The sequence below is a fragment of the Bufo bufo genome, chromosome 1 (genome assembly GCF_905171765.1).
Source record: "Bufo bufo chromosome 1, aBufBuf1.1, whole genome shotgun sequence".
NCBI lineage: Eukaryota > Metazoa > Chordata > Amphibia > Anura > Bufonidae > Bufo > Bufo bufo.
In genome coordinates this window covers 613,301,785-613,445,963 of record NC_053389.1, presented here as the reverse complement: position 1 = coordinate 613,445,963, position 144,179 = coordinate 613,301,785, and the positions used below count along the sequence as shown (strand labels likewise).

The following is a 144,179-nucleotide window of genomic DNA, read 5'->3' as shown; positions in this document are numbered from 1 at the left end:
AAATTCTGAAATTTCATCTCCATTTTCCATTAATTCTTGTGTAACACCTAAAGGGTTAAAAAAGTTTGTAAAATAAGTGTTGTATACCTTGAGGGGTGTAGTTTCTAAAATGGGGTCATTTTTGGGTGGTTTCTATTATGTAAGCCTCACAAAGTGACTTCAGACCTGAACTGGTCCTTTTAAAAAGTGGGTTTTGGAAATTTTCTGAAAAATTTCAAGATTTGCTTCCAAATTTCTAAGCCTTCTAACGTTCCCAAAAAATAAAATGTAATTTTCAAAATGATCCAAACATGAAGTAGACATATGAGGAATGTAAAGTATTTACTATTTTTGGAGGTATTACTATCTATTATGAAAGTAGAGAAATTGAAATTTGCTAATTTTTTTTAATTTTTTGGTAAATTTGGATTTTTTTTTTTTATAAATAAAAATTATTTTTTTTTACTCAATTTTACCACTGTCATGAAGTACAATATGTGACGAGAAAACAATCTCAGAATGGCCTGTATAAGTAAAAGCGTTTTAAAGTTATCACCACATAAAGTGACATGTCAGATTTGCAAAAAATGGCCTGGGCAGGAAGGTGAAAACAGGCCCGGAGTTGAAGGGGTTAACTGGGGTTGCCTGTATTGCCGGAGTGTTATAAATAAAGCAACGTTTGGACTTTAACCCTGTGGTCTGCAAGGACCTTGCAGCTCACAGTAGAGCAGTCGCATTTCGAAGGACAAGTGGCCTATAGGAGTGGTAAAGTACCTCTACAATTAACGCTAAAGTACTTTTTGCGAATTATAAAACTAATACGAACTCTTTAGTTCCACCTTGGTGACCACTATATGTACTTTTGAATACAAACTATCAAGGACATTGAAATATTATGGACTCCAGAGACTTAATATAGTGGTCTAATATAGTGATTCCTAGGAGGCTATAGGTGTGTTTTTAGAGTATTTTATGCATTCATGCCATTTTATTTGTAAATTTTATACATGTTGTAAGTGTGATATAAATATAAGATTTTCAGACACCGTTTTCTGATTTTGTCTATTTGATGCCCGATACTGAGTGACGCCCAACTTTACCCCATGATATGATATTGGGTCGGGACTTCCCCGTGTTTTGGAAGTTGTGAGAGAAGAGAAACATTCCTGCAGAATCTGTGCCTTCTCCTTTTAAATAATCATTTGCCATGAATGGAAACCTGCTGCATAGAGTTAATAAATGCAACAATGAAATTGTGGAGCAGCTTCTGGTGCCAAAACCCTATAGACGTATGGTACTAGATCTCGCACATACCCCGTAAATCTAATCAAGCCGTGGAAAGATCGGGAGTCATTGGTGGCCGCACAAACCATGATTAAGGAGGTGTCACCACCAATTCCTCTGGTAAAAATTTGTGAGGCACTGTCCATACCCCAGAAACAAGAAGTAAAGGAGTTTCTACAGAAAAATAGAGGAAGGTTTTCTGACCTACCAGGCCGTACCCACCTGATAAGACATTCTATGAGAACTGAGCCCCACAGTAAGGTGAATCTAAAACCCTTCAGGATACCAGAAACATGCAGAAAAGCAGTATCCTCTAAGGTCAGGCGCATGCTTGAGTTAGAGGTCATTGAGGAATCTACCAGTGAGTGGTCAAGCCCTATTGTCTTAATCCCGAAGCCTAATGGGACTTCAAGATGTTGTAATGATTTCCGGGAAGCTAAATGAGGTGTCAAAATTCGATGCGTACCCTATGCCCAGAGTAGATTAACTAATTGAGAGGCTTTAGAAAGCAAGGTATATCACGACCCTGGACCTTACAAAAGGGTATTGGCAGATACCATTATCAGATGATGCAAAAGAAAAGACGGCATTCTCCACTCCAGAGGGACTGTTCCAGTACAGAGTGATGCCGTTCGGGTTACATGGAGCCCCTGCTACATTTCAGAGGTTGATGAACCTAATCTTGAAGCCACATCGTGACTATGCTGCCGCTTACCTTGATGATGTGGTCATTTTTTCATCTGATTGGAGAAGTCACCTCTGGAAGGTACAGGCCATTATAGTAGCCATTAGTGATGCTGGGATCGTCAAGGGGAAATAAAGCACAGTCCAGGCTGTCAGTCTGGGGAGAGTAATGCTTGGAGAAAGTCTGGGAAGATGGCTGCGCTGCTGGCTAGAGAAGCCAAATTCTCTGTGTGACCTGTGTTTAATAGGTGAGCTAGAATCCTTCACTGTATTAGCCAGAGCCCAGACGGGCAGGTGTTTATTTTGGTTTATGTTTTGCGGTGCTGGACCTTCACCTTACTCAGTGAATTATAACTGGGGTTGCCTGTATTGCCAGAGTGTTATAAATACAGCAACATTTAGACTTTAACCCTGTGGTCTGCAAGAGAATCTGTCATCTCCGCCTCCGCTTGAGTGTAACCCCTTACCGCACGTACATTGCATTGTTCCTAATATTGCACTTTAAGGCCTCTTGCACACGACCGTATGTACGGTCCGTGAGAGGGCCATATGTCCCGGAGCGGCATTGATTGTGCGCACGGGAGCATACAGCATCATAGATTAAAATGATGATGTGGACATCGGGCCGCCCGCGGGGCAATTGTCCCACACTCATATGATCTTATGAGTGCGGGACAATAGTCCCGCGGGCGGCCCGACGTCCACAGCATCATTGTAATCTGATGTGCACGATCAATGCCGCTCAGGGACATTTGGCCCTCTCATGGACTGTATACCTCGGAGGGCATACAGTCCTGTGCAAGAGGCCTTAGGGAGAGAAAATGGACTGTTTACCCAGGTGACCACTTTCTTCCCTTTGCCACTTATACTTGGATTATATGAACTGTATGTATATGCTGTATGCATTTTTTATTTTCAAGCTTTGCAAGAAAGAAGAGATCAAGAATGTAATTAGTCTCTTTTGCATGCATGTTCTCCCTGTTTTTTTTTAAGATTACAGGAGATTGTTGTGGCAAGAGACGCAGGAGACTGCTTCAGGGGTGTTTGCAGTTTACCAGAGAGAGAGTCTTTTCCTGTCCGATCGGGGTGCGCAGGTAGCCTGTGCATGCGCAGTGGACAAGTTAAAGCCGGTGCCAGTAGTCCGCATGGGCGCAGACTAGTGTCCACTGCGCCTGTGCGAGACTACGGAGCAGAGATTACATGACGTCAGGATAGTGCAGTGAATAAATTAAGTAGTAGGCGGTGCTGGGCTCTGGATCGATGGGCGGTGTGGGCTCCAGGAGATCATGGGACAACCCCTTGGGCTCCTGACAGAGGTGATTTACATATGAATAAGATCGCTTTTTATAAGAATATAAGGTACACAGAGAATAAACAGAGGGATCATTGTAAACACTGCATGAAGACTAATAGGGAAATATAAATATCTACATATTGTTAATCCTGGTTACAGAATCCCTTTAAAGTGCCTCTGATTAACCCCAAATAAAGTTCAGCTGCTCTAGTTGGTCTTTCCTGAAATTTTCTTATTCGCATCCCACAGCAAAAGCCATGGTCCACAGAGGCCTACAGCAACATTTAAAGGAGCTGCAGGAATATCTGGCAAGTACTGGCTGTGTGGTACATGTGACAACAATCTCCCGTATTCTTCATATGCCTGGGCTACGGGGTAGAGTGGCAAGAAGAAAGCCTTTTCTTATGAAGAAAAACATCTAAGCCAGGCTACATTTTGCAAAAACACATCTGAAGTCTCCTAAAAGCATGTGGGAAAAGGTGTTATGGTCTGATGAAACCAAGGTTGAACTTTTTGGCCATAATTCCAAAAGATATGTTTGGCGCAAAAACACTGCACATCACCAAAAGAACACCATACCCACAGTGAAGCAGGTTGGTGGCAGCATCATGCTTTGGGGCTGTTTTTCTTCAGCTGGAACTGGGGCCTTAGTTAAGCTAAAGGGAATTATGAACAGTTCCAAATACTAGTCAATATTGGCACGAAACCTTCAGGCTTCTGCTAGAAAGCTGAACATGAAGTGGAACTTCATCTTTCAGCATGACAACGACCTAAAGCATACATCCAAATCAACAAAGGAATGGATTCACCAGAAGACTAAAGTTTTGGAATGGCCCAGCCAGAGCCCAGACCTGAATCCGATTGAAAATCTGTGGGGTGATCTGAAGAGGGCTGTGCACAGGAGATGCCCTCGCAATCTGACAGATTTGGAGTGTTTTTGCAAAGAAGAGTGGGCCAATCTTGCCAAGTCAAAATGTGCCATGCTGATAGACTCATACCCAAAAAGACTGACTGCAGTAATAAAATCAAAAGGTGCTTCAACAAAGTATTAGTTTAAGGCTGAGTTCACACGGGCGAGTATTCCGCACGGGTGCAATGCGGGAGGTGAACGCATTGCACCCGCACTGAATCTGGACCCATTCATTTCTATGGGGCTGTGCACATGAGCTATGATTTTCACGCATCACTTATGCGTTGCGTGAAAATCGCAGCATGCTCTATATTGTGCGTTTTCCACGCAACGCAGGCTCCATAGAAGTGAATGGGGCTGCGTGAAAATCGCAAGCAAGTGCGGATGCGGTGCGATTTTCACGCACGGTTGCTAGGAGACTATCGGGATGGAGACCCGATCATTATTATTTTCCCTTATAACATGGTTATAAGGGAAAATAATAGCATTCTGAATACAGAATGCATACTAAAATAGCGCTGGAGGGGTTAAAAAAATAAATTAAAAAAAATTAACTCCCCTTAATCGCAGAGCCGGCATCTCCTTCTGTCTTCATCTTAGCTGTGTGGAGCAACAGGACCTGTGGTGACGTCACTCCGGTCATCACATGATCCATCACCATGGTAAAAGATCATGTGATGACCACAGAACACCGATCCCAAGCCCGAACTTCTGTGAAGAAGTTCGGGTTTGGGTACCAAACATGCGCGATTTTTCTCACGCGAGTGCAAAACGCATTACAATGTTTTGCAGTCGCGTGGAAAAATCGCGCGTGTTCCCGCAACGCACCCGCACATTTTCCCGCAACGCCCGTGTGTACCACACTTATGCAACCATATTATTTTATTTTTATATTTATTTTGTTCCCTCTACCTAAAAGATTTCAGTTTGTTTTTCAATTGAGTGGTACAGTTTATAGGTCACATTAAAGGTGGAAAAAGTTCTAAAATGATTCATAAAAATTTTTATGAATGCATTTTACTCATTTTTGTCTAAAAATATTTTTTTCAATTGGTCTTTATTAAAAATATTAAGCTGTTCTGACATAGTTTTCTAGCTGTGTGAATCTTACTTATTACTTTCACTTTGTGCCATCATCTAATAAACCTTATCTCAAAATTACTAAAAGGTCAGAAACACTTATTTAATCTTATCAGTAAGATATGAATTGAGCTATAATGAGTGTTTAGGAGTTTAGAGATAAGGAGCCATCAGCTGAGCTGCCTGAGAGAACCGACTAAAAACTCCCTCTGCTTCTCTCTGATCCTGGTACTAGAGAAACTCAAGGCTGCACAAAGACTGGGGTTCAAAATGTTTAATATTAAAGATCAATTGACAAAATGATTTTTAGCTCAAAATTGGTATAATGCAATAATAAAAATGCCCCCAAAGGTGTACATAGCCTTTAAAGGGAACCTGTCACCGGGATTTTGGGTATAGAGCTAAGGACATGGGTTGCTAGTTTGCCACTAGCACATCCACAATACCCAGTCCCCATAGCTCTGTGTGCTTTTGTGTAAAAAAAACAATTTGATACATATGCAAATTAACATAAAAGAGTCATATCTTACTTGTGTGACCAGAGAAGAGTCATATTTTCAAGCTCTGACACATCTCAGGTTAATTTGCATATGTATCAAATCTGTTTTTTTACACAATAAAGGCACACAGAGCTATGGGGACTGGGTATTGCGGATGTGCTAGCGGCCATCTAGCAACCCATGTCCTCAGCTCTATACCCAAAATCCCGATGACAGGTTCCCTTTAAGGGATTTGTTTAATACCTAAATGGAGATCATGAAACTATTAGGTTTGATTTGGAATATTATAAGTATGCGATTCATTTTTATAGTGTACAGTTGGAGAAAAAAAGAAGGTAAATGAGAGTTTGCAGTTTTAAATACCTACCGAATAAAATAACATGCTGTCTTATGACGGCTTTCATGTTTTACATCAGGGGTGGGGAACCTCCACTATTTCATGTGGCCCCCGGCCTCCTGCCAGAAAATGCTAATGACCGCTTCCATTATGGAAGCGGTCATTAGCATGTGGGAGGCACAGGAAGGTGAGAACAGCGCATTGCTAGCTGTACTCACCTTCACTGGTCTTCTTCCGGCCCCACGCTGTGTCCTGACACGTACAGTTTCAGGATGTGGTGCACGTAGATGCACACTATGACCTGACAATGTGCGCTGTCAGGTCACAGTACAGCGCGGCAGGAAGAAGACCAAGAAGGGTAAGTGAAGAGGCAGCGCTATCCGGAGATGGAGAGGTAAGTTTATTTTTTTTAAATGTCTGAGTGGGGGGGGGGGGGTCTGCTCTGAGGCTAGGTGTCTGATCTGAAGCTGGGGGGTCTATTGGGGGTCTGATCTGAGGATGGGGGGTTTGATGAGGGTTTGATCTGAGGCTAGGGAGGGTCTGATGGGCGTCTGATCTGAGGTTTGGAGGTCTGATGGGGGTATGATCTGAGGTTGGGAGGTCTGATGAGGGTGTTATCTGATGCTGGGGGTCTGATCTAAGGCTGGGAAGGGTCTGATCTGAGGCTGATGTAGGCTGGGGGGTCTGATAGGAGGTTGATTTGAGGCTGATAGTGGTGGGGGGCAGATCTGAGGCTGAGAAAAAGACAAAGGTAGGGACAGTTGCGAAGAAAGAGGCAAGGACAGTGGCATGGAGAGTGAAAGCTAGGTGAACTCCTCTCTGGACCCCTCTGGGATGAAGTTTGCTGCCATTAAAGACTAATAAAGAACTAAATATATAACATTCTGAACTTAAATAGTAGACAGCTATGTGTCACGACTGTGATTGATCCAGACAGGTCTGGGAGGAGAAGGTCGCAGCGACTTGCTACTCGCGATAGCTTGTGAGTTTGCTCCATGGTTCAGGGTATGTCATCCGGGTTTTGCCTTGTAAACCTTTTTGTCCTGACTGGGAGTTTGTAGGCATCCTTCTCAGGTGAGTCCTGTCTGCCACTCCCAGCTACTATATTAGTTTCAGTTTCACTTGCAGTCATTGCCAGATATAGTCCTTACTTCCAGTTCTATTCTGACCTTTGAAGGAGATCGTTTGATGGTGTTGCTGTGGAGCTCTTGTCCGGCGTGGACTGTCGTGATTGGGATCGCCTTCTCTGCTCGTGACTGGATAAGTCTATCTCTGCTATAGTTTGTTTGTTGCTGTCTTCCCCTGCTGTTCTCCTAGACATGAGTGATGGTGACTAGTGCTCCCATCGGCCTTTCCCCACTCTAGGCTTGTTAGGGTGACTGAGGGTTTAGGCATCCTGCTCGCCGCACGGGTTCACACCCCGTCTAGGGTATCAGGGCAGACAGGTGCCAGCTTAGGGTTAGTCAGGGGTGGCCATACTATTCCCATCCGTAGATAAGGGTCCCCCTTCCCCTCCGTCTGGTGCGACACGACTGCTGCTGGGATAGCGGTCGTGACACTATGTATGGTCAAAATGGCGCCTGTACTCTTTTTAATATATAGTGCAGGCGCCATTTTGTGCTGCAAAAATACAGCGTTCTTGATTTATTTTTATTTTTTTATTGAAGCACAATTTCATAACTTACCTCTAAGTCATTTATGACTTTGACCAAATATAGCCATCAAATTTTTAAGTTGAGAATTTTTTATGGCCCCCAAACGATGTTACAAATATCTAAATGGTCCTCTGCAACAAAAAGGTCCCCCACCCCTGTTGTAAATCTATATAGGAGCCTCCCAAGGAGTCTTCTAATGAGAGCGTGTAGGTTTGCCAGTACAGACAAGAAAAGAAAGAAAAAGAAAATATGCGGTACATATCAAGTACATTTGCTGATCGGTGGTATTCTACAAAAATGATAGAGAAATGTAGAAGGTAAGGGGCATGGGAGATGATGGCAAGGTGATACAGATGGAGAAATATAAAGGAAAGGATTGACTGTTTTTTCTACAGTTTATGATAAACATTCCTCATTAGCTTGCTGCATTCTCAAAGTGCTGCATTTTATAAGTGCATCTGAGATATTCAGTAGATACTCCGGAGGTAACCTGGAGATGGATACAATCTAAAAAGTAAGAATTTTTTGTTTAAAATCTTTACCCTCTTTAAAAAGGCAGACCTGGTTCTGTGAAGGAATTGTTGCGCTTTTATTTCAGATTCCACTCTTCGGAGGTTTGGATGCTGTCTTATCTGTAGACAGCTCTCCATAATGCAGCAGGAAATGGCATTTTTGAAATCTTAGATTTGTAAATTAACAGTTAAACAAACTCAGGCTGGGAATGTTGCAATGACACTGCCACAGAGGCCCCCTAGAAATGGAAGATGGGTTACTGCAGGTTCTGGTAGACTGAGAGCTGTTGATAGAAGACATGTCCCACACTCTGTGGCTCTCCATAATTCATTTGCAGCACTTTCAGAGTGCAAGAGCAACATGGAGGATGGCTCAGGCAAGCAAAGCAGGAAAGGGAGGTGGATGTTATTGTCCATCTTGCGACAAATGATCTGGCTTTCAATGAGGTTTCAAAGGTAAAGGAAGCTTTTCACACACTTGGAAATGATTTACGGGAGATTGCATCGACTATTTGATTCTCTGCAGTTTTGCCTGGGCATAAGCGTCAGCATGACAGGAAGATGCGCATTAAGGAATTCAATGTATGGCTTGGTGAATAGTGAATCTGAACCAAGGGTTTGGCTTTGTGTCTCATGTTAGCGCTCGTTGGAATGGAAAAGAACTGTACAAGAAAGATGGTTTGCATCTTTTGTTCAAGGGAACAAATGTCCTCAGTGAACAGTTCAAAGTATTTACTAAGGAGCATTTAAACTAGCAAAGGGGGGCAAAGGGGTGATAATCCACCCGTTCCGACTGCCCCCTGGAACAATGCCAGAAGATGCCAGTAGCACATAGAATATAGATTTAGTGGCTGTTACTGAGACATGGTTCAATGGGAGTAATAACTGGGATATAACAATACCAGGGTTCTCTCTATATAGGAAAGACAGAGAAGGCAAGAAAGCGGAGGGGTGTTCCTGTATGTGAAAGATAGCATAAAATCTAATTTAATACAAATTAGCGAGACCAATTTAGAGTCAGTTTGGGTTACCTTGCAGCTTGATAATCATAAGGTAACTCATGTAGGTGTGATATATAGACCACCTAGCCAAGTCAAAGAATTAGATGATCTACTAGTTGAGGAAATAGCTAAAATGACATTGAAAGGGGAAGTTATCATTATGGGAGACTTTAATCTTACTGATGTAAACTGGAAAACCAAAATAGCTAGTTCTGCCAGGAGTACAGATATTCTAAATTACCTACTGGGATTATCTCTACAGCAAGTAGTTGAGGAGCCAACCCGGAAGGAGGCCATTTTAGATTTAGTATTCACAAATGGGAATTTGGTATCTGATATTACTGTAGGGGAAAGCTTGGGATCTAGTGATCACCAGTCAGTGTGTTTTACTATAAGTACAGTGACTGAGTCACACCACACAAAAACAAAAGTTTTAGATTTTAGAAAAACTGACTTTTCTAAAATTAGATTAGTGGCATACGAGTCCCTATCAGATTGGAACAGTTTCAATGGAGTCCAGGAAAAATGGGACTACTTAAAAGTGGCACTATTGAAGGCAACAGATAATTGCATTAGGCTTGTCAATGAAAGCAAAAAAAGGAAGAGACCACTGTGGTACTCAGCAGAAGTGGCCCAAATCATTAAAAACAAAAAGATAGCATTTAGTAATTATAAAAACAAAACAAAACAAAACGAGGATGACAGGTAAATTTATAAGATTAGGCAGAGAGGCGAAACAAGTTATAAGAGCTTCTAAAGCACAGGCAGAAGAGAAATTAGCTCAGTCAGTGAAAAAAGGCGATAAGACATTCTTCAGATACATAAATGAAAAAAGGAAACTAAAACAAGGAATTACCAAATTAAAAACAAAAGAAGGAAGGAATATGGAAGAAGATAAAGAACTAGCTGACTGCCTCAATGAATACTTCTGTTCAGTTTTTACAAAGGAAAATGAAGGAAAACGACCTCAGTTAGGAAGGAAGACTAATGAATCTTTTGATGCATGTGTATTTACAGAGGAAAAGGTTTTAAGTCAGCTGCCTAAAATTAATACAAATAAGTCACAGGGGCCTGATGGGATACACCCAAAGCTATTAAAAAAGCTTAGCGGTGAACTAGCAAAACCATTAACATATTTATTTAACCAATCACTGGTAACAGGAGTCGTCCCAGAAGATTGGAAATTCGCAAATGTTGTGCCCATTCACAAAAAAGGTAGTAGGGAGGAATCGGGCAACTATAGGCCAGTAAACCTGACCTCAATAGTGGGGAAATTAATGGAAACCATACTTAAGGAGAGGATTGTGGAACATCTAAAATCCCATGGATTGAAAGATGAAAAACAGCATGGGTTTACTTCAGGGAGATCATGCCAAACTAATCTTATTGATTTTTTTTTTGATTGGGTGACTAAAATAATAGATGGCAGAGGTGCAGTAGACATCGCTTATCTAGACTTTAGTAAGGCTTTTGATACTGTCCCACATAGAAGGCTTATCAATAAATTGCAGTCTTTGTGCTTGGACTCCCATATTGTTGAATGGATTAGGCAGTGGCTGAGGGACAGACAACAGAGGGTTGTAGTCAATGGAGTATATTCAGACCATGGTCTTGTTACCAGTGGGGTACCTCAGGGATCTGTTCTGGGACCCATATTGTTTAATATCTTTATCAGCGAAATTGCAGAAGGCCTCGATGGTAAGGTGTGTCTTTTTGCTGATGAGACAAAGATTTGTAACAGGGTTTATGTTCCTGGAGGGATACACCAAATGGAAAAGGATTTAGAAAAACTAGAGGAATGGTCAAAAATCTGTCAACTAAAATTTAATGTTGATAAGTGCAAGATAATGCACCTGGGGCGTAAAAACCCAAGAGCAGAATATAAAATCTGTGATACAGTCCTAACCTCAGTATCTGAGGAAAGGGATTTAGGGGTCATTATTTCAGAAGACTTAAAGGTAGGCAGACAATGTCCTAGAGCAGCAGGAAATGCTAGCAGAATGCTTGGGTGTATAGGGAGAGGCATTACCAGTAGAAAGAGGGAGGTGCTCATGCCGCTCTACAGAGCACTAGTGAGACCTCATTTGGAGTATTGTGCTCAGTACTAGAGACCATATCTCCAGAAGGATATTGATACTTTGGAGAGAGTTCAGAGAAGAGCTACTAAACTAGTACATGGTTTGCAGCATAAAACTTACCAGGAAAGATTGAAGGACTTTAACATGTATAGCTTGGAAGAAAGACGAGACAGAGGGGATATGATAGAAACTTTTACATACATAAAGGTAATCAACAAGGTAAAAGAGGAGAAAATATTTAAAAGAAGAAAAACTGCTACAAGCGGACATAGTTTTAAATTAGAGGGGCAAAGGTTTAAAAGTAATATCAGGAAGTATTATTTTACTGTGAGAGTAGTGGATGCATGGAATAGCCTTCCTGCAGAAGTGGTAGCTGCAAATACAGTGAAGGAGTTTAAGCATGCATGGGATAGTCATAAGGCCATCCTTCATATAAGATAGGGCCAAGGGCTATTCATAGTATTCAGTATATTGGGCAGACTAGATGGGCCAAATGGTTCTTTTCTGCCGACACATTCTATGTTTCTATTAATTAACCCTTAGAACGGTCGATTTTCAGTTTTTCACTCCCTTCCTTCCCAGAGTCATGACTTTTTATTTTTTTCATTCATATAGCCTTATGAGGACTTATTTTTTGTGGGACAAGTTGTACTTTCTAATAGCACCATTTACAGTTGCATACAATGTAATGGGAAGCGGTAAAAAAAAATCCAAATAGGTTGGAATTTACAGCGTTCACTATGCAGTAAAATTGATCTGTTACCTTCCTTCTCCTGGTCAGTACGATTTATGATATTCTGACCCCTATAGCTTTACTGAGCTGTGAGGGTTCATGTTTTGCGGGTAGATCTGTACTTTTCAATGATACCCTTTTAGAAGTTTTTTTTTTTCCTAACACCCCCACAGCGGCACGACAGGAGGATACCCCGCCTCCCCAGGGACAGGAAACAACGTGGAGATCTTTAAATACTCCCCTCCCCTTACCTGCTCCAGTTGTTTCCTGTCCCTCTGGGAGCAAGACGTGGAGTTTTCTTTCGCTGGTGGGATTTCTTACCCATCAGCAGGATCGCCGGCAGATCGTTAGGGGAGCAGGATGGCGGAACTGCGGTGCGGTTCTCCCTGTCTCCCAGGCACAAGTCCTCCGGTGGAGGCAGCCCCGGGCAGCGCTTCCTCGCTGGTATCGCGAGAAGGAAGCACAGGATCGCGGGTCACGTGAGCGGAGCTCACAGGCGCCGGAGTCTGACGTCACTTCCCTGCTCAATTTCAAAAAAGCGGCGGGAATCGGCGGCGTCTGGAACAGCATGTCGGCATCAGGAGAGGACGCGATGCGCAGACCCTCGGATCCTTCCAAGACCGGCAGCCCGGTAAGCTACCCTCCTCTGGAGGTGAATGATAAATGTCTTTATTGCTGTGAGTCACTGTGGGTTTAGGTTTCTACCTCTGCACTGGATAAGGGACTGTACCTCTCCCTTTCTACAGTCTAGACAGCCCCCCGTATTTTATTAAACAAGTTCTTTGACTTATATCTAATATAGGTCAGGGAAGTTCAGAAGTCAGAGGCCCAGCGTGTCAAAAAATGTTCCATCTGTAAAAAGGCCTTACCGTCAGGATATAAAAAAGCCCTTTGTGCCAAGTGTTTGGAAAAGATTGTGGCAGAAGAGTCCCCTTCCTTTTTGGATAATATTAACCAGCGCTGTGGATCAAAGGCTAGCTGCTACGTCCCAGAAGCCCTGTACTTCTATGACGGAGATACCCGCGACTTTAGAGTCGGAATATCAGGAAGAGGACTTTGATGAAGGGGAGCTCTCTGAGTCTGAACCCCTTTCCTCTGAAGATGAGTCCGGGAAATCTCTCTGTTCCATTGAGGAGATCGAAGTATTATTGAAGACCATTAGGGCAACTCTAAACCTAGAGGAGTCTAAACAGTCCAAAACTATTCAGGATTTAATGTTTAAGGGCTTAGGAGAAAGAAGGAAGAGGGTGTTCCCCCTCCACTCTAATATTATAAAGTTAATTAACAAGGAGTGGACCGATGTGGAAAAAAGACCTAGCGTATCTAGGGTCCTAAAAAGAAAATATCCCTTTGCTGAGGAAGATACGTCCTCTTGGGACAAATGTCCTAAAGTGGATGCCCCCGTAGCAAAGATTACAAAAAAGTCAGCCTTACCCTTTGAGGATTTAGGTTTCCTAAAGGACCCAATGGATAAGAGAAGTGAGGCTCTACTAAAAAAATCTTGGGAGGCTTCCATGTCTATCCTTAGACCTAGCGTAGCCGCAACATATACAGCCAGATCCATGTCTATCTGGTTAAGTCAGCTGGAGGAGCACCTGGTATCAGGAACCCCTAGAGAGGATATTTTAGCTTCTCTTCCAGTTCTTAAACAGGCAGCAAATTTTTTGGCCGATGCTTCGGTTGACTCTATTAAGTTAGCAGCCAGGTCTGCTGCCCTCTCAAACTCTACCAGAAGGGCAGTGTGGCTTAGGTCCTGGTCAGGTGATGCGGCATCCAAAAACAAACTCTGCGGCATCCCCTGCGAAGGTGATAGGGTGTTTCGGATCAGTTCTGGACGACATCCTTGAAAAAGCCACAGACAGAAAGAAAGGGTTTCCCTCAGAACAAAAGAATTTTCGTCAGAGACGGTTTTTTCCCACATCTAGGGGCAGGCAAGATCAAAAGAGAAAGGATTTTTCCCCCCAGTGGCGCTCGGGAAGAGGAAGAGGTCGAGGTTTTTTATTCAACCTCTCTGACTCCTCCCAAAGGTCATCAAAGCAATGACGCCAGATGCAGGGTAGGAGGAAGGCTGAAGTACTTCCTTCCAGCCTGGGAGAATATCTCCAATTCCCCCTGGGTTTTGGACGTAGTCTCATCAGGCCTAAAGCTGGAGTTTTCCACCCTTCCCCAGGAGGTGTTCCACATCACCAAAAAAGCCGATCCAGTCCAAGCTCTAATACTAGATCAGGTAAAAATCCTGTTACAAAAAGAAGCTATAGTGTCAGTTCCCCTAGCAGAACAGGGAACAGGTTATTATTCCCCCTTATTTTTAGTCAAAAAACCGAACGGCTCATACAGAGCCATTATAAATTTAAAGGGACTGAACCAACATCTACTCTACAAACGGTTCAAGATGGAGAGCATAAAATCCACCATAAGTCTGTTACAGAGAAACACCTTTATGGCAACCCTGGACCTTACCGACGCGTATTACCACGTTCCAATCTGCAGAGAACATCAGAAGTTCCTAAGATTTTCAGTACAACAGGGTTCGGTGGTACTCCACTATCAATTCCAGGTCCTTCCTTTCGGCATTACGTCAGCACCAAGAGTCTTCTCCAAAGTGATGGCAGAGGTGATAGCGGATCTTCATCTAAGGGGCATATTAGTTGTGCCGTACTTAGACGACTTCCTTATAGCAGCTGCATCGGAAAGTCTCCTATTAGAACAAATAGAGATAGTGAAGCAAAGCCTAACAGATCTGGGGTGGCTAATAAACATAGAAAAGTCAGACCTCCAGCCCGAAAAAAGGAAGATCTTTTTAGGAATGCTACTGGATTTAAGCCTCATGAGGACCTTCCTCCCACAGGAAAAAGTCCAGACCATCAAACAGGAATTTACGCTGTTCCGCAGCAAATCAAGAGTGACAATCAGATCAATAATGAAAATCTTGGGTCTAATGTCCTCAGCTATCCCTGCATTAAAGTGGGCTCAGGCTCACTCAAGAACCCTCCAGGCTTTCATGCTCAGAGAATGGGACAAAAGCAAAGCTTCTCTAGAACGGAGAGTAAGAGTCCCTCAATACGTAAAGGACTCTGTAAATTGGTGGTTGATCAACCAAAACCTAAACACAGGCGTCCCGTGGCAGCAAACAGACGTAGTCACCATCACTACAGACGCCAGCAAGAACGGTTGGGGGGCCTTTTCAGACAGGTCCGTAATACAAGGGGGCTGGCAGGAAAATCAGATCCTAGCCTCTTCCAACCTAAAGGAGTTAAGGGCAGTATGGGAGGCCTTGAAGGCCCTCCACTCAGAAGTCCACGGGAAAGAAGTGAGAATACTCTCAGACAACACCACAGCGGTGGCCTATCTGAACAGACAGGGGGGCACGAGAAGCCCATCCTTGGCAAGGGTCTCAAAAGAGATTTTCCAGTGGGCAGAAAGGAACATATTATCAATATCGGCAGTTCACATAAGGGGAGAAGACAATACAGTGGCGGATCTTCTCAGCAGAGATGTCTTGAAAGAAGGGGAATGGTCCTTAAACCCAAGGATATTCCATCATATAGCACAAACATGGTTCCTCCCAGAAATAGATCTGTTCGCCACGCGTCAAAACAGACAAGTAGAGAAGTTCGGCTCTCTGGCTTATTCAGATCACCCTCTTATAGTGGACTCTCTCTCCCACCCGTGGCCAAGAGTAAACTTGTACGCCTTCCCTCCCTTTGCGTTAATCCCCAAGGTGCTGCAAAAGGTACTACAGGAGAACCACAATCTGATCCTGATTGCTCCTTATGGCCCAAGAGGTCATGGTTCCCTCTCCTAGTGAGAATGTCAGCAGGAGACGTGTGGCATCTACCAAACATCCCGGATCTCCTTCACCAGGGCCCAGTATGGCATCCCAAGACAACACAACTTCAGTTGACAGCTTGGAGACTGAGCGGGAAATATTAAAGGGAAAGGGCCTCTCGGACGCGGTAATTTCCACAATTCTTTTTAGCCGCAAGAAGGTGACTTCTAAGATCTATGACAGGATCTGGCAGTCTTTCAGAAGATTTACAGGGGGGGATACCAGAGGTCCCCTTATTGTCACTAAGGTCCTAGAGTTCCTCCAGTCAGGTCTTCAGAAGGGGCTAAGAGTAAGCACTATAAAAGTCCATATATCAGCCTTGAGTGCCTTACTTGATATAAAATTAGCAGACTTAGACCTTGTTAGGAGATTCGTGAAAGGAGCTCGGAGAAAGCAGCCAATAGTGAGGTCCACTGTCCCTCCTTGGGACTTAAATCTAGTCTTAGCAGCCTTATCAGACAGCCCTTTTGAACCCCTATCTGAGATATCTCTAAAGATGCTTACCTTTAAAACGGTTTTCTTAATAGCTATCACCTCGGCTAGGAGGGTGGGGGAGATACAGGCTTTCTCGTGCAGGCCCCCGTACTTGTCCATCAAGGATGATAGGATAGTACTGAGACATTCTCCCTCTTTTTTACCCAAGGTGGTCTCTAAGTTCCATTGTCTTCAGGAAGTGTCCCTCCCTTCCTTTGGATCCCCATGAGGCAGTCAGGAGCAGAGACGCTTCCATAACCTGGATGTAAGAAGAGCTGTTCTAACTTACCTAAAGGCTACAGAAGACCTCAGGAAGACGGACAGACTGTTTGTTCAGTTTGCAGGCCCAAATAGGGGTAACGCGGCAAGCAAAGCATCCGTTAGTCGATGGATTAGATTGACAATCCTGACTTGTTATGACTTAAGGGAGGTTCCTCCCCCGGCAGGCTTAAAGGCCCATTCAACCCGATCTGTAGCAACTTCTTGGGCTGAATCAGCGGAGGTTCCGTTGGAACAGATTTGCCAGGCAGCCACCTGGTCGTCACCTTCTACTTTCTTTAGACATTATCAGTTAGATGTGTTGAAGAACAGGGAATTATCATTTGCTCGCAGAGTGTTATCTGCGGTTGTCCCCCCCTGATATGGGATTCCTATGTTATTCCTCCTGTCGTGCCGCTGTGGGGGTGTTAGGAAAGATTGCAATTACTTACCGGTAATTGGTTTTTCCTCTAGCCCCCACAGCGGCACAGGGAATTTCCCTCCCTATGATTATTCTAACTTTTACTAAGGAAAAAAAAAAAAAAAAGAAAAGAAGGATGAAAGAAGGAAAAAGTTTTTTTGTCTTTCTTGTAGAGTATCCTTGTTTATTTTGCAATAACACATAAAGATTAATTTTGTTGCATCCATTCCAGATTTTCTCGGTTATTTACTGGAGCAGGTAAGGGGAGGGGAGTATTTAAAGATCTCCACGTTGTTTCCTGTCCCTGGGGAGGCGGGGTATCCTCCTGTCGTGCCGCTGTGGGGGCTAGAGGAAAAAACAATTACCGGTAAGTAATTGCAATCTTCTCCTGTTACACCATATGCCGTATAGGATTAATATTGTTCTATTTTAATAGTATGGGTGTTTTTGCACATGACAATGCCCATGATATTTATTTTTTTATTGAAGTAATTTTATTTTGGGGAATGGGGGTGATTTGAAATTTCACCCTTTTTTTTACTTCACCCTGACTTTAACTGCCAATCATTAGATTGCTCATTGTGTTAATTGATGGCTATATAGCCATTATTGAACACTTCATTTTCAATATAACAATACAGGGCTGCCACCTAGTGGTCTGTATTGGTATATGCCACTAATAGCTGCCAAAGCCTGCTTGAGGCTTCGAGCTATTGGTATAGTGTAACAGGTTCCCCGATCTCAGCTGAGGAACGCTGTTACAGGATGGGAAGCGCATGGCTCCCGCTGCTGGACTGCCCAGATGCCGTGGTCCCATTTGACCAAAGCATCCAAAGGGTGAAATGTATGCAATCAGCCTTATGGCTGATTGGCGGCTATGGTGCCCGCAGGTGCCATGTAGAGAGGGGACTTCCTCTGTACATGTATGCCGGCGGGATTGATATGCCGGCGTGAAGGGATTAAAAAGACATGTATTAAAGTAGCAGAGCCCAGGGACAGGAGTCTAAATTTGGGTCACTGTTCAGGGAGGCCCCATTATCTGCATACACAAAAGATTTTTGAATAATTTATTGGTCAGAGGCGACATTAGCAAAAAGAAAAATATGCAAACTTTTCTGGCATGTTTTCCTGTATGGGGTACCAGAATTCCAACAGTACTAATTAAAGCCAATAATATTTGTTATCCAATTAGGAAATTAAGTCCCATAGGTGATAAAACACCTAAGTGGGTTCACGCCATCATACATGATGAATGGGGTGTGTCCTTCTGAAACATAATTCCAAAGAATCACTGTGGTATTGTGAAGCAGTGATGGCCAGTTCGCATTGTTCGCAGGCGAACAATGCGAACTGGCCATCACTTTTGTGAAGAGCTTGAACTAGCTTAAGACCCATTACTTAACCTGCCATTTATGATGCTATTTCACAGAAATTTAATGTCAAATGGTAAAATTTAAACATGTCATTTTTTTTTGCCATTTTTCAATTTTAATCCTTAAAGCTGTAGTTTTTATTTGTATTATTTTGAGGGCACATATGATTTTTTTGGTCCTTTTCATACCATTTCTTGGGGAGGTGAGGTGATGGCAGTTTTGGTATTGTTTTCTATTTATTTATTTATTTTTTTCAAGGTTATTCACTGTGGAGGATAACAAATTGATCATTTTATAGATTTGTTTTGTTTATTTTTTTCCCCAATAACAGGAACTTTATTAACCCGTTCACTACTAGCACCGTACATGTACAGCGCTGGAGCGGTGGGCAAACATGGCACCCGCTTGCATGTGCAGTGGGAGTCATGGCCAGCTGGTCTTCGCTGTTTCAAACAGCAGAGACCCGCGGCTAATGACCACGACTGGCAATAATGCCAATCAAAGTCATTTAAAGCATTTAGATCACGGCATCTAAAGAGTGAAAAACCCGGAAGCGTAAGCTTTTTACCGGCATCCTCTGTGGCCAATAAGGATGCCGGTAATTGAATCTCTCTGAAGAGACCCAGGGTATTGAAGATGAAATTCTTATTTTGGCCAGCAAGTGGCATGCCAACATAAGAAATTAGCAATTCTGTTCAAATAATGGGTCTAAAAGACCCATTGATTTTGTAGGCTCAAATACGAGCTTCAAAATCATAAAGTAAGAAAAACTTTAAAAATAGCTAAAAAAAATAAAAGTTTAAATCGCCCTCCTTTCCATAGAATAAAAAAATAAATACATAAATAACAAAATATATAAACATCACGGGCTTCGTCGCGTCCAAAAATGCCTGTAACTATATGGTGATACCCCCAATTTTTTTTTTTTAAAGTTTACATTTATATTTACACTATTTAGACATAAAAAAAAAAATGTACATATGTGGTATAGTTTTAATCGTACTGACCCAGAGAATGAAGGGCACAGGTCGGTTTTGCAGCAAAGGGAACGTCGTGTAAACAAAATCCTTAAAACGATGGAGGAATTGCACCCCATTTGGAATTTTTTTCCTGCTTCCCACTACATTGTATGCCATATTAAATGGTGGAACTAGAAAGTACAACTTGTCTCACAAAAAATAAGCCCTCATACAGCTATGTAAACAGAAAAATAAAAGAGTTATGGCTCAAGGAAGATAGGGAAGAAAAATGAAACCGCAAAAACAAAAAACCCTCCAACATCCTAAGGGTTCATGGAGAGTGGCTTTTCTGGAGGACATTATTAAGACTCCAGTTGCCATGGCAACCAATGCATCCTGCACCAGAGTTGCAAGAAGGTTAACTACTTAGATGCTGTGGTCGGTATTGCCCATGGCATCTTAGGGGTTAACACCCGCAATTGGCATTACCTCCAATCATAGGTGTTACAGCAGGGTGTCAGCTGTACATTATAGCTCACATCTACTGTTAATGGCGGATTCTCTTGAGCTGGCGCTATCACTGTGCCATAGATGGACTAAATGTTACATGAACATGCTACCTGCCATACTCTACATTTATAGCACTGTGTGGGAAGGTGTTAAAGGGATTGTCCGGGTTCAAAGCTGAACCCGGACATATCTCCTGTTTCACCCAGACAGCCCCTCGCTCTTCCTTGCCCTTTATAGCGCAGGGCATGGGTTCTTTGTTTATATTTTTCAGACTACTAGGCTGAGGCTTTCGCCTAGCATTGTTCTTGGTGACGTCACCTGCACTAATGGGAGGACTTCAGCGGTGCCCTAGCTGTTTTACAGGCTAAGGAAGCGCTAAAGCCCGCCCATTAGTGCCGATGACATCACCGGGCTCACTGTTAGGCGAAAGCCTCCGCCTAGCATTCCCATTCAGAGACCCAGTACATCACCAGATCTGTTGAAAAAGACCTTACCCTGCGCTGCAAGGGAGAGCATCGGAGCATGGAATTCTCTGATGCTCATATTAGCTATGGCCGTTCTAAAGAGCTGCAGGCACACTACATCATGATTCTGCCTTCCTGCAGAATCATCTTGCAGACCGTAAAATGCTAAGAACAGCTTAGAAGAAAGGGATGCAAATAGGCTCTTAACAAGCTCTTCCTCTAATGCCACCAGATGTAAGGTAGCTATCATATAAGTCAGTGTTCAACCCTTTAAACAGGTCTTGAGACATAACTTGGATAATAAATAAGCCAACACCTTATCTGCAGACAGCTGTTTCGGGGTAATTACCCATCATCAGTGCAGAGCAGAGAGTACTGGCTTAGGCCTCTTTCACACTTGCGTTGTCCGGATCCGGCGTGTACTCCACTTGCCGGAATTACACGCCGGATCCGGAAAAACGCAAGTGTACTGAAAGCATTTGAAGACGGAACCGTCTTCCAAATGCGTTCAGTGTTACTATGGCACCCAGGACGCTATTAAAGTCCTGGTTGCCATAGTAGTAGTGGGGAGCGGGGGAGCGGTATACTTACAGTCCGTGCGGCTCCCGGGGCGCTCCAGAGTGACATCAGAGCGCCCCATGCGCATGGATGACGTGATCCATGTGATCACATGATCCATGCGCTTGGGGCGCCCTGACGTCACTCTGAAGCGCCCCGGGAGCCGCACAGACGGTAAGTATACTGCTCCCCCGCTCCCCGCTACACTTTACCATGGCTGCCAGGACTTTAGCGTCCCGGCAGCCATGGTAACCACTCTGAAAAAGCTAAATGTCGGCTCCGGCAATGCGCCGAAACGACGTTTAGCTTAAGGCCGGATCCGGATCAATGCCTTTCAATGGGCATTAATTCCGGATCCGGCCTTGCGGCAAGTGTTCCGGATTTTTGGCCGGAGCAAAAAGCGCAGCATGCTGCGGTATTTTCTCCGGCCAAAAAACGTTCCGTTCCGGAACTGAAGACATCCTGATGCATCCTGAACGGATTTCTCTCCATTCAGAATGCATTAGGATAATCCTGATCAGGATTCTTCCGGCATAGAGCCCCGACGACGGAACTCTATGCCGGAAGACAAGAACGCAAGTGTGAAAGAGCCCTTAACTGGGTGAGAGGCCTAAAAGTCAGGATTTGGGGAGTACTATCTCTCCTTGCAGAGAGAACATTAATCGGAGTGAGGAGTCTTATAGGCCATACACGCTTCTCTGGAATTCTGGGAAGAAAGGGATGCAAATGAGCTCTTAACAAGCTCTGCCTCCAATGCCACCAGATGTAAGGCAGCTAGCTATAAGTCATGGTTTACCCCTTTAAATAGGCCTTGAGACATGATTTGGATAATAAGCCGGCACCTCATCTGCAAACAGCTGTTTTGGGGTGATTGCGTCAGGTGGAATCTCATTGGTTGCTATGGGCAACTAAGCCAGTTTTCCTCTACACCCGTTTTGATCTACCCGTATGTTTTTATTTTATGCAAATGATCCTCTAGGAGCATCTGGAGCATTGCAATTACACCTAGAGGCTCAGCTCGCTCTGCAACTGCCATGCCCCCTGCACTTTGACAGGACTAGGCGTTGAAGTTTTTCACTGCCTGGCCCTGTAAATCAAAGTGGAGAGGTCACGGCTGAGCTTCTAGGAGTAACTGCAAAGCTCCTGTTGCAACTAGAGGCTCATTTGCATATATTAAAATATTTTTCTCAGCAATGAGGACACATATGAACATGGGACCAACACAGATGCCTTTAGCTGCCAAGTGCACATGTAACAGGTCAGCCAGTTTCATAGGTACAAATCTGCTGACAGATGCCCTTTTAGAATGGGCAAACTGATTTGTAACGAACCAGTGCATTGGCTCACCACAGCTTAAAGAGGACTTGTCACCACAAAATGCAATGCAATCGGAAAGCTTCATGTGTTGAGAAGGAGGAGCTGAGCAGATTGATATACAGTTTTGTGGAAAAGGCTCAGTAAAACCTGTAATTTGTACTTTATATCTTTTGCTGTCCTTCCTGTGAACAACTATCAGTACAGGAGGGAGGTATTATCAGTAATAGCATTTCCTGTGTAAGTCTGTATACAGATATAGCTGTCAGTCACTGACAGCTGTACATGGGGAGGTGTTATCGGTGATTGATGGCATTCTCTATGAAAGTCTGTATACAGAGTTAGCTATCGGTCACTGATAGCTGTGCACGGGGGAGGTGTTATCAATTAGGGATCGACCGATATTGATTTTTTTTTTTAGGCTGAAAAAAGACATGTGTCCATCCAGTTCAGCCAGTTATCCTGCAAGTTGATCTAGACAGAGGAAGGCAAAAAAAAAACTGTGAGGTAGAAGACAATTTTACCCAAGGGGAAAGAAATTCCTTCCCAACTCTAGTAGCTATAGACTATAATATTATTACACTCCAGAAATACATCCAGGCCCCTCTTGAACTCTTTTAGTGTACTCACCATCACCACCTCCTCAGGCAGAGAGTTCCATAGTCTCACTGCTCTTACCATAAAGAATCCTCTTCTATGTTTGTGTACAAACCTTCTTTCCTCCAGACGCAGAGGATGTCCCCTTGTTACAGTAAAGGGTATAAATAGATGATGGGAGAGATCTTTGTACTTACCCCTGATATATTTATACATAGTTATGACATCTCCCCTCAGTTGTCTTTTTTTCTAAATTGAATAACCTTAAAGGGAATCTGTCACTAGCATATTAACAAAATTTTTTTTTTTATGAATCTAAGTGTAATAAAGTACCTTATATCCATATGTCTTGTTCTTTTTATTGTGAGTCTTGTCATTTCTTCAAAAAAACGCTTCTTATGATATGCAAATGAAGCTTTAAGGAGCCCAGAGGGGCGTTATTCTTTCTCCACGGTGCCCAGGAACGCCCCTCTGAAGTGCCGTACCCGCCTAAATTTGAAAACGAATAACTCCTCCAAGTTCAGCTAAATCGCCTCCCAGAGGCGAGGCTAAGTGCTCCCCCCCCCCAGCGCCGCGCTCTGTGGCAAACACCCCCGATCCTCCTCTCTCCTGCAACCGAAATCCCGCGCAGGCGCAGTGTCGGCGATTTAGCTGGCTGAGGAAACAGCGAACACGTCACTGGGATCGGCGCATGCCCAGTGACGCTGTTGAAGCTGTTGCCCTCAGTAGTCTTATCATAGCGCAGGCCCAGGAAATCGTCTGCACTGAATTTCGGTTGCAGGCGAGAGGAGGATCGGGGGTGTTTGCCGCTGAGCGCGGCGCTGGGGGGGGAGCACTTAGCCTCGCCTCTGGGAGGCGATTTAGCTGAACTTGGAGGAGTTATTCGTTTTCAAATTTAGGCGGGCACGGCACTTCAGAGGGGCGTTCCTGGGCACCGTGGAGAAAGAATAACGCCCCTCTGGGCTCCTTAAAGCTTCATTTGCATATCATAAGAAGCGTTTTTTTGAAGAAATGACAAGACTCACAATAAAAAGAACAAGACATATGGATATAAGGTACTTTATTACACATGGATTCATAAAAAAAATTTTTTGCTAATATGCTAGTGACAGATTCCCTTTAATTTTTTACTGTAGTCCACCCATTCCAGTTATTACTTTAGTTGCCCTCCTCTGAACCCTCTCCAGCTCTGCTATGTCTGCCTTGTTCACAGGAGCCCAGAACTGTTCACAGTACTCCATGTGTGGTCTGACTAGTCATTTGTAAAGTGGCAGGACTATGTTCTCATCACTGGCATCTATGCCCCTTTTGATGCAGCCCATTATATTATTGGCCGTGGTAGCATCTTCCTGACACTGGTTTCTACAGCTTAGTTTGCTGTTCACTAAAATTCCTAGGTCCTTTTCCATGTCCGTGTTACCCAGTGTTTTACCATTTAGTATGTACTGGTGACTTGCATTATTCCTTCCCTTGTGCATAACCTTACATTTGTCAGTGTTAAACCTCATCTGCCACTTATCTGCCCAAGCCTCCAATCTATCCAGATCCCTCTGTAGTCGTATACTGTCCTCTTCCATGTTAATTACCTTACACAGTTTAGTGTCATCTGAAAAAATTGATATTTTGCTGTGCAAGCCTTCTACAAGATAATTAATAAATATATTGAAGAGAATAGGGCCCAGTACTGACCCCTGAGGTACCCCACTAGTGACAGTGACCCGATCTGAGTGTGTACCATTAATAACCACCCTCTGTTTTCTATCACTCAGCCAGTTACTTACCCACATACAGACATTTCCCCCAGTCCAAGAATTCTCATTTTATATACTAACCTTTTATGTGGTACAGTGTCAAATGCTGTGGAGAAGTCCAGATACACAACATCCATTGATTCGCCGTGGTCAAGTCTAGAACTTACCTGATATGGCTTTATTTGCTTATTTTCACTGAGGTACTCCAAGATAGCATCTCTTAGAAAACCTCCAAACAGTTTACCCACAACAGATGTTAAACTTGCCATGCTATAGTTTCCAGGCTGTTTTTGGACCCTTTTTGAATATTGGCACCACATTTGCTATGCGCCAATCCTGTGGAACACTCCCTGTCAGTATAAAGTCCTTAAAGGGGTTCTGCAGTTTTTTAAACTGATCATGAGCATTTGATCGGCGGGGGTCCGACACCCGACACCCCCGCCGATCAGCTGTTTAAGAAGGCAGCGGCGCTGGCAGTAGTGCCGCGGCCTTCTCACTGTTTACCGCAGGCCCAGTGACGTCACGACTAGTATCTATGGCGTGGGCGGGGCTAAGCTCCATTCAAGTGAACAGAGCTTGTCCCCGTCCAGGCCATTGATACTAGTCGTGACGTCACTGGGACTGCAGTAAACAGCGAGAAGGCCGCAGAGCTACTGCCAGCACCGCTGCCTTCTCAAACAGCTGATTGGAAGGGGTACCGGGTGTCGGACCCCCGCCGATCAGATGCTGATGATCTATCCACCTACATTTGTGCGTATTATTAAAAAAGGTTTTTATCTACTGAATAGCGGCTCTTCACTATTGGAGCTTTTATGTTATATAGAACTACTAAGGAATAAGAACATCAGAGAATTTGTGGTGTTTACGGTGTCTGAGGTGCCTGATTTCCACCTGCTCCTGAGCTGTAGTGGAAAGAAGAATATTTGGAATATACGGCATCCCACTAGTGCTTGCATAACTGGAGGATCTTTGAGAGAGGAGGAAGTAGTGAATAATCGCGCGGACCCGAAAAAATGCATGCTGATATTGTGAATTGTGTCCACTTCACTCCTGGAACCCTCAGCAGTAAAACCATTCTGAAACCACAGTTTGGAACTTTTGTGACTTTTTACAATAGATGCAAACATTATATATGGACTAAGCCAGCACTCTGATATGATAAAATCCGAGACTCTCAGCCAATATATTTTGATCAAAACACATCTGTGCCCACCTACCCGCACGAGGTATAACTCAGAATGCAGACTGCAAAAATCCTATTCACCATAATAGAGATCTATTAGGGTGAATAGGAGAGGTGTTCAAAAGATCCCATGCACTTTCAAAAAAAATGAGAAAACACCAATATATTAAAAGTTTAAGGGTCCATTCACACGTCCGTTGTTTCTTTCCTGATCTGTTCCGTTTTTTGCGGAACAGATCTGGACCAGATCTGGACCCATTCATTTCCAATGGGTCCTGAAAAAAAATCAGACATTGAGCTGTCCGATTTTTTTCAGGACCCATTGAAAATGAATGGGTCCAGATCTGTTCCGCAAAAAACGGAACAGATCAGGAAAGAAACAACGGACGTGTGAATGGACCCTAAATCACCCCCTTTCCCGATTTTACATAGAAAAATATATAAACAATAAAAAATAAACATATTAGGTTTCACCGCGTCCAAAAATGTCTGAACTATTAAAATATATTTAAAAAAATTCCTGTACGCTGAACGCCGTAACAGAAAAAAAATAAAAACACGCTTAATAATTAAATAACAGTGATCAACAGTACATACAACAAAAATTGTGCCAATAAAAAATTGTTTTGTTACGTAAAAAACAAGCCCTCTGCAGTCCCGGGCGCCACGCTCAGCGGTGACCTGTGGCCGGTGCTTCACATTTTTACTGCTGTGGTCCTGGGCTCTGTTTCTATTGTTGCTTCTGAGGATTCTGCTCCACAGCCTTCACTCAGCCCTGGACACAGCGTGAGTTCGGCTGGTTTCAAGTTACACTGCTCTAAGGGCGGAGCGTATCACTCCCTGGGCTGTGTGGGTTAGGTCAGGTGACCTCGCTGACCAACCCTCGCTCTCCTGCAGATACTAAAGTGGCTCATCCCCCTTCCCAGATGCCTCAGTCAAGGTCCTTGAGTTTGCTGGTTCCTGATACTCTCGTGTGCTCCGAAACCTTGGGATCTAGTGATCACCAGTCAGTGTGGTTTAATATAAGAACTGTGAAAGAGTCCCACCACACAAAAACAAAAGTTTTAGATTTTAGAAAAACAGACTTTTCAAAAATGAAATTAGTCATAAATGAGTCCTTATCAGACTGGAACGGATTACATGGAGTCCAGGAGAAATGGGACTACTTAAAAGGTGCATTATTGAAGGCAACAGAAAATTGCATTAGACTTGTCAGTAAAAGCAAAAAAAGGAAGAGACCACTGTGGTACTCAGCAGAAGTGGCCCAAATCATTAAAAATAAAAAGCTAGCATTTTGTAATTATAAAAAAACCCAGAGCAATGAAGATAAGGAAATCTACAAGATTAGGCAGAAAGAGGCCAAGCAAGTTATAAGAACTTCTAAAGCGCAGGCAGAAGAAAAACTAGCTCAGTCTATGAAAAAAGGGGATAAGACATTCTTCAGATATATAAATGAAAAAAGGAAATTAAAACAAGGAATAACTAAATTAAAAACAAAGGACGGAAGGTATGTAGAAGAGAATAAAGGGCTAGCCGACTGCCTTAATGAATACTTCTGTTCAGTTTTTACAAAAGAAAAAGAAGGAGAAGGACCTCCACTAGAAAGGATGACTAATAAATCGTTTGATGCATGTGTCTTTACATAGGAAGATGTTCTAAGTTTGCTGTCTAAAGTGAAGACAAATAAGTCACAGGGGCCTGATGAGATACACCCAAAATTATTAAAAGAGCTTAGTGGTGAGCTGGCAAAACCGTTAACAGATTTATTTAACCAATCATTAGTAACAGGAGTCGTCCCGGAAGATTGTAAATTGGCAAATGTCGTGCCCATTCACAAGAAAGGTAGTAGGGAGGAATCAAGCAACTATAGACCAGTGAGTCTGACCTCAATAGCAGGCAAATTAATGGAAACCCTATTAAAGGATAGGATTGTGGAACATCTAAAATCCCATGGATTGCAAGATGAAAAACAACATGGGTTTACTTCAGGGAGATCATGTCAAACAAATCTTATAGATTTTTTTGACTGGGTGACTAAAATAATAGACGGTGGAGGTGCAGTAGACATCGCATATCTAGATTTTAGTAAGGCTTTTGACACTGTCCCACATAGAAGACTTATCAATAAACTGCAGTCATTGAGCATGGACTCCCATATTGTTGAGTGGATTAGGCAGTGGCTGAGTGACAGACAGCAGAGGGTTGTAGTCAATGGAGAACATTCAAAACAAGGTCATGTTACCAGTGGGGTTCCACAGGGATCTGTACTGGGACCAATTTTGTTTAATATCTTCATAAGTGATATTGCAAAAGGCCTCGATGGTAAGGTTTGTCTTTTTGCTGATGACACAAAGATATGTAACAGGGTTGATGTTCCTGGAGGGAAACGCCAAATTGAAAAGGATTTAGGAAAACTAGAAGAATGGTCAGAACTCTGTCAACTGAAATTTAATGTGGATAAGTGCAAGATAATGCACCTGGGGCGTAAAAACCCAAGGGCAGAATATAGAATATTTGACACAGTCCTGATGTCACGGCTGTATGTGAGCAACAAGAGCATGCACAGAAAATAGAGCTACTGACCGGACCCAAACTAGGGAGGATAAAGGGTGACCCCTGTCAGACCCTCAAAAGCTCTCCCTATGCTGCTAAGCCCATGCCCGGATCCAAATGGTGGAAGGAGGCATGCCCGTGTACCTAAGACTGATGACCACTGTAACCCTTACAATAGTGGAAGGGGCACGGCCACCGGTGCCCTGCTCAGTATATGGAGGGAACCGTGGTCGCCTCGGATCCAGTCAGAAAACACACAGATACACAGCAATGTCTGCACACTTAGCTGAAGGGGCTGCAGCCGCAGTGAAGACGGATCCAAAGACAGGCTGGCAATATCCGGAGTACTTGCTGCAGCAGAACACAGGTCCAGTGAAAGGATAGCATACAAGGGAAGATACTCAAGCAAGAGCTACAACCCAAATGAGAAATATAATCCACACCTACAATAGGAGGAGGGGGAATATAAAGGCAGGGAAATCAAACGCAGGAGAAACAGCTGGGAGGAAGGAAACAGAAAACTCCTCCCAGCTCTAGTAGTGACATCATCACAGGGGTGGAGAAACAGAGCTGTGAGAACGTCCCAAAGCTCTGGTAGTGACAGTACCCCCCCTCTACGGGTGGACTCCGGACACCCAGGACCCACCTTCTCAGGATGAGGCCTATGAAATGCCCTGATGAGGCGAGCGGCTTTAATGTCTGACACCGGAACCCACATCCTCTCCTCAGGACCATAACCCTTCCAATGAACGAGGTACTGGAGAGAACTGTGGACAATGCGAGAGTCCACAATTCTGGAAACCCCAAACTCCAGATTGCCATCAACCAAAATCGGAGGAGGAGGCAAAGAGGAGGGTACCGTGGGCTGGACATATGGTTTTAAGAGAGATCTGTGAAATACATTATGTATCTTCCAAACCCGTGGAAGATCAAGACGGAAGGCAACAGGATTGATGACTGATAAGATTTTATAAGGCCCAATAAACTTGGGACCGAATTTCCAGGAGGGAACCTTCAGTTTAATATTTCTTGTAGACAACCACACCAGATCACCCACACTCAGGTCCGGACCAGGCACACGTCTCTTATCAGCCACACGCTTATACTTCTCACTCATCTTTCTAAGATTACTCTGAATCTTTTGCCAAATGGTAGACAAAGACGAGGAAAATCTCTCCTCCTCAGGTAAACCAGAAAGAGCCCCTCCCGAGAATGTCCCAAACTGCACCAAAGAATGGCGACTTATCAGAAGATTCCTGACAACGGTTGTTCAGAGCAAACTCAGCAAGAGGGAGAAATGAACACCAATCCTCCTGGTTCTCTGCCACGAAACAGCGCAAATATGTCTCCAGATTCTGATTGAGGCGCTCAGTCTGACCATTCGACTGCGGGTGAAAAGCAGAAGAGAAGGACAGCCGAACCCCCAGGCGAGAACAGAAAGCCTTCCAGAACCTGGACACAAACTGCGTGCCTCTATCGGAAACAATATCAGAGGGAATGCCATGCAATTTAACAATATGGTCGACAAAAGCTTGCGCCAACGTTTTAGCATTGGGTAAACCAGGGAAAGGTACGAAATGAGCCATCTTGCTAAAACGGTCCACCACCACCAGGATCACCGACTTCCCTGAGGAACGAGGAAGATCCGTCATAAAGTCCATGGACAGGTGTGTCCAAGGACGGGAAGGTATGGGTAACGGGAGAAGGGAACCTGAAGGCCGTGAACGAGGGACCTTAGCGCGAGCGCACGTCTCACAAGCAGCCACAAAACCCTCCACCGACTTACGAAGAGCCGGCCACCAAAATCTCCGAGCAATGAGATCTACCGTGGCTCTACTCCCGGGGTGACCAGCAAGAACAGTATCATGATGCTCCTTGAAGAGTTTGTGACGTAGCTCAGGAGGCACAAACAACTTCCCAGAAGGACAACGGGCAGGTGCCTCAGTCTGGGCAGCCTGGACCTCGGCCTCCAAATCCGAATATAGAGCAGAAACAACTACCCCCTCCGCCAAAATGGGACCCGGGTCCTCGGAGTTTCCTCCTCCCGGAAAACAGCGAGAGAGAGCATCAGCCTTCACATTTTTGATCCCAGGGCGGAATGTGACGACAAAATTGAATCTGGAGAAGAACAGAGACCATCTGGCCTGTCTCGGATTCATACGCCTGGCCAACTCCAAGTATGCCAGATTCTTATGGTCGGTAAAAACGGTGATAGGGTGCCTGGCCCCTTCCAACCAATGGCGCCATTCCTCGAAAGCCAACTTGATGGCCAACAACTCCCTATCTCCCACATCATAGTTTTTCTCTCCCGGGGAGAGTTTTTTAGAGAAAAAGGCACAGGGTCGCCATTTGGCAGGAGAAGGGCCCTGGGACAAAATCGCACCCACACCCACCTCGGAAGCATCCACCTCAACAATAAAAGGTAAGGAAACATCGGGATGCACCAAGACGGGAGCAGATGCAAAACTCTCTTTAATCTTAGAAAAAGCTGCAAGCGCCTCCTCCGACCAAGAGGAAAAATCCTCCCCCTTTTTTGTCATGTCAGTGAGGGGTTTGACAACAGAGGAATAATTCAAAATGAACTTTCTGTAATAGTTCGCAAAACCCAAAAAGCGCATCAATGCCTTCTGATTCTCAGGAAGCTCCCACTCAAGTACAGCACGGACCTTCTCCGGATCCATGCGAAAACCAGAAGCAGAGAGGAGAAAACGCAGAAATTGAATCTCCGATACCATAAAAACACATTTCTCCAGCTTGGCGTACAATTTATTTTCCCGCAGAATCTGCAGAACCTGAAAAAGATGATCCTGATGGGTCTGAACATCAGGGGAAAAAATCAAAATATCATCAAGATACACCAATACAAATTTCCCCATTAAATGGTAGAAAATACTGTTAACAAAATGCTGAAAGACGGCCGGAGCATTCATCAGGCCGAAAGGCATAACGAGATTCTCAAAATGCCCGTTAGGGGTATTAAAGGCCGTTTTCCATTCATCCCCCTCTCTGACCCTGACCAGGTTGTACGCGCCTCTCAAATCCAATTTGGAAAAAACCTTGGCCCCAACAATTTGGTTGAAGAGGTCCGGGATCAGAGGAAGGGGATAGGGATCGCGAATCGTGATACGGTTCAGCTCCCTAAAATCTAGGCAAGGTCTCAGAGAGCCATCTTTTTTTTTAACAAAAAAACAACCCAGCGGCAACAGGTGATTTTGAGGGACGAATATGCCCCTTATCAAGACTCTCGGAGATATAGGTTTGCATTGCGATTCTTTCCGGTTGTGAGAGGTTGTAGAGGCGAGCTTTTGGCAGCTTGGCGCCGGGAATGAGGTTAATGGGACAGTCAAACTCCCGGTGAGGAGGTAGCTCCTGAACACCGCTCTCGGAAAACACGTCCGAGAAATCAGAGAGAAATGATGGCACAGTTTTAGTAGACACCTCTGCAAAAGTCGCTGTAAGACAATTCTCTCTACAAAAGTCACTCCACTCATTTATTTGCCTTCCTTGCCAATCAATAGTGGGGTTATGTCTAGTGAGCCAGGGTAACCCCAAAACTAGAGGAGAAGGCAATCCGTTAAGGACAAAACAAGATATATCCTCCACATGAGTGTCACCTACAGATAACCGGATATTGTGAACAATGCCCTTCAGAGATCTCTGTGAGAGTGGAGCAGAGTCAATAGCAAAAACAGGTATATCCTTTTCTAATGTGCAAACCTGAAAACCATGCATGGCTACAAATTGAGTGTCAATAAGATTGACGGCCGCTCCACTATCAACAAAAATCTCACAAGAAATGACCTTGCTCTCTAGCGCCACCCTGGCAAACAGGAGAAAACAGGAACTGCAGGTCAGAGGAAAAGCATCAATTCCTACATCAACTTTGCCCAAAGTAGCAGATGAAGCAGAGTTTGATGATTTACCTTTTGAGGTTTTTCTCTTATTATCGCTCTTAGTACAGTTCAAGAATCTCCTAGACGGACAAACATTTGCCAAATGACCTATGCCCCCACAACAAAAACACACCATACTCTGAGGACTAAATCCTCTTTTATCAGGGGCAAGTCGACCTAGCTGCATGGGCTCCTCCTCAGAGGGGAGCGAGACAGGATGAGGCCCCTGCACACTGAATGAGTCCGCACCACTGCCCCTAGACTGACAATGGCTGGACAGAGAGGTCTCGTTTCTTTCTCTTAGACGCCTGTCAAGGCGTACCGCCAATGACATGGCAGACTCTAAGGACGTTGGTCTCTCATGGAAAGCAAACGCATCTTTCAATCTCTCTGAGAGACCATGACAGAACTGACTCCGGAGTGCAGCATCATTCCAACCTGAATCAGCTGCCCATCTCCGAAATTCAGAACAATAAAGCTCCGCAGACAGTTTGCTCTGGCATAAAAAACGTAAGTTAGATTCGGCCAGAGCAACACGATCCGGGTCATCATATATCTGCCCCAGGGCCACAAAAAATCCTTCCACGGATCGAAGGGAGGGATCCCCTGATGGCAGCGAAAAAGCCCAAGTCTGAGCATTACCCCTGAGCAGGGAGATGACAATCCTCACCCTCTGCTCCTGATTACCAGAGGAATGTGGACACAAGCAAAAATGGAGTTTGCATGCCTCTCTGAAGCGAACAAAACTCTCACTGCCCCCGGAGAACGTTTCCGGAAGTGAGACCTTTGGCTCGCAACAGACTCCATGGGCCGGAGCAGAGCCCAATGCTTGAAGCTGAGTCATAGATTGACGGAGATCCGCTACCTCCAAAGAAAGACCCTGCATGCGGTCAACCAGGCCAGAAAGCGGATCCATGTCAAAAAAGACGGTTTTGGTGGATTATAATGTCACGGCTGTATGTGAGCAACAAGAGCATGCACAGAAAATAGAGCTACTGACCGGACCCAAACTAGGGAGGATAAAGGGTGACCCCTGTCAGACCCTCAAAAGCTCTCCCTATGCTGCTAAGCCCATGCCCGGATCCAAATGGTGGAAGGAGGCATGCCCGTGTACCTAAGACTGATGACCACTGTAACCCCTACAATAGTGGAAGGGGCACGGCCACCGGTGCCCTGCTCAGTATATGGAGGGAACCGTGGTCGCCTCGGATCCAGTCAGAAAACACACAGATACACAGCAATGTCTGCACACTTAGCTGAAGGGGCTGCAGCCGCAGTGAAGACGGATCCAAAGACAGGCTGGCAATATCCGGAGTACTTGCTGCAGCAGAACACAGGTCCAGTGAAAGGATAGCATACAAGGGAAGATACTCAAGCAAGAGCTACAACCCAAATGAGAAATATAATCCACACCTACAATAGGAGGAGGGGGAATATAAAGGCAGGGAAATCAAACGCAGGAGAAACAGCTGGGAGGAAGGAAACAGAAAACTCCTCCCAGCTCTAGTAGTGACATCATCACAGGGGTGGAGAAACAGAGCTGTGAGAACGTCCCAAAGCTCTGGTAGTGACACCTGACCTCAGTATCTGAGGAAAGGGATTTAGGAGTAATTATTTCAGAAGACTTAAAGGTGGGAAGACAATGTAATAGGGCAGCACGAAATGCCAGCAGAATGCTTGGATGTATAGGGAGAGGTATAAGCAGTAGAAAGAGTGAAGTGCTTATGCCGCTGTACAGAACACTGGTGAGACCTCACTTGGAGTATTGTGCGCAGTACTGGAGGCCATATCTCCAGAAGGATATAGATACTCTAGAGAGAGTTCAGAGAAGAGCTACTAAACTAGTACATGGATTGCAGGATAAAACTTACCAGGAAAGGTTAAAGGACCTTAATATGTATAGCTTGGAAGAAAGAAGAGACAGAGGGGATATGATAGAAACTTTTAAATACATAAAGGGAATCAACTCGGTAAAGGAGGAGAGCATATTTAAAAGAAGAAAAACTACCACAAGAGGACACAGTTTTAAATTAGAGGGGCATAGGTTTAAAAGTAATATAAGGAAGTATTACTTTACTGAGAGAGTAGTGGATGCATGGAATAGCCTTCCTGCAGAAGTGGTAGCTGCAAATACAGTGAAGGAGTTTAAGCATGCATGGGATAGGCATAAGGCTATCCTTCATATAAGATAGGGCCAGGGACTATTAATAGGATTCAGATATATTGGGCAGACTAGATGGGCCAAATGGTTCTTATCTGCCGACACATTCTATGTTTCTATGTTTCTATTCATACTTCGTTCCTGGACTCTGCTTATCGTCTGATCCCTACCTCTCCTGTTGCTGACCCGGATTGCCTGACCTGTACCGCCTTCCCTTACTTATTGCCTGTCTGACCACGTCTCTGCCTTATCCTTTGGTCCTGCACCGTTCCTCCTGGTAACGTCTCTGTCCGCCTGACTACGCTTTTACTTCTGGTACCTACTCAGGTATCTCCTGGTCTGCCCGGACCAGCTGCCACTGACTAGAGGATTGCTTAGACACGCCACTCTAGAGTATAGCCAGTCAGTGGCACAGTGGGTTCACACCCGCTGATCTGTGACAGTACACTGAGGCCATGGACCTCGCTGGTCATCCCAAGCCTGTCGTCCAGGAACTGTTGCATGAAGTTACGTTGGGATATATTTAATGCAGTTCTTGCAAAATGTGGCTGCCCGTCTGGATGCCGTCTCGTCTCCAGCTACTGCAGAGTCATCAGGCGCTGCTACTCCTGCAGTTCCCACACTGGTAAGTCCGGACTTGTGTACTGCTGGTGTGCAACTCTGCCTACACTCTACGGTGGAGGTCATCCACTACAGAAGGCCACCTCGGTTGGCTCCATCCTTCCAAAGGCCTCTCCTTCCTCTAGTGTCCACCTGAAGAGCCCATGCAAATAGAGCACCTTCGATTGTCTGACCAGGAACGTTTATGCCGCAAAGCAGAGAACCTGTGTTTGTATTGTGGTGGCAAGGCCCACTTTGTGCGAAACTGTCCCCAGAAGCCGGGAAACGCCAATGTCTAGGATCGGTTGGAGAGGTGGTCCTAGACAAAGAAGTCCTCTCCGAAACTTTCGCACAAGGGAGTCACGCTGTCTGTGCCTGCATTCCTAGACTCTGGGTCGGCCGGTAATATCATTCAGCAAGCTCTGGTTAATCAGTTCCAGCTTTCTACCATCCATCTCGAAAGGCCTCTGGCGGTGGCCTGCGTTAATGGACTGCCACTCCCTGGGCCAATGCTTTCCGTGACTGTGCCCCTCAAGCTTCAAATTGGGGTTCTGCACTCTAACAGGATCTCCTTCTATGTGCTGCCAGCGTCCGTGAATCCGGTTATCCTTGGACTTCCCTGGCTGCATCAGCACTCCCCAGTTCTGGACTGGAACTCCGGTCAGATTCTACATTGGGGGTCATCCTGTCATTCCACCTGCCTATCAGAGGTCCGACCTGCTTCCTCACCTACTGTACCAGTAGACCTGCCTGGACTCCTGCAGCAGTACGCCAGTTTTGCAGATGTTTTCATCAAGAGAGAGGCGGAGACCCTGCCTCCTCATCGTCCGTATGATTGTCAGATTGACCTGCCTTGTGCCACTCCTCCTCGGGGTCGAGTCTATTTCCTCTCACTTCCCGAGACCCAAGCGATGTCTAAGTACATTAAAGAAAATCTTGAGAGGGGGTTTATCTAATCTATTTCACCAGCCAGTGCCGGGTTCTTCTTTGTGCAAAAAAAATATGGATCCTTACGGCCCTGTATCGACTATCGAGGTCTGAATAAGGTCACAATCAAGAATCGATATCCTTTACCGAAACTCTTCGACAGGATCTGGGGAGGTAAGGTCTTTACTAAATTCGACCTGCGCGGTGCATATAATCTTATCCACATTTGAAAGGGCGTTGAGTGGAAGACTGCTTTTAACACTTGTGACGGACACTACAAGTATCTCGTCATGTCTTTCGGTCTGTGCAATGCTCCAGTGGTATTCCAGGAGTTGGTGAACGACATCTTCCGGGATCTGCTTTATGTCTGCGTAATAGTGTATCTGGATGATATACTGATCTATTCCCTGGATTTAACCAGTCACCAGAAGCATGTACGTTTAGTATTACAGCGGTTAAGAGAAAATGTACTTTACGCCAAACTTGAGAAATGCCTTTTTGAAAAATCTACTGTACAGTTTCTCGGATACATCATCTCGGATGCCGGGTTGCAGATGGATCCTGAAAAGTTGAAGGCAGTAATGGACTGGCCCCGCCCACAGGGTCTTTGGGCTATACAGCGCTTCCTGGGATTCGCTCATTTCTATCAGCAATTCATCCCAAATTTTTCATCCCTTACATCTCTGATCTCCGCTCTTACTAGGAAAGGGGTGAATGCCAAGAACTGGACTTCTTTGTCCAATTAAAGAAGTCATTTGCTTCCGCGCCTGTTCTGCGTCATCCGGTCTCCCGCCAATTCTTTCTAGAAGTGGATGCCTCCTCCATAGGAGCTGGTGCTGTTCCACTACAGAAAGGTTCCAAGGGAAAGATGTTTACCTGTGGGTTCTCCTCCAAACTCTTCTCACAGGCTAAGAGGAATTACTGTATAGGAGACACAAAACTTCTAGCCATAAAACTTGCCTTGGAGGAGTGGCGTTATCTGTTGGAGGGGGCCCAGCATCTGATAATATTCATGGATCACAAGAACCTCACATATCTGCAGACAGCCCAGCGTCTGAACCCTCACCAAGCCAGGTGGGCTTTCTTCTCTCGTTTTAATTTCGAGTTGCACTTTCACCCGGCTAAGAAAAACATCAAGACAGATGCTGTGTCTAGGTCATTTGACTTCGCAGACCAGCAGGAGGAGCCCCAATATATTTTAGATCATGCTCGCTTGATCACAGTGGCTCCTGTCCTGGTAAGACATTCCTCCCGGGAGGACATTCGTGCCATCTGCCAAAAGAAAACGTATCCTAACGTGTGGGCACAACTCCAAACTGGCTTGTCACCCAGGTATTCGCAAGACCACAGAACTGGTGTCTCGCCACTACTGGTGGCCCACATTGTCCAAGGATGTGCATAATTATGTCTCTGCGTGCACCGTCTGTGCTCAAAATAAAATCTCCAGGAGCAAACCGCCTGGTCTGTTGTTACCGCTACCTGTTCCTGATGCTCCATGGCAACACATTGCCATGGACTTTATTACAGATTTGCCCTCTTCGGCCGAATGTACCGTGATTTGGGTGGTCGTGGTCCGTGGACCGCTTCTCCAAGATGGTGCACTTAGTTCCTTTGATTGGATTGCCCTCAGCTGCGGAACTTAATAAAAAGTTTGTAAAACATAAGAAATGCAAGATATAGATGTAGGAGGCACTCGGTATCCAGGTTGAATATGTGTGGTTTGTGGAAATATTGAGGGGTTGGTGGTAAAGGTGTGGGTGGTGTTCTTGAAGTGGTATATAGCGGTATATTATGACCAGACCATAATTGTTGCTATTTAAAAAATTTCAATTTATTGATAAAATTATAAAGATATATATAAAAAAATGAAGAAATGAAAAATTAGAACAATATAGAAATTCGAAGAATATATAAAAATCGAAAAATATAGAAAAAAATATAGAAAAAAATAATGGAGAAAAATATCTTCGGTCCACTTAATGAGTTTGCATATAATGTTCCTTAACCCCTTAGTGACCACCCATACGTGTTTTTACGGCGGTCACTAAGGGGCCTTAGGCTGGGCTGCCGCGTTTTTACGGCGGCCCAGTTTAAGCGCTGCACGGCTCCCCCGTGCAGCGGGGAGCGCGGACCTGGCTCTCACATGAGAGCCGGGTCCCTGTTCTAACAGCCCGGAACAGCAGGAGTGCCGATCCGGGCTGTTTAACCCTTTACATGCCGGGCGCAATGGCGCCCGCTGCATGTAAAGTGGTGACAGAGGGAGCGGACTCCCTCTGTCTCCCATCAGCACCCCGAAAATGCGATTGCGGGGTGCTGATGTGCTGGGAAGCTTACCTTGCTTCCGATCAGGGCCCCGAGCCTTTCTTCCGTTACTTCCAGCAGGCTGTGCCTCTCTGGCGCAGCCTGCTGGTCAATGTTCGAATAGCATTGCTATTGAAATGCAATGCATTATAGAGATAATGCAATACATTTTAAAAGCAATCAAAATACTGTATATTATAGTCCCCTTGTGGGACTATTAAGTAGTAAAAAAAATTGAAAAAAAATACACATTTATTAAATAAAAAAAATTCCATAAAATAAAAAAATATGTTTTTTTTTCCATTGAAAATACGCTTTTCAATGAAAAAAATTGCAAAAAGAAAATATCCCCCATATGTTTGGTATTGCCGCGTCCGTAACGACCGGGACTACATAAATATTACATAAATTATCCCCTATGGTAAACGCCGTAAAAAATAAAAAATAAAAAAAGACTGAATTTCAAATTTATTCTTAGTTTCCACCGAAAAAAAACGTAATAACAAGCGATCAAAAAGCGCCATTTACTCCAAAATCATACCAATGAAAAATACAAGTCATCTTTCAAAAATCAAGCCCTCACACAATTCCATATAAAAAAAATAAAATAAAGTTATGGGTCTTGTGAAGTGGCAATGCAAAATTATTTTTTTGGTTAATAAAAGGTGTTTTATTGCAAAAAAAGTAGTAAAACGTAAACAAAATTATAAGTATTTAGTATCACTGTAATCGTACTGACCCAGAGAATAAAGATATTATGTTATTTGTACCGAAAAATTAACGCCAAAAAATGTATAATGTAAAAACGCAGTGGCAGTATTGCTATTTTTCCCTATCTCCCTCCCAGAAAGAGTTAATAAAAGTTAATCAGAAAGTTATGTGTACCCCAAAATGGCGCCATTAAAAACTACAACTTGTCCCGTAAAAAACAAGCCCTCATAAAGCTATATAGATGAAAAAATAAAAAAGTTATAGCTCTTGGAACGAGACCATAAAAAAAGGAAGAAAAACGCTTGGTCATAAAGGCCCAAACAGGCTTGGTCACTAAGGGGTTAAAGTCCTTGATTTGTCATTTGTGTCCTGTAGGGGGAGCTAAAGATGGTTACAGCTGAGGGTGATTGCAGCCAGGAACGATGCAAGTGCCTGGTTTGCTGTGAGAAAAATGTAAGTGCACATGTAGCAGGATCGACTATATGAATAGCCTCTAAAATCGTAGCTTTATATCAATACGGGTTAGGTCTGTCGATATAATAAAATACGTTGCAAATATGCGGCTAAAAAAAGGGGAGGAACATAGACAGGTGCTCGATGTAGAGGCACCCTATTAGTGTTACGTTACCCGTTCTGCTGCTGTGTTATTTGCCGGCCTTGCTCTACCTGCCCGTGACATGGTGTCCCACTTGGGCGGGAGCGGCCGCTTAGAGTTTGAAAAAAAGCGTGGGTATCGATGCAAGTCTTCCAATTGATGCGAATCTTCGAAATGATGCGTTCTTTGAAAAGATTGATGAGTGTCCTATTTCCAAGTACTGTGTTTGCGATCTGAAGGGTGGCGATGCTGCAGGGTACCAGACGCGTTTCGAAGCACAATGCTTCTTCCTCAGTGGCCTGCAGCAAAGTGATATTTCCTGGCTTTTAAAGGGAGAGGTGCTTCACCCCGGGGGGGGAGGGGCGTTTTCCAATTAGTAAAAAATAAAGGGGAGTGACCGTGAAAACATGGAGTGGATGCTGCAGTTGTTTGCAGGGTGTGGTTGCCCATGTTTTTGTACATTCATTTGTAGGTGTGTTACTGGTTTTGTCATTTTCTCAGTGTGTGGTATGTGCCAATATGGCAGGGGGTGAGCAATTGTGTATTCAACGGATATTCGATGGAATTGTCATATCCATCATAAATGATTTGAGACATGTGCGGTATTGGTGCGTTATCTGGTGAATGTGCGAATTTTTTATTTATTTTTTGTGTGATTTTTGGTAATGTGCGATTTCTTCTTTTCTTCTTGATAAGTGGGGGTACGGGATGGATGGTGGTATTTTCCAGGTGCTAAATGAGAAATATGGTGATAAGAGTTTTTGGAAGAATTTCTTGGGATAAAAAACTTCTTGAAAAATATTCTCAAAATATTTTTTTATATTAAATTCTTGGGTAGAGATGGTGGTGTTGGGGGACTGTTACTTTCCTTATATCTGTCAAGTTAGTATGATCTTTATATATGTTATATGATATGTGTGGAGCCGTGTTCATGATCCTATTCATATATTTTCTCTATTTATTTTGTTACAATATTTTCTGAAGGGATGTCTACATGAGAAATGTAAGGAGATAGGATAGCTATGTGGGTATATCCCGCTCCACAGCTTCCACTCAGTCCTGGACACAGCGTGAGTTCGGCTGGTTTCATGTTACACACTCCCTGGGCTGTGTGGGTTAGGTCAGGTGACCTCGCTGACCAACCTTGGCTCTTCTGCAGGTACTAAAGTGGCTCAGCCCCCTTCCCAGATGCCTCAGTGTCAATGTCCTTGAGTTTGCTGGTTCCTGATACTCTTGTGTGCTCCTGATTCATACTTCGTTCCTGGACTCTGCTTATCGACTGCTCGCTTTGACTCTCCTGTTGCCGACCCGGATTGCCTGACCTGTACCTATGCCCCCTTCCCTGACCTATTGCCTGTCTGACCACGTCTCTGTCTTATCCTTTGATCTTGCACCGTTGCTCCTGGTGCGTCTCTGCCCACCTGACTACACTTGTACTTCTGGCACCTTCTCAGGTATCTCCTGGTCCGCCCGGACCAGCTGCCACTGACTTGGGGATTGCTCTGGAGTAGCTCCTGGCAACTACCCTAACGGCTCAAGTCTATCCTCACCACCAGAGGCTCTACTAGTGAAAACCAAATTGTTGCTTAGACACGCCCCTCCAGAGTATAGCCAGTCAGTGGTACAGTGGGTTCACACCCGCTGATTCATGACATCCTCATACCGCTCTGTAGACCGAAATATAAAAAAGTTATTGTTGTCAGAATATGGCAATGCAGAAAAATGCTGATTTTTTTTTTCAAAGGTTATTATTTTTTTAAGTAATAAAACAAAAGAAACTACAAGTATGGCATTGACACATTCATATTGAGCTACAGAATAAGGATGTCAGGCCATTTATGGCGCACGGTGAACGCTGTGATGTCAAAAGCCCCAAAACCTTGGCGGAATTCTTTTTTTATTTTTATTTTGCCACACAGAATTTTTTCCCGCTTTCCAATACAAGAAATGGCGGCATTAAAAAATGCATTGTGTCCCGCAGAAAATAATCCCTCATATAGCAATGTGAACGCAATAATAAAAAAGTTATTGGAACGTGGGGAGTAGCGTTGAGTGAAGCGAGCTTTGGATGCTTCATCTGAAGTAGCTTTGTTCAAAACTTCAAAATAATACTGTTAGAATGTATGGGCTACAATGAGACGAAGTAAGTTATCTGCTAAATCGCGCATGTCTTCTTTGAATAACTTTGGAAGTTCATTTTTAAAGTGGAAAACTACTTTAAAACTTGAAACCAAGTCAGAACCGAAGCCAAGTTCGGCCGACTTTGCGAATAACTGACTTTGGCTCATCGGAGCCTGTAATTCTAATAACTGGTGTGAGTACCGTAGATGTAGCGGGAGGATCAGGAGTTGGGCCACGGTACTGATAGTGGTTCTGTCAAGCCAGGTACAACCCTAGTAGTGAGCGGAAGTTCTCCCAGCCGGGAGAGCGGTCAGGCTGTGTTCCATAGACGGGAAAAACCAGGGGCATCCGGATTAGTAAGTACCGTAGAAAACACTCAGCTAGCTGGGTATGAAAAGGGATCGCGCTGCACTGGGAACTCAGTATAAAAGGATTTTATTAAAGGGGTATTCCCATCAAATACAATGGTGGCATATTGCTAAGATATGCCCCCATTGTCTGATAGCTGTGGGGCCCACCGCTGGGACCTGCACCTACAAAGAGAACGGAGCGGGGTGAGCCGTGGCTGGAGGACCCCGGGTTTCCCGGGGTCCGTCCACCTCCAAGCGCTGCTCCCATACAAGTGAATGGGAGCGCACTGTGCAGCCCCCTGCTCCCATTAATTTCTATGGGGCAGACAGAAAAATCCGAGCCAGCGCTCGGCTATTTTCAGCAGCCCCATTGAAATGACTGTGCTCCATTCATTTCCCTGCTCCGTTCTCGTTGTAGGATGTCATTTTTACTGCATGGTGAATGCCATAAAAATTAAACCCAAAAAACAATAGCAGGGTAGCTGCTTTCTGATATTATTTATTTATTTTTACAGAGCTAAGGCTACTTTCACATTAGCGTTAGGATTGATCTGTACTAACGCTTGCATACGTGTGTTGCGGGAAGTCTGCCCTAGCCCCATTCACTATAATGGGGACCGGCGGAGATGCGGCCGCAGCACGTCAAACATGCCGAGAGGTAGTCGGACAAATACCGCAGCATGCCGGAACAGCCTGCTGGACAAACCTAATGCTAGTGTGAAAGTAGACCTGATATTTTAATAGTGCAGGTTGTTACAGATGCAGCAATAACACATGTGCAATTTTTTTACATTTAATTTTCAATAATAAAAGGGCTTTTCTTTTCGAAAACAATTTTTTTTTACACTTTTTATTTTAGCCCCACTAGGAGACTTGAACTTGTGATACCCTCATCGCCGGTACAATGCACTACAATAGATACTGTATCCATTGTACTAGTCAGATTTACACTGACACTTTGCCTGTTAGATCAGAGCCTAGTAGGCTTCCGTACATGGCCTCCTGCTGCCTTACCAACCATTGGCTCTACACAATTGCATCGTGGGGGGAAGCAATAGGGTGCCAAGGGAGCCCCCTCCCTCTGTAGAGCACTTACATTTCTAATGGGTTAAACAGCCAGGATCTGAGTTATCTCTGATCCTGACCATTATGGAAGGAGCTTACTGTCTGTCACAGCCAAGCCCCTGCAGTGATCAGAGAGCTCCTGTGCCCGCCCGATCTCTCCACCATATATGTACGGCTTTATGTGGGGACTCATAATACGGTGGATGTCAGGAAAGGGTTAAAGCAGTGTGCTACTGTATACAATCCAGCCATAACAGCATGTACCTGCACAGTTACGTCTGGAAGTGCTGGTCTCCTTTGTTTTTTGCAGAGCAGCATATTTTCTTAGTCTAGAAATGCTGCGACCAGCTAGCCGCCATTAGTCTGTGAGAACGTATGTCTTTCGCTACTTACATGGGGCTTCTTTTACCTAAACTGTCTAAGCAGCCAATCACAGTAAAGTTTTCATTTTGCCAAATCATGTGAAGAGATGAAAGCTGATTTCCAAATGGTTGTTATGGGCAACAGGGACAGTTTTTTTTTCCTGCTCCAGGTTTGGGGGGGATAGCCTGTGGTGAGTTAAATGCATTATATTCTGGCTGCGGTATTCTATTTAACATCTTGCTCCATAGATTTGACGAGATTTTTTTTCGTATTTCTCAAAAAACACATAAAATGCCAAATGACAAAATCCGAAAAAGCAGGCATTTTTATGCCATTCTAAAAATAAAAAAAAAACACCTCTGCCAAGGCTACCCACACTATGCCCAATGTGTGCATTTTCCAGAGCCGGTGTCACATGACTGGAGAACGCCGCGGGTCACACACCACAGCAGACTGCGGGCAGGCAGTGGGGCGGGGCTCTTCCGGCGGCGGCCTGACGCATCGAGCTCCTCCTCCTTTGGCTGTCCACAGACGAGCGGCGGCTCTCGCGAGACTCAGGTGCTCGCTGCGGGAAGAGACCGAGGGGAAGCTGCGGATACCGGACCTCAGGCCCGAGAGACTGGACACTGAGCCCATCGGCTGTGTCTCCCTCTCTGTGCGCACATGGACCGCTGCGACCTTCGCCCTCTGCCTGCAGCCCTCATCTTAGGGCTGATACTAGTTACCGGCGGCCTTCTCCCGGGACTGGCCGACGGCGCTCAGAACGGTAAGCGGAGAACCCAGCGAGAAGGTCGAGGCTGACAGGGGAAGGGGCGGCGGGCGTGTTGTAAACTACATGGTAGCACATAGGCGCTAGACCGGGCGGAGGCTGCAGGCAGTCAGCTGTCATGTTTAGTGCAGCAGGATCTCTGCTCTCCAGCAGGCGACATGACTAGGTGCATGTATGATGTCACTGTGGCTTTCCTGTGCCTGCTCTTGATCTGTATCATGTCTTCATTGTAACATGTTTCATGTAATGCCCAAGTGTAAGAGGTTTACTGTTCTTTGTCAAAACCAAGGGTGTGTTACCATTACACCGCAGTACAAGTGAGGACGCCTTCACATGGACTGTCATAGGGTGTGTGTGTCTATTGATTCCTAGACGGGTGCTTTATAGCCTCAGCAATGCTAATCCAGTGAACCCCCCACCACCTGGCATCTACAGGGTGCCCTGCTCTTGGTAAAATGATCTTTTAGCTCTTCCTTCCTAGGTGGATCACAAGAAATAAAGATCAAATATTGATGTGTTTACAAACCTGATGCATGGCAGGAATTATTTATCACCTCCAGCCCCTGGGTAAACGGGTCACTGGGTTTTTCCATCAGGTGGCTTGCTGAGGCTGGTTGTAGACCTGAAGTATGTATTTCAGAGAAAAGATACAACGATCCATCCGGTTTTCAGCACCGAATGTATATTGCTAGGCGAGGTCATGTTTAGGGTCCATTCACACGTCCGTAGAATGGGTCCACATCCGTTCCGCAAACTGCGGAACGGGTGCAAACCCATTCATTCTCTATGGGGCAGGAATGGATGCAGACAGCACACAGTGTGCTGCCCGCATTTTTGGAGCGTGCCCCCCACCTTCCGGTCTGCGGCTCAGGAAAAAAAATAGAACATGTCCTTTTCTTGTCCGCAATTGCAGACAAGAATAGGCGGTTTTATGGGGGTGCCGGCCGGGTGTATTGCGGATCCGCAATAGGCTACAGACGTGTGAATGGACCCTTATGGGTACAGATTGTCCTGTTTTAGGACCAGTTTTTGAAGCGACATTTGGATTTTCTTGGCATATGAGGTCAAACTTCTACACGTTGCAATTTTTGGTGTCCTTTATCAAACTGGTGTTGCACATAGCAACCAATCAGATTCCACCTTTCATTTGCCAAAGGAGCTGTCAAAAATGAAAAGTGGAATCTGATGGGTTGCTATGGGCAACTAAGCCAGTTTTATTGTACACCAGTTTGATAAATGACCCCAATTGTCCTTTGATAGTGTTTCTGCATTTACATATACATACATTTTTTTATATTTTTTTATTGCGGTGGCATGTATATTGAAAATATCAGTCTAGCAACCCTTAATGATAATTATATGGTATCTTTTTGCATGTATTATTAGTTTTGACAATGGATTGTAATAGTTAAAGGGGTTGTCCACCCCTTGGCGGCCTATTGGGCCTACTCTCTGCGTGGCTGGTCCTGCAGAGGGAGTCATATCTGATCTCAGCCACTGGTCTCGAGCTTCTAGGCCCCCATCCCCCGCAGCTCACTGGAGCAGTTATGTTCTCCCTTATGTCATGCCACAGAGTGTTTTGCTGATCTGCAAATTGCGGATACGCAAAACATGGACACCGGCAATGTGCGTTTCGCATTTTGGCGACCGCACATGGCCGACACTCATACACATAGAAACTTCCTAGTCTTCTCCGCAATTGCGGACAGGAATAGGACATGTTCTATTTTTCATGTTTTTATTTTTTCTATTTCCGGATCCGCAAATGTGAATGCGGACAGCACATTCCGGCCCCATTGAAAATGAATGGGTCTGCACCTGCTCCACAAAATTGCGGAACCATTTTGCAGACGTGTGAATGGACCCTTAAAGGGTTTTTCCGAGATTTTTTTAACTGCAGCTGTCATTCAATAGTTAAAATCAGTCAGTCGCGCTACAGAAAGTTACAGTGTAGCCCTGGCCTTAGGCCCCTTTTCAGATGAGCGGGTGTCATGCTGCGGACTTGCAGCGCAGCACCTGTCCTGAACTTCCAGCACTGCCGGGGTCCGCATAGCATTATATTGATTTATGATGCTATGTAACCCTTAGGCCTCTTTCACACGGGCGAGTTTTCCGTGCGGGAGCAATGCGTGAGGTGAACGCATTGCACCCGCACTGAATCCGGACCCATTCATTTCTATGGGGCTGTGCACATGAGCGGTGATTTTCACGCATCACTTGTGCGTTGCGTGAAAAGCGCAGCATGCTCTATATTGTGTGTTTTTCACGCAACGCAGGCCCCATAGAAGTGAATGGGGCTGCGTGAAAATCGCAAGCATCTGCAAGCAAGCGCGGATGCGGTGCGATTTTCACGCATGGTTGCTAGGTGACGATCGGGATGGGAACGGGGACCCGATCTTTATTATTTTCCCTTATAACATGGTTTTAAGGGAAAATAATAGCATTCTTAATACAGAATGCTAAGTAAATTAGGGATGGAGGGGTTAAAAAAATATATGCTCTCTGGACTCGTTTGCTCTCTGGACTCTGTTGCCTGTCTTGGGTCCCTCCATGTAAACCCCCTTTGAATAAAACCTGAACAAAAAGTACACGTGTGAATATACCCATATAAGATTGACTCCTACTTCATTCCACATGATACACTCAAGGTTGACGGTAGAGAAATGGAGTCTCATAATGAATCCAGGATATAAATAGCAGCATAATTAATCTTTCCCTCTGCTATCTGCATCGTGAATTGTCAGATTAGAATCATTAACTGCAACAAGAGTATTGAAATACACTGTAGATTGTTCTTTTCTTTTTAATTTAGGTCACGGTATAGTTAGCAGTTAAAAAAGCACAGTAAGATCATGCTGGAGATATTCACATGAAATCTAGTGTTGCTTAAGTAGTAATATCCCAGGTCTAGGTTGACCACGAGAGAAACTCCGCTGTGACTGGAATGTGACGCTTGGGCTTCTGTCAGCAGATTTGTACCTATGCAACTGTTACATGTGCGCTTGGCAACTGAAGTCATCTGTGTTGGTTCCATGTTCATATGTGCCCGCACTGCTGAGAACAATTATGTTTTAATATATGCAAATGAGCCTCTAGGAGCAATGGGGGTGTTGCCGTTACACTTGGAGGCTCAGCTCTCACTCTGCAACTACTGCATCCTCTGTACTTTGACAGAGCCACATGTGATGACGTTTACACTGGATGGCCCTGTCTATCAAAGTGCAGAGGGCGCGGAAGTTGCAGAGAGCACTGAGCCTCTAGGAGTAATGACAACGCCCCCGTTGCTCCTAGAGGCTCATTTGCATATATTAAAACATAATTTTCCTCAGCAATGTGGACACATATGAACATGGGACCAACACAGACCCCTTTAGCTGCCAAGTGCACTGGTAACAGTTCAACCAGTTTCATAGGTACAAATCTGCTGACAGATGCCCATTAAGGACCTTTTACATGGACCGATGTTACAGGCAGTAATCAGGAACGTACAGTTTGTCCCTGATAATTGCCTGATGATATGAAGCGACAGGAGCTGTATTTACATGCAGCAAACATCTCCTCACTATGTGGATGGTTTTGTTAGGCAGATCCCTGTTTACGTAGCACAGTCTACTGCCCAGAAACAGGTATTTTTTTATGCCAACTCAAAAACACACCTACCAGATGAAGGATCTTGGTGATACCTTTAGGCTACTTTCACACCTGCGTTTCTGGGTCCGCTTGTGAGATCCGTTTCAGGGCTCTCACAAGCGGCCCAAAACGGATCAGTTCTGCCCCAATGCATTCTGAATGGATAAGGATCTGTTCAGAATGCATCGACTTGTATCTGCACAGACGGATCCGCACCGATAATGCAAATGATTGTATCCGTTCATAACGGATTAGTTTGCATTATTCTTAAAAAAAATTTAAAAAGTCAAAACGGATTCGCATTACGGACAAGGATAAGACTGTTCTATTAGGGGCCAGCTGTTCTGTTTCGCAAAATACGGAATGAACACGGACGTCAACTGTATTTTTTTGCGGATCAGTTTTTTTGCGGACCGCAAAGTACATCTGGTCATGTGCATGAGGCCTTAGGCTGCTTTCACACAGTCGGTGTTCGGTCATGATTTTCATTATGAGCCAAAATCAGGTGCAGGTCTAAACACAGGACAGGTACGGGTCTTTCCCATTAGGCTCCATTCACACGTCCGTGGTGTGTTGCGGATCCGCAACACAACCGCCTGGCACCCCTATAGAAATGCCTATTCTTGTCCGCAAGCTGCGGACAAGAATAGGACATGTTCTATCTTTTGCGGAGCTGCGGACCTGAAGACCGGGGCCGCGCTCCGCAAATGCGGATGCTGACAGCACACTGTGTGCTGTCCGCATCCATTCCGTCCCCATAGAGAATGAATGGGTCCGCACCCGTTCTGCAAAATTGCGGAACGAATGCGGACGTGTGAATGGAGCCTTATACCTTTATCTCTGTGTAGCCTCTACTGCTGGTTTGGGCTCACAATCACTGATGGAAATACCTGATGAAACACTGACTGTGTGAAAGCAGCCATAAGCCTCATGCAAACTGCCATACCGTATTCTGCAGTCAAAAAATCGTGGATCCATAAAACATGGATACCGGTCATGTGCATTCTGCATTTTGCAAAATGGAAGGTCTGGCCCGTGATACGGACAAGAGTAGGACATGCTCTTTTTTTTGCGGGGCTGGGGAACGGAGGTACAGATGTGGACAGCATACAGAGTGCTGTCTGCATCTTTTGCAGCCCCATCGAAGTGAATGTGTATGATGCCTTATACAGAGGTCGTATAGATGTATTTTTTCTCATTTTACAGTGCTCAGTGCAAGCAGTTTTTGTTACTTAAACCAGTTTTTTTTTTGTTTTTTTATTAAATGACACAATTGTCAGCTTTTATCTTCTTTATTGGAGCAAAAAAACGTGCGGCCAGATTTTACATGTTGGCCATTAGGAAATGATAAAACGTCCCTCTATCTTTTGTAATGTTATTTTAAGTGGCATATCCTCACATTTTTTTCTACAAATCGCAGAATGCTCTCAGCCCGGCTTTTTTTTCCTGGCCGTTTCCCTCAGGCTTCTCTATAGGAAAAAAAAAAGTCAGAAAAAATGCAAATAAAACATGCGACTAAAAAAATGACACCCTCTAAAAAAGCAATCTGTGTTTTTTTACAAGCTGAAAGAGTCCCAAATACACTGTCATTGTGAAAGCACCCTTATGAGACTGGACAAAATATAGAATCTGGTACTACTGGTTTTCTGTATGGACAGTGACTTCATTGTCATTATTCTCATACCACACCGTTTTTTTTTTTTTTTTTTCTTGCATGCAAACTTGTGAGGCTTGCCTTGGGACTCCCACAGAAGTGAATGGAGCATGCTGGGAGTTGTAGTTTCACAAATCCTGGAGTGCCGGAGGTTGCCGATTCCTGGTATAGACCTATGCTAAAGATTACAAGTTTTTACTCAGTTTGCATTCAAATACTAAATGCGTTGTCTTAAATCAGCAAGTGGCATTTATTATGTAGAGAAAGATAACACAAGGCACTTGCTAATGTATTGTGATCGTCCATATTGTCTCCTTAGCTGGCTGCATTCATTTTTCCATACACTGCTCGTATTCAGGGGTTACGACCACCCCTACAGTGCAGATATGAGGTGGCCGGGATGGGAGCTGCTTTGCATGCATATGTGCCCTCCTATGGTCCTCCATTTTTTTTAATTTTTTTTTTCATATGTTGTGCAAGCACGACCACCACTGCTGGATTGCGGGGTGGTCGTAACCCTTGGAAATGAACAGTTCATAATGTGATAGAAAAATTAACCAAGCCAGAAAACTATGGACTATCACAAGGCATTATGCAGGATGACAGGCCGAACTGGATGGACAAATGTCTTTTTTCGGCCTTATGTACTATGTTATGTACTATGTTTATTATGGACTATCACAATACAAGTGCCTTGTATTACCTTTCTCTACATGATAAATGCCATTTGCTGAAGTGACACAACCCCTTTAAAAGCAGTATTGTGCAGTCTTTTTACCTAGCACATACATATTTATCGCTGATGCTTCTGTTCCAAGGTCTTTCCTCCCAAGGTCATAGTGGATGCTGTGATTTAAGATGCTAGACCTGGGAGGGATGTCCCTGTGCGCAAATGTGTAAAACGTCTTTCATTGTGGAAACCTGTATTCTGCACCACAGCACTCTGGTTAATCATTTGGCAGTGCCACATCTACTAATAATGAATTGTCTAATTCGGTGCAACTGTCCTTATGTAATAGGTGATACTTAATGCAGAGGAGATTCCAGAGGTGTATAGAATATTTGCGAGGTAGGAACAGTTTATAGCTATTTCTGCTTGTATTTTCCCTTCATCCCCTTGATCTGTGGAAGGAATCTCATTATCCTCATGGTGGGGGTTGCTTCACTGACAGGATGTGCATTTACTTTGTGACATTAGTAAATCAGATGTTCTTCATATTGATAGCTTTTTGATAGTCCAACAAAAAGAATGTGTGTGTGTGTGTGTGTGTGTGTGTAGAGAATATATATATATATATATATATATATATATATATATATATATATATATATTTAATGGTGTGGTGTATACTCATAATTCTATACTGCATTCTTTGTATTGGTACTGATATGCTGTGAGGTGCATTTCTAGCAGTTTAAGGCTGCTTTCCGTTTGTAAGATCCGTCATGGGCTCTCACAAACGGTCGAAAACGGATCAGTTTTGCTCTAATGCATTCTGAATGGAAAAGGATCCGCTAAGAATGCATCAGTTTGCCTCCGTTCAGTCTCCATTCCGCTTTGGAGGCGGACACCAAAACGCTGCCCAGCGTTTTGGTGTCCGTCTGATGAAACTGAGCCAAACAGATCCGTCCTGGCACACAATGTAAGTCAATGGGGACAGATCCGTTTTCTCTGGCACAATAGAAAACTGATCCGTCCCCCATTGACTTTCAGTGGTGTTCAAGACAGATCTTAGCTATGTTAAAGATAATACAAACGGATCTGTTCAGAACTTATATGTAGGTGGTCACTAGAGATAAGTTACTCATTTTGCTTTATTTCATTTAATTGGGGGGGGGGGGGGGGGAGTTCATGATTGAATCTTGAGAAGCACTACACTAACATGACCTTGGTTATCATTGGGTTCCAGATGTGCATCTTTGTAACAGCAATTTAGAACCTAAATTCCTTATATTCCATTGTCCAGTGGCAGCCCATGCTTTCCTGTGGTAGATGTAAAGGCTTCCTGTCAGCAGGAAGATGGTGCTTGGTTTGAGGACACCATTTAATAGTTGGATGCTGAGTGTGGAGATCTAAAAGCTTTGGGGGACATTTATTAAGCCTCATATTATACCAATGATCGTCCAATGCTGTCGTCGATTGGCGCTTGTTTCAGGCAAACAGCTTGCCTGTGTAAATGAGTCTTGTTGTAACGCCACACTGTACTTTGTGCCGCAATCATGAGTCTGATGTATTCATGGAGCTGATTGCGGATTACTGTCTGGTGGCATGAGGGAGGAGTAACCAGTGCCGCTCATACATACACATTGTATTTGTGTTTTAATGTCCCTAAAGGGTTTTGTCAGGGCTTTAGTATTGGTGACCATCCTTAGAATAAGTCATCAATATCAGATTTTTGGGGTCTGACACATGGCACTGTGGTGCTGGAAAAAGCGCCATACACTATTTAGTGGCGATTCTGGGTTACTGCGGCTCAGCTCCCATTTATTACAATATGTTCATTCCGGTGGCAGCAGCTCCTAGTAGCAGCTAGAAAACCCATCTAATTTTTGTAGGGTTCAGATTTTTTTTTAAAGGATGTAATTTGCACTGGGTCTATGAACAAGCCAGTCAATTTAGTACATTTGACTGTACCACAGGAATGTGTATCTACTGTACAAAAATATAGAATGCAAATCTATATATGCAGCATAACACATCTCTACATGATTATGCAACAGTTTTCAAAAAGTGGATTGTAAGTGTTAATTTATGGCTAAGCAGACTGAGTGGATCCAATTTTACAGGATTGAATAGTGATGCCTACTATGAAGGGATATCTGACAACATGGAGGGAGAGATTTATCAAGATTGGCTTTCCCGTACCCCAGTCTTGATCTCTTAAGCGCCGGAGTGAGATGCCTCTTAAAGGGAATCAATCACCAGTTTTTGGTGTCCTAACCAAGAGCAACATAAACAAGTGCCAGATCCTCTTAGCAAAATGCTGGGTCACTTTCTTTAATTGCCCCAGCCATTCTGCCAAAGTCTTGTATTGAACAGCTCCAGTGCATAATAATGAGTCCTGAATATTCATGAGCTCCTGGCTCTCCCCGCCCACCTGCTGCTGATTCATATGGAAAAAACTGTCAGTCAGAGGCAGGCGGGCGGGGAGAACCGTGAGGTCATGAATATTAAGACTCATTGGCATGTGCTGGAGATGAACTGCTGACAGATTCCCTTTAATAAGTATACCTGTATAGCGCCATAGTACAGTGGTATTCAACTTGAGTAATATTGTGTAGCATGGTATTCAGTTTAGGCAGGGTACTGGAAGTGCTCCATGTTATGGAGACTTATTGGCAATGCTCCATGTTAAAACAATATTGCATTGCCAATAAGTCTCCATGACATGGCGCACTTCCAGTAAGTCTCCATACAGGGCTGGTCTTTTTAAGGACAGCCAGCACGCTGCCTAAGCTGCATCCAAGGCATTGCACCCAGCCAGTTAGAATCCTACCCCAAAACAGTTGTCTACGGATTGATATTTGGCTTGGCTATTTTCAGTTACAATATCCCAGACTTGTTAAAAAGTCAGATTTTGACTCCTAGGGAGCCACTTCCACAAGGTGGCGCTAGCGAGAGTGTTCCCTTTCCTTGGGAGATACTTCTTTGCATTTGGCACTCCGTGGAATGGAGTGTGGTTTTTGTTTTCTGAAATCTTTTGTAGGTCTATAACTGAAGTAATAGAACTTTAGGACTGTCTAGACCCATAGACTTCTGTTGATTCCATATTACAGCTCTGTACTTCTTGAAACTTGAATCAAGAGATAATGTGCATGAGGCCTAAGCAAATTAGAACCACAGAACATAGAGGGACATTTATTAAGACCGGGTTCAAAGAGCATTTGTACCTATGACACTGGCTGACCTGCTGCATGTGCACTTGGCAGCTGAAGACATCTGTGTTGGTCCCATGTTCATATGTGGCCGTATTGCTGAGAAAAATGATGTTTTACTATATGTAAATGAGCCTCTAGGGGAAAGGAGAGCGCTGCCATTACTCCTAGAGGCTCCGCTTTTTCTGCAACTGCCATGCCTTCTGCACTTGGACAAGGCCAGGCAGGAATGATAACATTTTCACTGCCTGGCCCTGTCAATCAAATCCAGAGGGTGCGGCAGTTGCAGAGAGATCTGAGCCCCTAGGTGTAATGGCAACGCCCCCGTTGCTCCTAGAGTTACAGGTGCAGGCAGGGAAGGACGCTCGCCGGCTACCGGCTTCGTCATTGCGCCTGTGCCGAATACTTCGCAGGGAGGCAGTCGGCGAGCGTCCTTCCCTCACTGAGCCTGCGCGGAATACTGAACTGTACGGCGCAGGCATGAGATTTCCCCGGCAGACAGGGCTGGCAGGAGGAGACCAACGCTGGCCCTGTCAATCAAGAGTGGAAAGAGGTGGGCGAACTGAGCCTTTAGGAGCTGGTGCAACGCCCCCCCTGCTCCTAGAGGCTCATTAGCATATAATAAAAGTTATAATTGCACAAAAATGGGGGCACACTGAAAAAAAAGAACAGCAGAGTTAAATTCAGGTGACATTTGCACATGTATAATGTCAGCCTGTTTAATAGTGAAAAGTGTGGTGACAGAAACCCTTTAAAGTAGGGATCGACCGATTATCGGTTTGGCCGATATTATCGGCCGATATTGAGGATTTTGAACGTTATCGGTATCGGCATCTATTTTGCCGATATACCGATAACGTATGGGGAACACAGAACGCGCTGCTGACAGCGCTCTCTGTGTTCCCTCCGCAGCACAGGGGAGAAGGAAGCAGTGTCTCCTCCCCCTGTGCTGCTGCTGCCGCTGCCGCCAATGAGGGGATAGAACATAAGAGGAGGGGAGGGGCTGTGGCCGCTGCGCCACCAATGAAGATAAGCCTTTCATTCATTCATATAGAGGAGGCGGGAGCTGGCTGCAGAATCACATAGCCGGCTCCCGACCTCTATGAGCGGTACTAGCTGCGGTCCACGGTAGTTAACTCCTCAGGTGCCGCGGATCGCAGCTACCGCTGATAGAGGTCGGGAGCCGGCTATGTGATTCTGTAGCCAGCTCCCGCCTCCTGTATATGAATGATCGATAGACTTATCTTCATTGGTGGCGCAGTGCGCCCCCCCAAGCCCCCCAGTATTAATCATTGGTGGCGCAGTGCGCCCCCCCCCCCCCCACCCAGTATTAATCATTGGTGGCAGTGGCCACAGGATCCCCTCTCCCCTGCTCCTCCGATCGGAGCCCCAGCTGTGTAAGCCTGGGGCTCCGATCGGTTGCCATGGCAGCCAGGACGCTATTGAAGCCCTGGCTGCCATGTTCAGCTCCATGCTGCTGTGTGCACAGAGCAGCAGGGACAGTGTGAGATCCTATTCACCCTGATAGAGATCTATCAGGGGGAATAGGACAAGGGTTCTAGTCCCTAAGGGGGTTAAAAGTTAGTAAAAAAAAACCACAAAAATATTAAGTATAAATGAAAAAGATTTATAAAAAAAAATACACATTAACAATAAACAAAAAAAATACACATTAACAATAAACATATTAATTTTCAGCAGATTTGTGTAGGAATTTTTTTTTTTTCTCAAAAATGAAAATTCCCAGAATATCGGTATAAATTATCGGCTATCGGCCTGAAAGTTCACAAATTATCGGTATCGGCCCTAAAAAATCAATATCGGTCGATCCCTACTTTAAAGTATCTGGTCTCTGTTTCTTACTACTTTTTCTCGTGGCTGAGTTTTTGGTGTAGATTCATAAAAAATACTCGGTAGCCATTTATTTGTGGTCATCCACAGTTTGACCTGGTGTTGGTTGAACGGGTTGACCTGATGAAACAATCCATTTAAAGCAGTTGTATTTAAAATGTAACTATACGTTGAAAAAATATTTGCTATGTCAAAAGCAATATACCAATATACCAGGTTTTGATGGCTGGGGGTCTGAATGCTGAGACCCCCGCTGATCGCTAGAACAAGGAGACAGAAGCGCTCACATAGCGTGCACTCTCTCCTGGCTGCAGGAGATGGGCTCAGTAAAAAGTCTATGGTGTCCTCTCTATTCCATTTCCTGTGGAGCTTCTATCTCATTGTGCTAACGATCGGTGGGTGTCTCGGCACTTGGACCCCCAGTGATCAAAACCTTTTGACATTTCGCTATGACATCAAAAATGTATATTTATTTTTTTGCATGCTGCTTTTTGCACGTTTGCCAAATGGCCTAACAAAACACCTGTTCTAAGTATAAGAAAACACTAAGAAACACTAGAAAAAAAAAAACATTGGTAAAAAATGTGTGGCAAACAATATGTGAAGGAAATAAAATATATATGAAATATATAAAATAGCCTTAGGTACGTTGCCTTTCTTTCGGTGCATCGCGAATTCCAGTAGTGAAGTGGGCAATGTTCACATCTATAGACACGTTTTCTTAAAAGGACCGCGCTGCCCCCGGACAGAGCTGAAAAATCCTCCTCTCCAGATCTCACAGGAATTTCTTGAATATGGGTAAGCGATCAGCTCACTTAAGTACACCTCTCCTCCAGGGGTATCTCTGACGAAGCTTCACAAAGCGAAACCCGGGTCGGGTGAATTGATTTGTATACACCGCATGTGATTTTATCCATCTTGTAAGTATAATAAAAACCTTGCAGTTGGAACCTCGTGTGAATGTACTTCACTATTGGTGGCACCTTGATTTCTCATAAGGTTACCTGGAGGAGAGGTGTACTTAAGTGAGCTGATCGCTTACCCATATTCAAGAAATTCCTGTGAGATCTGGAAAGGAGGATTTTTCAGCTCTGTCCGGGTGCAGCGCGGTCCTTTTAAGAAAATATGTGAAGGAAGCATAAAGGATCTCATTTGCCATTTTTTTTTTTTTTTTGTTTTGCACTCCATTCTTGAATACTTTTTGTAAGGGCTCATTCAGACGGCCGTATGCTGTCCGCAAAAATACTGAATGCTATCCGTTTTTTTGCGGATCCGCAAAAAAAATGAAACATGTCCTATACTTGTCCGTGAAAATCAGGACATGGCCCCATTGAAGTCTATGGGTCCGCAAAAATACTGAATGCTATCCGTTTTTTTGCAGATCCGTTTTTTTGCGGATCCGCAAAAAAACGGATAGCATTCAGTATTTTTGCGGACAGCATACGGCCGTCTGAATGAGCCCTAAAGGTCCACATACCTGGCTCTGCTGTTGGGTGAATGAGCAGTAAAACTGTATATTGGGACAACACCAAGCCATGCCTCTAAGTCCACCCAATCCACTTTGTGCTCCCCACACAATAATGGTGGCCCCTTATTGCCCTATTAAAGTAAGAATGTCCTCTTAGTGCCACCTTATAATAGTCATGCCCCTTAGTGCCCCGCAGACAGTAATGAAATCCCTGTAGTGCTCCCATATGGTGTGATGGCCCTTTAAGTGCCCTACAAATAGAATAAGACCCCCTTACATGATCCCCCCCACACACAAAGGGGTGCCCCTCATAGTGATGAATACTCCCCTACCTCATATTTCTCCCAATGAATACCCTGCAGCAGGTCTGCTCCGCTCTGTGCTGTTGAGATGCGACTAAACAGTGTGGTCTCTATTTAATTGGAGCCTGCATGGCCGTGTGGTCATACCCTGTGGCTCTGCACAGCTTGTACAGTAATGTCACTGCATTGTGCCTGCCAGCACTGAACCACCAATGGCAGAGGAATAGTGGAGCAGGGAGCTGACGGCTCCCTGCTTCACCATTGTATTTAACTGTATCTGCATCCTGAGGAAAGTGGGACATACAGGGGTCTGAATTCGGACCACAGTCCTCCAATTGAGTACCCCTGATATAAACTGTCGAAATTTATTTAGCAAATCATGGATTCAGATCATCTGCAACTACCAAGCTGTGTTAATTTTTGGACGTGGACAACATAATGAGGAAGATTTTGTACAATGAGTAAGATTTTATCATTTATTCTGGCAGTTTACTTGTCTGCCAGAAGATTGTCTTCTGTTAGGCGTATGTTAAAACTAATTGGTTTAACTCAAATAGCTTTGATATTTTTAGAAAATTCCAGTGCTTGACAGCTGTGTGTACAAGACAGAAAAGGACAGGTTGTCGGAGGTCACCATTATATTTTTTTTCCCAAGCCCTCCACATTTTATCTGTGAATCACAGGACAGTGGTCAGTGGAATTTTTCTGGCAATATGTGTTCATTGTGATGCACGTGAACTCGGTAGTGTATTTTCAATGAACATGGGTGATATTGAACTATATAATAATTAATTGTTTAATTAAGTTATTTTAAAAGTATATTAGGTTGATGAAGATACACACTTATGATCCTGTTCCTTGGACCTCTTTTGGTGGGTACAGTACTTTCCATGGCATACTAGTCATCCAACACCTTTAAGAACTTCCTATGCAGTTGCTGTTTAAAGGGATTATCACCAGTTTTATGGTGTTCTAAGTATCGACAGCATAAACTAGCGACAGATCCCCTTAGCAAATTGCTGGGTCACTTTCTTTAATTGACTCAATCAGTCCTGATATTCATGAGCTCCTGGTTCTCTCCACACCCCTGCTGCGGCAGGACTCATTGGCATGTGCAGGAGCTGTTAGAACCTAGAAGCATAAGGCCTCATGCACACGACCGTATGTATTTTGCGATCCGCAAAAAATACGGATGACGTCCGTGTGGCCCCCGATAGAACAGTACTATCCTTGTCCGTTATGCGGACAATAATAGGACATGTTCTATCTTTGAACAGAAATACGGAAACAGAAGGCATACGGAGTACCTTCTGTTTTTTTTGCGGATCCATTGAAATGAATGGTTCTGTATACGGAACGCAAAAAACGGAACGTAAACGGAAAAAAAAACATGTGTGCCTAGAGGCGTAAACTTGATGACAGATTCCTTTTAACAGCTCCAGAACATGCCAATGAATCCTGATTTTCATGAGCTCCTGGCTCTCCCCACCTTCAGTTGGAAAAAAATCAGCAGCAGGTGGGTGGGAAAAGCCAGTGTACCTCTGTCTAAACAACGTTAAAACAAAAACGGGCCCATTTATTTCAGTTGGGTCCGTCTGGCTGTGAAAACAGACAGACAAAGGACATGTCCCTATTTTTTGATGGCTGCTATTCACTGGCCGACATAAAAACAGCAATGTAAATAGCTCCATTGACTTCAATTAGTTCCAAAAAGGGCTGTCACATGGCCGTTTTTCATGTTCATGTGAATATAGCCTAAGGGTTCCTTCATACGTGGCAGAAAAATCTGCCAGAAAATCTGCCACATAAAGACTTCTCCCATGTTATAAGTCATGAAAAATTCTGCACCAAAATCCGCAGTGCGTGAAGGCACCCTAAACGTGTTGCGGCATTTCTGAAGCAGGAGGTTTCCATTTTATTTGGGGGATATAATTTTCACAGAAATCTGCATCCTAATCTGTGATAAAATTCTGCACCATTTTTAAAATCCGCACCTGCATATTTTCTGCCGGATTTTTCCGCCAAGTGTGAAGGCACCCTAATATGGTGAGGATTTTCTGCATGCACATCCGTGACTGATAGTGAGTGGGCGGGTGTGCCAGGATTTTGACCATGGTAAATGCACATTTAATGGTAAAGCCCACCACTTCACAGCAGAATAGAGCCTGCTATGGATTTGAATACTTGTATCCATACAGTTTTTCACCACATTGTGCGAATGGAGTTTTACCTCACATAGTTCAGCAAGTCGATAATGCTGGGGTACTGTAGAAATAGAGCTAAAACAACCACTTGATGACAAATATGGTTATCAGGTGGATTCTGCAGTTTTGGGTACACATTGTCCTTTACTAATCATATCTAAGGCCCCTTTCACACGGGCAAGTATTCCGCGCGAGTGCAATGCGTGAGTTGAACGCATTGCACCCACACTGAATCCTGACCCATTCATTTCTATGGGGCTGTGCACACGAGCGGTCATTTTCACGCATCACTTGTGTGTTGCGTGAAAATCGCAGCATGCTCTATATTCAGCGTTTTTCACGCAACGCAGGCCCCATAGAAGTGAATGGGGCTGCATGAAAATCGCAAGCAAGTGCGGATGCGGTGCGATTTTCACGCATGGTTGCTAGGTGACGATCGTGCTGGGGACCCGATCCTGTATTATTTTCCCTTTATAACATGGTTATAAAAAGTAAAATAGTGATGGAGGGGTTAAAAATAAAAAACAAATTAACTCACCGAGTCCACTTGATCGCGTAGTTGCGGATCTCTGTCTTCTGTAATGTTGAGCTGCCGGCTAAGGACCTGTGGTGACGTCACACCACATGATCCAATCACATGGTCCCTCACCATGGTGATGAACCATGTGATTGGACCATGTGATGAGCACAGTGCCGTCATCAAAGGTCCTATTCCTGTGCACAGCAAAGAAGACAGAAGAGAAGCAGGGCTGCGCGATCAAGTGGATTAAGGTGAGTTAAATTTAATTTTTTTTTAACCCCTCCAGCCCTATTGTACTATGCATTCTGTATTAAGAATGTATTATTTTCCCTTCTAACATGGTTAGAAGGGAAAATAATAGCAATCTACAGTACACCTAACCCAAACCCGAACTTCTGTGAAGAAGTTCGGGTTTGTGTACCAAACATGCCAATTTTTCTCACGCGCGTGCAAAACACATTACAATGTTTTGCACTCGTGCGGAAAAATCGCGCATTTTCCCCCAACGCGCCCGCATCTTATCCGGGCAAAAAACATGACTCCCGTGTGACAGAGGGCTAAGGCTACTTTCACACTGGCGTTTTGGCTTTCCGTTTGTGACATCCGTTCAGGGCTCTCACAAGCGGTTCAAAACGGATCAGTTTGCATTCTGAATGTAAAAGGATCCGCTCAGAATGCATCAGTTCAGTCTCCATTCCGCTTTGGAGACGGACACCAAAACGCTGCTTGCAGTGTTTTCGTGTCCGTCTGATGAAACCGCCAAACGGCTCCGTCCTGGCACACAATGTAAGTCAATGGGGATGGATCTGTTTTCACTGACACAATAGAAAATGGATCCGTCCTCCATTGACTTTTAATGGTGTTCAAGATGGATTTGTCTTGGCTATGTTAAAGATAATCCAAACGGATCCGTTCTGACCGGATGCAGACGGTTGTATTATCTGAATGGATCCGTCTGTGCAGATCCATGATGGATCCGCAGCAAACGCGAGTGTGAAAGTAGCCTTATTTCCAGTAGCTTTGGTGATTATTGTGGTTCAAGTGTGGGCTTATAATTTATCAGCTTTCTGTTGGCATACAGAACACGAGACATTGAAGACTCTCTGTATTTACAATGAGAAGGTGAAAATATAACAAATTGTGTGTTGGATTTTCAGATTAAATTTGGTAAGCACATAATATGAATAACCACAGCCCCCTTATCTCAAGGGCAGACAAGGTGCCTTCTTTACTGTTTAGCTGGCTGTGGCTCAAGGGCTGGAAAGTGAAACGCAGGGTATTATCCATAGTCCAGCTGGCTGCCAGAAATCCACAATCTTTTATTAACTTTTTGTGCGCTTAGAAAGAGCACGGCTTTCACTCTGAGCCTTGGTAATGAGAATCAAGTCATTTAAGCCATCTGACCAGGGCTTATATTTAACTCTGTGACATAGTGTTTTTGCTTTATATTTTTAATTGATGGGAGTTTACAATGTATAGGCTGGTGAAGATGTTGGGGTGCTGCCATATGTTGTGGCTCTGCTTTGTTTTTAGTGTGTTTTCTTTCAACAACATGCCTGCGATTATGGTGCACAGCTTACTTAAATTACCCTATTGTAACTATTTCGTAAAGGATCCTATTACACCTACAGATGAAGCAGGCAATTGTCAGGAAGGAAGCATTCCTTGCCAGCAATCACCTGCTCACTATTGTAGGAGATCTCCTCCGCAGTTTGGGGAGTAGTGATCGCTAATGCCATCGCTTGTTTGTTGGCAGCAGATCTTGATTAGACGGCATGATCTGCCACCGACAAACAAGGATGTTTAAAGAGGACCTTTCACTGGATTTTATTATTTGAGATAAGTACCTGTACTTGGGGGGTGCCCCCTGCTAATGCTGCCACCCTGCCTGTTTTGTTAAAATAGCGCTCCTATGCCGTGCTGTGCCCCCTGCTCAGTATGCAAATGCTGAGCATCGGAGCAATGGGGAGGAGACGCAGTCTTTCTCTGTGGGTGTCTCCTTCTCCCCTGGCTGTAGCCAGTCGCATCCGAGAGCGGCACATGCAGGGAGGTTTTTTCTCCCTGGCTGTGACGCTCTCCAATGCGATTGGACAGCACTATTTTCACCCAGGCAGCCACCCTTATATGAACATTTCATGCTCTGATGCTGTCCCTTCCCTGACAGGGCAGAATTGTGCAGGGCAAAAGCTTTTTTTAGGAGATCCGGTGCCCTAGCCTGCTAGGCGGTGTCCATGACTAGATGTGTGTGGTATTACAGCTTAGCCACATTCACTTCAATGGAGCTGCAATACCAGGCACAACCAATAGACAGGTATGGGGCTGTTTTGGAATAAAGCTTCCATGTTTTTCGAATCCTGAACAATACCTATAGGCCGAATGCACACGTGTTCCGCGGCCGAGATCGGTCCGTGGTATGCTGGGCTGGATTCCTGTTCAGCGCAGGAGCGCACGCCGCAAAGACCTTAGTAAATGTGGGTCATGATAACTTTCATTAAGTGTTGACAACATTCATTTCCTGCATGTAAGGGTACAGCCACATGTAGCGGGTTTGCTGTGGACTTTCCTCTGCGGAAAATCTGCTGTTGTCATGAACAAAATCCACCACGGCGCAAAATGCCCAAAATGGTCGGCATCTTCGCTCCCAGCTTACTAGAAAGTCTTCTGCTGCTTACAACCTTTGCACATTTTTGTTTTCACAAAAATGGTGCAGTGGGACAGTTTGGGCTCATGGAATTCTATTGGGATACAACCACACGGCATGGGTACTTTGCGGTCGTGATGCCGACTCCTGGTAAGCTAAAGATGGATCACACCATTTAGTCAGCACTGTTCAAGTCCACGCGGTATTGCATTAACAATGCAGACCAACTAAACGGTGTGGTCCACAACAGTTTAATTAGGGCCGTGCGGTACTTGACCACAGCTCAGCTGCACTGTGAACCTCGTAACCTAATGGATCAGTATCATGTGGTTGTGTAACACAACTGTGTGCATGACTGTTTAAGCACAGCTATAAGGAGAAAGCACCTACCTGTATGGGGATCATAATGCATGACAATGTTCATACTTTGTCTTCATACCAAATTAATGATCACATTGTAGTGCTGAATTAAAAGTAAATATATAAAAAATGAGGCCACCTTAAGCAATACGAAAGACAGTTGCTAAGGCAACCTGGGGTTTTGACAAGCTAATCATCTTTACAGCAGCCCACAGAAATGCTCTAAAAATACAATTTTACATGAAGTAAACAGATACTGTGTGCGTTGGAGGCAGGTCATTAATATATAGATTTTGTGCCTGCTTTTGGACACATGTAGCTGGTTTGAAAGTTCGATTTTAATTGTTCCCCCTTTTTTATTATGTACAAAAAAAATCACAAAATAAACTGGAATAAGTCTTTATTTTGTCTTTCTTGACTGGCATCTCTCTAGTTTCAGATCTGGATTTGTATTTGCAGTGTAAAAAATAGCACACCCACTTCTCAATTCGCATTTTCATGATTCCACTTGGCACATTAATCTGTAAAATATTTCTTGTGTGTCTTGGTGTTCTGCAGTTTTAATGTAATTGTTGTTTGTGTGTGTCTTGGGGTTGTTCCTTGCTAAATAAGTGTCGTGCGTGATCATGCTCACTGTGCCAGCCCTTCATTACCAGATTACAGCTCAGCAATCAAAGCATCAGTAAGGTTGTGCGTCAATGTGTAGCTAATCTGAGGACGCTGGTAGGCAGCTGCAGAGAATGCTGCAATGCAGGGCAGAAGATCAGGAATGGGAAGTCTCGTTGAAAGAAGGGGGAGGTTATAGCCCAGGTAACTGTAATAGGGAGAGTCTTTTAATTAATTGCTATCAAGTGTTGCCTTATGATGACTTTACAGTTTTAGCAAAAGTGACAAACAAAAAAGTAATAGCCTGACTGGGTACATGTGCCGGCTACTGCAAGTGTCTCGCCTCCTATGATGATTGATTTTAGTATGTACGTAAATGATTTAAGATTAAGGGATTCTCTAGTATGTTGTAGGTGTGTTTCCTAGACAATTCTTTAAAGCGAACCTTTCACCTCATTTTCACTTTATAAACTAGCAACAGTACCTTATAGATTATCTTGAGTGTGTTGTTATCCATGTTAGTGCCGCTTTCCTGGGCTCTTTATACTTTAAAAAATCGTCTTATAAACTTCACATTCGGTGCTCCAACAGTCATGCAACCAGTCAAGGGGGTAGCCCTTCCATCTCCTCTGGCCGTACCGCCCCTGCCCTAACCCCTCCTCTATGCTCCTAACTGACAGCCGGCTCAGTCGCCGGGACGGCGCTTCCGAAACCTGCGCATGCGCCGTCCTCCTGATTCGCCGCGCGATCCCGTCTTTCTTGCTGACAAAAGCGCGATCATGTAAGAGAATCGCGCATGCGCCTTACGCGATGCCGGCCTGTCTGCTCTCCTGTCTGCTCTCCCTCCCGTGCGCGCGCACGGGAGGGAGAGCAGACAGGCCGGCATCGCGTAAGGCGCATGCGCGATTCTCTTACATGATCGCGCTTTTGTCAGCAAGAAAGACGGGATCGCGCGGCGAATCAGGAGGACGGCGCATGCGCAGGTTTCGGAAGCGCCGTCCCGGCGACTGAGCCGGCTGTCAGTTAGGAGCATAGAGGAGGGGTTAGGGCAGGGGCGGTACGGCCAGAGGAGATGGAAGGGCTACCCCCTTGACTGGTTGCATGACTGTTGGAGCACCGAATGTAAAGTTTATAAGACTATTTTTTAAAGTATAAACAGCCCAGGAAAGCGGCACTAACATGGATAACAACACACTCAAGATAATCTATAAGGTACTGTTGCTAGTTTATAAAGTGAAAATGAGGTGAAAGGTTCGCTTTAAAGGTTATGAACACCTTCTGGGGCAGTTTTTGTTTTTTTATGATTGCCTTTTACTAATTTTTGGCTAATTATTATTTTTCTATTGGTCTTTTTTTTTATTTTTATTTTTTTTAATAATCAGTTTTTTGTTCAGCAGGGTAGAACTTGCTTTTTTTTTTTCACACTGAACCCATCAGGTTGCTGCTCTGGCAACTTCATGTATAGGATTTACGGTATCTCTGAACTCCTGACAGCTCATAAACACCCATCATAGCTAAATTTGTATGAAACTGAAATTTAAAAAACATTTAGCCAAAATGAGTAAATGCAATCATTACATAAATTGCCCCCCAATTGTGTTCATAGCCTTTAACTTACTGAGCTGTACACCTATAATGTAATGTTAGAGCAGTATTTTTTGCTTGGCAATGGCACGTAAGCATTTTTTTTTTCTTTTTAATTCGACACATATTTTATAGTATACATGTCTTTTTACATATACGTTTTAACGTGCAGTTTATCTTGAATATGAATGTTGTACTTGTAAATTGAATTAGGCGTTAGAGAATTTTTATCTTTATTAAACAAATCAAGCATTACCAGCTACACGTTCCAGGTGCCACTTTAGGAGCCTAGGGTGTTAATCATGGAGCATTAAGTGTTAAAAAAAAAAAAACTGGTACATGGTTTTTATTCTGACATATATACATAAATATATAGCATCAATTTTTTTCACCTCTTTTTACCCCTTTGAATTGCCAGTCATGCTAAAAGCAATTCTATATAATCTTTTGTTTATCTGCATTCTTATTTGCTTGTTTTATCTTTTCTTTCTTTTTCTTTCTACGCCTTATCCTTTTCTTCCTACTGGCCTATTGCATCCTCTCTGCTAAACCCCTCTAACCATAGCTGGGTTTGTCAAGTCGCCAATGTCAGAAACTAAACTAACAGGGGATGCCTTTGAACTATACTGTGATGTGGCTGGGATCCCCACACCAGAGATCCAATGGTGGTATGCTGAAGTCAACCGGGTTGAGTCTTTCAAACAGCTGTGGGATGGTGCACGGAAGCGCCGAGTCACCATTAACACAGCCACAGGCACAAATTGTGTGAGTGTGCTGAGAATAACTCGTCTGACACTGGAAGATTCTGGCACCTATGAGTGCCGGGCAAGCAACGACCCCCGAAGAAATGACCTGAGACAAAACCCAGCCATAACATGGATCCGAGCCCAGGCCACCGTAAGCGTCCTACAGAGTGAGTCCACCCTCCTCCCGTATCGTAGTGGATTTGTAGTAGCTAGATGAGCTCTAGTGAAACTGTGTGTGCCCCACTTTCCTCACAAACCCACCACCAGCGATCCTTGATAAACCATCTTGTTGTCTCGTCTTTTTTGACCCTTTGATTCTTCCACCATACGTAGTCTTTAGAAGCTTCTTTCAACTACTGCTTTCTTATCCTAGGAATCGCAGAAGAGGGGACTCGATGCAGTGATATGCTCCCTTTATTTGTCTTTTTTTTATTTCCGGTTCCATTCTTAGTATTATCTTGTGTGCTGTCTTTACTTCTGTGTTTAATGATTCTTACTTTAAGATCTAACTTATTTTTCTTTTATCCTGCATTACAACTCTACAAATAATCCAGAGTATCATTTTTCACGTTTCATGTTTTTTTTTTTGCGTGAACAGTCTTTTTAGCATTTAGACTGCTTTGTTCGATCATTATTTTTATTATTATTCTGCCCCATTTGTATTTTGATCTTACTCTTCCTCTTTGGTGCCATTGGCTCTCTGAACATCTTGTCCAGTTGCTCAGTTTGTCAGAGTAGTACTAGTTTGCTTTTGTTTGTTATCTTGTAATTTATGTAATCCCATTTCTTGACATATTTTCTCAGCATTGTTGTTTTGTTACAGTTTTATTGTCACAGCTTCCTATTTTTGGAGATAAGCAAAAGGTATTGTAAGTGCCATTTCAAGTAGGGTTCTGTGAATTTTTTTAAATGAATCATTCATTAAATGAAACTTACTGCCCTCTTGAACATTTACTTTTCACATTAGAGTTGCAACTGATTTCTCATAGTACTGTGTTTTTACCTCTTGTTTCCTACAGGCCATTTCTTCCTGCCTGTAAACTGATTGAAGGCCATTCAATTCCCCTCCCCTTGCTATGTTGTAATGCGACAGATTGTGTTCTCTCATCTGAAGCTTTGCAGAAAGGTGAAAGCTAACTCTGAATGGAGTACACTGCAGGAACAAGTGGCCAGAATATTAAGCAGCTTGTTTTATGTTTTGGCAGCTTGTTCAGCTTATGGATCCTGCATCAATATATACCAGACACTGGCCATCACTCCTTGTGTGGTTAAAGCAGCGACTCAGGATTGTGTCTACTACTGTGCATAGACATAGTTACGCAGCTACGTAACTTTGCATACACATACCAGGAGATCCCATTATTCCCTTGTAAGGCAGCTTTTTTGTGTTCTGCTATTGATTCACTTTTGGAGAAGCACCAAATTATACATATGCAAGCAAACACAATGATTATTTTGGATTACATTTTCCTTGTTTTCTCTCCTTTCAAGTTGAAAATATGTTGTCAGTTGACGATAAAGGGAACTTTCACACTTGCGGCAGAGGATTCCGGCAGGCAGATCCGTCGCTGGAGCTGCCTACTGGATCTGTCAAAACGCATGCAAACTGATGGTATTTGTCAGACAGATCAGGATCCAGATCCGTATGACAAATGCATTGAAATAACTGATCCGTCTCTCCGGTGTCATCCGGAAAAACGGATCCAGCATTTTTAATTTCTTTTCTAATTTTTTGCGGTCTGAGACCGCAATGCCGGATCCGTTTTGCTGGAATAATGGGGAAAAAAGCCAGATCCGGCATTCCAGCAAGTGTTCCGGAATTTGGGACGGAGATAAAACCTCACCATGCTGCGGTATTATTTCCGTCCTGAAAAGGCAAAAAGACTGAACTGAAGACATCCTGATGCATCCTGAACGGATTTCTCTCCATTCAGAAAGCATTAGGATAAAACTGATCAGTTATTTTCCGGCAATGAGCCCCTAGGACGGAACTCAATTGCCGGAAAAGAATAACACTAGTGTGAAAGTATCCTAAACAGTTTAAAATATGTAAATATACTAAGAAATGAAGATATGGTAACCAAGCCAGTGGCTTAAAAAATGTTCATCAAATCTTTTTTTGATAACCATACTGTGTACTGTTTTAACAAGCAGACTATAACAACTCTTGACATTTAAAGGAGCCTATATTACAAGTAAGCGCTGTATTACACTGATAGATGTATCAGACGATTGTCAGGAAGGAAGCGTTCCTTCCGACAATTGCCTACTCGTCAGTGGAGGAGACCACTGCTATTACATGCAGCAATCTCCTACACAGTATTAGAGAAGCGATTGCTAATGTCATCACTTGTCCCCATACAGAATCGTTATTTGCCAGCAGCAGACCATGATTAGACGGCACAATCTGCTGCCGACAAACACAGATTTTTGTGACTGCATAAAAGATGCGGTTGCTCGTTCATCAGCACCACCTTTATACTGGTAGATCATCTCTGATAAGCGTTCTTAAGAACGCTTGTTATTGATGATCTGGCTGATCCTTGGCCAGTGTAACAGGCTTAAGTTGATTAACCCCTTCCTGACTGGCCATCGTAAACTTACAGCAGAATTTGTGTATTTATATATGGCGCCTGCTCGCAAGTGCAGCAGATGCCATATTTAAAAAAAGCGAAAAACAAAAACGGCCTGATTTTAGTATTTTTTTTCTTTTTTCTTTTGTTTATTGAAGTGTAGGGCAGGTGATATTATTATCTTTCACAATATACTTGACTGAACAACACAGCTTCTTTTAGTGCTAAACCTGGTCCTTAGCTGCATTCCCTATGCTATCAGCAGCTGCCCTTTGCTAGGGAAAATCCCCGTATTTAGAGCTTAGTAAATGCTGAGTACTGCTCCTGTACAGGCTAGAGCTTGTCCAGTCTGTCTGCTTCTGGTGCACCCAATTTTTTCATGCATCGGGTATTTTTTATAATGTACTGTCGTACCCCTGTCCGGTGTCTGATTGTAACACCAATCACAGACACCTTCGCCATCTCCCTTTCCTGGTGTGCTCACTAACTAGCCAGCTGTGAATGGGGGAGAGTGGAAGTGCCTGTGATCTGTATTATAGGCCTCATGCACACGACCGTTGTTTTATTCCGTATCCGTTGTTCCGTTTTTCGTGATTTTCTGCGAACCCGTTGACTTTCAATGAGTCCGTTGAAAACTCGGCTAATGCACCGTTTGTCGTCCATGATCCGTGGTTCCAGTCCGTCCAAAAAATATAACCTGTCCTATTTTTTTCACGGAAAAACGGTTCGCGGACTTATTCAAGTCAATGGGACCGTGAAAAAACGCGGAGGCACACAAGATTGTCATCCGCGTCCGTTTTTTTCCTATCATTTGCATGGCAAACTTGACTTAGACATTTTTTTTTTACTTTCCTTCATGTCTGGTGATCCTCCAAAAATAAAGGAAGACACACGGAAACGGTTCACGGAACCCCATTTTGCTGAACGGAACACAACAGTCGTGTGCATGAGGCATAATCAGACGAAAATCTGATAATGGCCTGTGTTATAATTGGACACCAGCACAGAACGATACATTATAGAAATACCCAAAGCACTGAAACATTGGGTGCACCAGGTTTTTCAGCAGCGCCAGAAGCAGACAGACTAAGGGTACTTTCACCCTTGCGTTAAAGTTTTCCGGTATTGAGTTCCGTCCTAGGGGCTCAATACCGGAAAAAAACTGATCAGTTTAATCCTAATGCATTCTGAATGGAGAGAAATCCATTCAGTATGCATCAGGACGTCTTCAGTTCAGTCACTCTTACTGTATTTTGCCGGGGAAAATACCACAGCATGCTGCAGTATTTTCTCTGTCCAAAATTCCGGAACACATGCTGGATCCGGCATTATCTTCCATTGAAATGCATTAAGTGTTCCGGCAAAACGGATGCGCAGACCTTTAAAAATGCAAAAAGAATATATAAAATACCGGATCCGGTTTTTTAATGCACTTGTTATCCGGATCCGTCTACAAATGCTATCCGTTTGCACACGGATTTCCGGATCCAGCAAGCATAGGGCAGGGGTCTGCAAGCACTCCCCTAGCAACTCACTCCGCTGTGAAACTATAATTTCTAGTATGCACCATTCACTTTTAGAACAGTTCAGAGAACAGCCAAGTGTGTGTGCTGGGAGTTGTAGTTTTACAACAGCTGGAGTTCTGGAGGTAGCTGAACTCTGTCCCGGAGGCTGCAGTTTAGGATGAGTGGTAGCGCAAAAGGTAATAAAATCACCTGCCCTACACTTTTATTAACAAAAAAAAAAAAAGGTTAGGCCTCTTCCACATGTCTGTGATGACATCCATGACAAGATGGTCAAGTGGTTCATCCGTTAGGATTCAGTTTTTTGCTCTCCGTGTGTCATCCGTATTCCATGTACACTGCTTGGCTGAAAATTAATTTCCAGAACATCTAATAGCAACAATCCGTGAAAACCGAAGGATGGTGTCCGTGGTTTTTATGGACTCATAGACTGTGTGTGAGGAATCTGTAATCGCAGTATGGCATGCTTCTCACGGTCCGTGGAAAACTGATGTATGCATACACACATTAAAGGAAATATGTCACCTAGGGAGTCGATATTAAACCAAAAGTATGTCCCTATAGTACTTCATACCTTCTTTCCATATGTTTTTCTTTTTCTTTGTAACTTGTATTATGTATTCATAGAATCTACCTTAATCCATATGCTAATGAGGCATTAAGGTGCCCAGGTGGGTGTTATTTTCATTCAAAGGTGCCCAGAAATGCCCCCATCGAGTGCACAGACCTGCCCCCCCTACAGAGCCCAAGCATGCCTCTCTCTCCGCACATATGCTACTCCCCAGCAGCATCATTGCCTCCCTCCCCGCTACGTCACTCGTAGCCAATAACCCCTCCCACTTTTTCCATCGCCAACAGACGCAGTGCCGAACACTCTGTGCACCTGCGCTCTTCCAGCTCAACTGAGGACATCAGCTTCAACTGTTTCACTGGGCATGCGCTGAGCTCAGTGATATTTTCGGCGCTTGCCCAGTGAAACAGTTGAAGCTGATGCCCTTAGTTGAACTGGAAGAGCGAAGGCAGTCTTTGGCACCGAGTCTGGCTATGCTGAAGGGAAAGGGTAGGTGGGGTGGGGCTGCCAGTGACATAGCGGGGGTGGGGGAGGCAACGGCGCTGCTAGGGGAGTAGTGTTTGGTGAGTGGAGAGAGAGACATGCTTGAGCTCTGTAGGGGTGTGTTCCTGGGCACCTTTGAATGAAACGCCCCTCTGGGCACCTTAATGCCTCATTTGGATTTTCTTAAGATAAATTACAAGCTCAAAAGAAAAAGATATGGAAAGAAGGTATGACGTACTATAAGGACATACTTTTGGTTTAATATCGATTCTCTAGGTGACAGATTCCCTTTAAAGTCAATGGGTACATATACTGTCCATGGAGACCACGAACTGTACACGTCTGTGATTGACTGACGTGTGAAAGAGGCCTTATACTGTTAGGGTCCATTCACACGTCCGCAAGTGTTTTGCGGTCGACAAATTGCGGATCCGCAAACATGGACACCGGCCATGTGCGTTCCGCATTTTGCGTACCGCACATGGCCGGCACTATAAATAGAAATGCCTTGACATGTTCTATTTTTTTTGCAGGGCCGCGGAACGGAAGTGCGGATGCGCTCTGTTTAAAATGAATGTGTTACGGCAAAACTGATCCGGAATTCCGGTATGCGCATGCGCAGACCTTTAAAAATGCAAAAATAAATAAATACCGGATCAATTTTTCCGGATGACACCGGAGAGACCGATCCGTCTACAAATGCTATCCGTTTGCACATGGATTTCCGGATCCGGCAGGCAGTTCCGGCTAAGGCCGCCCCCATAATCATGTTCAAGAAATAGAAAAAAAAAATCTGCAATTAGAAAATAAAAACAGATTACAAAAAAGGTTGTGTGTTGCTAAGCTGGTTTTAACTGGCAGAGAAACATTTCAATGACATTCCCTTTAAGATTCTGCCACACAGCACAGTTGTATGCATTTGAAAACTGCATGAAGTTCTAGCATCAACTAACATGTATTCACAAAGCAGTTATAAAATGTAGCCAGTTTAGCCACCTAATTAAACACGTGTTCTGCATAGCAGAAATAATTTAAATTATTTGTAACTGGCTAAGTTCTTAAGGCTATATGCACACGGCAGCGTAGTTTTTAAGGATTCTCATGTGGATTTCACTCTGTTTCCACACAAAACCTGCATGTTTTGCTTGCGGATTCTGTAGCACATTTTGAAGTGAATTTGCCCCTGATCTTACCCTTTGCATTGCGGTGGGTGAAATCTTCACTGATAATCTGCGCAAACAAATGACATGCTGCACTTTTGTAAATCCACACTGCGGGTCAATTTCAGCATGTAAAAAATAAATAATAAACTGAACATGAGGCTGCCAGTTTGGCAGCACCCTAACGGACACCTAATTCCTGCTGATGTTGGGCATTAGTAATACCATAATTTGCCTGAAAATCAGGTATCTGCAAAATAAAACCAGCTACTGATTTTTTGAGCACCTAAGGCCTGTTTGCAGATGTGAAAGAAGTGTAACTAGTTGCTGCTCACATTTCATTCTCTTATATTTAAGAGGTATACTCGCATTACTTATCACTTCATACATTTGTTATATCCTCTATTCATGCATTATATGACTGTCTAGTATGTAATACTGAAGGAGAAATGTATAGCAAGGCTCTTCTTTCCCGCAGTGATACCAGCCAATCGCTTTGTGTTAGAGAACCTAGCCAGACCATTGTCAATCCGGTTACTGCCAAACTGGCTTCTGTTTCACACAGGTTTGCCCTCATGACGCCCATTTTAAGCATATAGCAAGGTCTGCAAATCGTGGATCCACAAAACGCAGATACCAGTTATGGGCATCATGCACTTTTCCTTCTGCAGGGCCCGCAGAATGCTTCATCTAATAGCCAAAGAGCGCTAAGTAATGTTAGAGCAGGTAGCTTTGTTTTGGTGACTTCATGTACAGCCGAGAAACGGCAGCCATACAGTTATGCTGCCCCTGCCATTATGTATACACAGAGATACATAGCTGCCTGTTAGTACCTGTTGAGAGCACTCGACTCATGAATACATGGGACTATGAGTCCACTGCATTAACCTAATGGACAGTTATCCACACCGTGAATAGGTGATTAAATGTCCATTGTGTCACAACCCCTTTAAGTACCTATAGTGTACAGAACGCTTGAAAACCTGCTTTTGGGAGACCAGAATGTAAGATTTAACAGCACTGCTATGTTAAATTACCTTAAAGGGAATCTGTCATTGTGATTATGGACTATTATCTGCAATGGTACATGAGGAGTACTGCACATAGGGAGTCCAGATCACCATTTTTATATTTTTTCATTGCCCCTGCTGTCAGCACTCAAAGCTGCACTGAAATACACATTCTGGACAGCTGTGCTGTTCTAACACAATGGAGACGTCTCCAGTACGCATGCACAGCAGTTTTGACAATGTATTTCAGTGCAGCAAAATAAAAAAAATAGTGATCTGTTTAGGTGCAGCACTACTCATGTATTACTGCAGGTAATAGTCCATGATTGTGGTGGCAGATTCCCTTTTAATAGCTAAATTTTGCAAATTACGAAACTTTGCCCAGAGTTTGGTTTCACTTTGAGGGTAGGGCCACACATGCGAAATATATGCTGAGAATCGTCCACATCGGAATTGTATACAGAAAACGTGCAGCATACACAGCAGAAAATTGGATGTGATGTAAAAAATAAAATAAAAAAAAACTTTTCATCCACTCCCCACGCTTTAGAAATTTCCACAACGGCATCTGCACATAACTTCACGTGTGGTGCACATTTCAAATCCACAACATGTTAATTTATGCTGTGGATTTCTGAAGTGGATTTCACTCTTAGCAATGCAGAGGGTGAAATCTGCATCAAATCTGCCCATAACTGGGGCAGGTTTTGCAGGAGATTTTCCATCACACAACACATCCTGTATACGGTATGTTGGGGTGACTTATTTCAGTGGAAACATCAGAGCAAGACTGTGGGTAGCCACAGTCATTCACCATTCCTCTCTGTGGTAGTCAGTTAATTCACACTGTAATCTAAACTGTGTCCTGTCACTGTCTTATCACTGCTGCAAAAGCATCAGCACAGCCTCAGTGTAACCTGTTCTTTTAACTCAAAGAATCGAATGAGTCACTAACTAAGTCGGATCTTTAGATTCTTTTAACCTGAGACTCATTCGATTCTTTCTTACTTAGACTCCTTGTACTTGTGTCAGTGACTCAGAGCTGCTAGTGCTTGCCTCGCCTCACCTCTGATTGGTTGGTGGGCGGGGAGGGGAGGGGCTGGCAGAAGCAGCTTCCACTCTAGGATCAGATTACACTCCTCCCGAGCCCCTCCCCTCCCTGCTGCCAGCGTCTCTGCTATTGTGTGCTGTGACGGAGCTGCTTCAAATGGTGCTGCCTCCGGACAGAACGGCAGCTCCGCACCCATCGCCCGGGCACCTTTGAAAACGGGCTGACAAATACCCAAGCGCCAGGACTACATTCCTGGTCGCCATGGCGACCTGGCGCCTGGGATTTGTCGAGCCCTGCGTCAGTGTGTGTTTTGTGGATCCGCAAAACACTGACATCGGCGATGTGCGTTCCGCATTCTGCGGACCGCACATCGCCGACACTTAGCATAAAAAATGCTTAATCTTGTCCACAATTGCGGACAAGAATAGGACATGTTCTATTTTTTTCGGGAACGGAATTGTGGACCCGGAAGTGCGAGTCTGCAATTCCGTATCCGGGCAGCACATCGTGCTGCCCTATAGAGATGAATGGGTCCGCAATTCCGTTCCGCTAAATGCGGAACGAAATTGCAGACCCTTAGGCTCCGTTCGGAGCTTCCTTCACAGAATTGGTTAAAAAAGCTGAGAAAAAAGTCCTGAATGTAGAACTTTTTTCTCTGCTAAAAAAGTGTTAAGCTGAACGGATCCCATTATAGTCGATAGCTGTCTGTTCTGCTCCGTTTCCGTCAGTTATGTGCCAAATTTGGCACTTCCGTTATTTTCGCTGTTCTGCTCCTATAATGGAGCAGAATAACTGAAATGACCAATGCTGATGTGAAAGAGGTCTTCAGGGCATAACCGTAATTGTCATGGCATATCTGGGTTTTAGGATTTGTGTCCTATTTCAGGGCTCCAGATGGCGACCAAAATGGTCGCCAATGCGCCTTAAAATTTCCAGATGGCGACAAGACTTTTTAGTCTTGTCGCCATTTGCGACTGTACCGCCGCGATCCTGCGCAGCCTAAGTTCCCTTCAGTACTAGCACAGCAGAGAAGGAAGGGGTCCCTCCCTCTCCACTGTGAGGCGGCCGCCACTACCACCAATGGGGAGATAGCAGGGGAGGAGCTATCGCCACTGCGCCACCAATGAATGTAAAACATAAGTATAGGCAGCGGTATCACAGACCCGGCACCCGGCCTCAATAACAGGGCATGCGATACGCGGCAATTAACCCCTCAGGTGCCACAGATCGCATGCCCTGTTATTGAGGCCGGGTGCCGAGTCTGTGATACCGCTGCAGACAATTGTATGAAAGAGTTAAAGAGGACCTTTCGTGGGTCCAAAGAATATGAACTTAGTAGCAGGCTGCATAGAGCGGCGCCCAGGTATCTAAGTGCACTTACTATTATTCCTGGGCGCCGCTCCGTTCACCCGCTGTGGCCCCCGGTATTTTCAACATTCAGAGCACGGAGGAGGAGACCCCAGTGTCTCTCCTTCTCCCTGACAGCAGCTCTGTCCAATCAGAGCGCAGAGCTCAGAGCCAGGGAGGAAAAAAAACTCCCTGGCTCTGAGCTCTGCGCTCTGATTGGACAGCACTGCTGTCAGGGAGAAGGAGAGACACTGGCGTCTCCTCCTCCTTGCTCTGAATGTTGAAAATACCGGGGGCCACAGCGGGTGAACGGAGCGGCGCCCAGGAATAATAGTAAGTGCACTTAGATACCTGGGCGCCGCTCTATGCAGCCTGCTACTAAGTTCATATTCTTTGGACCCACGAAAGGTCCTCTTTTTAATTACATTCATTGGTGGCGCAGTGCTCCCCCCCCCAAAGCCTCTCTCTCCCCCCCCCCCCCCCCATTATCACTTGCCACAAGTCGTCCCCCCCCCCCCCTTCATTGTTATATGGTGGCCACAGGGTCCCATCCCTTTTATTGGTGGCAGTGGCAGATTACACTGCTGGGTCTCAGATCGTTACCATGGCAGCCAGGACGCTACTGAAGCCCTGGCTGCCATGTTCAGCTCCCTGCTGCTGTGTGCACAGAGCAGCATGGAGAGTGTGAGATCCTATTCACCCTAATAGAGCTCTATCAGGGTGAATAGCACAAGGGCTGAAAAGATCCAGGTTCTAGTCCCTAAGGGAAGAAATGGTTATTAATATTAAGTTGAAATGGCCCCCTTCCCAGTTTTACATATAAAATTTACAAACAATAAAGAATAAGCATATTACATAGCGCCATGTCCCAAAAAATGTGAGCTATTAAAATATTAAAAAATATTCCCGCTCGGTGAAGGCCGTAACAGAAAAAAAAACTCTAAACCACGCAATTCGCCATTTTTAGTCACCTTGTCCCCCAGAAGATGTCCCTGGATGTGAGAGGTATGTGGTGCCGTTTTTTCCTATATGTAGTGCTGGCTCACTACTGTCACCTGCGTCTCATCTTCTCAAAGTCCTTTTTTTTTAAATTATATACCGTACATTTTAAATTTGGCGACTAAAAAATGTAATTTGGCTCCTAAATTTTTTAGTTTAGGAGCCAATGGCTCCTGGTAATTTTTTTTTGTCTGGAGCACTGTATTTAAATTTTTTTATATGTTAGATGGAAAGAGAGTGAGGAGAGAGTTTGATAATGACATTTCATTTATTTAAATGGGAAGTAAGTGGCATTGGGGAGTTTTTGTTGAAATAAAATTACAATACAATTTTTTTTAAATTACTGTAAATGTCAGATATTCTTTGTCTTAGGCCTCCTGCACACGACCGTATGTATTTTTAAGTGTTTTGCGGTCCGTTTTTCACGGATCCGTTGTTCCGTTTTTTGTTTACGTTGTGTTTCCGTTCTGTTTTTCCGTATGGCATATACAGTAATTACATAGATAAAATTGGGCTGGGCATAACATTTTCAATAGATGGTTCCGCAAAAAACGGAACGGAAAACATACGGATGCATTTCCGTATGTGTTCTGTTTTTTTGCGGACCCATTGACTTGAGTGGAGCCACGGAACGTGATTTGCGGGCAATAATAGGACATGTTCTATCTTTATACGGAAACGGAATGCATACGGAGTACATTCCATTTTTTTTGCGGAACCATTGAAATGAATGGTACAGTATACGGAACGCAAAAAACGGCCAGTAAACGGGGAAAAAAAACGGTCGTGTGCAGGAGGCCTTATTCCGTGACTGTCCAACTCGGGCTGAATACCAAAGTGGCAGTTTTGTTGCAGAATTTTCTTAGACTGTATCATTCCTCTGAATCGGGCATGCAGAAATCCATGTGCTTGCTGCCAGACCAATCCTTTTCAGATGAATGGAATTGATTCTCAGTCGCAGAAATCTGACGTTTGAATATCCCCTTAAACAGGAGTTGAACTTTGTTCAATTGACTGCTTTCTGACAGCAGAGAAAAATGGGTCCACTGCACTATATCTAGCACTGTGGCCTCTTTTTATATTTGGGATTGGTGGCGACCCAGCAGCTATACTCTGACCATATCCAGTTGTGATGGCACACCGCAAATGTGCATGAAGTATAAAATCGTATCCGTACATAACATCAGTGTTTTTGGCAGCGTCAGCTTTTAAAAATGTGACAAAACCACATGGAAATAAGCCCTGGGTTGAAGCTCAGCGCAGTTTCTTGCACCGCTGCAAGGCTAAACCATCATTGTTTTAGTACAGTCCTCCTGTAACATGTCAGTGTGTTTCAGTTGGATTCTGCCTGGTCATTCTGCTGCTTTCACCAAGAGTGAAAAATATCTTTTACAAAACCTTGTGATGAGGCCATGACAGTAAAGGGATCCATTGACCTGTCAGTTGATGCCATCTCTTGCTTGATCTCTGCTCAGGTAAGCCTATATACACTCTCCTAGAGCCTGTGTATAGGTATTATCTGTAGACTGGTTAGGTGTTAGGCTACTTTCACACTAGCGTTTTGGCTTTCAGTTTGTGAGATCCGTTCAGGGCTCTCAAAAGCGGTCCAAAACGGATCAGTTTTGCCCTAATGCATTCTGAATGTAAAAGGATCTGCTCAGAATGCATCAGTTTGCCACAGTTCAGTCTCCATTCCGCTCTGGAGGAGGATGTCCGCCTGACGAAGCAGAGCCATATGTTTTCTCTGGCACAACAGGAAACTGATCCCTCCCCCATTGACTTTCAATGAAGTTCAAGTCGGATCCGTCATGGCTATAGAAGACATAATACAGACGGATCTGTTCATGACGGATGCATGCGGTTGTATTATTGTAACAGAAGCGTTTTTGCAGATCCATGACTGATCCGCAAAAAAATGCTAGTGTGAAAGTAGCCTTAAATGTAAACTTGCATTTTATTACTGCTTTTCGTACCTATGCAGTATTGATGCATATCAGTTGAGGTAGCTAATACTTTACCTGCTGCTCTGAGAAAAACAAACAAACCTTGCCTGTTCCATACTGTAATTCAACCTTTGTGTCTTCATCATTTGTCTCAGTGTCTTTGACTTGTGACATTCCCCTCTCCCAGTAATTGAAAATCGTAGTCATATTTTTAACTAACTTGTATTGATGCAATAATAAAAGTGTGTGCTATTATTATTACATCTGATGCAAAGATAATTATAAATGTGGGTGTTTTTAGTAAAAAAATAAAAAATAAAACTTTTAAAAACGGACACTTTGTTCTTTCAGAGCCAAAAATCAATGCCAGCGAGGAAATAACTTTAAAGAAAGACATTGGCACTGTTTCATTGCAGTGCAACCTTACCCAGAATGGCCTAGGCACAGTGCAAAGCACCTTCTGGACCAAAAATGGAGTGGAGATTTCTGAAACCCTGACACTGTCTCCAACCAGCACTAACATGGAGCACAAGTAAGCCACTAATGATCAAATATCTTTTCGTATCCTTCCGTTGTGCAGATAAGTGCAGTTTGTCATTTGTTTTTGTTACTGGTTTATTTAACCCCTTCTCGACCTCCACTGTACATGTACGGCGCAACGAAAAACTATCATTGTGCCCAATTGCACAGTGGCCTGGCTAAGGGTACTTTCACACTAGCGTTTTTCTTTTCCGGCACGGAGTTCCGTCCTAGAGGCTCAATACCAGAAAAGAACGGATCAGTTTCATCCCCATGCATTCTGAATGGAAAGAAATCCATTCAGAATGCATCAGGATGTCTTCAGTTCAGTCACTGAACGGCGTTTTGGACAGACGAAATACAGCAGCATGCTGTGGTATTATCTCCATCCAAAATTCCGGATCAGTTGCATTAATTTACATGGAAATGTATTAGTGCCGGATCCGGCATAAAAAAAAAATACTGGAATGCTGGATCCGTAAAAATGTGAAAAAATAAATAAAATAGAAACTGATCCCTTTGTATGACAAATGGACAGACGGATCCGTTCTTGCAATGCATTTGTGAGACGGATCTGCATCCTGATCCGTCTGCAAATGCTGTCCTTTTGCATTCAGATTGCCTGATCCGGCAGGCAGTCCCGGCGACTGAACTGCTTGCCGGATCACTCTGCCACAAGTGTGAAAGTAGCCTTAGATGGCTGCTCTGCCTGACAGACAGACAGCCATCATAGTTAAGAACCCAGTTGGGTTTTACCTCCCCCTGCAGCCCTGATCACAGTGAATGATTGAATGGTCAATGCAGACAAGCCAATTGCAGCTTCCTCATTGTAAAACTTCCTCTAGAAGGGGTGATTGGAGCTAAGATGGGTAGCACCAGTTACCCCCGAGGTTGAACAGGGGACACCAGTGCTATGCGTCCCCTGTAGGTGCTGTGATTGGATGGTATGCCATACATGTCCATGGCAGCACTAGAAAGGCAGAGAGAATAGGAAAAATCTCTCTGCACGCAGCCATTCTGATTGGTGACTGTGTGCAGAGAGGTTTGTGTCCTTATGTGCTGTATTGACTAGTTGGAACTTTTGGTGATCTACAGTTAAATTTAAAAAAAAAACTTTTTTCCCCAGCGCCTCTACAACAGCGCCCCCAGGACAGGAACAACGCAGAAGCACATGATTTAAAAAGGCCTCCTCCCCTTACCTATTCAGTCGTTGTTTCCTGTCCTCGGGATGTGTGGAAGCCTCTCCTGGAGTGCCAGGAATGATTTCTTCTCGCCCAGCCTTGATTCCTTTCCCCACACTTTGTGGGAGGGCTGGAGCAGGGAACGGGAACCCCGGGGACGCACGACCTCCCTTACCCGTTCCTAGGTGTAAACCCTGCGTGCAGGCTGCCCTGGGCTTGCGATACTCCCGGGTAAGTGGAGATCGCGCGGGATCTTATGCGCTGACATCACCAGGCGAGATTCTCCTTGAGCAAGAGAATCTCGCGCTCTAAAGTCCACTTCCGGGTGCTGCGGCTGGCGGGAAGTTTAAAAGCTGTGAAGATTATTCTATTCCATCACCGCCAGCAGCATGTTTGTCCCGGTGGACGCGGAATCGGCAAGAAAGCCAAGAGATCCCGCTAGCTCTGCCCTCAGCCCGGTAAGCCTCCTCCCCAGTGGGGGTATTGTTTTTTTCTCCCTGCCCTTTCCTCTACTATGTGCCTAATAATTTTGCACTGCAGTTGGCATTTTTTTTCTTTACATGGTGGCAGTGGTGTCTCCCAGTCTTCACCACTGGTGTAGGTTAGGGTCCTTTTAAAATTCCTGGCCCTATAGTCCTTTTTATTTTTTCCTTATGGCCGAGACCATGGCACCTAAACCAGCTGGGTGAGATTTGGGACACAAGAAGTGCGCCATCTGCAGGAAGACTTTTTTTTCCTCCTAAAACAGCGGTTCTCAACCTAGGGGGTCGATCGGCCCTTTCCGGGGGGTCGCCTGAGGCTTCCTATTGTGGGTCCATGCCTGTCGCTAACAGACAGGCAAAACAAGCAATTGCTTGGGGCCCCGAGCTGGCCCGGGGCCAAGCAGAGCCGGTGCTTGTTTTGCGGCTGAGTAACTCAGAGGATCCGATGGTATGTTCTAACCCCCAGGCGTTCCCATTGTGACGGGGACGCTTGCCTGGGGGTTAGAATATACCATCGGATCTGAGTTTTACGAGCTCAGTGAGATCGTAAAAACTCAAATCCGATGGTATATTCAAAACCCCAGGCGTTCCCATGGTGACAGGGACGCTTGCCTGGGGGTTAGAATATACAGGGCCACGCCGCTCACAGCAGTATATTTATAAACTAATCAGTAACTACTTTAACTTTAATCATTGCTCATTGCTGAGCTCTTTACTTGGATTATAATTTATTTGGATATGGGATATCTTACTTTGTCTTAGCTCCGGTAATAGCAGGCAGTGCGGGGGGTGGCGCTCATTCACTGACGTCACGCGCCTGCTCCTCCCACTAGGCGGCGCAGGCGCGTGACGTCAGTGAGTGAGCGCCGCCCCCCGCACTGCCTGCTATTACCGGAGCTAAGACAAAGTAAGATATCCCATATCCAAATAAATTATAATCCAAGTAAAGAGCTCAGCAATGAGCAATGATTAAAGTTAAAGTAGTTACTGATTAGTTTATAAATATACTGCTGTGAGCGGCGGGGAGGGAGATCTGTGGATGGCACTGTAGGGGGATCTGTGGATGGCAGTGCCATCCACAGATCCGCCTACAGTGCCATCCACAGATCCGCCTACAGTGCCATCCACAGATCCCCCCTCCCCTAAACAGTGCCATCCACAGATCCCCCCCTAAACAGTGCCATCCACAGATCCCCCCCCCCCTAAACAGTGCCATCCACAGATCCCCCCCCTCCCCTTAACAGTGCCATCCACAGATCCCCCCCCTCCCCTAAACGGTGCCATCCACAGATCCGCCTACAGTGCCATCCACAGATCCCCCCCTCCCCTAAACAGTGCCATCCACAGATCCCCCCCTAAACAGTGCCATCCACAGATCCCCCCCCCTAAACAGTGCCATCCACAGATCCCCCCCCCTAAACAGTGCCATCCACAGATCCCCCCCCCTAAACAGTGCCATCCACAGATCCCCCCCCCTAAACAGTGCCATCCACAGATCCCCCCCCCCCTAAACAGTGCCATCCACAGATCCCCCCCTAAACAGTGCCATCCACAGATCCCCCCCCCCTAAACAGTGCCATCCACAGATCCCCCCCCTAAACAGTGCCATCCACAGATCCCCCCCCCTAAACAGTGCCATCCACAGATCCCCCCCCTAAACAGTGCCATCCACAGATCCCCCCCCCTAAACAGTGCCATCCACAGATCCCCCCCCTAAACAGTGCCATCCACAGATCCCCCCCCTAAACAGTGCCATCCACAGATCCCCCCCCTAAACAGTGCCATCCACAGATCCCCCCCCTAAACAGTGCCATCCACAGATCCCCCCCCTAAACAGTGCCATCCACAGATCCCCCCCCTAAACAGTGCCATCCACAGATCCCCCCCCTAAACAGTGCCATCCACAGATCCCCCCCCTAAACAGTGCCATCCACAGATCCCCCCCCTAAACAGTGCCATCCACAGATCCCCCCCCTAAACAGTGCCATCCACAGATCCCCCCCCTAAACAGTGCCATCCACAGATCCCCCCCCCTCCCCTAAACAGTGCCATCATGGCACTGTTTAGGGGGGGATTTGTGGATGGCACTGCTTAGGGGGGGGATCTGTGGATGGCACTGTTATGGGGAGGGGGATCTGTGGATGGCACTGTTATGGGGAGGGGGGATCTGTGGATGGCACTGTTTAGGGGAGGAGGGATCTGTGGATGGCACTGTTTAGGGGAGGGGGATCTGTGGATGGCACTGTTTAGGGTGGGGGGATCTGTGGATGTTTTTGTGATTAATTACTCTGCTTTAATTATGTTCAATTTGTAGCAATAAAAATACATCCTGCATATCAGATATTTACATTACAATTCATAACAGTAGCAAAATTAGTTATGACGTAGCAAGGGAAAAAATGTAATGGTTGGGGGTCACCACAACATGAGGAACTGTATTAAGGGGTCACGGCTTTAGAAAGGTTGAGAACTACTGCTCTAAAACAAAAAAGTCTTTGTCAAAAATGCACCGAGAAGGTGGTCACAGAAGAGTCGCCATCCTTGATTCCATGAGAGACATAATTAAGGAAGAAGTAAATTTGGCGGTGGAATAAAAAATTATACCTCAATCCCCCACACCCATCCACGTCTCACTTCTGACTTGGGGCTTGAGTTGGATGAAGGAGAGTTAGTATCTGATCCAGACTCTGCCTTCTCAGATGACGGCTCGGGAAGACCCTTGTTTCTGCCTGAAGAGACTGTCTTCTAAAAACCATAAGAGCCACTATGGACATTGAGGAGGTGAAAGAAATAGGGATGTCCCGATACCATTTTTTTAAGACCGAGTACGAGTACCGATACTTTTATTTAAGTACTCACCGATACCAATTATGGTGTGGTAATGTTTTTACTTCAAATTTAATTTAGTCTTAGGGGAGATTTATCAAACTTTGTACAAAGAAATAGCGGCGCAGTTGCTGATGGCAATGAAAAAAATTAAAGCTGGAATTTGGTTGCTATGGACAACTGCTTTACTTTTTCTTTGTACAAGGGTTAATAAATTAATAAATGGGATAACCAATGTGCCTCCAGCTGTTGCAAAACTACAACTCCCACCATGCTGGGGAGGTGTAGCTTTGCAACAGCTGGAGGCACACTGATTGGGGATCACTATTATATGCCCATTGCCCCCCCACCACCACCTTATTTTATTATTCACTGTTTGTCTGTTTTAACATGAAATGGAGAGAAATTAACTGGATTTCTTCTCCATTTCATGCATCATACCCACCTGGCCTGATGTTATCCTTCCCATGCAGATGCACAGAGTACAGCCACGTGACCTCTCCGATATTCTTTACTTCATTACATATTTCCGGCATAAATCTCGGACAACCATCATAATGAAGGCGACTGAGTAGTCACAGACTGTATGAGTGCTCCCAGTCTGGTAGATCCTTGGTGACAACCACAGCAGCCAGCATCACAGCAGTCACAGGGGTTGTCACCCACTTTCCCTGAAGTTCTCAATGCCAGCTCCTCCCACTTCTGCTCTGGATGGCTCTGCTTATGATAGGCGGCCATATTGGCTGTCACACAGCTTTCTCAGAATCAGATGTGGCTGGCAAACATAAGAATGGACTGCAGTACCTGGGCTCCGGCAGCTCCTGCCATCTCTCCACCTCCGGCCCAGCTTCTTGCAGTCCCCTGAGGATAATATCCAGAACCCCAGCCAGAGGTGGCCTCCTCCTGCCGCTGCCGAGCCAGCACGTCCCCAGGTGTATAATATCCGCTGCCATCCCCACGCTGATCACCTGGGAGCAGCGCCACCGCCGCCCGGAAGAGAAGACGGGACTCGCCGCTGCAGCCGCCGCCCGGAAGAAGATGGGACACTCCTCCGCCACCGCTGATCTGGGCCATGAGGTATCGGCCGTGGAATCGGCAACATTTGCACGAGTACAAGTACTCGTGCAAATGTCCGGTATCGGGACATCCCTAGAAAGAAACCCACTCCGTCCAGGATCAAATGTTCCAGGGGCTGGGGGAAAGAAGAAAAAGGGTCTTCCCCATCCATAACAACATAAAATCCATGATATCCATAGAATGGAGGTATCCTGAAAGAAGAACAACTACAAAATTCCTTTAAAGTGTCTTTATAAAGCGAAAAATATGGTATATAAATGTGTAAGATGTTTGTCATTTTTCTACAGCAGTAGCAAATGTGTGTAATGAATCCATTCACCTGCTACTTTGTCTAACAAGATATGCTATATGTAAGAACCTAGTATAGGTTTGAAATGTATAAGCTGTTGTCCCAGGAGGTGTAAGTCATAATTTTAGGTCCACGGATCTGCAAAATACAGAGACAGTCTGTTTGCAATTTGTATTTTTTGCAGACCCATTGACTTCAATGCGTCCACGGTCAGCATTTTGCAGAAAAGTATAGGATATGTTCTGTCTCTTGCGGAACAAACATATACCGGTAGGTGCAGAAAGCACATGGATGACTTGAAGTCAATGGGTCTGCAAAAACATGTGGACGTCAAATGGACATGTACTTAAGGCTTAAATATGAAATGAAGATTTGTGTTGCTGAAGAAAAAATAGTTGTTTTTAAGAAAAAGATGCACACTAACAGAATCCTATTTCTCTAAAATGAATCTCTTAGTAATTGCTGGATTGACCGTGAATGCTCTTTTAGACATAATAAAATATAAATGTTTTTTTAAACTTATCTAGTCTCCTCTTCTCTAGGGAAACGTTTGCTCCTTGCTCCTTTAGGCTACTTTCACATGTGTTTCGCTGTCTGGTTTGATATATGGCACAGCATCTCCAAACCACAGCGAAACGCTTCAGTTCTGTCCCCATTCATTTTAAATCGGGGGAAAAACTAAGACTTTGATACGGAATGCATCAGATGCACTTTGTTCCAGCTTCTTGCTCTTCCACGCCGCAAACAAAACCGTTTTTGTGTACGCCATAGGATACTGAACAAGTCGGCATGAGACACAATGTAAGTCAATAGTGTTCATTTTGTTCATGTTTTAGATAACACAACCAGATCTGTTCTGAACAGATGCAGCTGGTTGCATTATTGAACGGATGCGTTTTTGCTGGTTCCCTGCCGGATCCATCAAAAACGCATATGTGAAAGTAGCCTTATTACGTCTTTATTTACCTTATGCTTATTATACTGTGTATTCTAACAGAATTTGTAACTATATTACTCATGTTCTGTTTACAGAATCTTAAAACCAAAAGCTGACGATTCAGGAGAATATCAATGTGTATTTACCTTTGCTGGTTCTCCACCTGTCAACGCTACTATTGAAGTGAAAGGTTAGTATCCATTCAGAGTAAAAACTAGTTGCAATCTGGTATGTTTGAATGTGGAAATTTACCTTTGGTTATCAGTGACAGAAGAAATAGGGTATTAAAGAGGTTGTTCTGCCATGTATATTGATGACCTATTGTCAGGATATGTAATCAATATCTGATCAGCTAGGGTCATGCACGCCCGCTGATTGGCTGTTTACAGAGGAGGCGGTGCTACACGCAAGCACGGCTTCCTGTTCATTACACTATGCGTTGTCTCCAAGTGAATGGAGCGAGTACTTGTCATTACACTGCACTTCTGAGACAACATGCAGTGTAATGTAGAGAAATCAGACCTCTTAAAACAGCTGATTTGGGGAGGGGGGGGGGGGGGGGGGGGGGGGGCTTGCTGGGCAGGACAACCCCTTTAACCACCTCCGGACCGCCTAACGCAGGATCGCGTTCCGGAGGTGGCAGCCCTGCGCACAGTCACGCATATACGCGTCATCTCGCGAGACGCGAGACTTCCTGTGAACGCGCGCACACAGGCGCGCGCGCTCACAGGAACGGAAGGTAAGAGAGTTGATCTCCAGCCTGCCAGCGGCGATCGTTCGCTGGCAGGCTGGAGATGTGTTTTTTTTAACCCCTAACAGGTATATTAGACGCTGTTTTGATAACAGCGTCTAATATACCTGCTACCTGGTCCTCTGGTGGTCCCCTTTGTTTGGATCGACCACCAGAGGACACAGGTAGCTCAGTAAAGTAGCACCAAGCACCACTACACTACACTACACCCCCCCCCCCCCCCCCCCCCGTCACTTATTAACCCCTTATTAGCCCCTGATCACCCCTAATCACCCCTGATCACCCCATATAGACTCCCTGATCACCCCCCTGTCATTGATTACCCCCCTGTCATTGATCAACCCCCTGTAAAGCTCCATTCAGACGTCCGCATGATTTTTACGGATCCACTGATAGATGGATCGGATCCGCAAAACGCATCCGGACGTCTGAATGAAGCCTTACAGGGGCGTGATCAATGACTGTGGTGATCACCCCATATAGACTCCCTGATTACCCCCCTGTCATTGATTACCCCCCTGTCATTGATTACCCCCCTGTAAAGCTCCATTCAGACGTCCGCATGATTTTTACGGATCCACTGATAGATGGATCGGATCCGCAAAACGCATCCGGACGTCTGAATGAAGCCTTACAGGGGCATGATCAATGACTGTGGTGATCACCCCATATAGACTCCCTGATCACCCCCCTGTAAAGCTCCATTCAGATGTCCGCATGATTTTTACGGATGCACTGATACATGGATCGGATCCGCAAAACGCATCCGGTCGTCTGAATGAAGCCTTACAGGGGCATGATCAATGACTGTGGTGATCACCCCCCTGTCATTGATTACCCCCCTGTAAAGCTCCATTCAGATGTCCGCATGATTTTTACGGATGCACTGATAGATGGATCGGATCCGCAAAACGCATCCGGACGTCTGAATGAAGCCTTACAGGGGCATGATCAATGACTGTGGTGATCACCCCATATAGACTCCCTGATCACCCCCCTGTCATTGATTACCCCCCTGTCATTGATTACCCCCCTGTAAAGCTCCATTCAGACGTCCGCATGATTTTTACGGATGCACTGATAGATGGATCGGATCCGCAAAACGCATCCGGACGTCTGAATGAAGCCTTACAGGGGCGTGATCAATGACTGTGGTGATCACCCCATATAGACTCCCTGATCACCCCCCTGTCATTGATTACCCCCCTGTAAAGCTCCATTCAGACGTCCGCATGATTTTTACGGATGCACTGATAGATGGATCGGATCCGCAAAACGCATTCGGACGTCTGAATGAAGCCTTACAGGGGCATGATCAATGACTGTGGTGATCACCCCATATAGACTCCCTGATCACCCCCCTGTCATTGATTACCCCCCTGTCATTGATTACCCCCCTGTAAAGCTCCATTCAGATGTCCGCATGATTTTTACGGATGCACTGATAGATGGATCGGATCCGCAAAACGCATCCGGACGTCTGAATGAAGCCTTACACGGGCGTGATCAATGACTGTGGTTATCACCCCATATAGACTCCCTGATCACCCCCCCTGTCATTGATCACCCCCCTGTCGATGATCAACCCCCCTGTCATTGATCAACCCCCCTGTCATTGATCAACCCCCCTGTCATTGATCAACCCCCCTGTCATTGATCACCCCCCCTGTCATTGATCACCCCTCTGTAAGGCTCCATTCAGATATTTTTTTGGCCCAAGTTAGCGGAATTTTTTATTTTTTTTCTTACAAAGTCTCATATTCCACTAACTTGTGTCAAAAAATAAAATCTCACATGAACTCACCATACCCCTCACGGAATCCAAATGCGTAAAATTTTTTAGACATTTATATTCCAGACTTCTTTTCACGCTTTAGGGCCCCTAGAATGCCAGGGCAGTATAAATACCCCACATGTGACCCCATTTCGGAAAGAAGACACCCCCAGGTATTCCGTGAGGGGCATATTGAGTCCATGAAAGATTGAAATTTTTGTCCCAAGTTAGCGGAACGGGAGACTTTGTGAGAAAAAAATAAAAAATATCAATTTCCGCTAACTTGTGCCAAAAAAAAAAAATTTCTATGAACTCGCCATGCCCCTCATTGAATACCTTGGGGTGTCTTCTTTCCAAAATGGGGTCACATGTGGGGTATTTATACTGCCCTGGCATTCTAGGGGCCCCAAAGCGTGAGAAGAAGTCTGGTATCCAAATGTCTAAAAATGCCCTCCTAAAAGGAATTTGGGCACCTTTGCGCATCTAGGCTGCAAAAAAGTGTCACACATCTGGTATCGCCGTACTCAGGAGAAGTTGGGGAATGTGTTTTGGGGTGTCATTTTACATATACCCATGCTGGGTGAGAGAAATATCTTGGTCAAATGCCAACTTTGTATAAAAAAATGGGAAAAGTTGTCTTTTGCCAAGATATTTCTCTCACCCAGCATGGGTATATGTAAAATGACACCCCAAAACACATTCCCCAACGTCTCCTGAATACGGCGATACCACATGTGTGACACTTTTTTGCAGCCTAGGTGGGCAAAGGGGCCCATATTCCAAAGAGCACCTTTAGGATTTCACAGGTCATTTACCTACTTACCACACATTAGGGCCCCTGGAAAATGCCAGGGCAGTATAACTACCCCACAAGTGACCCCATTTTGGAAAGAAGACACCCCAAGGTATTCCGTGAGGGGCATGGCGAGTTCCTAGAATTTTTTATTTTTTGTCACAAGTTAGTGGAAAATGATGATTTTTTATTTTTTTTTTTTTTTCATACAAAGTCTCATATTCCACTAACTTGTGACAAAAAATAAAAACTTCCATGAAATCACTATGCCCATCAGCGAATACCTTGGGGTCTCTTCTTTCCAAAATGGGGTCACTTGTGGGGTAGTTATACTGCCCTGGCATTCTAGGGGCCCAAATGTGTGGTAAGGAGTTTGAAATCAAATTCTGTAAAAAATGACCTGTGAAATCCGAAAGGTGCTCTTTTGTATATGGGCCCCTTTGCCCACCTAGGCTGCAAAAAAGTGTCACACATCTGGTATCTCCGTAATCGGGAGAAGTTGGGGAATGTGTTTTGGGGTGTCATTTTACATATACCCATGCTGGGTGAGAGAAATATCTTGGCAAAAGACAACTTTTCCCATTTTTTTATACAAAGTTGGCATTTGACCAAGATATTTATCTCACCCAGCATGGGTATATGTAAAAAGACACCCCAAAACACATTCCTCAACTTCTCCTGAGTACGGAGATACCAGATGTGTGACACTTTTTTGCAGCCTAGGTGGGCAAAGGGGCCCACATTCCAAAGAGCACCTTTCGGATTTCACAGGTCATTTACCTACTTACCACACATTTGGGCCCCTAGAATGCCAGGGCAGTATAACTACCCCACAAGTGACCCCATTTTGGAAAGAAGAGACCCCAAGGTATTCGCTGATGGGCATAGTGAGTTCATGGAAGTTTTTATTTTTTGTCAGAAGTTTGTGGAATATGAGACTTTGTATGAAAAAAAAAAAAAAAAAAAAAAATCATCATTTTCCACTAACTTGTGACAAAAAATAAAAAATTCTATGAACTCGCCATGCCCCTCACGGAATACCTTGGGGTGTCTTCTTTCCAAAATGGGGTCACTTGTGGGGTAGTTATACTGCCCTGGTATTCTAGGGGCCCAAATGTGTGGTAAGGAGTTTGAAATCAAATTCAGGAAAAAATGAGGAGTGAAATCCGAAAGGTGCTCTTTGGAATATGGGCCCCTTTGCCCACCTAGGCTGCAAAAAAGCGTCACACATCTGGTATCCCCGTACTCAGGAGAAGTTGAGGAATGTGTTTTGGGGTGTCTTTTTACATATACCCATGCTGGGTGAGATAAATATCTTGGTCAAATGACAACTTTGTATAAAAAAATGGGAAAAGTTGTCTTTTGCCAAGATATTTCTCTCACCCAGCATGGGTATATATAAAATGACACCCCAAAACACATTCCCCACCTTCTCCTGAGTACGGAGATACCAGATGTGTGACACTTTTTTGCAGCCTAGGTGGGCAAAGGGGCCCATATTCCAAAGAGCACCTTTCGGATTTCACAGGTCATTTTTTACTGAATTTGATTTCAAACTCCTTACCACACATTTGGGCCCCTAGAATGCCAGGGCAGTATAACTACCCCACAAGTGACCCCATTTTGGAAAGAAGAGACCCCAAGGTATTCGCTGATGGGCATAGTGAGTTCATAGAACTTTTTATTTTTTGTCACAAGTTAGTGGAATATGAGACTTTGTAAGAAATAAAAAAATTTAAAAAAAAATCATCATTTTCCGCTAACTTGTGACAAAAAATAAAAAGTTCTATGAACTCACTATGCCCATCAGCGAATACCTTAGGGTGTGTACTTTCAGAAATGGGGTCATTTGTGGGGTGTTTGTACTGTCTGGGCATTGTAGAACCTCAGGAAACATGACAGGTGCTCAGAAAGTCAGAGCGGCTTCAAAAAGCGGAAATTCACATTTTTGTACCATAGTTTGTAAACGCTATAACTTTAACTTTTACCCAAACCATTTTTTTTTTTACCCAAACATTTTTTTTTTTTATCAAAGACATGTAGAACTATAAATTTAGAGCAAAATTTCTATATGGATCTCGTTTTTTTTGCAAAATTTTACAACTGAAAGTGAAAAATGTCATTTTTTTGCAAAAAAATCTTTAAATTTCGATTAATGACAAAAAAAGTAAAAATGTCAGCAGCAATGAAATACCACCAAATGAAAGCTCTATTAGTGAGAAGAAAAGGAGGTAAAATTCATTTGGGTGGTAAGTTGCATGACCGAGCAATAAACGGTGAAAGTAGTGTAGGTCAGAAGTGTAAAAAGTGGCCTGGTCTTTCAGGGTGTTTAAGCACTGGGGGCTGAGGTGGTTAATATTGGTCAGTTTATTACAAAAGTACTTTAAGTGCTTTTTAGGCTATGGCTCATGTGATTGGCAGCATAGGATATAAAGGTGCCACTAAGAAGAAGATATTTTTCTGCTTTTAAGATAAGGCTACTTTCACATCTGCGTTCTTGCTGCGCATCTCAGGGCACACTCAAAACTGCTGCTTTTGTGTGCGTCATGGGAATGCAATGAAACGGAACAGAATGCATTCTGGTGCACTCCGTTCCCTTTAGTTCAGTCCCCATTGACAATGGGGACAAAACGGAAGCGTTTTCCCCCCACTATTGAGATCCTATGATGGATCTCAATAGCGGAAGTGGAAAGCGCAGGTGTAAAAGTAGCCTAAGAAATAAACCATACAATTTTTTTAGTTGGGGCCAGGGGCTATTCATAGCATTGTATTCAGTATATTGGGCAGACTAGATGGGCCAAATGGTTCTTATCTGCCGACACATTCTATGTTTCTCTGCTGTCTGGACTTGCTGAGAGAGCCTGTAAATGTGGGTTCTCCTACACACACACAGACTGGTTGATAGTTGTTCCTGTACAGGCTATACAGAGGTAATGAGATCACATCAAATACTGTCATATTGCAACATGATTATATTGCATGATTATATTTGGCTTCTGATTATGTTTCTGATTTTCTTTTTCAGCTGCTCCAGAAATCACTGGGCACAAAAAGAGCGAAAACAAGAATGAGGGACAAGAAGCTGTTATGTATTGTAAATGTGTAGGATATCCTCACCCAGAATGGACTTGGCACAAATTGGTTGATGATGTGTTATTAGTAAGTACACGCTTATATTAACATATATTTTATTTTTAGATGTGTTGCATCCATGACATGTTTTTAACATGTAAATGTTCAGAACACAGTACTCCAGTATTACATTCTGCTTAATTCTCATATTGCTTCAGGTTTCAAAAAGCTGAATTATGGGTATGTCCGTAAGGGACGTATACACTACAGATTTGTGTGCTGCGAATCCACAGACTTTTACATGCAAAGTGGATGAAGGTTTAAGAAATCTGTAGCGTATGTTGACCTGTAGTGCAGATTTTTAAACTGTGCGGTATGTCAGTTTATACTGCGGATATCCACTGCAGATTTCACATTTTGCGATGCATAGGGTGAAATCTGCAGTGGAATTTCCCCACGGGAAAAAAACAGCAAAATCTGCTGTGGAAATTCTACTATGTGTACCTACAAGTCATAGCTCCTATGCATACACCATCACGAAGCAAAATAGTACAGTGGTTTGCAGGAGCAACGTGCACATTATGACATATTATGCCACAGGACAGAAAGGATGGTCTGTTAGAGTATATGAAAACAGGTTTTCTATTAGGGACTTAATAGATTGGAGTCCCCTGTTCATGATCCTCATATCATTTTCAAAAACCTTTCCTGTTCTGCATTACACAGACAGTACATTATACGAGTTGTCTCACCTCCGCAAATGGCATTTATCATCTAGAGAAAGTTAATACAAGTCCCTTACTAATGTATTGTGATTGTCCATATTGTCTCCTTTGCTGGTTTCATTCATTTTTCCATACACTTCTCGCTTCCAGGGATTATGGCCTCCATTGCAGTGCTGATACAAGGCGGCCGGGATGGGAGCTGCTGTCCATGCGTGCCTATGCGCACTCCCTTGGTCCCAGCCACCAGATAGACCAGCATTGGCACGACTACCACTGCTGGATTGCAGGGTGGTCATAACTCCTGGATATAAGCAGTATATAATTCAGTGAAAAAAATTTATGAAACCAGCATAGGAGGCAATATGGACAACCACAATACATTATTTTTTTTAAAATTAACTTTCTTTATTATTGTTTCAATATTAACAAACAAATTTATAAACACATATCAATATTAACATCATTTTTTCCCAACCGACACCACCCTCCCAGTTCCCTCCCCCTCCCGTCCCATGATGTGTCCTACTTCTCCACCAGCCCTCTGTAACGTGACCGAGGAATGATGGAGAAGGATGGAGAGTGGAGGGAGCTCTATGGATTCCATTCTCCCCACATTCTACTCCATTTTATCTCTATATCTCTTTGCTTATATAAAATGTTCATATCTCTTATTGGTATTTACCCAGTTTACCCATGTGTTAATACTGGGAACATCTTGCGCAAACCAAGAGCGTGCTATTAGGAGTCTTGCCAAAAACATTATTTTAAACAGAAGATTTCTTTTTATATTGGTGACAGCCCACCTTGGCAAGATCCCCCAATACCCAGCATTCAGCAATAAAAGGAATCCGCACGTTCAGTTTTCTCTCTATATAGTCGTGAATAGTCTCCTAATATTATTTCAGCACTGAACAAAACCAGAACATATGCAAATAATCTGCATCAGGAAGATCACACCTAGGACAATTAGAATGATCCCTTATACCACATTTATTAAGCCAGACAGGGGTAACATAAAGTCTATGTAGAATATTAAACTGCACCAGAACGTGATTGAAATTATGTGATACCAATTTTAGATCCTGAGCTAACTTCTCCTGATCCTCCAAATGTGTCATTATACATTCATTTTGCCAGGCCCTCTGTCCTGGGGACCAAATATCACCAAATCGTGCTATAATTAAACTTTTATAAAGTTGAGAAATCTTCATCTTTTGGCCTAAATTCTCTATCAATTCATTAAATTGTGAACCAGTGTAAATTTGCAACCTATTTTTTTTCTTTGATACTTAAAAGTGCCGATCTTAACTGTAAATACCGGAACCATGATAATTTCTGTGATTTTTGTCTTTGTGATAATACCGTGAACGGAACAATATCCCCACTTCCTACTTACTACCTGTGTCACATATACAATATTACCTTTTTGCCAGTATAGATCTCTACTTAATTTGACTAGAGTTTGTAAGTGCTTATTGTACCACAACGGCGTACATCCGATTGAACCTTTCACTCCACACCAAAGTCTATACGAATACCATGACTTCATAAACAAGTTCCTGGCGGATTTAAATTCTCTATTGGAGTCGGTCAATTGATCCGACTCCAAGAACGTAAAAAAATTATCATAAGGAGATATATTCACTAAATACCAACAGAGAGGGCTATCAATCCACTCACGGAGAAAACAAAACTTCACGGCCAGGAAATAACCCCTAAAGGAAGGGAGATTAACTCCTCCTCTCTCCAAGGGCTTATACAAATAGTCTAATTTAAGTCTTACACGTTTCCGCCCCCATAATAAGTCCCTGATAATTCTTTCTAGTAATTTAAAAAAATCTATCCCCAATCCAAACTGGAGAATTCAATCCAATCCAAAGGCATAAGGGTAGTTTTTTCCCAGTTTACATCCAGACCTGAGACCTCTCCAAATTGATGTATCGTTTGAGTAATGTTCAGCAGAGTAAATTGTATCTGTTGAACATAAAATAAAATATCATCTGCATAGAGAGAGATTCGGTCTTCAATTCCTAGTACCCCAAACCCCAGAATCCTAGGGTCCTGTCTAACTCTAGCGGCCAAGGGCTCAATATAGATATCAAATAAAAGGAAGGAAAGTGGACATCCCTGGCGAGTGCCTCTAGTCAAAGGAAAACTTCTTGTAAGATATCCATTTATATTCAACCTTGCGGTAGGAGATCTATACAGAAGTTTTATCATACCGATAAACCTAGGGCCAGCCCATCTTATGAAGCACTCTCCACAGGAACCTCCATTCAACTCTATCAAAGGCCTTAGAGGCATCTATAGACAGAATATATTGTGAATCCCCTCTGGACGTCTGTAAACCACAATACATTAGTAAGTGCCTTGTATTAACTTTCTCTACATGATAAATGCCATTTGCTGAAGTGACATAACCTCTTTAACTGTAATTGGCATGTAATTCTGTATGGTGGCACTGCTGGAAAACTAAACATTTCCTGCAAGATTTCCCCAAGGATTACAGCTGACCACTGGGGGGTGTTTGGACCCTTTTAGTAAGTAGGGATGGTATTATAGTGTTAGTACTTGTAAAAGAAGTAAGAGAGTCTGTACTGTACAGTTATGGTTTTCTGACCGACACAATAAAGGGCACAAGCAATCATAAAGACACAGTATTAGGTATTAATCATAAATACAGTATTAGGGAGGAAGTATTTTTTTTATACCTTGAACTTCAGCTTCATGCCAGCGATTGGGGCAGAAAAATGGAATATTGGGACTTTCCTAGCTAACAGCCTTATTGCTCCGGCTAAATTAGTACCAAAGTTGTGCTTTTACAACAATAAAAAAGGAAGGCAAGCATAAGCATTTTTTTCTTTCTTTTTTTAAACGTGAAAGTGACTGCGTCATTAGTCTATGCTTCCCTATGTAAAGTCAGTATATTATGGGGACAAGTTTGCTCTCCTATTAGCCCAAAAAAAAGGTACTAAAAATCCTGCTGTTTGGCCTATAGGAGTGATCAGAGAATACATAGTTCATAGACTTAAAAAAAAGTCACAGGTCCATCAAGTTCAACCATTCTCGAATCAATTATACAACATTAATTGATATAGTAATTCTAAACTTCAGTGCCCTTTGCTAATAAAGGGAACCTGTCATCAACTTTATGCTGCCCATAATAACGGCAGCATTAAGCAGAAACAGGTGAGTTGATTTCAGCGGGCTGTGATTTAAAAGTGGTTGCCGAGAACCAACATCACAATCATTGCAGATTGGGCCTGGAAAAGAGTCCCGGCCACCTGAGAAGAGTCCTGGTTATTCATGACTTCCTGCTCTCCTGTCCACCTGCTGATGACTGACAGGCTTCTACCTAGTTTTCTCCCTTTCTCTTTAGGAGAGAACTGTCAGTCATCAGCAGACGGGTGAGAGTGCAGGAGATTATGAATAACCATGACTCTTCTCAGGTGGCCATGACTCTTTTCAAGGCCTGAGCTCCAATGATTATGATGCTGGTTCCCAGCAACCACTTACTTTTAGCTCATGAGTGACACACCGCTGAAATCAGCATTTCTGTCAGTATTTTATGCTGCACTCATACATCTGACCATGTTTTAAATACCGACATAGTATCTGCCATTACTACATCTTGTGGTGGGGCATTTCACAGTTTGACTACTCGAATTGTAAACAACCCTTTCCTGCATAAGGAATCTCCTGGTCCTTTGTAAATTCCTTGGAATTAATACATCATGTTGCAGTTCTCTGTATTTGACCACACATGTATTTATAATATATATTCCCAAATACCTTTCATTAGTTATAATGGCTCAATTTGTCTAGGGAGCAATGATTAGGAAAAACAAAATGGCCGCCGTCCTGTTAGTACACACCAAACCTGTCCTAATCACACAAGTTATTTCACAACACTTAGAGAAAGAGATCCCGACTACAGTTTAATATGATATTTAGCTGAATCTTTGTGGGAATGGAGTTTATCAGGAGGCATGAAGTACAGAGAGGATAGAGAGTACAGACTGTGGTAGTGGAGACTGCATACAAGTGCTGCTGCTTATTATCCACATCTGCTCATGAACTCCATTCCTACAGAGATTCAGCTAAAGATCTTATCTGTATTCGGGATCATTATCCCTGACAAGTAGAGAGGAGGATGAGGCAGCTCTTTACCTCAGTGTTGTGAAGTAACTTGTCCTGCTGTGTGATTAGGACAGGTTTTATGTGTACTAATGGGGCAGCGGCCATTTTGTTTCTCCTAATGATTGCTCCCTAGACAAAACCAGCCATTATAACTAATGTAAGGTATTTGGGAATATATTTATAATGAAGTAATATTTAAGTATTTTCATTTTCTTAATTCCTGGAGAACCCATTTAGGGGGTTAATGAGCTTCTTACAGTTTCCTAGTAAGAGGTATTCCATTATTATTGAAAACTCACAGCAGGTAGATATTTTCTTTCCGGCCAGTCACCTGCTACTTAATTTGAAAAAAAACGTCTCATTATGTTGCCATCGATCCCTGTTGGTACTGTTCTTCTGCATATTGCAGGAATAATAACAGCACTGGTGTGTTCATGCATGTTATTCTCAGCATGGTCACCTTCACTGGTTGCTAGGCAGTGGTCCCATTGTTTAGGGCACTCCTAAACCAGTTCTATAGAGTGTTTCATTGGGGAATACTGGTATGGTGATACCTTTTTTATTTGTGGTATCTAAATGGTGCTTTTGTAACTTTGCAGGAAGTAAATAATGAGAGTGGACGAATCTTTATCGCTAACAAAGGTAACTACACTGAATTGAAAATCATTAGCCTGGACATCGTTAAAGACCCTGGAGAATACCAGTGTAATGCTACCAATTCTGTTGGCTCTGTAAAAAGTACCACCATCTTGCGTGTGCGCAGTACCTTGGCTCCATTGTGGCCTTTCCTTGGCATTCTGGCAGAGATAATCATCTTGGCGGTCATTATTGTGGTGTATGAAAAGCGCAAAAGACCAGACGAAGTGCCAGACGGTAAGAACAGGTTAAGGGATATGTGTACTTTATTTTCTATATATCTAAACACTTGATTTAAATCAAATAAATATTTCTCTGTATTAGGTTCCTGAACTTCTGCCTGTATCTTGTAGGCTCAACAAAATTTACAATTTGAGATATTGGGGAGATTAATCAAAATGCGGCAAAAAAATGGTATACATCACATTTATTAAGTGTTTTAGACCCCCCACTACTTGTGTGACAAGGGGTATGGTTTAACTGGAAAGGAGTGTTGTCTACCAATAAGAGGCATGGCTTAAGATATGACAGTAGGGCAGATTTACTAATCCAGTAGAGGGTGTAAACTGAAACCAGCTGTCTAGACCGCACCAGATTTTTCACAGGGGCTCAGGCTGGATGATAGATGTGGTGCAAGTATATACAGGTTTTTCTCACTTTATGCCAGCTATCGGTTGGCATACTTTGAGACAGAATTTTATGCCAGAATTGTGGCATCGTTTTTCGCTCAAAATGTCTCTTAGGAGTTGTCCTGCATGTATTGCGAATTTATTATTATTTTTTTGTCAAAAGCGCACGTCTTCCAAAATGCATGGTATAATAAATGGGTGTTACAAATCCCCATTCACCAAAATCCAAAGTGCAGTAATGCAAAAGGTGACAGAGACAAACGGACACATGGATTTTCATATCGAATTGCTTGTGTAAAATGTGAACATCTCCTTATAGTTACCTCATGCAGTGATGCTGAATTGTAATCATTGCCCAGAATTATTGTCTAGATAGCTTCCTGAAATCCCCTTTTTAAGGGTCTATTCACACGTCCGCAAAATGGGTCCGCATCCGTTCCGCAATTTTGTGGAACGGGTGCAGACCCATTCATTTTTAATCGGGCCGGAATGTGCTGTCCGCATTTGCGGATCCGTGCTTCCGTTTCCGCAAAAAAATAGAACATGTCCTATTCTTGTCCGCAATTGCGGACAAGATTAAGAATTTTCTATTATAGTGCCGGCGATGTGCGGTCCACAAATTGCGGAATGCACATTGCCAGTGTCTGTGTTTTGCGGAATTGCGGATCCGCAGAACACTTACGGACGTGTGAATGGACCCTTATTCAATTCTCTTTAGGGCTCATGCACATGACCACACGTATGTATTTTGTGGTTCACAAAAAATACAAATGACGTCCATGTACATTCCGTATTTTGCGGAACAGCTGGCCCCTAATAGAACAGTCCTATCCTTGTCCGTAATGTGGACAATAATAGGACATGTTCTATTCTTTTGCGGAACGGACAAACAGAAACAGAATGCACACGGACCCATTGAAATGAATGGTTCCGCAGAAAAAACGGAACGGACACTGAAGGCAAATACGTTCGTGTGCATGAGCAATTAGACTTACAATATTTTTTCATTGTATCTGGTTTATTAAAGAATATTTATTTTTTAATAATAACAATGTCACTCACAAATTTCTTCCCCTTCTCCTGGTGTATTTGGTAAGTGTAAGCTGTATATGCATTTAAGTAACAAGTTTCTACATAGATTGCACACCTTTCATGTTGTCTAAGGTTTGTATAAAATGTCTGAGCCATGGTGCCGTCTTGCTGTGTGCATGAAATGCACTACTGATGACTGCATGCTAATATCTTATGATCATCTTAGGATTCGGGCAGTTTGCAAGTTTATAATAAACTCTCTACAGACACTTACAATACGGTCTCAGTGCTGCTGTTCTGTAATTCAGCAGTGCATTTCATACACTCCAGCATGTTCTGGCTCAGCTTTGCTTTTCTTACCCAGGTTTACATATGGTGCATCTCGTATAGATTATACTTTACTACGTTTTTAAGCCAAAGCTTATATTACTCAGTATGTAGGATGCAGTGAGCTATGCTGCTCAAATGTGCCTGTTTAGTCCAAGAGCAAACTAGGCCACTGCAAGATAGAAGTGTTCAAGGCCAACCATATCCTTGTGTTCTGAATATAAAGAAAAAAAAATCCTAAACCAGAGTACATTACTTTAGGTTACAAAATCTATTATGACTTAATTACCATATTATCTCTTGTATAGACTTATTGGGATGGGAGGCATGCTAAACTGATGATTTAGTTTTTTTTTTGTTTTAATTACTTTTGGGTTAACTTTATCATCCATATATTTAATCAAACTGTTGACTGTGAAGATAAATACAGAGGACTTTGATTCTTTGAATTATATACTTTTGCTTTTTTTAACCCCTCTGGTATAGCTAGGTCCACATAATCAAGGGTGATCATTTACAGAGTCATAATTTTCTGGATGTTAACCAGAGGCCTGAACTCTTCAGCTTTATTATCTATATATAGATAATGTGTGTGCATGGGTGTGAGTGTGTTGGGGATTTACCTTTTAAATGGACGTTTCCATCATGATGCACTGTAGTTCGTCCTGTCTAGTGGGAATTCAGTGCATCCTGCTGGTCAGAGTGAGCACTGCCTGTTATAAACCTGCCCTTCCTTTCACCATTGCTTTCTATCCACTTCACATTTTGCTTGCCTCTTCTCTCAGCAGCACAGATCGAATCGGGCACTTTGTCTTTTTATTTTCTATCCAATTTAATTTTCTTTACTTTGTTGGTCGGGAGGGGGAAATCCAGGGAGGCAGCTTCTCTAATTATACTTGTCGGTTACTGTGACTTTTTTTTTCCCCCTTCAATTGCATCAAACCTTAAATATTATGGTGGTAAGTGCGAGTTCTGCATGCTTTTCCAATTTGTCTAATCTCGCTTCCGTTGTTGGGATTGCTCAAGCCCATGATGTTAACACTTGGAGTTTTCCCTCATCCACTCTCACGACTAATTTTCAGTTTGTTTTGGTTTCTTGTTTGTTTTTCCCTTGCTTTAGTTTGAAGGAAGACCAATTGTTATAATGTTACTTACTCCCACCACTTTCCTAACACATATTTTTGAACAGGGTACATTGTACCAAGGTCTGTTCTGCTGTTGGCATGGGTTTTGGGTGTACAATTTCTATCAAAACTGTAGCTGCACACAGATAAATCTTGCTCAACACATCTTGGCAGGTCCTTGAATGTTACTCTTTCAGCTAAAACCTATCCCTTTGTGGCTGAATAATTTCAGATATATCTATATATTGGGTCAGAGCTCTGTTTTTTTTTATTACCTGATAACCTGCACTCTATCTGCCCCTCTTCTGGGAAACCTATGTACTTGGGGGGGATCGATAAATGAGGTAACACGTGACTACAGGGTTTGCTTATAGTCTGTAACATGAAGACTCATAGGTTGCATAGGAGCTGTATACTGAAAATGATAAAATATTGTCATCCAGGTTATTTGAAAGTTTAAAAAAGTTTTTTTTAGATGCATTGGATCAGTAACATACTGCTTGCAAAAATGCAACCAATTTGGAGTATTGTATCGGGGGAAAAAACTGACTGTTTTAAAGATATAATCTATTTAGATTGGCTGGATGGTAGTGATAAACGGCCTATATCTGCTGTCCGCTGAATATACACAGCAGTGTTAAATGTGGTGTTTTTTTCCCCCGCTTTAAATATCTTGGAATACTTTTTTTTTTGGAAATCATACTCTGTTACACCACACTTTAATATAAAAATCTTTCTGTATTTTAATACAGAAAATATTATGTAGATTTGTTTGCTTTATGTAGAATGGGCATTTTATGTGCCCCACTACCCCCTTGTTTTTGCTTCCTTCCTTAGTGAACAAGGTGGGGCAGGTTCCATAAAGATTAGTGGTTTCATTCACTCCTAATGCAGCTTACGTAAAAAATAATTTAGCATTATCTTATTTAAAGCTTTTTTAAAGGTTCCTGATATTGATTACCTATCTTCAGGATAGGTTTCCAATATCCGATCAATGGGGATCTGACACACTGAACCCCCCATTGTTCAAATGTTCCTGTAGCTACTGACAAAGGAAATACCAGAAAAGAGGCAGAAGCGCAGCTTCACTTCAGTGGGAGGTGAGTTGCAGTAACCCGGCATGGCTACTTATTTTTAAATGGGTCTCTGCTTCTGGCTTTTCAAAGCAGTAGGTGGGGAACAGCTAATATTTGGGAGTGCAGGGTTACAGAAAACCACAGGTGGGATACTGATGACCTATCTTGAGGACCGTTAATCAGTATCGGGAGCCTGGAAAAATGTTTTAAATGACTGCTGTCAAAGAATATATTGTGACATTCATAAATATTCATATGTAAACGTGCCCACCTTTTTGTTGAAGGACCGTTCCAGTCAAATCTCCCAGTATGAAGTAATGCTTAGCTTTGATTCAGTCCACTATTGTACCCTTGTCCAGTCAGCAGTATTGTTGTGATCAGTGCAAACAAAAAATAGATAAAAATTACAAGGCTCTGGATCTTGAGAATTCGCTTTTTTTAAAGGGGTTGTCCGAGATCAAAATGATTTTTTAAAAACAGTTTACTCACGATTACTAGCAGAGTCAAGGTTCCCCAGATGTATTTAGGTCGTTTTTACACTGCTGCATGGCTCCTATGGTCCCCAACAGATTGTTGACATAGTTGTTTATCTGTGCGATCACTTCCTGCCGCACTGCACTGTGGGTCCCAGCGCAGCACGGCATCTCCCACTTTCTACAGTCTAACATCTCGTCCCTGCACCCGCCCCCCTCATATCGTCCACTCCTCCATCTATCCGCCCCCTTATAGAAAGCTGCATGACCGGTGACGTCACCGGACTGGAGGGGCGTGGCTTAGCGCTATGTCGGCCAGCCTTGTTACCGCCCCTTCTTCAACTCTGCATAATTACTTAGGCTGCCGGTGACGTCACCGGACTGGAGGGGCGTGGCTTAGCGCTATGTAGGCCAGCCTTGTTACTGCCCCTTCTTCAACTCTGCATAATTACTTAGGCTGCCGGTGACGTCACCGGGCTCCCTGAGCAGCCGGAAGAGGAGGCTGCGATCACCTGCAAGGGACCCGGTACGTCACCGGGTCTAAGAAAACAATCACTTCCGGCTAATAATTTCATATATCAAAACTGGGCTTCACAAATATCTGTCAAGGGTAGGACATGCATGTATGTAATATGTATGTCACTATAGTACTATTGCAACCATGTCCCCAATCCCGGACAACCCCTTTAAATTACTACCTAGTCAAGATGGATAGCTTTTCTAGTGTCATTTTACTTGGCAGTGCTGTAGAGTAAACTGCCTATAATTATATTATATGAACCCTGTTGAATGAGAACACCACCCATATTCTACCCAGTTTAAATGCTGGTAATTTGGATTTTTGTTGAGTTTTTATATAAAAAATGCTGCATGTTAAAACTGGAGTTCTATTTTTTCTGGCAGACTGGAAAATGCAATTGTGACTGGCTTCTGTAAACACATGCTTTTAATTTTCGTTTTTATTTAATATCCCTATGATTAGGACAAGGCTGGAGTGCAACCTCATTTCACATTTTTCACTTACACTAAGGGGTCTACTAAATAACCCTTCTGATGAGGTGTTCTTTTTTCAGCATTTTTGCTTTTTAAATGTATATCTATGAATGTTACATATGGTTAGTATATAGGCACTATATATAATTTAGGAACTAAGACACTGCTAGCCTAGAAGCACTAGATGTCGCTAGAGAATGCTTTTAGATATACAGCAAAACTTAGAAGGTGATGCCAAGTAGAGAATAAACATAGCTGGGATTCTAACCCTCTGCTGTCTCTAACATTGATAGAAGAAAATGTTTACTTACTAGTGAATGCACTGGTGTTGCATTAGTGTGTGTGTGTGTGTGTGTGTCTGTTTTTGTTTAGGGAATTGGTTGCTGTGTCTCAGGCCCTCTGTGTAAATGTAGCTCTTGTGAGTTAATTCAGCACGCTGTAGTCCTATTCAGTCTGACTTTTCTGTCCCATTTCAAAATGCATTTTAACAGTTTGCCAGATGTCTGTGGACAAAGGCTTGTCGACTGTTTGTGCACATTTTTATTTATTTTGATTATTATTATTTTTTCTCCCCCAGAAGTTTTTTATTTTATTTTGTTCTTTTTGACTACCTGTTGACTTTGTTCATGTGTTGGCAGCAGGTAGAAAGGAAGTAATATAGGTCATGTGATCATATTACTCCCTGTTTGTGCTCATGCAGGTACCAACACTTGTTTCAGAGATTGTACCTTCTCTCCATCTTTTTGCTTCATGTGCACTAGTCTCCTTGTGGAATCCTGCTGTTCATTTTTTCTTAAAGACTTCAGTGAACACTCCCTTGCTTTTCAATATCCCAGATGTCTAAAGTGTATAGATGGTCACTTGAAATTGATTCTTAAACAAATATTGTAAAATAAATAACAATAATTCTCAGAAACATCCAAATAATTTGTCAATTGCTGAAGAATGCGTGAAACGGGTCTAAGGGCCTAAAAAAAAAAAAAAGGTAGCTGAAGTCTGACGGGGATTACTTCCGGTTATCTCATCATAGTGTTAGGAAAAGCAGTTTAGCATCTAATAAGTCACTTATTTCTATAAAAATGAATGCCCGGATCAGGGAGACCATACTCATCACTGATCACAGACACACCCATTACCCCCACTGTAAGAAAACAACCAGCAGGATTTTACAACTGAAATGTTGGGTTTGTCTTCCCATTAAATTTACTCAGTGAACCACTGGAACTAGGGGACAAGATGATTTCAATAAATCACAACAATCTGTCCACTACAGTTGCAGTCCTTCATGGCCTATCAGCCTTAAGCTTCATTGTAAAGAACATATCCAGTCATTTACAATAACAAGATGCCTTAAGATGCAAGTGACTTAAGCGTCCGCACAGAATGAATCTCAGTCACTCCACTAACAAATGTGTAAATATGATAGTGCTTTTTACTGATGTAACTTTTTCTTTTTGGTTTCCTTCCCTTCTCACAATGTCTTGGATGTTCTGTGCAGACGATGAACCAGCTGGACCTATGTAAGTAAAAGTTCTGCGTACGTAAAACGCCCGGTTCTCACTCAATTTCATGTTTATCCATTGCCTTACTCTTGTAGAGTCAAAAGAATAGATGCTCCAGAATTGTCATTTCATGCAGAATATAATTATTTACTAAGGCTACTTTCACACTTGCGGCAGGACGGATCCGATAGGCTGTTGACCATGTCTGATCCGTCCTTCCGCTATTTCGCCGTGCCGCCGCTCCGTCCCCATTGACTATAATGGGGACGGGGGCGGAGCTCCGGGGCAGCACGGCGAAAGCCGCCAGACTAAAAAGTCCTGCATGTCCGACTTTTTAGTCCGGCGGCTTTCGCCGTGCTGCGCCCGTCCCCATTATAGTCAATGGGGACGGAGCGGCGGCACGGCGAATAGCGGAAGGACGGATCCGACATGGTGAACAGCCTGTCGGATCAGTATTAAAGAGGACCTTTCATGGGTCCAAATAATATGAACTAAGTAGCAGGCTACATAGAGCGGCGCCCAGGGATCTAAGTGCACTTACTATTATTCCTGGGCACCGCTCCGTTCGCCCGCTGTGGCCCCCGGTAATTTCTCAACATTCAGTGCAAGTAGGAGGATACGCCAGTGTCTCTCCTTCTCCCTGACAGCAGCGCTGTCCAATCGCAGCTCAGAGCCAGGGAGGTTTTTTTTTTCTCCCTGGCTCTGAGCTCTGCGATTGGACAGCGCTGCGGTCAGGGAATGAGCAGAAGCCACCGTGAAGCGGAATGGTGAGCAGGTGAAGCATTGTTGCGGAGGGAGCAGAGGTGCGACAGTGGGAGCTCTGATGGAGGATGATTGCTGTGAGGGGCAGGCTCTGTCTGCTGTGCTCTGTAAGTGTCTACAACTACTCCAAAATTCGCACCATTCAGTGGGGACATGTGGGGGACATACTAGACCTGATGTGGAGGGGGCTGTGATGAAGGATGTTTGCCTTGGATAAGCAGGCTCTGTCTGCTGGGCTCTGTAAGTGTGAGGAATGTCAGCAACTAGGAGGAGGACTCCCAAGACCAATAAAAAAAAAAAGAAAATTATTTTTAGCTCAAAATACAATGCACATGTGATGGGCTAACATGGGGATCAGTATACAGAGGGGACTGGTGACATGTGTGACAACTTCTGTCCATAGGATAGGACTTCATATAGAAGAGGCTCTGTAAATTGCTGCCTCAGGCCTATTGCCAAAGGTGTACATAGCCTTTAAGATTCGCTATAAAATGGCCAGCCACTTTAAATCTGCTTGTTTATTATGGATGTAACATTTTTGCATGTCATGTTTATATACAGATATTGTATACAAATCCATTTTATATAAATTCTAAATGGTTTAGGTTTGACCCTTATGTTTTTTTACACTTTCAGGAAGAGTAACTCTACAAACAACCACAAAGATAAGAACTTGAGGCAACGAAACACAAGCTAAATAAATCTGGTAAGTAAAGGAAGATTTCATGGTTAAAAAAAACAATGTTGAGTAACACCACAACCACCACTAGCTATCCATACGGGTGCTTCATCACGTATACTATAGTGTCTATGTTTTGAGTATTGTCTAGGGCATGAACAATGATAGTTTGTCCTCACAACAAGAGCTCTGGCCGCACGCTAGAGATTTCAGACAACCATTCCATGAATTACTTGATGTTCAAAGTTGTTCTTTGCGGGTTCAATAAGTTAAAGAGGACCTTTCATGGGTTTATGTATTACAAACTGGTATGCTTACCAGATACGGCAGCCTCTATAGATGCAAATACTTTTTTTTTTTTAATACCCCTGTTCTGCCGCTGTGCCCGGTGCTTGATATGCTAATTCAGAGTATCAGTACAGGGAGGAGGACAAATTCCCCTTCCTCAGTGGGCATCCCCTTCTCTCTCACAGCGGACTGCTCCACAGCCAGATAGAAGGTGAGCTGTTCTCATGAGATTACCAAATCTCACAAGAACAGGCTATATAAGAAAGTACTTTACATGCATACATAACCTGTTCTGGTAAATCTCACGAGAACAACTCACCTTCTATTTGGCTGTGGGGCAGTCCGCTGCAGCATCACAGCCAGGGAAAAGGAGACACTAACTGAGGAAAAGTAATGTCTCCTCCTGCCTGTACCGATACCTTGAATTAACATACCAGGTGCCAAAAATAGCAGTGGCACAGCGGCAGAACAGAAAAAAAAAAGTGTCTGCATCTATAGGGTCACACTATATCTGGTAAGCCTACCAGTTTGTAATACATAAACCCATGAAAGGTCCTCTTTAAAAAAAAAAAATGCTGATTGAATTCTGCTTTGGTTTATAACTAGTGTTGATCTAGGCTAAGCTTCTTTCAATAGGATCCACCCTGGTATTTCATTTTACCAAAAAAAAAGGCGCTCAACAGGAATAAGTAAAACAGCCATCCTTTTCTAGTCCTGGAGAACCCCTTTAAGCTCAGTAAATGGCCATTGTGTTTTCTATTTGTCTAATTTTTGTTTTTTCCTCTACTTTTCTTTTTCAGAGATTTGTGGATTTGACCAGACAACAAATTTTCCTTTTAAAGAGCTCACATTGCTATGAAAGTCTATCTTAAGACTTCTTCAATATTCCTTTTTTGTGTGTTTTTTGTTTTTCATGTGACTGAGGGTACAAAACTATTTTTTTAAAGCATGCCTTATATAGCCTCCATGGAGACTAAAAACTGATTGGGTATTAAGGAGCTTCAAAAATAGAGTGCATATGCAGCTTTGTGTGCTGTGGCTTTTTTTTAAATCACTTAAGATAAATAAATATATATATATATATATATATATATAACACACACAAAATGTAAGCCTTCCAACGGGATAGTAGAGGTTTGGACAGCAGGTTTATTTTATATATAGATTTTTTTTTTCTTTCCATTTTTTTTTGTATATTTGGCATGTATCTTACGGTAATTGAGCAGAATGCATCCATTGTAATGAAAGTATCATGTATTTTTTAAAGCTGAGTATTGGATGGCTTGTGAATGTTGTAGCTGCCATATGACAGTCAGATGAAGCATCGTTTCAATGACCCTGAACATTCTAAAAATTATTCAAAGAAGTTTCCTCAAGCATGGAATAGCTTATTTTATAACTCATACGGTGGCGTCCTAGGGCCTAATGTATGCCACAACGATTCTTGATTTTTTTTATATACAATATACATCTGTCTGCTCTGTTTTGTAGTGGAATATCATGCTTTGCTTCACCAAATGTCCAGTACTTTGTACTGAAGAAGGCTTAACAGGAATGTTTTGGCTGTATAGTTACCAAGTATCATTATGGCTTTTTCTCTGAGAAGTTAAATATCTAATGTAAATGTTATAAGCAACCATTCACAGAAGTACTTTTAAGGGGTTGTCCAGGTTCAGAGCTGAACCTGGACATAACCTCTTCTTCACTTCTTTACCATGTATGAGTGGAGCATCAAAGCACTAATGAGCTGTCTTTAGCGCTGCCCTAGCCTGTAAAACATCGTAGGGCAGCGCTAAAGGCCATCTATTTGTGCCGGTGACATCACCGGGCTCACTTCTAAGTAGAAGTCTCTGCCTAGCATACCCATGTGAAGCCCGATACGTCACTGGTAGTAAAGAAGAAGCACTCATACATGGTAAATGAGTGAAGAGGAGGTTATGTCCGGGCTCAGCTCTAAACCCGGACAACCCATTTAAGGCCTAGCGTAACTGGGTGACAAACTGATTTGACTTGTTAGTGCAAATATTTAAAATGCCCTGCTAAAGATAACAGACCATATAGAAAAATTAAGTGGGATGCTTTATAAGTGAACATTGGTTCAATCATGTATATTCTTCAATCCTTTTGCACTGTTATGTCAACATGTACATTCATGCAGGCAGACTTTTTATAAGTTATATATATATTTTTTCTTTGATGGGGTTTTTGTTTAATTTCGGTTATTTAAGGAGATTTTACATTTGTTCTTTAAAGCATGGTTCTATTCTATGCAACTAGATGTAAATGTGTCAGTATATCAAATCTGTAATGTCTTTTACTGGGCAGAGGGGTGGGGGAATGTTCTAGTTGCATGAGCCCATGGATTGTGCAATTGAAGTGTAATAATGTGTGTGGAAAATACACTGGTTGATACAATATAAACAAACTAAAACAGGAATGTATTCTGGTGTAAAGCTTTTTTTTCATCCAGCACTTAGCTTTTTATAAGTTTATTCAACTCTTTTTCCACAGCTTCAACAAACCCTGGGAAGTTCTGGTCCAAGAGACATAATTTGAGGAAGGAACAAAGCTCCTCATTTAAGGGAGGGCACATATAGGTCGAGGTGGTGTCATTTGCTTGTTTGCTTACCACTATGCCCTGTAAATGCAAAACGTGAATTGCTTTGGTACAAATGTTCATCTTATAGGCATTTTCCCAAGCCTAGAACACAAAATTCTAATTCACACAAAAAAATCAGAAACACTTGTACATACACAGCCACATGAGACTTATCATCCATTCATTTGCCAAAAAAGTGTATTTTCCAGATTACAGATATATTGTCTCTATAAGTGCTTTATATTCTATACTCTCTACTAACCACCTCATCGTAAATAACTATAAATATATATAATTATATTGCAAGTAATTTTTCACACACTTCTGTGAATTCCTTGTGATTCTGTTAGCATAACAGCAGTTTTGTTGATGCCTGTTTAAAGGGAATGTGTGATCAGAAAGTGACATTGTTTAAATTGTGTTTTCATGTTTAAAATATTCATAATATGTTTAAGAAATTTTAGTGGTTATTTTTAATTTTCTATATAAAGGACATAAAATCCTGCTGTTTTTGCACTGGCCATTAAGACTAATAATAGGTGCCTCTTCTTGGTCGGTAGATATCACCTCTATATAGATAACACAGTATCCACCATTCACAATAGGTGATATCACAGCTTATCTACTCCCTCCTGACCTCTGCATAGGTCACAGAGCATGCCTAGAAAACTCCCATAGGAGTCACTGAGGTCACCGTCTGGCCATTTTGTCTATGGCCCATGGTGGCTGCTGTAAAGCATCTCTCTAAATGTTGTTAACAGCTCACACAAGATTGCAGCCCCCATAATTATGATCAGGAAATTGAATAAAACAAACTAATCAGAAAATAAAAACTGTTTAGAAAAAAGGGTATGTGTCACTATCTAGTTTTAACTGGCAGAAAAATTGTGACACATTCCCTTTAGGCCTCATGCACACGACTGTTTTTTTTGCGGTCCGCAAAACGGATTTCCGTTGTTCCGTGATCCGTGACCGCTTTTTCTTCCATGGGTCTTCCTTGATTTTTGGAGTATCCACGGACATGAAAAGTGAAAAAAAAAAACTACGTCAAGTTTCCATTGAAAATGATAGGTAAAACGGACACTGATCACGGATGACTATCTTGTGTGCATCCGCGATTTTTCACGGACCCATTGACTTGAATGGGTCCGTGAAAAAAATAGGACAGGTCATATTTTTTTCACGGACTGGAAAAACGGATCACGGTCGCGGAAGCCAAACGGTGCATTTTCCGATTTTTCCACGGACCCATTGAAAGTCAATGGGTCCGCGAAAAAAAACAACGGAATAACGGCCGCGGATGCACACAACGGTCGTGTGCATGAGGCCTTAACATGCAATACCATCAAAGAGCACCTAACCTTTCAATAAACTTTGCACTAATCAATAGTACAGTGTATACATGAGAAATAACACTATTTCTGCCCATTATATGACTTGTATCTGGCATTTTGTAGCAGTTTTCCCAAGTTTGCAGTTCTTCCAAATCTGGTGGATGAAGACTAGCTCCCATCCACTTCACACACAAAGTAAAGGAGAATCTGCTTCCTAATGTTCTCACTCAAATGCAGCCTTGAATGGGAGAGGTACTGACTGCGATGGTTGAGAATATGGCACTTAGGCAGAGACAGAAATTGTCTATTTAACTGTACAGTTTCTCTTGCTGTGTGTGTCTCTAGGGCGTCCTTAATTCCTGCTCACTCCTCCCCTCCCCTCTCCATAGACTTTTATTGTATGATATAATCTGATACTTCAGCGAGCAGCAGCTGTCCATTTTCAAAGTGATTTTTAGAGAAGGGAGGGGAAGAAACAGCTGATGGCTCTCATGTTTCTTATAGTCGCTTCTACTATTGATTTATGCAAAGTTCTGTGAAAAGTTAGTGGCCATTTAATGTTATTTGCTTGCCATATTCAGTTATACAGATGATGACAATGAGGGGAGGTATCGGCTATATTCACCCAGTGCAGTTTTGTTTTTTATTTTGTAACTAAAACCAGGACTGGATCCCAAAAAAAAGACGTCTAGAGCTTTCCATGCACTCACTGTGTAATGCCCACACAGTTTTAATGACCTATTTCCCCATAGTAAAGATCAGAAGTACAATTGTGTCTAAAACTTGCATCCAAGGCCTCATGCACACGACAGTATTTTTTCACGGTCTGCAAAACGGGGTTCCGATCCGTTTCCGTTTTTTTTTTTCCGTGTGTCTTCCTTGATTTTTGGAGGATCACCAGACATGAAAAGTGAAAAAAAAAAATCTAAGTCAAGTTTGCCTGGAAAATTATAGGAAAAAAACGGACACGGATCACGGACGCGGATGACAATCTTGTGTGCCTCCGTGTTTTTTCGCGGACCCATTGACTTGAATGATTCCGCGAACTGTTGTCCGTGAAATAGGACAGGTCATATTTTTTTGACGGACTGGAAACACTGATGCGGATGACAAACGGTGCATTTTCCGAGTTTTCAACGGACCCATTAAAAGTCAATGGGTCCGCAGAAAATCACGGAAAACGGAACAACGGACATGGAACCCAACAACGGTCGTGTGCATGAGGCCTAACTGCAAGCCCCAGTTTAATTACTAGCTTGGTCATAGAGGAAGCCAGGGCTGGACAAGCCCATTTTCCATTGCAACGACTTGGTCTACCTTGCACACCTCTGTGCTTTCAGTGCCAGAAGCGTGTAGTCAGGCTGCTGCAGAGAGTACCCTGCTCTCATTTCTCCAGGGCAGAAAGCACATGCAAGACGTTTCAGATAATTGCAGCTCAATGTGCTAATCTGTGGGCAATTAAGACAAAGCAGGAAGATCCTTGTAATAAGCTGCTCGCAGGTTTTTTCCTGCCAGCACTGGTCACATTTTAGGAGAGAGTACAGAAGTGTAAATACACTACTACATGTGGTCAGTGCAAAAGGAGAGGAGCCTGCTATGATAACTGACAGAAAAGGCCTTTATCCTCACACATAGCATCAAATGCGGTTTACCCTTAGCGCTGTTACTCCTTCATATACCTCACAACATTAGCGGCACTAGTCTGAAGAAGGACATTCAGTGAAATTACAACTGCAGAATTAATTTAATAAACTACGATTGAACTGCACGGAAACATGTTGTGCTGAAGTCTACTTTATAATTGACAGAAAAGGCAGGCACTTTACAGTCTCCTTGGAGTAGGAAAGGCACTGTTCATACCACTACAATTACAGGGAAACTGAAAAATGCACTGCTGTTAATATTGTGCCCTGGGGTTATACTGGGGGGTGTTGTAGCAAAATCTGCAAGTTGTCATAAATGGCTGGATTCACAAAATGACAATATTGATATTTAGCCAAATGTTACATTTTCATTTTGTATTAAGTTTTTATGCAGAAGAAAATGAACCATGAATTTCTGCTGGGTATAAAACACTGTTTGCTTCTGGACCTAGAAAAAGAATTGTCCAGGTTTCGGTTAGGCATTAAAGATAAAACCTAGATATCTACCTGTGCCACCTCTGTCATGGTAATCCATTGTTCTGGAAAGCTTTGAGAGGACTCTTGAACTGATTCATTCTAAAACAAAGGTAGAAGACAAAGTCTAACATCACCATTTATAATCTTTTGATTATGTAATTACTTTCAAAAAAATTTGAACAGCAGACCTGGTCGCACAAGAAATGTTGAAGTCTTTGAAAGCAATTGTCACAGTTTTCCTGGGCTTTATCCTTGGAGTCACCATCAAACTGAACTCTGAACATGCGGACCTCAGTCTACGCGGAAAAAAAAAAGTCTGTATGTGTGTATATATATTTATATATATATATATTTTACATTGGTTTTCATATAGTTAAGAGCCTTTAGCCAGCTTGGCAGCATTAGCTGTTATGTTTGGAGTGCAAAACATGGGCATTTTTTGGTTTCTATGCCATTTTGTCTCTTGTTTAAGATATATAGTCATAAAAAAAACATAGTACTCCCTCTTTGAATTATGTGATTTATTTATTTTATTATAAAGGTCTTAAAATTATGGTATGTATATTCAAGCTCATATGAACAACACATGACAAACCATATCATTATTTAATTTAAAAAAACTAGGCTAAATCCAGAAGCTGTGTGTGAAAATTAAGTACAGCCTTACTGCTTCTATAGCAATTAAGATGGTAAGTAGCAAGGTAATGCTAATCAAATGCCCTTGATTAAATTATCATCAACAAGTGTGATCATGAGCGAATCGACTTCTGATGTTTCATCCGAAGTCGAGACGCTCATCCCTAGTGACCACCTCTACAAAAGCTAAAGTTTTGGCAGTTTGCTTGTCTGGAGCATATAAACTTGTGTTAACACAATGTCAAGGCAGGAAAATCTCAGCAATGGTCTTAAGTCAAGACACGTAACAGTTGGTGCCCATCGATCTGGAAAAGATTATATCGCCATTTCTAAACAATTTGAAATCCGTCATTCTACAATGAGGGGTAGTGTTGAGCGAACAGAGCTTCGGATGCTTCATCTGAAGTCGCTTTGTTCAAAACTTCGGAATAATACTGTACAGAGATTGATCTCTGTATAGTATTAGAACATATGGGCTCTGAAGAACCAAAGTAAGTTATTCATGAAGTTGCGTGTGACTTCGTTGAATAACTTCAGTAATTGATTTTGAAAGTGGAAAACCACTTTAAAACTTGAAACCCGATTTTCCACTTTAAAAATGAACTACCGAAGTTTGTGAATAACTTAATTCAGCTCATAGATTCTAATACTGTACAGAGACAAATCTCCGTACAGTAATATTCCGAAGTTTTGAAGCATCCGAAGCTTGCTTCGCTCAACACTAGTGAGGGGTTATTCACAGATAGAGAGGAGTGAATAGATTTGTACGAATAGATTCATTCAACAAACAGTGTTCATGAGCAGCAAGGGGCTGTCACTGCAACTCAAGAGCCCCCCTCTCCCCGCTGCTTGATTAAGGGTACTTTCACACTTGCGGCAGAGTGATCTGCATGCAAACAGACAGCATTTGTAGACTGATCCTGATCTGTCTTATGGACAAACGGATCAGTTTCTATTTCTCCCAGGCTGTGACACTCTTCGCTGCGATTGTACAATGCTACAACCAGGGAGAAGGAGACGCCAATGGAGAAAGACTCAGTCTCCTCCTCATTGGTCTGATGCTAAAATTAGCATACCAGGCGGGAGAATACAACAGGGGCCACAGCGGGCGAACGGAGCGCCGCCCAGAAAAAATAAGTGCAGTTAGATCCCTGCACTATACTCTATGTATCCTGATACTTAGTTTATAATGTCTGGACCCATGAAAGGTCCTCTTTAACAGGGTGGGACATCATCCCAGGCCCTGACACTAATGCACTTGCACCACTGCTCCGAGTAGCAGAGGAAGCTGGTACCGGAGCAGCAACTGTGCGTGCACCGTCGCTACTCCAGAAGCAGCAGTAGAGCCTCCGGGCTTGTGCCCCTACTAGGAGCAGATGCAAGATTGTCAGGGCTGGGCGAGATGTCCGGCCTTCTATATCAAACGGCAGGAGGGAGCGTCTTGAGCAGCAGGGAGAGTCCCTCGCTGCTCAGGTACTCTGATGAATTAACTGATTTGCTCATCTTAAATTCAAGACAGTTGACAATCTGGAGTGGACATCCCACCAAATTCACCCCAAGGTCAGACCGTGCAATGCTTGAATATATTGCAAAAAACCCAAGAGCTACATCTAAGACTCTTCAGGCCTCAGTTAGCATGTTAAATGATCAAGTGCATGACAGTACAATTAGAAAAAGACTTAAGTATTTGGAATTGTTTGAAAGGTTTGACAAGAAAAGGCTCTTCTTTCTAAAAAGAACATGGCAATGCAGCTTAACTTGCATCTGAACAATCCACAAAACTTCTGTAAAAATGTTCTTTGGACAGACTAAACTAAACTAAATTGGACATTTTTGGTCATAATGCTTAGTGCCTTGTTTGACGAAATCTAAACAGGGCACCATACAGTCACTGAGTCAACCACAAATTCTGTTGTGTACCAAAACGTTCTAGAGTTTAATGTGAGGTCATCTATTCAACAGCTTAAGTTTGAAACTGGGTCATGCAAGAGGACAATAATCCCAAGCGCACCAGCAACTCTACAATAGAATGGCTGAAAAAGAAATAAAACAAGGTGCTGAAGTGGCCCAGTCAAACTCGAGACCTCAACGCAACTTAAACTTAAATGCTGTGCATGGAACTTAACCACCTCCCATCTGCCCGGGAGGCGGATCTCTATCTTTGAATGGACGTTTCTGAATGTCCATTGAGAGATGGCAGCTGCACGCCAATTGTGCAGCTGCAGAGCGGGTTGCCCGCTGTCAGTGACAGCAGGGGAAACCAGAGAGAAGACAGGGACAGTTCCCAGGTGTCCCTGCCTTCTAGATCGCTTTGTGTACACATCAGGAAGCACAATGCACTTCTTGTCCTGGCGGTCATGTGACCACCAGGGCCGGGAGAGTGCAGGAGCGGTCGGGTCTTTCACAGACCTCGATCAGCCCTGCACTGAGGCTGTACAGCGCAGTATTAGGCTACTTCACACTAGCGTTCGGGGCTCCGCTTGTGAGTTCCGTTTGAAGGCTCTCACAAGCGGCCCCGAACTGATCCGTCCAGCCCTAATGCATTCTGAGTGGATGCGGATCCGCTCAGAATGCATCAGTCTGGCTCCGTTTGTCCTCCGCTCCGCTCAGCAGGCGGACACCTGAACGCAGCTTGCAGCGTTCGGGTGTCCGCCTGGCCGTGCGGAGGCAAACGGATCCGTCCAGACTTACAATGTAAGTCAATGGGGACGGATCCGTTTGAAGTTGACACAGTATGGCTCAATTTTCAAACGGATCCATCTCCCATTGACTTTCAATGTAAAGTCAAAACAGATCCGTTTGCATTATCATGAAAAAAAAAAAAAAAATATATATATATATATATATATATATATATATATATATATATATATATATACATTTTTTTTTTTTTTTTCAATGGTAATGCAAACGGATCCGTTCTGAACGGATCTAAGCGTTTGCATATAGGTGTGGATCCGTCTGTGCAGATACCAGACGGATCCGACCTAAACGCAGGTGTGAAAGTAGCCTTATGCTGTACAGCATGGGTGTCAAACATGCGGCCCGCGGCCCCGGCAAAGATATTCATTGCTCTGGTTACGCTTCCATAGCAGGCAGAGCGGACGGCACCAGTAACGTCACTCACTGACGTCGCGCGTCTGCTCCGCCTGCTTCATTCATAAAGTGGGCGGAGCAGGCGCCAGTGAGTGACGTTACTGCTGCCGTCCGCTCTGCCTGCTATTGAAGCTTAAGCAAGTGCTTTATTTATAAACGTGAATCCTTATCCTGTTATTAAGTTGAACTAACGCTGCCCTCTCCCATGTTCCTCTGTATCCCCATAGCACTTACTTAAGCTTCAATAGCAGGCAGAGCGGACGGCAGCAGTAACGTCACTCACTGACGTCGAGCGCCTGCTTCGCCCACTTTATGAATGAAGCAGGCGGAGCAGACGCGCGACGTCAGTGAGTGACGTTACTGGTGCCGTCCGCTCTGCCTGCTATGGAAGCGTGTTCGTAAGTGTTGTGGGGATACAGGGGAACATGGGAGAGCGCAGCGTTAGTTCAACTTAATAACAGGATAAGGATTCACGTTTATAAATACTTCGGTGAGCAGAGGGCCGGTGTATTAGGGGACACTGTTATGAGGGGGATCTGTGGATGACATATAGCAGTGTCATCCACAGATCCCCCCCATAACAGTGCCATCCACAGATCCCCCATAACAGCACCATCCACAGATCCCCCACCCCATAACAATGCCATCCACAGATCCCCCCCACCCCATAACAATGCCATCCACAGATATCCCACCCCATAGCAGTACCATCCACAGATCCCCCATAACAGTGCCATCCACAGATCCCCCATAACAGTACCATCCACAGATCCCCCATAACAGCGCCATCCACAGATCCCCCATAACAGCGCCATCCACAGGTCCCCCACATGACAGTGCGTCATCCACAGATCCCCCATAAGTGTCATGCACAGACCACCATTAATTCAAAGCCCACCAAAAGCACAACTTTTGGTTAAAAATATTTTTTTCTTATTTTCCTCCTCAAAAACCTAGGTGCGTCTTATAGTGAAGTTTAATATTTGTATATATATATAGGTCTCACTTGTGTTATTGGGCAACGGGATGTTGGGGGTCAGCAGTCATGAAACAACAATGTTGTTCTATGAAAATGTACGATTTTTTTTTTTTTTTTTTTTATGCGGCCCACATAAACTTAAATTTAGTTTTTTTTGGCCCATGTTAGCCTTTGAGTTTGACATGCTTGCTGTACAGCCTCTCTGCGGGGGGGGGGGGGGTGTATTTCCCCTGTAACTGGGGCTACTATGTCAGCCCCAGTTACAGTAAAAATCAATAGTGGAAAAAACAAACAAAAGTAAAGTTAAATGTCCCCCAGAGGTCTTGTATGACCTAATGGGGGACACAAAGTGTAAAAAAAAAAAAAAAAAACATATTTGGCATTGCCGCGTCCGTGACTGTCGGCTCTATGAATATATCACATGATCCACCCAGTCCGATAAACACCATAAAAAAATAAAAACTGTCCAAAAAATAAAATTGTCACCTTACATCACAAAATAGACGTATGTCCCACAAAATGGTACCAATAAAACAGTCACCTCTTCACGCAAAAAATGAGACCCTACATAAGAAAATCGCTCAAACAATAAAAAAAAACTATAGCTCTCAGAACATGGACACATTAAAACATCATTTTTTTGTTTCAAAAATACTATTATTGTGTTAAAGTGAAATAAATTTAAAAAAGTATACATATTAGGTATCCCTGTGTCCGTAACAACCAGCTCTATAAAAATATCACATGACCTAACCCCACAGGTGAACACCGTGAAAAAAAATAAAAACTGTGCCAAAAAAGCAATTTTTTGTCACCTAAACATCACATAAAGTGCAAAACCAAGCGATCAAAAAGGCGTATGCCCCCCAAAATAGTACCAATCAAACTGCCACCTTATACCGCAAAATATTAGACCCTAACTAAGACAATCGGTGTAAAAAAAAAAAAAGCTATGGCTCTCAGACTATGGAGGCACTAAAACATAATTTTTTTTGTTTCAAAAATGCTATTATTGTGTAAAACTTAAATCAGAAAAAGTGTATATATATATTAGGTAACGCCATGACCTAACCCCTCAGCTGAACATGTAAAAATAAATAATAAACTGTGTCAAAACAACCAATTTTTTTGTCCACTTGCCCCATAAAGTGTTATAATGAATGATCAAAAAATCATATGTACCCAAAAATGGTACCAATAGACGTCAACTATCCCTGCAAAAAACGAGCCCCTGCACAAGATGATCGGCAGAAAAAATTTACATAAAATATGGCGTTCAGAAAATGGAGACCCAAAAACATTTTAAAAAAATAAAAATGCTTTATTATGTAAAACTGAAACAAAGAAAGTAGACATATTTGATATCATTGCGTCCGTAACAACCTGCTCTATAAAAATAGCACATGATCTACCCTGTCAGATGAATGTTGTAAAAAATAAAAACCGTGTCAAAACAGCTATTTTTTGGTTACCTTGCCTCACAAAAAACGTAATATAGAGCAATTAAAAATCATATGTGCCCCAAAATAGTACCAATCAGGCTACTTTTACACCTGCGTTTAGGTGCCGATCCGTCTGGTATCTGCACAGACGGATCCGCACCTATAATGCAAACGCTGGTATCCGTTCAGAGCGGATCCGTCTGCGTTACTGTGTCAAAAAAAAGTCTAAGTGTAAGTCAAATGGATCCGTTCTGACTTACATTGAAAGTCAATGGGGGACGGATCCGTTTACAATTGCACCATATTGTGTCAATGTAAACGGATCCGTCCCCATTGACTTACATTGTAAGTCAGGACGGATCCATTTGGCTTCGCATCGCCAGGCGGACACCAAAACGCTGCAAGCAGAGCGGAATGGAGGCGGAACGTAGCCAAACTGATGCATTCTGAACGGATCCTTATCCATTCAGAATGCATTGGGGCTAAACTGATCTGTTTTGGGCCACCTTTGAGAGCCTTGAAACGGATCTCACAGGCGGACCCAGAAACGGCAGTGTGAAAGTAGCCTCAAACTGACACCTTATCCCCTAGTTTCCAAAATGGGGTCACTTTTGGGAGTTTATACTGTAAGGGTGCATCAGGGGGGCTTCAAATGGGACATGGCATCTAAAAACCAGTTCAGCAAAATCTGCCTTCCAAAAACCATATGGCGCTCCTTTTCTTCTGCGCCCTTGCATCAGTTTACGACCACGTGGGGTGTTTCTGTAAACCGCAGAATCAGGGTAATAAATAGAGTTTTGTTTGGCTGTTAACCCTCGATGTGTTAAAGAAAAAAAATGGATTCAAATGGACTATCTGCCCAAAAAGTGAAATTTAACACCTTAACGCAAAACGCTGTGCATGTACGGCGGGGGAATGCATTGCCAGAATGCATTCCGCCGTACATACATGGTGGGATGATCGGGCGGGCACCGGAGCGGTGCGCGCCCGATCACTGCAGGGGTCTGGCAGTCCCTAATAGCCGGGTCCTTGCTGTATCCGCGGGCATCGCTGTTTACAGCGATGCCTGCGGATTAACCACTTCTATGCCGCACTGACCGCGGCATAGAAGTGGTTTGCGGCGGGTGAAGCAGCGCATTGAGTCCCCGTGCTGCTGGGGCGGGAACCAGATGCGTCATGAGGCAGCCCGATGCCGTGCAGAGGCTGCCCAATGTCCTGTACGGTATCGGGACCTGCCTTCTACGGGTGCCGAGGAGATCCAGCCTCAGGCTGGGTCTCTTAGGCAACCGGTTTGTGTACTACTAGTATATGAACAGGCAATGGATTACAATACAGATGTATTGTAATGCATTTCAGAGGGTATCAGACCCCAAAAAGTTGAAGTCCCAGAGTGGGACAGAAATAAAGTTTAAAAAAAAAAAAAGTAAAAAAATGTGTTTTGAATAAAAAAAATAAGGCTACTTTCACACTTGCGTTCGGGGTTCCGCTTGTGAGTTCCGTTTGAAGGCTCTCACAAGCGGCCCCGAACGGATCCGTACAGCCCCAATGCATTCTGAGTGGATGCGGATCCGCTCAGAATGCATTAGTTTGGCACCGTTTGACCTCCGTTCCGCTCACCAGGCGGACACCCGAACGCAGCTTGCAGCGTTCGGGTGTCCGCCTGGCCGTGCGGAGCCAAACGGATCCGTCCAGAATTACAATGCAAGTCAATGGGGACGGATCCGTTTGACGTTGACACAATATGGTGCAATTGCAAACGGATCCATCCCCCATTGACTTTCAATGTAAAGTCAGGAGTCCCTATATATATACACACTATCAGATCTGAGTTTTCTCCAATCCAATGGTATATTTTAACTTGAAGCGTCCCCATCACCATGGGAATGCCTATATTAGAATATACCATCGGATTTGAGTTAGATCGTGAAACTCAGATCCGACAGTATATTCTAACAGAGAGGCGTTCCCATAGTGATGGAGACGCTTCAAGTCAGAATATACTGAGAACTGTGTAATAACTGCTGCCTGGCAGCACCTGATCTCTTACAAGGGGCTGTGATCCGCACAATTAACCCCTCAGGTGCCGCACCTGAGGGGTTAATTGTGCTTATCATAGCCCCCTGTAAGAGATCAGGTGCTGCCAGGCAGCAGGGGCCAGATTCCCCCCCTCCCTCCCCAGTTTTAAATTCATTGGTGGCCAGTGCGGCCCCCCCTCCCTTCCCCTGTATTTAATTCATTGGTGGCCAGTGCGGCCCCCCCCTCCCCTGTATTTAACTCATTGTTGGCCAGTGCGGACCCCCCTCCCTCCCCTGTATTTAATTCATTGGTGGCCAGTGCGGCCTCCCCTCCCCTGTATTTAATTCATTGGTGGCCAGTGCAGCCTCCCCTCTCCCCTCCCCCCTAATTAAAATGACCGACCCCCCATCATTGGTGTCAGCGGAGAGTTCCGATCGGAGTCCCAGTTTAATCGCTGGGGCTCCGATCGGTTACCATGGCAGCCAAGACGCTACTGCAGTCCTGGCTGCCATGGTTACTTAGCAATTTTAGAAGCATTATACTTACCTGCGATGTCTGTGACCGGCTACTGGTAAGTCAAAGGTCTGTGCGGCGCATTGCTTATAGCACAGACCTTTCACTTACCAGTAGGAGGAGCGCCCGGCCGGTCACAGACATCGCAGGTAAGTATAATGCTTCTAACATTGCTAAGTAACCATAACCTGTAAGAGATCGGGTGCTGCCAGGCAGCAGGGGGCAGTCATGTACACAGTTCTTTTAGTATATTCTAACTTGAAGCGTCCCCATCACCATGGGAACGCCTCTGTGTTAGAATATACTGTCGGATCTAAGTTTTCACGAAGTGAAAAATCAGATCTGAAAAAAAACAGTTATGCAGACGGATCCGTTCTGAACGGATGCAAGCGTTTGCATTATAGGAGCGGATCCGTCTGTGCAGACACCAGACGGATCCGCTCCAAACGCAAGTGTGAAAGTAGCCTAAGTTTCAAGTAAAAAAAAAAAAAAAAAAGAAAACGCCCCTTCCCCTCATTTTATAATAAAAAATTAAAAACGCACATATTAGGTATCGCTGTGTCCGTAACGACTGGCTGTATAAGTATATCACATGATCCACCACATCCGATAGACACCATAAAAAATAAAAACTGTGTAAAAATAAGAAATTTTTGTCACCTTACATCACTAAATGTGCAACACCAAGCGATCAAAAAGGCGTATGCCCCCAAAAATAGTACCAATCTAAATGCTTTTATTGTGTTAAATGTAAAAATAAAGTATACATATTAGGTATTTCCGCGTCCGTAAAAACCTGCTCTATAAAAATACCACATGACCTAACCCGTCAGGTGAACACTGTAAAAAACAAAAAAAACTGTCAAAAAAGCCTTTTGTCACCTTACATCACAAAAAGTGTAATAGCAAGCGATCAAAAAGTCATATGCACCCCAGAATTGTACCAATCAAACTGTCCTCTCATCCCACAAAAATGATACCCTACCTAAGAGAATCACCCAAAAAATAAAAAAAAATATGGCTCTCAGACTATGGTGACACTAAAACATGATTTTTTTTGTTTCAAAAATAATAGTGTATAAAACTTAAATAAATAAAAAAAGTATACATATTAGGTATCGCCACGTCCGTAACAACCTTCTCTATAAAAATATCACATGATTTAACCATTCAGGTGAACACCGTAAAAAAAAAAAAAAAATTTGTCAAAAAGCCATTTTTTTTACCTTACATTACAAAAAAGTGTAATAGCACCCCAAAAATGTACCAATCAAACCGTCATCTCATACTGAAAAAAATGAGCCCCTTCATAACTGTGGCTTTCAGAATATGCTTTATTATGTAAAACTGAAACAAAATATTTGGTATTGTCACGTCCATAACAACCTGCTCTATAAAAATAGCTCATGATCTAACCTGTCAGATGAACGTTGTAAATAACAAAAAAAAAAAAACTGTGGCAAAACAGCAATTTTTTGGTTACCTAGCCAAAAAGTGTGATATAGGGCAACCTAAAATAATCTGTACCCTAAAATAGTACCAACAAAACTGCCACCTTATCCCGTAGTTTCCAAAATGGGGTTCCTTTTTTGTAGTTTCTACATTATGCGTGCATCAGGGGGTCTTCAAATGTGACATGGCAAGTTAAAATTATCCCAGTGAAATCTGCCCTCCAAAAACCATATGGCATTCCTTTCCTTCTGCGTCCTGCTGTGTGGTGTGGCCATACAGCAGTTTTTGACCACATATGGGGTGTTTCTGTAAACTACAGTCTTTTTTTTCCGCTAACAAAGCCAGGATTAACAGCCAAACTAAACTCAATATTTATTATATTGAGTTTAGTTTGGCTGTTAATCCTGGCTTTGTTAGCGGAAAAAAATGATTAGAATAGAAAATCTGCCAAAAAATTTGAAATTCTGAAATTTCATATCCATTTTCAATTAATTCTTGTGGAACACCTAAAGGATTAGCAAAGTTTGTAAAATCAGTTTTTAATACCTTGAGGGGTGTAGTTTCAAAAATTTGGTCATTTTTGAGTGGTTTCTATAATGTAAGCCTCACTGTGACTTCAGACCTGAACTGGTCCTTAAAAAGTGGGTTTTGGAAATTTTCTGAAAAATTTCAAGATTTGCTTCTAAACTTACGAGCCTTCTAACGTCCCCAAAAAAATGAAATGGCATTTACAAAATGATACAAACATGAAGTAGACATATGGGGAATGTGAAGTAATAACAATTTTATTTCAAGACACGGAGGCTCATATTGCTTATCTTTCTTTACTGACCAACCACAGCAGCAAAGAAAAAACTTGGAAGATTAGCATATCTCCAACAAAACCCTCCTCCCTGCTCCCCTATAAATCTAAAATAAATAAGTCTCTGTAATAGGAAGCCTTCCTCTTTCTTTGCTGCTGCAACAGTTAAGTAATTCTTACATTGTAGAGCTTTATATCTATTATTCTGCTGTTGTAGAGTTTTTAGTTCAGTTATTCTGCTGGTGTTTTTTCCCACAGGGCTCGGTTCCCCCCCCCCCCCCCCTTTTGTGTTCCTTTTATTTGCGGGTATCCCTTTAGCTTTATTTGGGGTTTATTTGCTTTTTCTCTACAGGTATGGCGCTTATTTGCCGCCCCTTGTGGGCTTCATTTGCCTGGCGATATTTTCCTCCCTTGCGCTAGTACTCTAGCGGTTTGTCTGGCCATTCCTCCCTTCCCGGTTTCACATTTGTACCTCCTCTTTACCCGCGCTCTTTTCCCTTCAGCTCGGCGGCCTTCTCCGGTCCTGCTCTTGCGGTTGCCGAGATCTCGTCCGGCGCGAGATTCTCGGCGGCCATCTTGCTACACCCTACCTTGCGCAATCTTCTCTTCTGGGAAGCTCCGTGGCCACTCCCCCTTACTTCCGGTTTCGGGGGCGCGCGATTTTGTTGCCGCGCCCCTCTTCCTGCGCGCCGTCCGTCTCCTCCACATCGGCTGCGGCATCTTGCGGGGTAACTCACCCCTGTTAGGTTAGGTGCCTGTTCTCACTGCCCAAATTCCCTGCTGCTGCAGTTTCAGCGCCCTCGTAGGCTGCTAGCTTCTGTCCTGCTATTATTACTGTGTCCCCTCTGGTGCCTGTAGTCATGTCACAATTACCACCCAGGCAGGCGCAGTCCGAGATTGCTGAGGTGGGATCTCCCTCCCACCCTACAGCTGCGGGTCCCAGTGGAACCCTTCCCTCTTTGGACCTGTCCCTGGCGGACGCATTCCAACGGTCCATCTCTAAGGCAATTATGGCGGCAATGGGGTCTATTTCCCATTCGCTAACAAAAACTATTGCTGACGCCTTTCAGGCAACCCCCTACGCCTGTGGTTACACCCCAGCCAGATCCTGTTTCCCATCCTGCCTCCAGAACCATGTTGACAGGTGTGTCTGCCACCCATGAGAGCGCGCCCGGTTCGCGCAAAAGAGCCTTGTCCCGCCAGGCAGAAAAGGTGAGGAGTTGGAAGTGCGCTAGAGCACAAGCAGATTCTGCTTCCGGATCCGATTTCGGTTTCGAGGATGAGGAGGTCAGATATGAGGATGCAGAATTTCCTGACGCAGACTTGTCGGACTCCCCACCCGACCGTTCCCATACCATGCCCTCCGCTACTGCGGCCGGGACGTCGGCGTCAGAGGCTATACAGGGCCACCCTGGTCCCTTAACCGACCCCTATGGAGAGCAGTTATTTGACCCCGATTCATTGCACCACCCTAGATCGGCTGAGTGGCTCCCTCTGGACCATGTGGCTCAGTATCTAGAATCTAGAGTCCGTTGCCCTCTTAGCAAAGAGGCTCGCAACAAACTGAAAGCCGAATGCCCTCAGCCCTTGATTGCAAATAAAGTTTGCGATACTCCAATCGTGGACCCCAAAATGGCTCAATTCCTAACCAAATCCGGCTGGAATCCCAGAAAGGGCTTAGAATCTGCCCTCAAGGCGTGCCAGGACAAACTCCTGGACGTGTTTGGCCCTCTTGCAAAAATGTTTGAAATAGCTGAGACAGCTAGGACGACTAATGAGCCGATCGACCCGGAGGAGCTCCGTAGTTGGGCCCAACGGGCCATATGTATAGCTGGTAACGTCAGCACCTCCCTCTCGATTGAGAGACGAAAAGCGATTTTATTCAAAATCGAACCTAAGCTTGCTAATTTAGCTCTGTCTGAGTCAGGTAGCGAGGCACAGGGGCTTCTCTTTGGTGACTCGTTCATCAAGGACATGAGCAAGTTTGTTGGAGCGTTCACAGCCCTTGACAAGGCCCTATCCTCGATGAAGAGGGTATTCCAACCCCGTTTCTCTAGCAGGGCCGGCAGTTCCAGGGGCCGTCTGTCTGGCCGCTCCTCATTTCAGACCCGGGGCTCGGGTCGAGGTTCCTACAACCACCGCTCCTTCACTCAGAGGTCCTCCTTCCAGGATTCCAGGCAGCCAACGGGTTTCTTCCCGTCGCGAGGTGCCCCCAGTCGTAGAGGCTACAGAGGAAACTATGGTTCACGTCGACCCTTCGGTAAGTACCCCACCTCTTCTTTCTTCTCCACTTTGTGTAGGGGGCAGACTCCGACATTTTTCTCGTGCATGGTCCGCTATCACCACAGACGTTTGGGTGTTATCCACGATCCTGGGTTTCCAGAGTTAGTGGGGTTTCCGAACCTTCTGCCTTCTCCCCATCCTATGGTCGTTTCATCGGAGTCCCGCCTCCACATAGACAGGGAGCTTATGGAGCTGCGCGAGAAGGAGGCGATCGAACGCGCTCCGGACTCTCCCTCGGGTGTCCTGAGCACTATCTTCCTGGTTCGAAAAAAGGGCGGTCAGATGCGCCCTATCATCAACCTGCGTCCCTTAAACAGGTTTGTGCGATATCGGCACTTCAAAATGGAGGGCATTCACCTCCTCAGGGATCTTCTACTCCAGGGGGATTGGATGGTCAAGCTAGATCTCAAAGACGCGTATCTTACCGTCCCCGTGGAGGAACCCTCCAGAGACCGCCTTCGATTCCTTTGGATGGGAGAAAGCTGGCGCTTCACATGCCTTCCCTTCGGCCTCTCATCGGCCCCGTGGTGCTTCACCAAGCTCATGCGGCCGGTGGTAGCATAGCTTCGCAGTCGGGGGGGGGGGGGGGGGGGTGTGAGACTGATCATATATAGAGTTGAGCGAACACCTGGATGTTCGGGTTCGAGAAGTTCGGCCGAACTTCCCGTAAATGTTCGGGTTCGGCATCCGAACCCGAACCGAACTTTGTCCCGAACCCCATTGAAGTCAATGGGGACCCGAACTTTTGGGCACTAAAAAGGCTGTAAAACAGCCCAGAAAAGAGCTAGAGGGCTGCAAAAGGCAGCAACATGTAGGTAAATCCCCTGCAAACAAATGTGGATAGGGAAATGAATTAAAATTAAAAAAATAAAAATGAACCAATATCAATTGGACAGAGGTCCCATAGCAGAGAATCTGGCTTCACGTCAGCAGAGAATCAGTCTCTTCATGCCATAGCAAAGAATCTGGCTTCATGTCAGCAGAGAATCAGTCTCTTCAAGCCATAGCAGAGAATCTGGCTTCATGTCAGCGCAGAATCAGTCTTCATGTCATAGCAGAGAATCAGGCTTCACGTCACCCACCACTGGAACAGGCCACTGTCACACATTTAGGCCCCGGCACCCAGACAGAGGAGAGCGGTCCCGTAACAGAGAATCTGGCCTTATGTCAGCGCAGAATCTGTCTTCATGTCATAGCAGAGAATCAGGCTTCACGTCACCCACCACTGGAACAGGCCACTGTCACACATTTAGGCCCCGGCACCCAGACAGAGGAGAGCGGTCCCGTAACAGAGAATCTGGCCTTATGTCAGCGCAGAATCTGTCTTCATGTCATAGCAGAGAATCAGGCTTCACGTCACCCACCACTGGAACAGGCCACTGTCACACATTTAGGCCCAGGCAGAGGAGAGAGGTCCCGTAACAGAGAATCTGGCCTTATGTCAGCGCAGAATCTGTATTCATGTCATAGCAGAGAATCAGGCTTCATGTCACCCACCACTGGAACAGGCCACTGTCACACATTTAGGCCCAGGCAGAGGAGAGAGGTCCCGTAACAGAGAATCTGGCCTTATGTCAGCGCAGAATCTGTCTTCATGTCATAGCAGAGAATCAGGCTTCACGTCAGCCACCACTGGAACAGGCCACTGTCACACATTTAGGCCCAGGCAGAGGAGAGCGGTCCCGTAACAGAGAATCTGGCCTTATGTCAGCGCAGAATCTGTATTCATGTCATAGCAGAGAATCAGGCTTCACGTCACCCACCACTGGAACAGGCCACTGTCACACATTTAGGCCCCGGCACCCAGACAGAGGAGAGGTTCATTCAACTTTGGGTTGGCCCGCAATATAATGGTAAAATGAAATTAAAAATAGTATTGAATGAGGAAGTGCCCTGGAGTAGAATAATATATTGTTAAGGGGAGGTAGTTAATATCTAATCTGCACAAGGGATGGACAGGTCCTGTGGGATCCATGCCTGGTTCATTTTTATGAACGTCAGCTTGTCCACATTGGCTGTAGACAGGCGGCTGCGTTTGTCTGTAATGACGCCCCCTGCCGTGCTGAATACACGTTCAGACAAAACGCTGGCCGCCGGGCAGGCCAGCACCTCCAAGGCATAAAAGGCTAGCTCTGGCCACGTGGACAATCTGGAGACCCAGAAGTTGAATGGGGCCGAACCATCAGTACGTGGAGGGGTGTGCACAGGTACTGTTCCACCATGTTAGTGAAATGTTGCCTCCTGCTAACACGTTCCGTATCAGGTGGTGGTGCACTTAGCTGTGGCGTGTTGACAAAACTTTTCCACATCTCTGCCATGCTAACCCTGCCCTCAGAGGAGCTGGGCGTGACACAGCTGCGTTGGCGACCTCTTGCTCCTCCTCTGCCTTCGCCTTGGGCTTCCACTGGTTCCCCTGTGACATTTGGGAATGCTCTCAGTAGCGCGTCTACCAACGTGCGCTTGTACTCGCGCATCTTCCTATCACGCTCCAGTGTAGGAAGTAAGGTGGGCACATTGTCTTTGTACCGGGGATCCAGCAGGGTGGCAACCCAGTAGTCCGCACACGTTAAAATGTGGGCAACTCTGCTGTCGTTGCGCAGGCACTGCAGCATGTAGTCGCTCATGTGTGCCAGGCTGCCCAGAGGTAAGGACAAGCTGTCCTCTGTGGGAGGCGTATCGTCATCGTCCTGTGTTTTCCCCCCAGCCACGCACCAGTGATGGGCCCGAGCTGCTTTGGGTGCCACCCCGCTGTGAACATGCTTCATCCTCATCCTCCTCCACCTCCTCCTCGTCCTCCAGTAGTGGGCCCTGTCTGGCCACATTTGTACCTGGCCTCTGGTGTTGCAAAAAACGTCCCTCTGAGTCACTTCGAAGAGACTGGCCTGAAAGTGCTAAAAATGACCCCTCTTCCTCCTCGGCCACCTCCTCTTCCATCATCGCCCTAAGTGTTTTCTCAAGGAGACATAGAAGTGGTATTGTAACGCTGATAACGGCGTCATCGCCACTGGCCATGTTGGTGGAGTACTCGAAACAGCACAACAGAGCACACAGGTCTCGCATGGAGGCCCAGTCATTGGTGGTGAAGTGGGTCTGATCCGCAGTGCGACTGACCTGTGCGTGCTGCAGCTGAAACTCCACTATGGCCTGCTGCTGCTCGCACAGTCTGTCCAGCATATGCAAGGTGGAGTTCCACCTGGTGGGCACGTCGCATATGAGGCGGTGAGCGGGAGGGCCGAAGTTGCGCTGTAGCGCAGACAGGCGAGCAGCGGCAGGGTGTGAACGCCGGAAGCGCGAACAGACGGTCCGCACTTTATGCAGCAGCTCTGACATGTCGGGGTAGTTGCGAATGAACTTCTGCACCACCAAATTCAGCACATGCGCCAGGCAAGGGATGTGCGTCAAACCGGCTAGTCCCAGAGCTGTAACGAGATTTCGCCCATTATCGCACACCACCAGGCCGGGCTTGAGGCTCACCGGCAGCAACCACTCGTCGGTCTGTTGTTCTATACCCCGCCACAACTCCTGTGCGGTGTGGGGCCTGTCCCCCAAACATGAGTTTCAGAATGGCCTGCTGACGTTTACCCCGTGCTGTGCTGTAGTTGGTGGTGAAGGTGGGTGGCTGACTGGATGAGCAGGTGGAAGAAGAGGAGGAAGCTGAGTAGGAGGAGACAGGAGGCAAAGAATGTTGCCCTGCGATCCTTGGCGGCGGAAGGACGTGCGCCAAATAGCTCTCCGCCTGGGGCCCAGCCGCCACTACATTTACCCAGTGTGCAGTTAGGGAGATATAGCGTCCCTGGCCGTGCTTACTGGTCCACGTATCTGTGGTTAGGTGGACCTTGCCACAGATGGCGTTGCGCAGTGCACACTTGATTTTATCGGACACTTGTTTGTGCAGGGAAGGCACGGCTCTCTTGGAGAAGTAGTGGCGGCTGGGAACAACATACTGTGGGACAGCAAGTGACATGAGCTGTTTGAAGCTGTGTGTGTCCACCAGCCTAAATGACAGCATTTCATAGTAGTTTAGCCAGTAGTTTAGAAATGCTGGCATTCAGGGCCAGGGATCGAGGGTGGCTAGGTGAGAATTTACGCTTTCTCTCAAATGTTTGTGAGATGGAGAGCTGAACGCTGCCGTGTGACATGGTTGAGATGCTTGGTGACGCAGGTGGTGGTGGTGTTGGTGGTACATCCCATGTTTGCTGGTCGGCAGGTGCCAACGTTCCTCCAGAGGAGGAGGAAGAGGCCGAGGCGGCGGCAGCAGCAGCAGAAGAGGCCGAGGCGGCAGCAGCAGAAGAGGTAGCAGGGGGAGCCTGAGTGACTTCCTTGTTTTTAAGGTGTTTACTCCACTGCAGTTCATGCTTTGCATGCAGGTGCCTGGTCATGCAGGTTGTGCTAAGGTTCAGAACGTTAATGCCTCGCTTCAGGCTCTGATGGCACAGCGTGCAAACCACTCGGGTCTTGTCGTCAGCACATTGTTTGAAGAAGTGCCATGCCAGGGAACTCCTTGAAGCTGCCTTTGGGGTGCTCGGTCCCAGATGGCGGCGGTCAGTAGCAGGCGGAGTCTCTTGGCGGCGGGTGTTCTGATTTTGCCCACTGCTCCCTCTTTTGCTACGCTGTTGGCTCGGTCTCACCACTGCCTCTTCCTCCGAACTGTGAAAGTCAGTGGCACGACCTTCATTCCATGTGGGGTCTAGGACCTCATCGTCCCCTGCATCGTCTTCCACCCAGTCTTGATCCCTGACCTCCTGTTCAGTCTGCACACTGCAGAAAGACGCAGCAGTTGGCACCTGTGTTTCGTCATCATCAGAGACGTGCTGAGGTGGTATTCCCATGTCCTCATCATCAGGAAACATAAGTGGTTGTGCGTTAGTGCATTCTATCTCTTCCACCCCTGGGGAAGGGCTAGGTGGATGCCCTTGGGAAACCCTGGCAGCAGAGTCTTCAAACAGCATAAGAGACTGCTGCATAACTTGAGGCTCAGACAGTTTCCCTGATATGCATGGGGATGATGTGACAGACCGATGGGCTTGGTTTTCATGCGCCATCTGTGCGCTTTCTGCAGAAGACTGGGTGGGAGATAATGTGAACGTGCTGGATCCACTGTCGGCCACCCAATTGACTAATGCCTGTACCTGCTCAGGCCTTACCATCCTTAGAACGGCATTGGGCCCCACCAAATATCGCTGTAAATTCTGCTGGCTACTGGGATCTGAGGTAGTTGGTTCACTAGGACGTGTGGCTGTGGCAGAACGGCCACGTCCTCTCCCAGCACCAGAGGGTCCACTAACACCACCACGACCATGTCCACGTCCCTTATTAGATGTTTTCCTCATTGTTCCCGTTCACCACAATTTTGAGAATGGCAAATTTGGGAATGCTTTTTCAAGCCAGAACAAAAAGTCTGCTTTTACGGTCACTACAAATAACTTGACCAGCTAAAACTGTGCAGATTTGGTTGAATAGAGATGTGAGACCTGTTTTTTTTTTGCGCTGTGTGACAGTTATAGGTTTAATCACAGAATGACACTTCTATCAGCACGCTAGCGTGTGTCTTAGGTTTTTCTGAATGACACTATCAATACCTTCAATGTAAGATTTTCTTTTTGGGATAGATTTCAAGTAGGCCTCAAATACCACAAACTAGTTATTTTGAGAATGACAAATTTGGGAATGCTTTTTCAACCCAGAACAAAAAGTCTGCTTTTACGGTCACTACAAATAACTTGACCAGCTAAAACTGTGCAGATTTGGTTGAATAGAGATGTGAGACCTGTTTTTTTTTGCGCTGTGTGACAGTTATAGGTTTAATCACAGAATGAAACTTCTATCAGCACGCTAGCGTGTGTCTTAGGTTTTTCTGAATGACACTATCAATACCTTCAATGTAAGATTTTCTTTTTGGGATAGATTTCAAGTAGGCCTCAAATACCACAAACTAGTTATTTTCAGAATGGCAAATTTGGGAATGCTTTTTCAACCCAGAACAAAAAGTCTGCTTTTACGGTCACTACAAATAACTTGACCAGCTAAAACTGTGCAGATTTGGTTGAATAGAAATGTCAGGTCTATTTTTTAGGCGCTGGGTGACAGGCTCAACTTGCCCCTGATGTAATATATGGCCAAAAAATAACCACACTGTTGATGGTTAAATGCACTTGGGTGACACAGGCTCAGCCTGCAGCTGATGTAGTATATGGCCAAAAAATAACCAGACTGTTGATGGTTAAATGCACTTCGGTGACACAGGCTCAGCCTGCAGCTGATGTAGGATATAGCACAAAATAACCACACTATCGATGGTTAAATACACTTGGTGATAGCTCGTGCTGGCGCACCACAAGTCACAAAATGGCCGCCGATCACCCCAGAAAAAAAGTGATCTAAAAACGCTCTGGGCAGCCTCAAAAAAGTGAGCAAGTCAATAATAGCACTTCAATGATCCACAGCTGCAGATCGATCACAGAATGAAGTCTTTTGGAGGAGTTAATCTGCCTAATCTCGCCCTAACGTCGCAGCTGCAACCTCTCCCTATACTGATCATAGCAGAGTGACGTGCGGCGCTACGTGACTCCAGCTTAAATAGAGGCTGGGTCACATGGTGCACTGGCCAATCACAGCCATGCCAATAGTAGGCATGGCTGTGATGGCCTCTTGGGCCAAGTAGTATGACGCTTGTTGATTGGCTGCTTTGCAGCCTTTCAAAAAGCGCCAAGAAAGCGCCGAACACCGAACCCGGACTTTTACGAAAATGTTCGGGTCCGTGTCACGGACACCCCAAAATTCGGTACGAACCCGAACTATACAGTTCGGGTTCGCTCATCCCTAATCATATATCTAGATGACATCCTCTGGTTGGCCCAGGACCGTCAGACCCTTCTGTTACACCTGGACCTCACTTCGAGTCTGTTATCCGGCCTGGGTTTTCTCATCAACTACGACAAATCTGTACTGATCCCGGCTCGGGTCATGGAGTTTCTGGGTTTTTCTGTGAATTCGGTATCGGAGATGCTCTGTCTTCAGACGACGAAGATTAAGGAGATCCGCTAGGAGTTGCGCAAGTCACTGGAGGTGCCACAGATTTCTCTGCGACATCTGGCTCGGATCATCGGCCTTCTGTCCTCATCCATCCAGGCCATTTTTCCGGCTCCTCTACATTACCGGGCCCTGCAACGCCTGAAGATTGTGCACTTGCGCGAAGGGGCATCGTACGCGGATCTGATCTCTTTGGATGCGGAGACTCGAGACGAGATTCGCTGATGGATCGGCAACCTTCAATCCTGGAACGGGAAAGCGATCTGCGGCCCTAAGCCCGGATTTTACGGTGGACTCCGATGCCAGTCTGCTCGGCTGGGGAGCTCACTGCGAAGGCATTTAGACCGGGGGTCGTTGGTCAGAGGAGGAGTCTCCGTTGCATATCAACTCTCTGGAGCTTCTGGCGGGCTCGTTTGCTATCCGCAGTTTTGCGAAGAACACGGCCAAGGCTTGCATTAGGTTACGCATGGACAATGTGTCGGCTGTCCGCTATGTCAATGCCATGGGCGGTACTCATTCTCCCATGCTCTCGCATTTAGCCAAGGAGCTCTGGTCTTTCTGTCTGAGCCAGGGACTTACAGTCAAGGCAGAATACCTGCCTGGTTCGCACAACATCCAGGTGGATTGGAGTTCTCGTTATCTCCGGGATGCCAGCGACTGGAAGTTAGACTCGCGGGTGTTCTCTGCCATCTCCTCGCTCTGGGGTCCTGCTTGTATCGACCTCTTCGCTTCCCGCTTGAACAAGCAACTACCACGGTTCTTCAGGTGGCGTCCGGAAGCGGAAGCCGTGGACGCGTTCCTTCAGGACTGGTCAGGACTCCTTCATTACGCTTTTCCTCCGTTTTCAATGATTCCAAAGGTTCTGAGTCAGTTTCTAGTCGGCGGAGATCATCCTGATTGTTCCATTTTGGACCACGCAGTCGTGGTTCCCCCACCTGTTGGAACTCCTTACCCTTCCTCCTTTTCTCTTGCCGGTCCGTCCAGACCTTCTCTTAGGCCCAGGAGACAGTCAGCATCCTCTCCTTCTGGATGGCTCTCTTCGCCTGCTAGCCTGCAGGGTATCGGGTCTTCCTATGGCGGCGTCGGCCTTTCGGAAGCGACTCGGTGATTACTGGAGGAATCTTGGGCCCCCGGCACCAGACGGGCTTACGGAGCGGCCTGGAGATCTTGGGCTAGTTGGTGCCTGGGGCGGGATTTGGATCCCGTTTCGGCTTCTGTAGCAGATATCCTGCAGTTCCTTACGTCTCTCTTTTGAGGACGGTAAAGCCTACCGGACTATTAATCTCTTCAGGTCGGCTATTTCTTCTTTTCACCAAGGCTTTGATGGCCGTCCTGCAGGCCAACATCTTTGATTTGCCGTTTACTCAAGGGTTCTAGGATGTTCGCTGGTTTTGAATTTTCTCTCTTCCTGGCCTTTTAATTCGGACCTCTCCTTACGTCAGCTGTCGGCTAAGCTGGTCACTTTATTTTGCTTCATCTCTTGTAAGAGAGTGTCTGATGTTAGAGCTTTGGATTATGACGCCAGATTTTTCTCTACCGAGGGCGTCACTTTTGATATTTCTCGGAGGACTAAGACTCAGATTCGTCCGGTTTCTTTTCTTTGTTTCCCTGCGGTTCCGGCTTTTTTTCCCGTGTCTTGTTTGCGCGAGTATGAGGCTAGGACGTTATCGCATCGTGTTTGTGGGGTCCCTCATTTGTTCCTTTCTTTTCGTCAGCCTTTTGCTCCGGTTGTCACCACGACTTTGGCCCGGTGGGTGAAGTGGATAATGTCCCTGGCAGAAGTTGATACTTCTATTTTCTCCGCCGACTCTGCTCGGAGCGCGTCTTCCACTTCTATGATGGCGGCGGGTGCTCGCCTGGAAGACATCATGAAGGTTGCGGACTGGTCTAGGGTCTCCACATTTAGAGAGTTTTATTTTCGTCCTACTCCACATGTGTTTGCATCGGTCATTGATCAGCTTTGAACTCGCAATATGAACCTCCGTGTCTTTGAAATAAAATTGTATGATTTTGCTAGTTTATGACTTAAAGTCATGATTTTATGAAGGACACGGAGGCGAGTATTGCCCTCCCTCTATCATTTGTCCCTTCCCTAGGTTTGCTCTTATTCAGGTTTTGACTATTATTATTGTTATGCTTGTATTTATACTGTTTGCTTTTGATTGCAATTAATATTCTTCTCTGCTGATTTACATGCGCAGGTTGCTTTGGTGGGGCTTAGTATCCCCTCTATGTGATTTTATGTTTCTGTTTCTTTCAGGGTGACTAATTACTCATCTCCAGATGGATGTATTCTGATCAGCGTTCGTGGTTCCAGTTGTGTGGTTCCAGTTCCAGTTCGCGGCTGTTGTTCCGATGTTCCGGACGAGTTGGTGTGGCATCTGCCAAGAAAGAGGAAGGCTTCCTATTACAGAGACTATTTATAGGGGAGCAGGGAGGAGGGTTTTGTTACCATGGAGATATGCTAATCTTTCAAGTTTTTACTTTGCTGCTGTGGTTGGTCAGTAAAGAAAGATGACCAATACTCGCCTCCGTGTCTTTCATAAAATCATGACTTTACGTCATAAACTAGCAAAATCATACAATTTTAGGAGGTATCACTATCTGTTTTAAGAGCAGAGAAATTGAAATTTGCTAATTTATTCCAAATTTTGGGTAAATTTTGTATTTTTTTATAAATAAAAATGAAATAGTTTGATTCAAATTTACCACTGTCATGAAGTACAATATGTGACGAGAAAACAATCTCAGAATGGCTTGGATAAGTAAAAGCGTTTTAAAGTTATCACCACATAAAGTGACATGTCAGATTTGCAAAAATTAGTCTGGTCCTTAAGGGGTTAAAAATTAGATATTTTATTTTTTATTATGTGCTGATAATAATTCCATAGTAAAGTGAAACCCCATCCAATCTGCCACTTCCCATGGCATTGCAATCTACAACAAATGCAACTGCTGGATGGTCATTCATTATGCAAAATTCACTGGTATGTTGCCACACTGAACCACCAATTAGGATGTCACATTAGTGGCAAGTAGAAACAATCAGTTCATACTGCTCTCTACATGTGCCAAGACAAGCTACTCCTTTGGACACCACATGGTGTCTCAATTTTACTAATGTATATTGTAATTTGTTTCACTTCCGTTAAGAGGCTTTTCACTGGAACACTCCATTATGGCGATAGTTGCTGATGACCTGAAGAACTGTCTTCTTCTCTACATTCAAAAAAGAAATGTCACCTTCTAGGTCATCCTTGTTTTGCTTTTAATTGCTGTACACGCATAATTTTTTGAATAGCCATTATTAGTGCACAATTGGTGGGACATGAGAGGTAATAAGGGAAATTCAATAGGACAAATTTACTAATACTGTGTAAGTTTTAGGCAGTGTGAACTTAGACTAGCTAGTCTAAGGTTAGGTCAACCGTGTCGCACGACACGACAGCCACAAAAAATCCATCCAAGTTGGATTTCTGTGCGACACCGTTGACTATCATGTCCAGGAGGGTCATGATGGCAGACCAATATTCCTGGTTGGGTAAAGGGGTTCAATCCCCACCTTTTTTCCTTCCTTTAGAATCTAATTGGGCTTTTTATCTTATTTTATAAAACCAAAGAAGGCCCTAGGAAGGCCACAGCTAAATCTAAGGGAAGAGAGTGTGCAAGAAAAAAGCTTGCTCCTTCCTGGTCCAAATTATTATGTTAACAAGGTGGTTGAGGAGAAATCCCCATCCCTGCTTCAAAGTATTAAGGACATTAATTAAATCATAGACTTCAGATTTAACAAAGTGTTTAAGAAATGCCTCCCTTCCACAGCTATGGGCAAGCAGGGTCACTCTAACGTAATTTCAGATTTTGAATCTTCAGACGAGAATGAGCAAGGTGAAGTCTTGGATGATTCAAGCTCTTCCTCTGATGAAGAATCCACGGGAAGACCTTTATTCTCCCCTGACCATACGGATTCCCTGTTGAAAGCTATTAGAGCCACTATGAAAATGGATGAGGCTAGGGAGCAAAAATCCATTCAAGACATAATGTTTGGGGACCTGGGGCACAAAAGGTCAAGAGTTTTCCCATTAAATGAAAATATAGTCCTGATCAAAAGTTTAAGACCACTTGAAATATGGCAAGAAGAAATGGGAGAGAGACAAACATTTTTTGAGCATTCAATTTAATGAAAACAACAAATAAACTGAAACAGGCTGTTTTTCAGCTGATCCAAATTTTAGGACCATATGCCTTTTAAAAGGCCAAATCTGTGCAAAGATGTGGATTCATTGTCATTTTCTGTCAGGTAGTCACACGTTGTGATGGCAAAGTTTATTCGTTGTTTTCATTAAATTGAATGCTCAAAAAATGTTTTGTCTCACTCCCATTTTTTCTTGTTGCATGTTGAAGCTCTACTTGGAACCTTGTTAGATCCAGCCATGCTAAATAAGATTTTTTTGCCATTTTTCAAGTGGTCTTAAACTTTTGATCAGGACTGTATCAAATATTTTTTATTCAAAAATAATGGAAGAAACCTGCTAAGAATTTTTTTTATCCCTAGAAGTCTTAAGAGAAAATATCCTTTTGATGAGGGCGAATCATCCTGTTGGGATAGACCAGCTAAATTGGCCCCTGTAGTAAAAATTTCAAAAAGAACAGCTTTACTGTTTGAAGATCTAGGAACATTAAAAGATCCAATGGATAGACGGGCGGAAAAAAGTATAGGAAGCCTTTACCCAGGATTTTAAGCTTATAGCCAGATGTTTAAAGTTATGGTTGCAGGAATTGGAGTCCCATATTCAGAATAAAACTTCCAGAGATCAGCTGCTAACAGTTTTTCCAACAATCTTTAGGCGGTAGAGCTTTTCTCTGATGCCTAGGCAGACTAAATAAGATTAAATATCAGATCTGCTTGTCTGTCAAATTCTGCTAGGAGGGCTATTTGGCTTAAAGGTTGGTCTGGTGATACGGGTTAGAAAAATAAGCTTTGTTCTATCCCTTGTCAGGGGGATTTTCTCTTTGGGTCAGTCCTGGACGACCTTTTAGAGAAGGCCTCTGACAGCAAAAAAGGGTTTCCTGTTTCTAAAAAACAGCAGTTTTTTCATAGAAAAAAATAACTGGATGGAAAATGGAGGTAAAAAAGACAAGGTGTTCCTCTTTAACTCCCAGTCTGCTTCAGGGCCCAAGTCCAGTCAACAATGATGGTTACTGTCCTTTGGGGGAGAAGACTCTCTGTCTTTTCTCGTGCTTGGGAGAAAATTTCCATTTGGAATATCCCAAGCGCTCAGACTATTCACAAAGTTAATGACGGAAGTAATGGCTCATATAAGAGAAAAGGACATTTCAATTGTTCCCTATTTGGACAATCTTTTGGTGGTAGCAGAATCAGTAGATCTTCTATCTTATCGCCTTCTAGAAGGAATAGGAATTCTAGAGAATCTCGGTTGGCAGATAAATTGGATAAAGTCAAACCAGTGTGTCTTCCTAGGATTAATCCTGTACTCTGTAAAACAGCAATGTGTCCTCCCTCAGCACAAAGCATCTCACTTAAGGGAAGAGATACAAGCTTGTCGCTTCGAGGAAGCAAACTATCAGGCAGGGAATGTCAGTATTAGGCAGATTGACCTCCACAATCCCGGCTGTAAATTGGTACGTTTTTCATTCTAGGATGCTTCAGTGCCAGATTCTGAAGGAGTGGCAGGGTTCATTGTTCCCTCTCGATTCCCCACTTCCTCTCACTCCTCAGGTTATACAGTCCCTAACCTGGTGGCTAAACCCTTCAAATTTGACTCAGGGTTTTCCATGGATGCTGCAAGAACAGATAACTATTACCATGGATGACAGTCCTACCGGATGGTGGGTGGCGCGTATAGTCAGTGGGGGGGTTCTGCAGGGAGTCTGGAATTTAGTGGAAAGTCAGGATTTGAGGGAGTTAAGAGCAGTTTTTCTAGCCTTAAGAGGTTTTCTGCCCAGATTACAGGGAAAGGGGATATAAATCTTTTTCAGACAATGCTACAGTAGTATCCTACCTAAACAGGCAAGGGGGAGCAAGATCAAAATGTCTAAAGTCCTTAGCCGCAGAAATATTTTCTCTAGTTATACCTCTTGTTCCTTTTATCAACGCAGTGCATTTAAAGGGAACAAAGTGGCAGATTTTCTAAGCAGAAACCCCTTAGATAAGGGGGAGTGGTGTCTAAATCAAGAGGTTTTCAGTCAAATAGTCCAACTTTGGGGCCAGGAAATGCAAGCTTTTCTTTTCCCTAAAAACAAAAGACCTTTTGTTAGGGCTAGACACCTTCTCTCTTCCTTGGCCAGATCAACTTCTGTATGCTTTCCCTCCTCTAAGACTTCTTCCAAGAGTATTGCAGAAGTTGAGGCAGGAACGGACAATGCTCATTCTAATTGTCCCTTTCTGGCCGAGGAGAACTTGGTTAACTTGGCTAAGGAAGCTGTCCCTTTCAGATACCTGGATTCTTCCGGCCAGACAGGAACTTTTATTCCAGGGCCCGTTCTTTCATCCGGAAGTGAAAAGCCTTCATCTAGTGGCTTGGTATTTGAGAGGGAAATCTTAAAGCATAGAGGTTTATCGGATGAGGCAATTTCTACTCTTCTGTCCTGCAGGAAGACTGTAACCTCCACTATTTATCTTAGGGTCTAGAAAACCTTAACATTTCCAAAGGTCTTGATTGAACCTCTAAGTCCTCCTCCTATATCTAGGATTCTAGATTTTCTGCAGGAAGGTCATAATAAGAACCTAAGGCTTAGCACTCTTAAGGTTTGAGTCTCTGCCCTTAGCGTCTTCTTTGACTCCTTTATTGACAATCATCCTTGGATAAGATTTTTTTTTTTTTAGGGTAGTTAGAATTAAACCTCTACTTAGGTCTTCAGTTCCCCTGTGGGATCCTAATTTGGTCTTGTCTAGGAAGATAGAGCCTCCTTTCGAACCTCTCCAAGATTTATCTATTAAGACCTTGTCTTTTAAATAGCCTTTCTCATTGCTAACACTTCAGCTAGAAGGGTTGAGGAGATTTTTGCTTTTTCAGCCTCCACTCCTTATACTAACATTTTGGAGAAATGGAGGGACCCGTCTTTTCTACCCAAGGTGGTTCATCGGTCCCAAGATATTGTCCTCCCATTCTTGTCAGTCCTCGAAGAACGAGGAGGAAAGGAGGCTCCATCGTCTAGCCGTCAGAAGATGCCTTTCAAAGTATTTGAAGGTTAACAGTCAGTGGAGAAAGTCTTCTAGACTGTTTGTGCAGTTCGGCGGGAAGAATAAGGGTGATAAGGTTTCCTCTAGAACTTTGGCCAGATGGATAGTGGGGGCTATTTCTTTAGCCTATTTTTCAGCGGGTGAATCTCCTCCTTTTGGCTTTGCAGCTCACTCAACAAAATCCATCTCAACCTCCTGGACAGAAAGAGTTAATGAGTCGTTAGAGCAGATATGTAGGGCTGCCACCTGGAAGTCTCCATGTACCTTTTTCCGGCACTATAGGTTAGATCTGGACTCTAATGACCGTTTATCCCTTGGAAGAAATGTTTTACAGGCAGTTGTGTGTCCCCCCCCCCGCTAGGCTAGTAACTATTCTAGTCGTCTCTCAAGGGTGCTGTCATAGGTACAGTGGAAATTCAGGATTACACTTACTGGTAATTGTTTTTCCATTTGCCCATAACAGCAATGGGGATTTTTTTCCACCCTATGATTTGAGAAAGTATTAGATAATAAATTATTATATATAAGACATGTATGTATTTTTTTTTTAAATGTATAAAAAATATCTAATATTAAAAAATTATATATAGAGAGAGAGATTTTTGGATTACATAAGATTAGGACAAGTTCTCGCAATTAACTGGTGCTCCTTAAGAGCTCTCCACAAAAGTTCCTGTTTCCTGTCCTGGATGGAAGCGGTTTCTCAAGGGTGCTGTCATGGGCTAATGGAAAATTTATTACCAATAAGCAGGGCTCCAGATGGCGACCAAAATGGTCGCCAATGCGACTTAGAATTTACAAATGGCGACAAGACCCGCAGCTCTGCAGTTGAATACAGCGGCGGGGCACAGGAAATGATAGTTCTCTGCCCCGCGGCCGTTGTTCTTCTCAGCAGCGCAGTGGAGGAGTCTCTCCCTCTCCCCTGTGCTGCTGCCGCCGCCAATAGGAGGAGAGACGGGAGGAGGAGGGGAGGGGCTGTGGCCACTGCACCACCAATGAAGATAACTGACCTGTTAACACAAATACAGGAGGCGGGTGCCGGAATCAAATAGCCGGCACCCGACCATTATGACAGGGAGCTGCGATCAGCGACAGTTGAGTTAACCCTTCAGGTGCGGTACCTGAGGGGTTAACTGCCGCTGATCGCAGCTCCCTGTTATAGAGGTCGGGTGCTGGTTATTTGATTCCGGCACTCGCCTCCTGTATTTGTATTAACAGGTCAGTTATCTTCATTGCTGGCGCAGTGTGCCCCCCCCCCCCCCAACACCCCAGTATAATAATCATTGGTGGAACAGTGCCAATGAGGGTTAAAATAAAATTAAGTCACCTCCTCCAATTGATCCAGTAGCTGCCGGTCTCCTGTTCTTTCTTCAGGACCTGTCAAAGGACCCGTGGTGACGTCACTGAGCTCATCACTTGGTCCATTACCATGGTGATGGATCATGTGATGTACCATGTGATGAGCACAGTGATGTCACCACAGGTCCTTTAACAGGTCCTAAAGAAAGAACAGGAGACCGGCAGCTACGTGATCAATTGGAGGAGGTGAGTTCATTTTTATATATTTTTTAACCCTCAATTTAACCCTCAATTGACCTTCTACTAAGCATTCTGTATTAAAGAATGCTATTATTTTCCCTTATAACCATGTTATAAGGGAAAAGAACACAGTGAATGGACTTTCATTCTAGCAACCATGCGTGAAAAACGCACAATATAGAGCATGCTGCGATTTTCACGCAACGCACAAGTGATGCGTGAAAATCACAGCTCATGTGCACAGCCGCATAGAAGTGAATGGGTCCGGATTCAGTGCGGGTGCAATGCGTTCACCTCACGCATTGCACCCGCGCAGAAATATCGCTCATGTGAAAGGGGCCTAAGGGTGAATAGGACAAGGGTTCCAGCCCCTAAGAGGGCTAATAGTAAGTGAATCTGTCGTCGGAACTGCCTGCCGGATCCGCCGATCTGGATGTGACTGAAAGCATTTATGAGACGCATCCGGATGCGGATCCATCTCACAAATGTATCGCAAGAACGAATCCATCTCTCCACTTGTCATGCGGACAGACGGATCCGTCTTGTATCTTTTTACACATTTTTACCGGTCTGCGCATGCACAGACCGGAAGGACGGATCCAGCATTCCGGTATTTTGAATGCCGGATCTGGCACTAATATATTCCTATGGGGAAAAATGCCGGATCCGGCATTCAGGCAAGTCTTCAGTTTTTTTTCGCCGGAGATAAAACCGTAGCACGGTTTTATCTTTTGCCTGATCAGTCAAAATGACTGAACTGAAGACATCCTGAACAGATTACTCTCCATTCAGAATGCTTGGGGATATGCCTGATCAGTTCTTTTCCGGTATAGAGCCCCTGTGACGGAACTCTATGCCGGAAATTAAAAACGCTAGTGTGAAAATACCCTAAAATATTAAGTTTAAATTCCCCCTTTCCCAATTTTACATATAAAATATATAAACAATAAATAAACATATTACATAGCGCTGCGTCCGAAAAGGCCAAACTATTAAATAATAAAAAAAATATCTCCTATGCGGTGAGCGCCCTAACAGAAATAAATAAAAACCATGTTGTTTTTTTTTTTTTGTTTTGTTGTTTTTTGGGGTATTGAGTATCGCAATACCTTATGGTGACGAAAGCAAATCAAAATTTTGGTATCAAAACAACCCTACGACGATCTGATCGGCGTAGCGTTGTCACAATACCAAAATTTGGATTCGGTTTTGATTTGGCTAGTAAAAATTTAATTTGGTTCCTAAATTTTTCAGTTCAGGAGTCAATGGCTACTAGGTATTTTTTTTTTTAGTCTGGAGCACTGATAAGTGTAATCCTGAATTTTTGGGAGGTGAAGCAATGAAAAAACTGTGTATTGCGCATTTTGATTTTTTTTCCATTACGGTGTTAACTGTAAGGGATAAATGTTTATATTTTAATAGTTCGGGCATTTTAGGACGTGGCAGTGCATATGATGTTTATTTATTTAAAACTCGGAGGAAAATACAAAAGTCACAACATACAAAGTAAGTATGCAATATATAATGCAATCACAAACCGCATACGAAACACCCTTGAACTAAACACCAAGGCAGGTGGAAACATGATTCGCATGAAACAATACAGACCATTATATTATTGTATCAAAGGTAGGATCCTTTCAAGGGAGTCAAGTCCAATAATAACATTTAGGTATTGGGCAAATATGTAAGTAAGTAAACTTCGAAAAGAGCAATATTGCATATGAAGAGTGAATCCACAAATAATTGGCTTTCCTATGAGGGGTGTATGAATTCTGGGGATTGTTGATTGTGTGTAAACAGTCAGGGGGGGGAGTTACACCATACATCCAACACTTTGTGAAATGTCTCCATGAGTTTTCTATTTTTGTATACAATTCTTTCATATGAAACAATTGTGTTGACAAGGTTGGGCCATTAAAGGGAAGAGGAGCAAGCATCTGGCCATCCATCTTAGCGCTGCCAACTTACGAGCCAGGAATAGTGTTTTATGTAGCAAGAACTGTGTGTGATATGTCCAACTATCCTCCCCTGGGGGTGAGAAGGACAATTTGCCTTACAACAACAGATACATATGTCACCTCAGTGCAGAAGGACTGCAACTAAGGGCTTGACCACATAAGATGCAGAAAATCAGCATCCAGAGACAGGCAACTATGACTGGTTTTATTATGGGTAAAGGGGTGATTTAAATTTTCCATTTTTTTTCTTTTTAACTTTTTTTTTAAGCCTGAGGACCTATATGTGCAATCATTAAACTGCTTCTCCCATATACTACTGTGATTTAATACAGTAGTGTATGGGGAATTTGGTACCAAAGAATGGCTTCCCTAATCTCAGCCGTTCGGGACCTGGGAGCTGTCTGTCTGCAGTCTCTGTTTTTGCCAATCACAGATATTAGCTTGGGTGTCTGCTGTGAGAAACAGCAGGTGGTTGTGGCACCTGCAAACATATTTGCTTGACTTTCTCTGTCAGACCATTCACTCTGACCAGAAATGGAAGGGGAGGAGTGATTCAATTAGAGCATTACACTGATTAAGTGCAATGCTCTTCAGTGGACATCTTTATCTATGTCTATGAAGAGAAAAATAGAACTGTCATACATTCATCCCAATTCTATGAACACACTATTTTAGTACCCAATAACATTTTCTTATTACAGCAGTGGAAAACTATAAATGGGTGTTCTCTGTGCTCTGTCTTTCTGTGCTGACTGCTACCAAAGGCAAATATTTTTGTTTTAATATTTAATGGTACTGTGGCACATATATCATCATTTACAGCAGAAATAATGGCATAAAT

At 44.0% G+C, this 144,179-nt stretch overlaps 1 protein-coding gene and 1 long non-coding RNA gene across 3 annotated transcripts; both read left to right on the top strand.

Moving 5' to 3' along the window:
- The first annotated feature begins 12,688 nt into the window (after nucleotides 1–12,688).
- On the top strand, nucleotides 12,689–20,625 carry LOC120985640. Its single transcript, XR_005775564.1, has 3 exons — nucleotides 12,689–12,699; nucleotides 14,786–14,792; nucleotides 20,516–20,625. It is a non-coding gene; the product is annotated as an uncharacterized LOC120985640 (long non-coding RNA).
- Nucleotides 20,626–43,874: 23,249 nt separating this feature from the next.
- On the top strand, nucleotides 43,875–108,777 carry NPTN (neuroplastin). 2 transcript variants are annotated; one of them, XM_040413699.1, is made up of 8 exons: nucleotides 43,875–44,144; nucleotides 78,601–78,781; nucleotides 85,656–85,750; nucleotides 91,904–92,037; nucleotides 97,415–97,688; nucleotides 104,616–104,625; nucleotides 106,006–106,075; nucleotides 107,137–108,777. In XM_040413699.1, exons 1-7 carry the CDS (start codon nucleotides 44,042–44,044, stop codon nucleotides 106,064–106,066), a joined length of 858 nt encoding a protein of 285 aa, XP_040269633.1. In that variant the 5' UTR covers nucleotides 43,875–44,041; the 3' UTR covers nucleotides 106,067–106,075; nucleotides 107,137–108,777. The 2 variants fall into 2 exon arrangements, with proteins under 2 accessions (XP_040269633.1, XP_040269631.1); XM_040413697.1 differs by having other exon boundaries at nucleotides 43,881–44,144; nucleotides 104,604–104,625.
- The last annotated feature ends 35,402 nt before the right edge of the window (nucleotides 108,778–144,179 follow it).

Bases quoted from the DNA above. Each gene is read 5' to 3' on its own strand.
- NPTN (XM_040413697.1), top strand. From the start codon at position 44,042: ATGGACCGCTGCGACCTTCGCCCTCTGCCTGCAGCCCTCATCTTAGGG. The intron at 97,689-104,603 runs GTAAGAACAGGT...TGTTCTGTGCAG, and splicing joins ACCAGACGAAGTGCCAGACG to ACGATGAACCAGCTGGACCT. The intron at 104,626-106,005 runs GTAAGTAAAAGT...TTACACTTTCAG, and splicing joins GATGAACCAGCTGGACCTAT to GAAGAGTAACTCTACAAACA.